Below are 144,179 nucleotides of genomic sequence, written 5' to 3'. Positions count from 1 at the left end.
TCACTAACTTACAGGTGAGCTGATACGATGATCTGAATATGAAGAATGCTTTAAATGTATTAAATGTTGCTTTCTTGTCTGAGAAAATGTACAGAATTGATGCATCTGATTTTGTCAAACCTGTAGTGTAACTAAAACCACATGGTGTACCCACTGGCATGTCATGTAAAGGGTTCATTGTCTTTCCAGCATTATAAATCCTACAGAAGTCTGCAAAAAGGAATTAATATTTCATACTTGCATCTTATAAAATATTGGGTACTATTTTATTTATACATTAGGATTATTTTTAAACGACATGATATCTGTAAGAACAACTCCTGTAAGCTGTGTGAAATTGATAATGGCAAGTTTTTGACCTTCAGGAAGTCCCTTCAGTTTTTTCACACATCACAAGTTTGTGAATGCTCTTTTTTTTCTTTTTTTTGTCTGATTAGCCTCAGCATTAGACTGAAACACTCCACTGGAACTCATCATGCATTATTTGTTTGAGGTCTGGTATTTCTGGGACTCATACTTGTTACTACCACACCTAGATTAAGGGTTTCTGTTTAAATGTATCTATGAATCAAGAAATTGGACATAGTACTGCATGCACTGCACTTCCAAAGCAGACGTCATGATGACTGAAAAGTCAACAACAGATTGAGTTATCCAAAGGATTCTTATACACACCCTATGCTCAGTTTATTTCTTGGAAAATCTGAGCGGCTTACTTGTTGCCTTTGTTGAAAGCAATGCCTGTTAGTGTCTCTGTTGCTTTAACTGTGAAATGTTTCAGGTTTCAGACAAATTTAAGTGGTGATTTAAAGAGGTGGGCAGGGTTTAAAGTTGAGTTCGGAGGCATTGACCACCAGTCAGAGAGACTGTCTGGAATACTATGTCTGTCTTCAAAGGATAAAAGAGATATCTAACCTTTTTCAGCACTTTTCCATCTTTACTGTGTTTCAGATGGCAGCAGTGACAATGGGCTTTGGAGATCCTCTCTCATCTTTACAATCGGTCAATAGATTAATTAACTATTATTTACTTTCTGTACGCATTTTGGAATAATGACCGTTACCCTTCTTTAACCGGCATTGGCCTGACACACTAGACATTGCAGCAGCATATTTAAAAAGCAGACTTGGCTTTGTGGTGAATGAAATGTTTGTTTTTGGTCACCCATTTCATTAAGCAGGATGCAAGATGACACAACATGAACTACCTCCATAAACTGACTGTACTGTTTCAGTGTTAATGAATGCCATGGGAGCTGTTTTAAATAACAGGATCAGGATATTATAGGTCATTATAGTGTTTTAATATGACAATTACACAGGACACTAATTTACTGACAATCCTTCCCATATTTGCCATCCTGAATCACTGCATGGCCACCTGTGTGTGTGCGCCCTCATTTAACTGGTCATTGATTGAAGTTTATTTCTCAACCTGAAGCTCCATTTTTGTCACAAGAAATCTTATGGGGATTGTGTGTTGTGAATGGTGTGGATGATCCATTTCTCCTTTGTGAATATGCTGTGGCATATAATTGTCATCTTTGTCTGCTGAAAAAGAGGGATAGCGGTCACTACGACAATCCAAATTGAATCTGCCTAAACTTTGAGCCTTGTGTGTAATCGTATACTTTCGTCATGTGACTGACATACAATTTAAAACTTGAATGATAAATGTGTTTGGTGTAAAAAAAAAAGACAAAAAAGAAGAAAAGTGTAAAATAGATAGCTTTATGCTGATTCTCCCTCAACAGTGATCTGATATGTAAGTCCAAAAGCTCACCTCATGAAAAGAGAACTGATTTCACATCAGCTCATTATGCAGGGTATTTAGTTGTGCTAAGGGGTTACTTTGAAATGTTAACTATTTAGGCTATCAGTATTCTTGGATAGAATTCAGGTTAGTTTTAACGCTACATGTTTTAGTCTGCAAGCACACACGCTAATTTAGGAACGTGCAAGCAGCACTCTCAATATGGTAAGAAGGGGCTGTGCCACATGTTCCTAATTCACGATGCTGTGCTTGTCGTTAATGGTAAGTGATGTAAGTAATGAGTAAGCATAGAGGACCAAAGGAAGTGGAAACTAGCACTAAAAACAAGCTAAAAAAATCTTTAATCCCTTGCTATATTTGATCTCATTGTTTTGGTGCTTTGTTTTTCCCCTGTTTTTTATTCAGTAGCCAATATTCTCTCCTGTTGTCTCTTCCTTTCATGACCACCAGGTGGCAGCACAGAGGCAGAGAGCTCTGGCCATCATGTGTCGTGTGTATGTGGGCTCCATTTATTACGAGCTGGGGGAGGATACCATCCGGCAGGCCTTCGCCCCCTTTGGTCCTATTAAGAGCATTGATATGTCCTGGGACTCTGTCACCATGAAACACAAGGTATGTTTTTAGAGTCTAGAACATTTCTGAGTTGTATTTTTTCCAAAATCTGCAGAATTAAATAATACATTTGCAAATAGACAATGTAGAATAATATGTAGTAGTGCTACAAATTATATGAATGTGTTCAGTGCGGGTCAAGACTTTGGAAACATTACTATTTTTAATGTTTTTGAAAAGTATTTCTGAGCAAAAAAGTCATCAAGCCTGTATTTATTTGATCATTTGAATATACTTTAAAATATAAATTATTTCTGCAATGCAAAGCAATTTTTTTTTAGCCATTACTCCAGTCTTCAATTACATGATCCTTTAGAAATCATTCTAATATGCTGATATGTTACTCTAGAAACATTTCTTATTACTATCAATGTATTCCACAAATAATATTTTTGTGGAAACCGTGATACATTTTTGCAGGATTCTTTGATAAATAGTTAAAAAAATATATATCTTTTGTAACATTATAAATGTCTTTACTGTTATTTTTTTATCAATTCAATGCATCCTTTCAGAATATAAGTATTTCTTTCAAAAACACTGACCCCAAACTTTTGAATTAAATAAAAGCAAAATGTATTTAATTTTTTATGAGATATTTTTTTTATTTCTGTGAGTATGGTGGATATGACCCATACAAACTTTAGTGAAATTCACCCTACTGTGAAAGGCAGGAAGCATGTAAACATTGTACACATTGGAAATTCTGTCACAGGGCTTTGCCTTTGTTGAGTATGAAGTTCCTGAAGCAGCTCAGCTGGCCTTGGAGCAGATGAACTCAGTCATGCTGGGTGGGAGGAACATTAAGGTGGGTTCCAAACAGGACAATCAATCTAAAACTCCTGTTTAAACAGCTCTTTGACAGTGAGCTATTTTTTTCTGATTTGTTGCTTTTGTGTTTGCAAGATGCAGAGAAGCTGTCTGTAGACTTACTTTAGCCCTGCCAGTACCTGGTGTGTGTGTGTGTGTGTGTGTGTGTGTGTGTGTGTGCTTGTGCACTACTTAGGTGCTCTCATCTTCATGTGTGTTTCTGTCCTCTAACCTGAATGAGCGTATGCGATGTCATGCTTCCATACTGTCATACTGTTTGTTTTCGGAGCTCATTTTCTCTAGGAGCTGCAGAAAGAATTGTTCGTTTGAGGCAGGTTCTTCTCTGTCTGGGATGTGCTGATGATGGGCTGCGCCTGGCTGGTGTTTGCTTGGCCGCCCCAACTGCAGTACAGATGCCAACAAATAAAAAACAAACTGTTTTTTAACAATCACAGACACATATTAGTGATCAAACATTAATCAACTATTTATTGTCCTTTTAACATCTATGATCTTATAGTGACTAGACAATAATTAGCTACTGTTAAAGTGCTATCCTATTTATTTGCCTTTGTAAAAAAAAAAAAAAGATTTTATTTTAAGCTTGCAAAACAACAGATATAAAGGTTATCACAGAATGTATTTTCCATGTAAATTTCTAGCATAGTGAAAATGTCTTCTGATAACTTTATTAGTTTGAGGGCTGAGCTACATTAAAGTTTATCTTATACTGTACTTAAGTTATTTTTTAGACTGGTAGTGCAGTTTTTCCCGTTCTTCCCTTTCTCAACCACGTGCATTAACATACACACGCACGCACACACTCATTCCTTTATACACTTCCACTTAGTGGCACATGTGCTGGTATGTGTACTGTAGGTGGGGCGGCCAAGTAACATTGGACAGGCGCAGCCTATCATTGACCAACTGGCAGAGGAGGCACGTGCCTTCAACCGAATCTATGTTGCCTCTATCCACCCTGATCTATCTGACGAGGACATCAAGAGCGTCTTTGAGGCCTTCGGAAAGATTAAAAGTTGCATGCTGGTGCGGGAACCCACCACGGGAAAGCACAAGGGCTACGGATTTATTGGTGAGCTGCTCTAGTAAGCATTGTAAACACTGTGTGGAGATTGAGTCATTGCTGTATGTTGTACTACTGTACAACTGTGAATTAAATTCCACAGTGTTCCAGCATCATGCTTATGAAATGTCTTTCCAGATCCAGATATTTCCAGTGAAGTTCACTGAGTTGTGCCATGCTCTTTACCTAGAGATGGCAAGTTAAAATGTGAATGGTTACAAAATGCTTATGTATGTACAGGTTTAGAGACATTAGAAAAGGGGTGTCCAAACTCAGTCCTGGAGGGCCACTGTCCAGCAGAGTTTAGCTCTAGCCTGCCTCAACACCCCTACCTGGAAATTTCTAGAATGCCTACTAAGACCTTGATTATCTGGTTCAGGTGTGTTTAATTGGGATTGGAGCTAAACTCTGCTGGACAGTGGCCCTCCAGGAGCAGGATTGGACATCCCTGCATTAGAAAGATGCTAGCAGCGTTTTCCTTTCAATTACAAGTACATCAACTAAAGGAAATTAGTGCAAGAAAGAACAAAATGTGTTGACAGATTCAAGAAATATATGAAAACAATTGCCTAAATTGAGGAACTGGTCTGTCCATTTCATCATGGGTAGAATACGATAAGCCTCAGTCATCGCTGGATGCCGTCTCATCTATGAACCTGTTTGACCTTGGAGGTCAGTACCTAAGAGTGGGGAAGGCTGTTACCCCTCCCATGCCTCTCTTGACACCTATGACCCCTGGAGGTCTGCCCCCTGCTGCAGCTGTGGCGGCTGCTGCTGCCACTGCCAAGATCACTGCCCAGGTGAGAATTAAACCTTAGATTAGGCTGAATACTGCTTTACTATTATAAGGGTAATGCATATTTTGGAAATTTGGTAGATTTCAGAATGATATGCTAATGAATTTACAGCTGCACATTAAACATTTTGAACAATCTCTTGTGTATGTTGTGTTACTGTGTCTGTTTGCCCACCAAACTAGATCAGACTGAAACCAGGGTTTGAAATCAGGGATTTCATATTTGTTATTGTTTTAATGCATTTACAGGAGGCTGTTGCTGGAGCGACAGTGCTGGGTTCTCTTGCTTCACCAGCACACATTCTCAGTCAGCAAATGGGACTTCCACAGGCTGTACTGGCTGCCCAGGCCCCAGGCATCATCACAGGTCTGAAAAAGTCAATGAACAGTGATCTTTGACTACTTTTATTGGCCTAATGCAGTTTAAATTGAATTCTTAACCCCCCCTAATGGCCTGTTCACACCTAGATGAATGTTTGGTGCAATAAACATTTTAATATCTTCAGACCAACATTCGCATGTCGCCAGTGCAACATTTTTAGATGTTTGAGTGCTCTCTTTATATGAGAAAATTAAGAAAAATGCTGGCCAACCAATAATATTCCTGCTTTTAGTCGCATGCCCAGAGCTGCTGTTGCTGTTACATAAAACTACTACTTGGTGGCGCTGTGTTGGTGTGAACAGGCATTGAATTGATACATATTCAAGGGGTAACATTACAGCATCTTATTAACAGCTTTCAGAATCATGAAAATATAGCTGGATGAAATTGTCACAAAAATGAAAGCTTATAAAGCATTTAAATCTGTACAAAAATTGTTCTCTAAAGAGAGAATTGAATCTTAACTGAATAATTCTCGTTAATTCATTCGATAGGTGTGACACCTGCTCGCCCCACTCTCCCTGTAGTCCCCCAGGTTGGTTTGGTTAACCCAGTACTAGCATCCCCACCAGTCACAACATCTGCTTCTGTGGGAACACCAACACCTACTGCTCAAACACATACAGAAGTCAAGAGAGAGGAAGACAACAGGCGGCCTGAAGAAGATCCGAGTGCGCCAGTTGGAAATGGACAGGACAGTGAACTGGAGCAGCTTAGTGTCAGTGCAAGTGGAGGAAAACAAACGGTCATACAGTCAAAGGTTAGACAGCATCACCTTGGTTGTACGTTAAAGAGATAGTTTATCCCAAAATTCTAATTCTGTCATTAATTACTCACCCTCATGTCGTTCCAAACCCGTAAGACTTTCGTTCATCTTCAGAACACAAATTAAGATTTTTTTTTTGGTGACATCTGAGAGTTTTCTGTCTCTCCATAGACAGCTACGCAACTACCACTTTGACGCTTCAAAAAGTTAATAAAGAGATCGTAAAACGAATTCATATGAATTGAGTTGGTTTTGTCTGAAGAGACTAACGCTTTATATGATGAACAGATTAAATTTAGGCTTTTATTCACAAATAAACATTGATAGACAAACATAAACTCAACTGAACCTGCTTGATGCGAGAATAAACCTCATTGGTTCTTGTAGAAGCTCAAACGTGCTTCGTAACACGAGAATGAACATCATTGGTTTTTGCACGTCAAGCGAACATGCTTGAGCTTCTGTTTACCACTACTGATGTGCAAGTTAAGGAATGTTTATATGTGAATAAAAGCCTAAATTAAATCTGTTCATCATATAAAGCGATCGAGTCTCTTCAGAAAATTTACTAAACTGCTCAATTCATATGGATTAGTTTTACGATCTCTTTATGAACTTTTTGAAACATCAAAGTGGTAGTTGTAGCTGTCAATGGAGGGACAGAAAGCTCTCAGATTCCATCAAAAAGATCATCATTTGTGTTCAGAAGATGAACTAAAGTCTTATGGATTTGGAAAGACATGAGGGTGAGTGAGTAATGACAAAATATTTTTGGGTGAACCAACCCTTAAAAGATTATAGACACAATTGTAAAAGGGTCAGTGCTGAAAGCAAGTTAAGAGCAGTAATTCAGAAGTGACTCTTTACAGTTTACAATTAAAAAAATTATTTAAGTTTGCATCATACTAATTTTTGAGCACTACTTGGGAGGCATTGAATGAATAAATCAAAAGTTTATACAAGAAGCCAAGTTTAAAATGTTAATCGTATAAATGTAATCCTTTTTTTCCCATCTCTCTTTGCCCACATTCAGTCAACAGTTATGGTGCTACGCAACATGGTGGGCCCAGAGGACATTGACGATGACCTGGAAGGCGAAGTGATGGAGGAATGTGGGAAGTACGGTGCTGTTAATCGGGTTATCATATACCAGGAACGACAGGGTGAGGAGGACGATGCTGAGATAATAGTGAAGATCTTCGTGGAGTTCTCTGATGCTGATGAAATGAACAAGGCCATCCAAGCTCTCAACAACCGCTGGTTTGCAGGTCGCAAGGTTGTTGCCGAGTTGTACGATCAAGAGCGTTTTAATAACAGTGACCTCACTGCATAAGACTGTCCCGAAATGGCCACTGGCCCCGTTTCTTGGCACTCAAACTTACCCAGCTTTCCTCACTGCTGCTTGAGATCCGGGCCTCTTTGAAACTTGTAATTATTTTTTTATTGATGTTGATAGTAATAATATTATTGGAAAAATCCCAATGGTGGGATTTAGCTTAGGACAAAAAAACATGCTCCTCATACATTTACTTTGTGTCACCTACTGTGAAAGACTTGCATTTTTTTTAACAGTCATTATTTGCAGGGTTTTGTTTTCTAAATTTGAAGAAAAGATAAAAAAATTCCCCATTACCACCCCCTTTTTTTTCTTTTTTTTTTTACACAAATGGCAACTTTTTCTCCACTGACATTGTGTTCAGATTCTAAACATTGTGTTGGTGACATTGGTTCTGGCTTTACCAAAACAATAAATTTGTCTAATATGCAGTGTTGTCCCGTCATTTATATGGATTGTTGGATCAGGACACAAAGGCTTGGAGGATTTTTTTTTGGTGGTATAAATATAATTATTCTGAAGCAATATTCTCATCAGTGTTGATATAATAAAATTTAAAATGCTAAACAAAAGTTAAATGGCACCTATTATGCCCCTTTTCACAGTGTCAAATACGTCTCTGATGTCCCCAGTGTGTATCTGAAATTTTAGCTCAAAATACCCAACAGATAATTTGTTACAGCGTGTTTAAATTGTCACTTTTTGGGGCTGAGAAAAACGCGCCATTTAAGTGTGTATCCCTTTAAATGCAAATGAGCTGATGCTGCCGTACAGAAGGCGGAGCTTCACGAGCTCGCGCTCAGTGTCGGAGAATAATGCCCACAGGCACAGAGCCAGAGAATATAATATGCTGCATTGAGATAGAACAAGTATAGCTTAGTTTAATCACGGTTATAATTAATGATGTTTATTGTAATTAAACCAATAGTATCCAGCTGCAGCCTCTCAGCGCCCACACACATTTCAGGGCACACATTTCAGACGGGGCGGAGTTATTAAAACATAACACCATGGGTGAGTTGGTAACAATTCTTTTGTCTTCTGAACTAAATACCTATTATGTGCATGTATTTCACATTTTATTATTACTCCGTGCTGTGTGGGAAGCTTACATTTGTTTTCATCCTTTATTCTTTTCAGAGTTTGTCGGACAGTTCAATTAGGCTACTTTTTAGATTGGGTGATATAAATGGGCTTTGCGATGAAGCAACTTTATTATTGTTTTAATGGTAAGACTTTACAATAAGGTTTCATTTGTTAACTGCGTTGGTTAACATGAACTAAGAATGAACTGCATGTCTACAGCATTTATTAATCTTTGATAATTTAAAGCGACACTATGTAACTTTTCAACCTTCATAATATATTTCCGAGATCCTTGTGATGGTACATCGACTTACAATAGGTTGAATGACACGTCTGCCATAGCCTGACAGGGTCTGTATCGCTTTTACTGGCACTATGTAACTTCGGTGTTCGGGTAGTAACAAGAGCACAAAAAGAACTACAAAATTCGACTGCTTTACGGCATACGTCACTTCCCCCATCACTTCGTCAAATTTGGACGTGAGAGGCCAACCAGCGTTTGTTTTCGGTTTTCGTGCGTATGTTTTTGTCATGGGGGTTGTTTACACCTGGCCACTTCATGCATTTTCTCAGATCAGATAGCTATCCGATCGTGAAAAGTCCAGGTTTAAATGCACTCCGAAACGCATTTGAATCCGATCCCTCAAACCACTTCAGGAGGAGATCTGAGACGCATTCCAGACGAAACTGGACAAGTGTAAATGCATATGGTTGTTGAAACCACATATGTAAATTGTACTCCTCCCAAAAATGCTAAAAAAAACAATAAAAAAAAAACATGTGAGAGCGTTGTATAGGCTATTATGTTATATCCAGATATGACGACGCGCTGGAACACGCATCACCGCAGATGAGCAACTGCATCAAGCCAACGTGCAAACTATCGCAAATCAAAGTGAAAGTAAGTCGCAGACGCTTAACACACAATCTTCATAATTAAAAGTAAAAAATGATCTTACCAGGGCTGTTACTGCTCGCTCTTATTGCGGTCTTTGATTTTGAAATTTTAGCTGATGATCTATAAAATGCAGCTCATATCTCGGTGACGTGCTAAATTAAATCTGCATATAGCGCGAGAATTGAAGATCGAATTTAAATCCGTTTCGCAAAAATACATTTATGTGACTAGGTGTAAATGGAATCGTTTTGATAAATCAGATAGCTATGCCTCACGAATTAGTTTGCCAGCTGAACTCAGGTGTTGTGAGGTGTATTTATCACGTAGTCCTGAGGGATATCAGATGACGCTGCGATTGATTCCTGCGATTATCATGAGAACCGCTTTCAATATCTCACATAATTATCATAAATAAGCCTAACGTAGAGGTTGTAAATAGTGTAAACGAGCACAATTTGCAAACTATTATGATAAATTGCAATAATCATGTCTAATGACATCATAACGGCCAATGTTATGAAATAATACGACGTACATTTAACTTAATTGATGTTATCTGGCATTTTGTAATGTTTACATTCCAATAAAAACAACACAAATTAAATTATACAGTAGGCCTAGACAATAGACCATTTACTTGTGATTTAGCTGCAATCATGTAAAAATGTTATAATATAATTTACGACAGTGCAAGTATTCCACAGCGACTCTAGGGGTCGCTGTTTGACAAAAACACAATTTCTACTTAGTGTGGCTTTAAACTTTTACTAATATGCAAATGAAAGGTTGTAGGCCTATTTGCTAACAATAGTTAATGGACTGTGAATTAACATGAACAGACAATGAACAGCTGGATTTTTATGAACTAAGATTAACAAAGATTAATAAATATAGTATAACGTTAACGTAGCCTATAGCTAATTGTTAGTTCGTGTTAGGTAACACATTTGTTAAGTGTTACAATTAACTTTATAGGCTATATATTAGGGGTGTAACGATTCGTTTTAACAACGATTCGATTCGTATCAAGATTCGTGGTTGTCGATACGATTCAAGGACGATATTGGTTAATTTAGAACGATACGATCAGAAACGATTCAGTGACTTTTTAGCCAAAAATTCTTGTAAGGGAATCAGGTATCAATTAATTATGATAAACAAACAAGTAAACAACAATTAATGTCAAATGCATTCACATTTTATTTGAATAAAGTAGGACTGCACGATTATGACAAAAATCATAATTGTCGATTATTCCCTTGAAATTGTAATTATCACAACATTGAATGATGTTTTGAATAGTTTGGCCATGGGACCCACATTTCCCCATGGTCATGAAGCCGCGACCCACCTTTTTAGGAATTATATAGGCCTATTATAATACATTTGTTTACACAAAAAGTTCTGTCCCCCTTTACTTAACATAAAAAAAAAGAAAAAAAAAAAAGAATATGACACATACCGAGGTTAAGCTATTAAATAGCATTCCCAAACTAGTTTTTGTTAATACAATCTTGGTATGAGCCACCACAGTCATATAAAAATATACAAAAATAACCAGTAAGTGGCATTTTGTTATGGAAACAAACAACAATTAGGCTACCATGGTGATACACAATACTTAGAAGAACTGGTAAAGAAACATGGAAACTGCTCCTGATAAATAGCAACACACATGACGTACCAATAACGTAATTTATTGGTATTTTACTTTTATTTCGTAACTTACTAATTTACGACGTTGCATGCTCGTATTTCTTTTGCGCTTTAGTGAAGTGATACAGCGTGCGTTTGCGCGTGCAATTAAAGAGTGCACGCTACGAGCACAGTATAACATCAGGACAGGACATGAAATTTCGTTTTTCTGAGGTGAGAGACTTTATTTCGTTACAAGTTATGAAAATAATGATAGAATAATGACATGGACATATAGCCTGACAACATCATCTGTCCGCAGATAATAAATCTGAACAACACGGTTTTTTTTGGTTTTTTGGTTTTTTTAAACGTAACGACGTTGCATGCTTGTAGTTTATTTTGTGCTTTATACACTCACCTAAAGGATTATTAGGAACACCTGTTCAATTTCTCATTAATGCAATTATCTAATCAACCAATCACATGGCAGTTGCTTCAGTGCATTTAGGGGTGTGGTCCTGGTCAAGACAATCTCCTGAACTCCAAACTGAATGTCAGAATGGGAAAGAAAGGTGATTTTAAGCAATTTTGAGCGTGGCATGGTTGTTGGTGCCAGACGGGCCGGTCTGAGTATTTCACAATCTGCTCAGTTACTGGGATTTTCACGCACAACCATTTCTAGGGTTTACAAAGAATGGTGTGAAAAGGGAAAAACCTCCAGTATGCGGCAGTCCTGTGGGCGAAAATGCCTTGTTGATGTTAGAGGTCAGAGGAGAATGGGCTGACTGATTCAAGCTGATAGAAGAGCAACTTTGACTGAAATAACCACTCATTACAACCGAGGTATGCAGCAAAGCATTTGTGAAGCCACAACACGCACAACCTTGAGGCGGATGGGCTACAACAGCAGAAGACCCCACCGGGTACCGCTCATCTCCACTACAAATAGGAAAAAGAGGCTACAATTTGCACGAGCTCACCAAAATTTAACAGTTGAAGACTGGAAAAATGTTGCCGGGTCTGATGAGTCTCGATTTCTGTTGAGACATTCAGATGGTAGACATTCACAATGTTGGCGTAAACAGAATGAGAACATGGATCCATCATGCCTTGTTACCACTGTGCAGGCTGGTGGTGGTGGTGTAATGGTGTAGGGGATGTTTTCTTGGCACACTTTAGGCCCCTTAGTGCCAATTGGGCATCGTTTAAATGCCACGGCCTACCTGAGCATTGTTTCTGACCATGTCCATCCCTTTATGACCACCATGTACCCATCCTCTGATGGCTACTTCCAGCAGGATAATGCACCATGTCACAAAGCTCGAATCATTTCAAATTGGTTTCTTGAACATGACAATGAGTTCACTGTACTAAAATGGCCCCCACAGTCACCAGATCTCAACCCAATAGAGCATCTTTGGGATGTGGTGGAACGGGAGCTTCGTGCCCTGGATGTGCATCCCACAAATCTCCATCAACTGCAAGATGCTGTCCTATCAATATGGGCCAACATTTCTTAAGAATGCTTTCAGCACCTTGTTGAATCAATGCCACGTAGAATTAAGGCAGTTCTGAAGGTGAAAGGGGGTCAAACACAGTATTAGTATGGTGTTCTGTTCCTAATAATCCTTTAGGTGAGTTTATATAGTGAAGCGATATAGCCCTACAGCAATTGCAATTGCAATTGAAGAGTGCGGCTGAGAGGACAGGAAAGTCCGTTTTTCTGAGGTGAGAGACTTTGCGCTGCATGTTGTCTTTGTGCTGCTGCTAGCGTGTCACGCATGGCGATGACGTCACAGATAGGCAGACTGAATCTAGTAACGTTTAACGCCTTTATCATTAAAAGTGCTTAGAAAAAACATCCATATAAAGTCTGACGTGCTTAAATCCAATGCGTTATTTCCTAGTATCGATACAATCGATTCATTACCTTTTAAAACGATGTTAGATCGATATATGTCGTTCGGAAGGCCAACTTGCCGAGCACAGATCGATGTAGTTGGATCATAGGAATATAAATCGATACATCGATGTAGTTGATGAATCGTTTCACCCCTACTATATATATATATGTGTGTGTGTGTATATGTATATATGCACTGTATATCCATAGGCCTACTGTGCAAAAGTCTTAGGCACATTATTTTTTTCACCCCAGAAAAATGGTTTTAAGACAGTTATTTAGGCCTATTTCTTTTGCTGTTGTGTGTCAGTAGGAAATATCAGCTTACATTTCCAAACATTCCTTTTGCGATTAATTGTAATAATCCAGTGAGATTTTTGGATGCACAAGGAGTCTGACAACAGAAGCTATGAGTGTATATATGTAGATAGATAGATAGATAGATAGATAGATAGATAGATAGATAGATTTTTCCTGAGTTTTATTGTTTTTCAGGATACTGTCTACACGTTGTGTTTGGAGGCTTGCTTTAAATTTTGATCTGCAAATAATTACCAGCTCAAGTAATTGCATGGATACAGTTGATATTTAAGGTTTTCTTTATATTTCCATTTTAAATTATGACTTTCCAAATATAAGGAGATGGGATGGGCACAAATTCTCTAACTTTGGAGTTTTGTCTGAAAGGCATCTCCTTATTTCTCTCCAGCTCACATTACATCACACCCTATCCCAACCAATTTGTGTTACAGGAAAGAAAACCTCCAAACCAAGGAGATGTGAAGAACAAGCTACATCCAGCAGCAGTGAGGTATTTGTCAGTATATGTGTTATTGCAAATATTACATTTATATGAAATATTAAAACTACATTTTTCTTTGCCATTTTATAATGAAGGAACTCCCAATAATCAGACACATGAAATTGGCTGTGCAATGGATACAGTACATTCAACAGATGTGTTCAAGGCCACCGTGGAAGAGCTTCTTTTCCTCAAAATGGAAGAGGGGGACAAGGAAATGGCCCTCCGAAATCTCATGAACCTGTTGGATGATTCCAAAGAGCCCTTTACATTTTGTTTTCATTTAGGGATGACATGGGTGCTTCTCAATTCTTATTTGTGCATCCTCGTTTCCTTTCCTCGCGTCTCAGCTCCACTCCCTGTAGGGTGCGAGGGAAGGCTGCAAGGAAAGAAAATGAGGACGGAGGAATCGAAAGAAAGCTTTTTTATACATTGGAATACTTGATCACTCGAGCGTCACTTCATAGCGTCATCAGCACCGCTCAGAGGATCTGCCCTTATGTTGTATTAGTTTGGTTATTTAAGAAATTCATAATAAATAATAATAAAGCAAGATAACCTGTTGAAATATGTGAGATGAGTGTTTATATAAACTGCAAAGGTAAAGTATAAATTAAAATGATTGTGACCGATGTGTAGGGGGAGGAGAATTTATACGCGTCACGTTTAGTCAATAAAGCTCTTCCGCATTGGATTTACATTTATGCATTTGGCAGGCGCTTTTATCCAAAGCGACTTACATTGCATTATCCTATACATTTATACATAGGTATGTGCAATTCCCTGGGATCGAACCCACAACCTTGTGTTGTTAACACAATGCTCTTACCACTGAGCTACAGGAATGCTTATTGGATACACCTGTGCATCCTCGCTAATAACTCCTCACTCCTCGATCCTCGCGGTGCAATTAGAGAATTGAGATGTCCTTCAAGATGGCTGAGCTAGATCGTTTTCCGGGTCATAGGAAGCACTCATGAAGTCTTTTTTGGAAGAATGCAATTAAATAATAGGACTGAAAAGTAAACTGTTCTTTTCAAGAGTGTTAAGTTGATAAATGTCCTATTGATTATTATTATTATTATTATTATTATTATTATTATTATTATTATTACAAGTTAGGAGTGGAACGGTACACAGAAGTCACGGTTCGGTTCATACCTCGGTTCAGACATCACGGTTCGTCACGAGTTCGGTACAATGGAGGGAAAAGCAAAACAAAAATGTGCATGTCCCAGGCTGTACCACCAAAGGAAAATAAATGTCTTAAGCCTTGTATTTAAAAAAAAAGTTGTATTAATAAAGTAAAGGCATATAACCAGTTTATTTGTAGTGCACTGCCAATAGTTTTATATAATTAGTTTATTAAAACACATTTGGTTTTCTTTTTTAATCAATGTAGAATGTGTAACTTAAAAATAAACAGATTAGTCCTCCGTTTGAGGACAAGAAATGAAAACCAATGCAATATGATGAATGTCCAAAAGATGGCACCGACAGACTGTTTTTAAAGGAACACTCCACCGTTTTTTTAAATAGGGCTTATTCACCTTCTTTCCTACATTTAGATAGGTGGGCAAATGCATTTTTGTCTCAGTGCATGCATTGTTTTAGTTTGACAGGGTCGGCGCTAGCTTAGCTTAGCATAATGAATGGAATCCTTTGTTGCCAGCTAGCATGTCCTGAGTAAAAGTGATATAAAAAAATAAAAAAACCCACCTAATTACTTCTTGTGGCCTGCATATTCACAACAAGTACAAATAGCGATGCAGATTAACACTAGATGATTTCCTATGCAGATATTGACTTGGGACTATATTAGGGGGAAGCACAGGTGAAGCACTGCTACTTGGGCGCAGAGATATCACGCCCAAGTAGCAGTGCTTCGCCTGTGCTTCCCCCTAATATAGTCCTTAATATATAAGTCAATATCTGCCTAGGAAATCGCCTAGTGTTAATCTGCATCACTATTTGTAGCCTACTTGTTGTGAATACGTAGGCCACAAGAAGTAATTAGGTGGGTTTTTTACATTTTTTTAATCACTTTTACTCAGGACATGCTAGCTGGCAACAAAGGATTCCATTCATTGTGCTAAGCTAAGCTAGCGCCGACCCTGTCAAACTAAAACAATGCATGCACTGAGACAAAAATGCATTTGCCCACCTATCTAAATGTAGGAAAGAAAGTTAATAAGCCCTATTTCAAAAAACGGTGGAGTGTTCCTTTAAACGGGGTTGGATCATAGGGTTGGATAAATATTTTTTGCTTTTAAACAGTGTGTGTGTGATTTTGATTGGGTAACAGTTGTAGGTTTGTTTGTACAGTTTGAAAAGAGTTTACAGTTTGACAAAAGCACAATGTTGTGTTTTCTTTTAAGTAACGTTATGCTACTGACAGTACCAAGTCTGCGACTGCACAGGGCCTCGCGCTAAAGTGACAGTTGATGATGTAAAGCCAATTAAATGTTCCTATTTTTGCCCTTCGAAATATTATAATAGTTAAAAGACATGTGGCTACAAGTGAGACTGTGTATCGTGATTCTGTACTATTCTGCTAGTTGAAAATGTATAATGCAGTAAATTAATATTACTCAGAGTGTGTGTGACAGTGATTTATTTGCATACATGTCAGTCACTCTTTTTTTTATAGTCTATGGTCCGTTAGAGCGGCATCGTTCGTCAAGTTCGTAGAGAGCTTATTCAGTCCATTTTAAATTCTGATTTTGGCCGCCTCTCAAATGGGTTAAACCATAGATATGTTGCCTATGAAGTTCAAGTAGCCTAAATGCGCTAGAAAATCCGCGCTCATGTAAGGATGTGCATTTATTGCATGGACGGAGAAAGCGCCGACACCTGCAGGATTTCACCTGACGGTACATACATAAGCATATTATAATCTATCTGTTCCGTGAGAGCAGAACGAACGAGCCTTTATCGTCGATTATGGTCTAGTCTGAGTATAACATCATAACTAACATGGTCAGGCTGGTTGTTTCCATGTTCTAATGTTGTAGCACTAACAGATTTCGCCATATACAATATAATCACATTTAAATAATTTCGTTTCACACATTCAAATCATGCACACGGGACGTCGACGACTTCGCTTTACAGAAGGCGTGTCTCAGCGCCGTTACTAGAATAAGCCACACCCACTCATTAACATAGAATTTGCATGCAGATTGTCTTTGAAAATGAAAACGAAAATGAAAACTGTGAAATAAAAGAGGAATTAAAATGAAAACGAAAATTTACATTTGTATTTGAATTGTGTCACTATTATTGCGTGAGCGTTACTAAAGAGCATTGTAAAAACTGTATTTGTAGTTTCTTTTTCACGTTTGGCTTTTCATTTTAATATTGGCAGTCTTGCCTCCAGACTGTAGTGAAAATGAAATGTGAAATCACCAATTGCATTTTATTTTTCATTTTGACAGGGATAATGCTGTGAAAATGAAATCATTTAATTTCATTCTCAATTTTGTCACATTTTTTGCATACAGTTTTCTGTAATGAAATCGTTCATCTGGTTTTAATTTTAATAATTTAATTTATTTATTTAAATTTGGCAGAAAATGCGTTCCATATATTACAAGTATACATGTGTAAAAAATTTAAACTATAAGTTTGTTCTATTATTTGTTGAAATGCCTTGGCACTGTGCTTTCATTTGTTTACATTAGTTAATGCCTCAACTAACATGAATTAACAATGAACGGTATATTTTATTAGCCTTTGTTAATGAAAATGTTTATATTCATGTGTTCAGTGTATTAAATGTTAACAAATACAAATTTTGATATTATACTGTATTAGTAAATGCTGAGATTAACTAAGATTAATAAATGCTGTATAAGTATTGCTCATTGTTAGATCATGTTTTTGATCTGCCTATTGCGCGTCCTTTCATCACGCGCAATAGGCAGCGCAATACTGCCAATCTGCGTCCCATCCTCACATCCTCACATACTCCTCTCTCTCTTTCCGTGGGTCTATGGAATTGTCAGTCAGCAGTCAATAAAGCTGACTTCATTCCAGCCTTTGCATCTCATTCTACTCTTAGTATCTTGGGGCTGACTGAGACCTGGATTCGTCCAGAAGACTCAGCAACCCCTGCTGCTCTCTCTAGCAATTTCTCCTTCTCCCACTCCCCTCGCCAGTCTGGGAGAGGTGGGGGTACAGGGCTTCTCGTTTCTAACAATTGCAAATACTCCACGCTCTCTTCTCTATGCAACAACAACTCATTTGAATATCATGCTATTACACTTACAACCCCCATTAAAATCCATATTGTAGTCATTTATCGCCCCCCAGGTCAGCTGGGTAACTTTGTAGATGAGCTGGATGTGCTGCTGTCCACTTTCCCTGAGGACGGCACCCCACTTCTAGTCTTCGGTGACTTCAACATTCATCTCGAAAAGCCACATGCAACAGACTTCACCTCTCTCCTAGCCTCTTTCGATCTCAAACGACTCATCACCACAGCTACTCACAAATCAGGCAACCAACTGGACCTGGTTTACACACGCAACTGCACCACAGAAAACATCCTGGTGACACCTCTCCACGTTTCAGATCATTTCCTCATTACTTTCAGTCTACAACTCTCTACCCCTGCACCCCCACCCCCACCACCAGTCACTTTCAGACGAAACCTGCGCTCACTTTCCCCCTCCCATCTCTCCTCTGCCGTGTCATCCTCTCTTCCCCCACCCTCACAATTCTCATCTCTGGATGTGAATACCGCAACGGACACCTTATGCTCCACTCTAATCTCTTCTCTAGACATTATCTGCCCTCTCTCCTCCAGGCCAGCACGCACTACTCCCTCTAACCCCTGGTTATCTGAGGTTCTTCGGGAACACCGGACCAAACTCAGGGCAGCGGAGAGGAAATGGCACAAATCAAAAGACGCATCTGACCTGAGTATGTATCAATCCCTCCTCTCCTCCTTTTCTGTTGATGTTCATGCTGCAAAATCTTCATACTTCCACAACAAGATCAACAGCTCCTCCAACACACGATTACTCTTCAAGACATTCAACTCTCTCCTCTGTCCACCTCCACCACCTCCCGCCTCCTCCTTAACTGCTGACGATTTTGCGACCTTCTTCACCAACAAAACAACAGCTATCAGCAGTCAGTTCTCAGCTCCACACACACAGGAACCCAGACCGACCCCTTCCACAGCCAATACCCCTCTGTCCTCCTTTTCTTCGCTAACCGAGGAAGAAGTATCTACACTTCTCCTCTCCAGTCACCCTACCACCTGCACGCTTGACCCCATCCCCTCACACCTTCTACAAGCCATCTCTCCCACACTTCTACCATCACTCACACACATCATCAACTCATCCCTCCACACTGGCACCTTCCCTACAGCATTCAAGCAGGCTCGGGTTACTCCACTGCTCAAAAAACCAACGCTAAACACATCATTGGTAGAGAATTACAGACCTATCTCTCTCCTACCATTCATTGCGAAGACACTTGAAAGAGCTGTCTTCAACCAACTAACATCCTTCTTGTCTCTAAACAACCAGCTGGATGTCAACCAATCTGGCTTCAAGAAAGGACATTCAACTGAGACTGCATTACTGTCAGTCACAGAAGCCCTACGGATCGCAAAAGCTGCTTCCAAATCTTCAGTCCTCATTCTCCTGGATCTGTCTGCTGCCTTCGACACGGTGAATCATCAGATCCTTCTGTCCACCCTCTCATCGCTGGGCATCACAGGAACTTCACTCCACTGGTTTGAGTCCTATCTCACAGGTAGGTCCTTCAAGGTCGCATGGAGAGGCGAGGTATCCAGAGCACATCAGCTGACCACAGGGGTTCCCCAGGGTTCAGTTCTTGGTCCCCTCCTCTTCTCCATCTACACCACATCACTGGGACACATCATACAGGCACACGGTTTTTCCTACCACTGCTATGCTGATGACACACAGCTCTTCCTCTCCTTTCAACCAGATGATCCCACAGTAGCTGCACGGGTCTCAAGCTGTCTGGCGGACATCTCCACATGGATGAAGGAACACCACCTGCAGCTCAACCTGGCAAAGACTGAGCTTCTCGTCCTCCCTGCCAATCCGTCTCTACAGCACGACTTCACCATCCAGCTAGAGTCATCATTAATCACCCCATCAAGATCGGTCAGAAATCTTGGAGTAACGTTTGATGACCAGCTGACCTTCACAGATCACATTTCAAAGACAGCTCGATCATGCAGGTTTGCACTGCACAACATCAGGAAGATCAGGCCTTTCCTAACTGAGCATGCAACACAACTTATCGTCCAGGCCCTGGTCATCTCTAGGCTTGACTACTGCAATGCCCTTCTGGCTGGACTCCCAGCATGTGCGACCAAACCCCTACAGATGATCCAGAATGCTGCAGCTCGTCTTGTCTTCAACGAGCCCAAGAGGGCCCACGTCACTCCTCTGTTCATCTCTCTGCACTGGCTACCTCTAGCTGCTCGCATCAAGTTCAAGGCACTGACGCTTGCTTACAGAACTATCACAGGCTCAGCTCCCTCCTACTTTCACTCACTCCTACGAGTCTACATCCCTACCAGACACCTACGATCGGTCAACGAGCGACGTCTCGTGGTTCCATCACAGAAAGCCACAAAATCACTTTCCAGAACATTCTCATTTACAGTTCCATGCTGGTGGAACGCTCTCCCCACCCTCATCCGGAATGCAGAATCCCTGACAACATTCAAAAAACAGCTGAAAACCAATCTCTTCCGTGAGCACTTAACCTTATATAAAAAAAAATAAAAATAAAAAAATAATCCTTTCCCTTTGAAACATCACTTATCAGGCTTAGGCTACTCTGAATAATACCTGAACTTCGTATTTTGAGCACTTCCTGCGTTGTTGATGCTTTTGCCTCTTTATGATGACTCGCTGAACTTAGTCCTAATTTGTAAGTCGCTTTGGATAAGGGCGTCTGCTAAATGACTAAATGTAAATGTAAATGTAAATGTAAATGTTTAAGGGATATTTCACCCAAGAATGAAAATACTGTCATAATTTACTCACCCTGTTTTGACTAAACCTGTATGAGTTTCTTTCCTCTGTTGAACACAAAAGAAGATATTTTGAAGAATGTTGGTAACCAAACAGTTGTTCAGAGTTGTTCAATTCAGTTATTACATTAGTTAATGAAATGAACATGTTGAGTTTTTTTCCTGCTCAGCTACTGTTCGGACGCTCTTGCTTACTGCTCCGCGTTTTGCTCTATCGCTTTTACATTTTATCTCCTATTTTTTCTATATTTTATTTCCTTTATTTTATTTCCTTTTATCACCTAATTTTAACTTCAGCAAATCAGCACAGTGCTCATACGACAAAGTTTGGATTACTACAAAAACCAGCTTACATACCGGGAAAGGAAAACACAACTGCCTACAAGGATAAGAGAAAATGCCTCTTCTGGAATCTACTTGCTGCACCAACTGCCACAGACTTTTACAAAGGATTGCAGTTCTAGAAACAAAGTTACTTACGGGACCACCAAACCAGACGGAGCACACAACAGAGCTTCGTCATGGACACCCTCAGCATACCGGTGAGTCCCATGAAACTAGAGCTCCTCGACAGGTAGAGAAACAAGCCGATCGACTTACTAATCGATGGCACAAACAGGGAGCTAAACCCAAAGGCACTCGAGACATCAGATTGTCACGAGCATCACATATTACCGCAGTAGCATCCTCTACCCCAGATACAGCTCTGACAAGGATTGCAAACACTGGTCTGCTACCACTGCCTATACATCTTGAGAACAGATTTGAAGTACTAATGAATGTAAATGAGGAATCCACAAATGTGATGAATGTGATCGAACACAGACTGAATAGGCCAGTAGCTAACACTGATGCTAACTGGCGCTCAAGGTCGAGCAGACAGCGGCACTCAGCTCAGAGCGCAGCCGAGCCCAGGACTCTGATAGTGGGGGACTCCATAATCAGAAACATTAGCACCAGGGATACAACTACGTGCTGCCTTCCACAAGCAACAACTTCTGATATAAACAGGGAACTTCAGAACATTCTGATGAAACATAAGACTGCTAATCGACTCATCATACATGTGGGGAAGAATGATATTCATAAAGAGCAGTCAGAACTCCTTAAGAAGGATTTCAATAAACTTTTTGAAACACTTAAAAGACTGAAAGTTCAAACATTCATCAGTGGACCACTACCAGCAAGAGGAACAAACAGGTTTTCACGATTGCTTGGGCTAAATACATGGCTGCAAAAAACCTGCAATATAAAAGCAGTGAACTTCATTGACAATTTCAATCTTTTCTGGAGTCAACGACAACTGTTTCATCGGGATGGCCATCACCCAAACAAACTTGGTTCAAGAGTGTTAAAGGACAATATCTACTTCTCCCTAAATCATCCTTCTGCAGTGTGTGCCAATCCACTCAATCTGAACGGCACACACACACCTGGACACAGTATGAATGACCACGGGACTTCACTTCAGCAGCAAAATGGACATGATAACACCACTCCGCCACAACAACCTCTGCTCACGGACACAATCTCAGCTGAGCCCTGCCCACAGAGCTCACCACAGACAGCCATATCAGAACTGCTTGAAGATTCAGCACCCAAGGACGACTTCCTGGAAAACAGCCAGGGAAGCCAGGACAGCATATTACAGCCTCCTATAACACCAGAGCAACAGCCCCTTTCACCAGACACTTTCTCCCTCTCCCCTGCAACGCCATTACTGTGCTTCTCACAGAAAATGGAAGAACTGGTGCATGCTGGAACCAGACTATCCCACTCTTTTGCTGCAAGCCCCCAGATACCAACTAAAAAAAGACAGGCACCACTACCACCAAAGCCTGCGGGCCCAGCTCGCCCTCCCCCTCCTCCTGTGAGAGCTCTTCGGCCTCTGCCACAACGCCAGGGCCCACACCCTCCTCCTTCTGCTCGAGGTGAACCAAAAACAACTGATACCAGCTCTCAGTGATATGTGTCGGGTCCCCGTTTTGATAACAGTAACTTTCTCAAATGTTTACAAAACAAGCGGGAACCCAGTGTGCCTGTATCTTTCTCTATTGCTGTTCTATTACATGATAGAAAGTCTAAGGCCTTCAATAGCCGTACAGCAAACCCAACTAATCTGGTGCCTATTACACGTCAAACTAATATTGCTGTGGGGAAAAGTAAGTCTGTTAAGTTAGCTCTTTTAAACATTCGCTCACTTAAAAATAAATCACTTCTAGTCAACGACTTAATAACCACAAACAACCTGGATTTTATGCTTCTAAATGAAACCTGGCTAGTAGACAGCTGCAGTGCAACAATCCTCAATGAAACATCCCCTCCTAACTTTACTTTTATGAGTGTCTGCAGAGCTGTTAAGAGAGGTGGGGGTCTAGCTGCTCTTTTTAAAGATATCTATCAATGTAAGCAAATATCATTTGGGAATTACTTGTCTTTCGAATATCTGGGTATTGTGTTAAAAGGTGCTCCACGCATTTTACTTTTCATTATTTACAGGCCTCCAAAATACTCTCCAGCCTTTGCTGAGGACTTTACAGAACTGTTATCAACAATTACCTCAGAGTTTGACTGTTTTGCCATTGCTGGAGATTTTAACATCCATATAGATAATGCAGAAAACAATATGGCCAAAGAAATCAAAACTGTTTTAAAAACTTTTGATCTGACTCAGCATGTACATGGACCCACACACAATCATGGACACACTTTAGATTTACTTATCAGTAAGGGTCTAAACATTTCATCGATTGTTATTAAGGATGTAGCACTGTCTGATCATTTCTGTATTTTCTTTGATATATTGATCTCTCCTGCCACTGAAGCTAGATCTGTGTCTGTCAAGAAGAGATGCTTAAATGAGAACACTAGTGTCCTATTTATGAAGGCTATATCCTTAACACCAAGCATATCTGCTGACTCTGTTGATTTTCTCCTTGATTCTTTTAACTCAAAAGTTAAAGGTGTAATTGATGATATTGCTCCTGTGAAAGTCAGGAAGAAGAGTGGCAGACAAAAGGCACCTTGGAGAAACTCAACAGCAGTGCAAAATATGAAAAGACAATGCAGAAAAGCAGAGCGCATGTGGCGGAAGACAAAACTTGTAGTCCATTATAACATCTACAAAGACAGCCTTCATGCTTTCAATATGGAACTAGGCAAAGCTAGACAGACTTTCTTCTCAAATATTATAAACAGTAATTTAAACAACACACGCACTCTTTTTGCTACTGTAGAGAGACTGACAAACCCCCCAAGCCAGATTCCCAGTGAAATGCTCTCAGACAGCAAGTGCAGTGAGTTTGCTTCTTTCTTCTCTGACAAAATCAATAATATCAGAAAGGTGATCAGCACATCCTTGACTTGCGCTGGGGTCAGACAGATCAAACCACCTGAGAAAGTAGTTACTATGTCTGATTTCAAAGAAATTGATGGCAACATTTTGGAAGAAACCGTACAGCACCTTAAAACATCAACCTGCGCTCTTGACACACTTCCCACATCGTTTTTCAAAAGTGTGTTAAACAGTTTAGAAGCAGATCTTCTAGAAGTGGTAAATGCTTCACTTCTCTCTGGGAGTTTTCCAAACTCCCTAAAAACTGCAGTTGTCAAGCCCCTCCTGAAAAAGAGCAATCTGGATAAGACCATATTAAGCAACTATAGACCAATCTCAAATCTTCCTTTCATAGGTAAGATCATTGAAAAAGTTGTCTTCAATCAGCTGAACAAATTCTTATGCTCGAATGGATACTTTGACAATTTTCAATCTGGTTTCCGACCGCATCACAGCACAGAGACAGCGCTCATAAAGATAATAAACGATATTCGCTTAAATACTGACTCAGGCAAATTATCAGTGCTGGTACTACTCGACCTCAGTGCTGCATTTGACACTGTCGATCACAACATACTTCTGGACAGGCTGGAAAACTGGGTGGGGCTTTCTGGGATAGTCTTAAAATGGTTCAGGTCATACTTAGATGGGAGAGGTTATTATGTGAGTATAGGAGACCATAAGTCTGAGTGGACATCCATGACATGCGGAGTCCCTCAAGGCTCAATTCTTGCGCCACTCCTGTTTAACCTGTATATGCTGCCAATGAGCCAAATAATGAGAAAGAACCAAATCTCTTACCACAGCTATGCAGACGACACACAGCTCTACTTAGCCCTATCGCCCAACGATTACAGCCCCATTGACTCCCTGTGCCAATGCATTGATGAAGTCAACAGTTGGATGTGTCAAAACTTTCTTCAGTTAAACAAAGACAAAACTGAAGTCATTGCGTTTGGAAACAAAGATGAAGTTCTCAAGGTGAACGCATACCTTCACTCTAGGGGTCAAACAACCAAAAATCAAGTCAGGAATCTTGGTGTGACACTAGAGTCAGAGCTTAGTTTCAGTAGTCATGTCAAAGCAATAACTAAATCAGCATACTATCATCTGAAAAATATTGCAAGAATTAGATGCTTTGTTTCCAGACAAGACTTAGAGAAACTTGTGCATGCTTTCATCACCAGCAGGGTGGATTATTGTAATGGACTCCTCACTGGCCTTCCCAAAAAGACCATAAGACAGTTGCAGCTCATACAGAACGCTGCCGCCAGGATTCTGAGCAGAACCAGAAAATATGAACATATCACACCAGTCCTCAGGTCTTTACACTGGCTCCCAGTTAAACTTAGGATTGATTTTAAAGTATTATTACTGGTATATAAATCATTCAATGGCCTAGGACCTCAATACATTGCAGATATGCTCACTGAATATAAACCCAACAGATCACTCAGATCATTAGGATCATATCAGCTAGAAATACCAAGGGTTCACTCTAAGCATGGTGAGTCTGCTTTTAGCTATTATGCCAGCCGCAGCTGGAACCAGCTTCCAGAAGATATCAGATGTGCTCCTACAGTGGTCACATTCAAATCCAGACTCAAAACACATCTGTTTAACTATGCATTTACTGAATGAGCACTGTGCCAATGTTCGTCCGACTGTTTGTACTGTATTTTATTTTTTATTTTTCTAAACTGTTTTAATTATTCTTATTTCTTTTTATTATTTTAATTTCTTCTATGTAAAGCACTTTGAATTGCCATTGTGTATGAAATGTGCTATATAAATAAACTTGCCTTGCCTTGCCTTGCCTTGCCTTGTACATTGTTTAAAATGAATATCAATAGATTAACGCCTAAGTTTACTGCACTATATTACTATTAAATCCTAATCTAATTATCACAAACTATATATCGTTGGAAAGGTCTAAGACTCCTAAATAGATATTTTGGCACTGTTATTGTTACAAATTATTTAGGAACAAAAATAGATTAATTTATGACAAGAGTGCACCTCAAAAAATCTACATCATAACAGGAGTTCTGGCCTTAAATTTTTTTTAAATAATATTATCCTCTAAAAAGTATTATATATATATATATATATATATATATATATATATATATATATATATATATATATATATATATATACAATTTTCTCTAAAATATAATATCTTTTTTACCGCCTTTTTTACACATCACATATTTTAATAGTTATCTTAATTTAGCGATATAAAAATCGAAAGCTTACGAACTCAGAATTCATCCTGTGAAAACCGTTTTGAAATTGGACGTTGCGTTACCATAGAAACGGTACTCTAAATTCTTTGATCGGGCTCCTCTCCTTTTGGGCGTCGTCATGTTTCAGAATCATAATTTATGATCAAAACCTTTTCTAATCTTGACAAAACACATTGTCAGAAAGGTCTGAGTCTCAAGGTTCCATATTTTGTGACAGAAGTGATATTTGGACAGAAATGTATTAATTTGTTATGGCAGCAATCAATTCAATGTGCACCCGGTGGCTATTTTTGGTATTACGCATAAACAAAATCTCATTGGAACTTCAATTTGGCTTTGATTTTATAGTAATTTTATAGTAAAAAATATTTTGTAAAATACATATTTCATAAAAAAGAACAAATATTAAGTACAGTATATCTGATTTGGTGCCAACCAGAGTATGCAGGTTAAATGGGGTAATATAGAATCTGCCACTTTTGGGGTAAATAATGGGGTACGTCAGGGGGGGCTACTTTCACCAGCCCTCTTCAACTTTTACATGGATGAGTTATCCCATCAATTATCAAGTTGCAAAACAGGGTGTATGATTGGTAGCACTTTGGTTAATCATTTTATGTATGCTGATGATTTGGCCATTTTCTCTCCCAGCAGTGCTGGTTTTCAGCAGCTACTGAATATCTGCTCTGAATATGGGGTGAAATATGATGTGTTGTACAATGCCAAAAAGAGTGCTGTATTGATATGTAGGACAAAAGGGGACAGAGATCTTTGTTTTCCAGACTTTTATCTGTCAGGACAAGTGATGAGTGTCTGTAATAAAATTAAATATCTGGGTCATTACATTACAGATCAGTTATCTGATGATGAGGATTTGTACAGGCAGCGTCGCATATTATATGCCCAAGCTAACATGTTGGTAAGAAAATGTTGGTGACAGTTTAGGGGTTAAATATTGTATATATATAAATCCTATGAAATCCATGATATATCCATCAAATAGCTCGTATTATGAATCAAATAAAAGCTAAAAAAAAAAAAATGTAGGTGGCATGACTGAAATAAGACCCGCTCTAAGCCATATTTGGTTCACCTTCACTTCCGGCCTGAAACTTGTGGTCTGGATTGTGTGTCCTGAAACGTGTGTGGGCGCTGCGGAAAATTAAACAGAAACAATCTTTTTTTTTTTTTTTTTTTTTTTGGAGAACAGAAAAGGGGAATACAGAGACATTTGAATCCGTAAAACAAAAAGATCAAAATTTTGCATCCTATATCACATATCAATCATGTTTCTAATACATTAAGGATCCTTTTCAGCAGTTTAGATGTCTTTAGAGCTTTTTGATTGTTTTGTATTGAAGTTAGAGAGTCATAAAAAATCTTCAGATCAGTGGAAAATAGTCTACCATTTGGTACAGTCGATATACATTTTGCTTTATGTATATGATATTTTCCAAATAGAATAAGAAGTTTAATTATATTATCCATTTCCAATAAACCAGAATCACAATCCATAAACAAGACCATTACATAAGTTATTGTGACAAACTTATAAAATAACTCAAAAAGAAACCAAGAATCTTGGGACCAAAATAATTTAGTATAATTACTAAACAGAAACAATCGTTAGCTACAACTAACAGTAAACAAATATATACACAGCTTTTCAGTGGGTGCTTAATAAACTGGTAAACTTTAGATCTGTTCCTGAGACTGTAAGCTGGATCACGAACAGTTGGTAGTTGGTACTGATCCATCCTCGAACGAGAGTAAAGGAGGACTGCCATGTTCATTCTTACATCCAACAACAAAACACCTCAATCACTTATAGACTAGACGGATTTCAGAAAAAAAGCCTTCTATAAGAAGTGAGGAGCATTTATGGGTACAAGTCGGGAACCGGCCTACCTTACATATTTCAAGGGTGCTGAGTCCAAAAAAACTGGTTCCCAAGTGAAATTTTGAGTTTTTGACCTTCTAATTTGCATATCAAAATGGCCGCCAAATTGCCTATCTTGCTCAGTCGTTGGACCATTTTCCCCTATTTTTTTTGTAAGTGGGCAATCAAGATGAGGAAATTAAGTTTCTAGATCGATAGTCAAGGGTCAGAGCAAAGATATAATGGAGGCTCACTGCCTTTTTTATGTATATATATGCAAAATACCAACTTTTAAGGTGAAATTAAGCATTATTTGTGTCATTTTTTTAAGGCCGACATACATATTCAATCAATATCACTCTTAAATGTTCCCAGTGTATATATGATATGTGATGTATTCCATATTACATAATAACTAAGAAAAACACCATTGCAAGTTGTCTGATATTTAATTTTTTTATGCAAATTAAGCATTTGTTCTCTAAATTCTAAGACGGGAAAAACCCAGGTGAATAGGGAAAAATATTCAAAAAGAGACCACCATGAAACTTCCCAAGTTGAATATTTAGATCAGGACATAGCATGGTCAGTCCCATCTCTGAGGACCCTTTGCCTGAGGTGAATGTAACAGCAAAGAGGATCATAACAGTTTCACACTCTTTGGTAAATTTCCTGTTTTTTTTGTTTTTTTTAGACAAACAATGTCAATATTCCTTAGTTATTGATTGAACTTCTTACCCTATTTATCCAAAATGATACTTTTTCAACCATAGTGGGTCAAAATTTAGGGCCATATGATTTCCGCGATCACGGAATCGCGGACGGAATTGCGGAGGCGGAATCTAGTTTTAACATGGAATTTCGCAGAATTGTACATATTTGTAATGGAGTACCGGTACTCACTAACGTTTATAGGCTCGGCTGCTCTCAGACGCTTCCATGTCTCTGAATGGCAACTGCAGCAGCCTACTAGTGATCCCTGCGTGACGTCGCGCCCTCCATGCGCCTCAGCCCACCAGAATGGGTGTGGCTAGCGTGTATAAAAGAGGCTGAAAGGCTGAAATTCTGGTTTTCATAGACTGAAGCGAATAAGCTCATGGCGCGACACGGCAGGTTACGCAATACTCGTTCCCTCTTCTAGAGAGAACTGAGGCCACGTTAGGTAACCGAGTACATTCTCTTACGAGAGGTTCTCTCGTATTGCGTAATTTGCTTACGCTACGGGAACCCCTTGTCAATGCCGTGCGCGCCGAGCATCCACTGCATGAGTCCCAGTGGAGCCCGGGGAACACAACATGCGGGAACAGGCGGCCAGCAACGCGGGCCAGCACATGTCATAAGCACTTCATAGGAATACAGAGCGGCTCTGCCGGTCTATGTATAAGCATGGAGAATGTGGCCAGCAGCGCGGGCCGGCACAGTACATAAGCACATCATAGGGAGAATATAGAGCGGCTTCACCTGGTCTATGTATAGAGAGTATAACCCCTAGCGCAGCTGAGTGGAGAATAGGCGGCCAGCACCAGTGCACAAGCGCGTGATGGGGAAAATACAGAGTGGCTCCACCGGTCTGTATATAGAGAATCTCATTCCTTAGTGCAGCTCACCAGAAAAGCTAGTAGTACACGAAAGTAGTCTGCACATGAACGACTGGGCAGAACATACATATCACTTAAACTGATATCAGTTTAGCCTGCAAGGCGGGAACTTCCAGGTTATAAAATCTCACGAATGTAGAGGGGGAGGCCCAGCCTGCCACCATACAAATGTTGTGAATAGAAATCCCACTGGACCAAGCCCACGATGAGGCTATGCCTCTAGTGGAATGGGCTCTGATGCCCAAAGGGCACTGCAGGTGTTTGGACGCATAAGCTGCTGCAATAGCGTCCACTATCCATCTGGACAGGCTCTGTTTCGAGGTGGCGAGACCCCTGGTGTACCCACCAAACGAAACAAAGAGCTGGAGCTGCTCAGATTGCCTAAAGGCGGCGGAGCGTGTGATGTAAACTCTCAGCGCCCTGACGGGGCATAAGAGGTTATCACTGTCCTCACTATCGGATGCTGGCAGTGCTGACAGGGAGATGATCTGCGCCCTAAAGGGAGTGCCAATCGATTTGGGGACGTACCCGTGTCTCGGTTTGAGGATGACTTTGGAGTCATTTGGTCCGAATTCGAGACATGCGGGGCTAACAGACAGTGCATGTAGATCCCCCACGCATTTTACTGATGACAGACCTGTCAGAAAACGGTTTTGAGCGAAAGGTATTTCAGATCCACAGATTCTAGCGGTTCAAAGGGAAACGCTTTCAGGGCCTCTAGGACCAGAGAAAGATCCCAAATAGGAACTGAGGGGGACCGTGGGGGGTTCACCATCCTGGCTCCTCTAAGGAAGCGAATGATAAGCTCGCTCCTTCCTATTGCGCGAACGCTGCAATAGCCGCCACATACACTTTTAGCGTGGAGGGGGACCCGCACTTGTTCAACAGCTCTTGTAGGAAGGAGAGCACCCATGAAGCCCCACATGTGTGTGGATCCAGGCTCTTAGTAGCGCACCATTTGGAGAACACTGACCATTTAGACGCATTGAGCCTTCACGTGGAAGGAGCTCTAGACTGCGTGATCGTGTTTACGACCCCTTCTGGCAAATCAACGGGTATCCGTTAATTATCCAGGCATGCATGCTTGATAGAGAAGATCTTTCCTCACTGGGATCGGCCATGGGGCTGAGTGCGACAGCCTAACTAGCTCTGGGTACCAGATTTGGTTCTGCCATCACGGGGCTATGAGGAGCACTGAGTGGCGCGTTTCCCTGATCCTCTTGATTACCTGTGGTAACAGCGAGATCGGAGGGAAAGCATACAGCGGGCGGCTGGGCCAGGTTTGGGCCAGCACGTCCTCGCTCTTTGAGAAAAACGTCGGGCAGTGAGCGTTGTCTTTTGACCCAAAAAGGTTGACTTCCGCCCTGCCAAACAGGTGCCACAGTAGCTGAACTGTCTGGGGGTGCAGGAACCATTCTCCCGGGGGAATGTTGTCTCTGGACAGTCTGTCTGGACCGATATTCAGGTGGCCTGGCACGTGCACGGCTCCCAGATTCCTGGATCTGACACCACCCTGTCGGTTCACGTAGGACACCATGGACATGTTGTCTGAGCGGACTAGCACATGGTGGTCCCGTATATGTGGGAGGAAGCGCTTGAGCGCGTTCTCGATCACTATTATCTCCAAACAGTTTATGTGGAGGCATTTCTCCTGGTCTGACCACAGACCAAAGACCGGTTTGCCCTCGAAAAGAGCGCCCCAACCTAAGTTGGATGCTTCCGTCGAGATAACTTTTCGGTGCGAGACGGCTCCCATTGTCACTCCCCGCTGCAGTCGAATGCCGCCGGACGCCCAGGCTCGGTGAGGCACTCGAGCGTTCAACCAGCGTTGTAGTGGGCGCATACGCAGTAGACCCAGCTGAAGCACTGCTGCAGCTGATGCCATACAACCCAGCATCCTCTGAAATGTTTTTAGAGGTGCGGCGCTGCCCAACTGGAAAGACGCGGCCAGGCGTCGGATAGTGTCGACAGCCGGGCCGTCATTGCCACAGAGTCCAGTTCCAAACCCAGAAAAGAGGTTGACTGACTGGGCAGTAATGAGCTTTTGGTCCAGTTGACCGTGAGACCCAGGCTTTCCAGGTGGCTGAGAAGCACTGTTCTGTGAGAGATAAGTTCTTCCTCTGACTGTGCTAGAATCAGCCAATCGTCCAAATAGTTCAAAATCCGCATGCCCTGACCTCTCAGGGGAGCGAAAGCCGTGTCCATGCACTTTGTGAATGTACAGGGTGCTAAAGACAGGCCGAACGGCAGAACGGTGTACTGATATACCTGACCGTTGAAGGCGAATCTCAAGAATGGCCTGTGACAGAGTATTATCTGAATCTGAAAGTAAGCGTCTTTCAGATCGAGGGGAAATAAACCAGTCCCTCGGGCGAATCTGCGCGAGGATCTGTCTGGTTGTGAGCATTTTGAACGGTCTTTTCATAAGAGCTTTGTTCAAATATCTCAGATCTAAAATCGTTCTGAGAGCTCCGTCCTTCTTGGGCACGAGGAAGTAACCGCTGTAAAAGCCTGACTCACTCAGAGAAGGGTGTACCGGTTCTATGGCCCCTTTGCACAGAAGTTGTGCTATTCCTGCACAAAGTAGGTGTGCTACTTCCCCATTCACTCTCGTCTCGGTTCGCGTTCGAAAGCGCGGGGGACGGCGAGCGAACTACAATGAATAGCCCTCTCTTACTGTGCTCAGCACCCATTCTGACGCACCTGGAATAGCTTCCCACACTTTCGCATGTACGGCTAGGGGCAGAATGGCCTCCGGGCTCCGATTGCCGCATTCTGCGGGCTCGAGAACCTGATTCGGAGGCGCGGGCGCAGTGTGTGCACTCTCGGTGCTTGAATACGGCGGCTCGCAGACAGCGATGGTTGGCTGTTTTGCGCACGATGTCCCGGAGGAAGTTACAAGGTGTTTTTTTTCCCTATTCACCTGGGTTTTTTCCCGTCTTAGAATTTAGAGGACAAATGCTTAATTTGCATAAAATAAATAAATCTCAGACAACTTGCAATGGTGTTTTTCATAGTTATTATGTAATATGGAATACATCACATATCATATATACACTGGGAACATTTAAGAGTGATATTGATTGAATATGTATGTCGGCCTTAAAAAATGACACAAATAAGGCTTAATTTCACCTTAAAAGTTGGTATTTTGCATATATATATACAAAAAAAAAGGCAGTGAGCCTCCATTATATCTTTGCTCTGACCCTTGACTATCGATCTAGAAACTTAATTTCCTCATCTTGATTGCCTACTTACAAAAAAAAATTGGGGAAAATGGTCCAACGACTGAGCAAGATAGGCAATTTGGCGGCCATTTTGATATGCAAATTAGAAGGTCAAAAACTCACAATTTCGCTTGGGAACCATTTTTTTGGGATTCAGCACCCTTGAAATATGTAAAGTAGGCCGGTTCCCGACTTGTACCCATAAATGCTCCTCACTTTCACTTTTTGGGTACATCCCATCTAGACTATTATAGGAGACATTCTTGTCTAGCTCCTCTGGCATTGAAACAATGTTGGACTGTGTACAGCTCACTCAGGGCGGGTCTATGCTTAAACTGCAGTGTCAATCAACAGTCGTGGGCGGGGCTTGTGCAAAAGTACGTCACATTGCCCCGAATCTGAGAACGGGTTCCAAAGAGTCTTAACCCACCACTGGATAGACAGACAGACAAAATATGTTATTTGCTAATTAAATTGTTAGCCTTTTTTATAACAGCAATGTTTCATGTAATGTCAAATCACCAAACGGGACTCGAGCAACAGCCTTCCCATGAGACGCTGCAGTACCAGAACCTTTCCGCAGGGCGGCGAACGAGCATTAGCTTCCAGCTTCCCTTCAGCGCTCCCTCTCTTCCTCCAGACTCCTAGAGGTCGCCATTCGCAGAAACAAGAGTGATGCCGTGTGCAGTTGGAGTTGCGTGCGAGAGGCGCTCAGAGAGACTCACAACAGTGAGGCGGACCTGGGAATGTATCAGCTACTGAAGCCGTACTTAACTCAGTACCTCCACACACTCGCCTACAAGAGCAGGAAATTCCCCGGCAGATAAAGCCCAGGAGGAGCGTCGCGCGTGTCCGTCCTAAAGCTAACCATCTACATGAGGAGGAAAGAGAGGTTTGTGACGAATCAGTCTGGACTCGATACTAGGACGGGCAGCAGAGGAGCACAAAGCCGGTGGAGTGTCTTTGGAGCGGGTGAGATCAAGCCCAGCCCCCCCCATACACACACACACACACACAGACAGACCGGCCTGCTGCTCTTAGCCTGTTGCTGCTGTGTATGTGATCTCATCATAACAGTCCCTCTTATATCTCACATATCTCAGAGATACACACGTCTGTAAGTAGTTTGGAGTTGTTTTGTTTTTGTTTAGAGGCTGGCTGTTGTATTTTGTAGAGGTATAGCGTTCTGCTGCTGGCTAATCAGTTAGCTGTAGCATATCGTCGTGTGTACAGCAGCCTCACGGACATGATGTAGTTTGATTATTAGATCTCTTTTTTAATTATTATTACAAGACAAACCATGTCTGATTTAAGGGCACGTGACATTAACCAACGAGTTTGGCGTATTTAAACCCCGCTTCTTCTACATGTTAACGGCTAAGTGGCGTCACTTGTTCCGTGCGACATAATCTCGTTTAATTCAGCGAGGACATGTTTATGCTGCAAAACTGTGTATAACATAAAATGTGAGTGTGCAGTTGACATCACTCGGCTTAAGTTGAACCAAACTGTGAATTTGCTGAGTAACTCGTCTTGTGTATGAGGAAACACTTTATGAAGAGCTAACTCTCATTAACTCTTGACTGGACTAATCATCTGGATGTCCCCTACCATCATTGGAGTCAGTGGACATTTGCTGGAGAAACGTTCACGCAGGGGCTTTTATTTGACTGCTTTTGGTGGATAAAGTCCAGGGAGAGACACGCGGCAAGCACCAGCCTGTATCCTCATCATTTGGCTGCTTAAGTGAGTCCCCAATGCGGAGGGGCTGAGTGCGCCCGGGACATGCTGAAGTGTATCCCGCTGTGGCGGTGCAACCGTCACGTTGAGTCTGTGGATAAGCGGCACTGCTCGCTCACTGCGGTGCCCGATGAGATCTACCGCTACAACCGCAGTCTGGAGGAGCTGCTCCTGGACGCCAACCAGCTGAGAGAGCTGCCTAAGGTAAGACTGCCATGATGACCCAGCACTTACATCTCATGTGTGCCTTCGTGCATGTTTCTTTACTTGCCAACCTCAACTATAAATTATGCGTAGACTTGTAGCTGTTTTGACACACATGGACGTGACTGGTTAAACCGTGGCTCTCTTTTCAAGGGTTCCACGGTCTCAGCAAGTTTGAACAATCAGGACATTTTAATATACGTATTGTATTCTTAGTTGTACTTTTCATTTCATGGGCTAGAATTTTGTCTTTGTGGGTGCTGTCTTTATAAAGAGAATTAAGGCAAGACATCAGAGTCAACGGGGTTACATTTTTTTTTAACTAAAATATATCACCTTACTTTCCCAGTTGATGAATCGCAGCACATTAGACCATATGTTTTGTCACACATTTTCTAACATTTTATTGTAAACATGCAAATTAGGTACTTTCTAAACAAATATGCACTCATTTGCAATGATGAGAAAATACTGTCAACAGCCAGAAGAAAAACAAAACAATTTTCCCATGTTTTTAGGAATAAAACTTTATATGAATTAAATGAATGATAAATTAACAAACTCCTCTGTAAAAGCCTTCAGAATATAAATAGGAATAAAAGTAGAAAGCTTGCCTTCTGTAAGTGCAGGTGAAGCGGACATTTCTGGTATGAGGGGGGGAAAAACTTGCCTTTAAATATGTATTGTAAATTAAATCTTCAGTCGCAAATAGATAGTGTAATAAAATAAATACTTAAATGTGTATTTTATGTTTTCTTTTCAATGGTCTTAAAGGTCCCATTCCATGGATTATTTTTATTATTTTATAATGTTTCCAGGGGTGCCCTTATAATGTTAGTATGTTTTTTAGATCAAATTTTTTTATAATTTAGAAATAAAAGGTATATTTCCTAGCCTGATTTCATTCCCTGTTTTGAACACTCTGTTTGAAGGGGCGTGTCTGCTGTGAGACTTCAGTGTAAACGCCCTCTGCTGTGATTGGCTGACATGCTTGCATATCAAATATCTGGCATTACATGTGGAACTATCTGGAAAACTTTTACTATTACAGCTATCTGGATTAACGAATCGTGAGAAGTTTTTTAAGTATTTAGATCTATTCCCATCACATAAAAGGTTGCAGTGATTATGAGCATTGAGCAGATGACAGCCTGTTGATCGCGTGAAAGATCTTATCATTGCAACGCAGTTTCTGCACTCTCACTAATGATTTCACCAATGCTAACATGAGGCATATAAATACAGTAAGAGCTTCGTTGTGCAGTGTAACAGCGTCATTGATTTCATAACGAGTTTTGGCAAGTGTCAGATAAACTCGCTCTGTGTGATTGACAGCAGCTTGGGCGATTGGAAAGGGATTGTTCTTTGATCGCTTTCTGTATATTAATCACAGTTTAAGTAAGATTATTTTCATCCTACTAAGAGAAACGATGTGAAGAGTGATCGCTACTTCCATATTAAATCACTACTTACCGCTTGCTGGAATATAGTTGAAATTGCCCCCTTCGTCAGTATGAAACGCTGAGAGAAGCCTGCTTGATATTATCCCAGGTTAGAAAAACAGTCCGTGGTGAAAAGGACAGAGCAAACTAACAACTTCGAATTAAACTTTTGCGGTATCCGATTATAGATAAACATCAACCACGTCTGTTGACATTTCGCCATCAATACGCCTGTGTTCCTGTGGGCGGAGGTTACGGTTCTAGTGACATCATTAAAGAAGGAAGTAGAGGGGTGTAGTCCAATCCAGCCGTTTTTTGTAGTCAACTTCTGTTAAATAAAATATCTCGCTTGGCATTGAACTTTGAGCTTTATAATTTTACAGATATTATTTATACTCTAACAACAACATTACACACTAACTAAAGTTTGAAACATGGGATCACATAGAACGGGACCTTTAAAGAAGACATTGTTATGGAAGCAAAATATCCCAAAATCTCAAACTTGACGAGTGCATGAAAAAACAATGGGTTTTGCCTGTAGTGTCTTGCCTTCAAAAGCCCTTACCCAGTAAGTTGAGCCTTCGAGAAGTAATTGGAAGAGTAATAGCAGTTCATTGGTCAAAAGTTGAGGGAATTATTCTGTACTAGGGGTGAAATAAATAACTGTCTCGTATAGCATGTATCCATAGAAAAATGGGGGAAAATCGTTGTTTGCACCCTTTTTTAATTCTTTGTTTGCTGGTCTTGTTCGATTTTTCAAGCAAGCATACTTTAAAAAACTTAAGAAATAATTTATTTCTTTTGCAGAAATGGCTCCTGTCTAAATTTGACAGTCTAGCCTCCCTTGGGAACACTTTAGCTTGTTACACATCTGTCTCACTAACTGCACTAAAAGCACTTTGCTTTGTCCTTTTAATTTGGATTTCCTCTGTGTTTTCTTAATGTGCGTGTGCACGTGAGAGATCCTGCTGAATTGGCTTTGAATGAAGTCCAGTAGCGTCTACATACAGTAAAACACACAAGTTTTTTTTTTAGTTTTTTTTACCTTGGGTATTTGCTCATGAGAGACTGTTAGTGTGTTGCCAGAGCTAACGATCCCTAAAGTACACTGATAGCAAAAAAAGCAAACATGCTTAATTCAACATTTAAAAACTACTGTAAGCTGTTGACAACTCCAGCCCAGTCCCTTTAGAGCTCTTATGTAGGCTTTATAATGCCAGTACTGTTGATGTTGCCTCATTGGCCAAAGACTCAAGCTTTGTTAGCCTATCTACAGTCAGCATTGCTAACAGGGTCAGACAGAACAGCACAGGACCATGATGTGGAACGGCTGATCTGAGCGGACATGTCAGGCCTTGAGCTTGAAGGTCTGTGTATATGTGTGTAAATTGTGTGCAGACAGTTGGCATATGGCTTCCCCTTGGCCCTGTGTCAGAGAGAGAGTGAAAGAGAAACAAAAATTCAGTCAGCTCATGTATAGAAAAAGAGATCTGAGGTATCTGAAGTGGTCGACCGATAATGGCTAAAGGTTTAGTGAACCGGGTAGCTGATGTCTGATATATGCTTAAATGGATAGTTCACCCAAAAATTTAAATTATCCCATGATTTACTCACCCTCAAGCCATCCTAGGTGTACATGACTATCTTCTTTCAGACATACGCATTTGGAGTTATATAAAAAATATCCTGGCTCTTCCAAGCTTTTTAATGGCAGTGAATGGCGTTCCTGATTTTGAAGTCCAAAAAAGCGCATCCATCCATGATAAAAGTGTTCCAAACGACTCCCGGGGGTTAATAAAGGCCTTCTGAAGCAAAGCAATGGGTTTTTGTAAGAAAAATATCCATATTTAAAACTTTATCAACTAAAATAACAAGCTTCCGGCAGACAGCCTACGCAAGTCGACTTACGCCAAAAGAGTAACACTTGACGCGACGTAGGAGAAGCGTAAGCTTTGATCCCTCTCACGGTTCAAACAAATAGGGCTGGGCAACAAACTCAAGCTCCTCTTCTCATCAAAATCCTCCAACATTTCTCTTTAAAAATTCTCGTTTTAGACTTCTAATTCGTGACTGGTGGCCGTAAATCGATCCATACGGCCGTTTGTCGGAAGCTAGTTCTTTTAGTTTATAAAGTTATAAATATGGATATTTTTCTTGCACAAATGCATCGCTTCGCTTCATATGGCCTTTACTATTAATCCCTGAAAGTCGTATGGATTACTTTTATGATGGATGAAATGAATGCACTTTTTTGGGCTTCAAAATCAGGACCTCCATTCACTGCCATTATAAAGCTTGCAAGAGCAATGGTATTTTTTTTTTTTATATATATAACTCTGATTGTAATTGTCTGAAAGAAGAATGTCATATACACCTTGAATGGCTTGAGGGTGAGTAAATCATGCGGTAATTTAAATTTTTGTGTGAACTAGGCCTATCCCTTTAATGCTGAGGTATTTGAAATGTATTTTTAATGATAGTAAGTTAGTTGCACACGTAATTTGCTACGTTTAAATGAACACATTTGAACACTTGATTGAAACGCTTAATATTGCACAGTTATAAAAAAAATTGCATAATATTCACAAAAATATTTGAAAACAGAAAATTTGTTCTATCCACTTTTATTTTATTGGTATCAGTAGATATTAGACATAAATTGAGCAGCTATTCATTAACATTCCAAAGTTTGGGGTCAGTAAGATATATATATATATATATATATATATATATATATATATATATATATATATATATATATATATATATATATATATATAATTATTATTTTTTTTTTTTTAAGAAATGAATACTCTGTTCAGCAATAAATATTTCAAAAGTGACAATATTTTGAAACAATGTAAATGTTACTATTTCAAATAAATGCTCTTTATTTGTTCTTTTGAACTTTGTTTAATCAAAGAATCCTGAAAAAAGGCATCACCGTTTCCACTGATAACATTGCTAAGAAAAAAATATAATTTTTGAGCAGAAAATTTGCAGTTTAGAATGATTTCTGATTTCTTTGCCATCACAGGAATAAATGACATTTGAAAATATTGAAATAGAAAACATGCTCATTTTCCCTTTTTTACATTTAGATTTTTTTTTCTGTCATCTAATGCTAACTTCAAGTTAATTTTTAACATTATTAAATTATCTATACCAAATCTTGAAATGAATCCATTTTGTGTGTACATTAGAATGTTGTGACGACTGAATTCACTTGTATCATTTCAATTGGTTGATTAGTTAACATTTGCCTATTGTTTTCAATTAATTAATTAGTTCCAGGTTGCTCAGCAGTGCTCTTTTCGTCTGAGTAGTGCTCCATTATACGTTTACTGTAACACTTAGATGGATGGTCTCAGCAGGCCTGAGCCTGTTCTCTGGAGAAGGCCATATGGTGACTCCGTGTGTCGCCGCTCCGCCATGTGCTGAGATTTAAGATGCTTACAGTTTCTTCTCCCCCAGACTCACTCTGAACACTCTGCTGCCCTCGTTTCTACTTGTGATACTTCAGTATAACGACAGATGTGTCTTTCCTCTTTTTCTTAGAGACTGCTTTTATCAGCATGGATGATGTCCACATGTTTAGCTCCTAGAATACATTGTGCAGGTTTTGGGATTAGCGCTGTAACATGACTCGTCTTAATGCTTCTCAGGTCATGACCCTCTGCCATTGGGTGTGAGCTGATTTCAAGTGTTTCAGTATGTTTGAGGCTGACTGTATAAGATAGTTGCATGCTTGCATAGACAGGGTCATATGTGTCAACTGGCACAGTATTTTAGGCTGAACAAATGAAGGTTTAGTTGCTCTTGTTCACTACAGGTCTCTGAATGCCCCACCTGAACGGCTTATGTTCACCTTAATGCTAGGATATGTATAGTTCAGAGAAGCACCTTATAGCAAGTCCAAAAATAGAAATGTTTCAGTTAAATGCAGGGCACAAAGCAGGATGAAGTATGGGAAATTACCTCAGACAAAACGATGAGTGTTATGTGCAGCAAATGACTTCGGATCAAGTGTTCTGCCAGCTCACATTTTAATATGAGCACCTGGGTGGCTCACAAAGTGCCTTGCAGCCTTTTCCTGGAGTTGGTTTACATGGGAATACATGTTGCTGAACAGTCTGGGAACTGAAGCCCCTGTATTGCCGCTGATAAAACTGTAGGCCAAAGCTGGCAGCGGTCGAGGAATTCCCCATCACACCCTCCAAAAGCATCAACGTGAAGCTTCCACTGTGTTTAGTCACTACGCAATCTCTAATCCTCACTGTTTCTGTCCTATTGTGTTATAGTTGAGCATCCGCTTGTCACAGTAAATTCCTTACTTCGGAGATGTTGAGCGCTAACTGGATTATCCCAGAATGCCCTTATCCACATTCACAAAGCACAGGAACGGCATTAGCTGTATGCCAGCACAGTTTAATCATTAACAAGTGGATCACACACCCATATGTCTGTGGTTTAGGAGGTTCCTGGGGAAGCTTTCGTAAATGTGAAGTCTTTACGTTTTTCCTGAAGGGCTTGGGAGGGAGAAACACTCTTTGGCTTTGACAGTTGTGGAAGATCTCGTGACGGGTTACATAGTAGGCTCTTTCAGCTAATCTGACGTCTCCCACCCAGCTGCACATATTAAATGTCCAGGCTTATTATCACAGCTCTCACTGCATTGTCCTCCTTTATCAGCCTGTGACTCGAATGACGACTGTAAAGAAAGAGAAGGAAATGTTAGTTGGAGTTGTGAGTTTTGAATGAGCAAAATACTAGCTAATATATGTTTTCTTTTAGGTCAAGGTTTCAAGCCTTGCTGTTCTTATCGGCACCCAATACAGCTTTTTGATAACAGACCATTTGGTACAACAAAGTCATTTTGCTGCCACCACCAACAGGAAACAATGTATTGAACTCTAAACTTAGAAGTAAAGAGAAACTAGGAAAACCAATAACACGTTTTACCTATTGCATGTAATAGTAGTGCTTAATTTGTTGGAACCAGAAAGTGGTTTTTCCAGCTCAAGTAAGTTTCAAGGAGTTGTTTTAATAAATGGCCTGTTTTTCATGGCAGATTTGTTCTGTTGTCTACAGAACAGGTTTAATCTATGTGGGGCTCCTCCCTGCCCTGCCCCTACACATCTAATGTTCATAGGTGCCTGTCCAAAAGGTGTTCCTCTAACCTGTGAGCTCCACGTTTGTGCATTGAAAGGTGTGAAATAATACTTGACAAGACAACCTGATGCATCAGTCTGATTCATGCAGTTCAATGGAGAGAAATTATATACATAATTGCATGACCATGTTTTTCTTACTGGGAGTCTTTCGGTGCTTTAAAACAAAGTTAGTTAGTTGCAAGTAATTACGCATAATTTACTGTTATTACTGTAATAAATACATGTAACATGTATCAAGGACACTTTAAGTGTTACCAAATAAAGTGTTAACATATTTTTGACACTTATTCATACAACAGTCTTCCAGCTGCTGTACTCTTGAAACTTTGTTGCTTAACTTTTCGTGTTGCCTTTTGTTTTTTTCTTGTTGTTGGGAATTAAAAGGAAAATGTAAAGATGTAAGGACAATTTATGCGTTAGATTTCAGACCTGTGTGTTTTAGGACTGTGTGTTTTAGTACTGTGTGAGCGTTTCACTCAGTGGAAATTGGAAAAGTGGAAATTACTCTGCGAAAGTGAAAAATTATTTGGCCAGACGGTGCTAGTGCCATCTGACACCTGATCAAAACTCATGAAATTTAATATCAGAAGAAAAACTCCCTAATCTTGGACACTTTTGTGTTTCACACCGTGATTGGTGTTTTTTTGTTGCTTTCCATTCAAGCCAAAAGAGATGGTTTGGAGGGATTTTCGCTGCTCTTTGTTGCATCTCGCCCATTCCCCTAAAAGTTGTTTTTAAAGGTCCCATTGCATGGATTATTTTATTATTTTAGAATGTTTCCTGGGGTGCCCTTATAATGTTAGTATGTTTTTTAGATCAAAAGTGGTTATAATTTAGAAATAAAAGGCATATTTCCTAGCCTGATTTTAGCCTCTGATTTGAACGCTCTGTTTGAAGGTGCGTGTCTGCTGTGAGACTTCAGTGGAAACGCTCACTGCTGTGATTGGCTGACATGCTTGGATATGAAATATCTCACATTACATGTAGAACTCTCTCAAACCTTTACTATTACAGCTATTATACGTTTTTACTTTGGGATACAAGTGTTAGTGTTGGTTACTGAAATCAGTATAATTTTTTTTTATTTTGTCATGTCACGACTGCCCTCCTTTTACAGCATCAACATTTTCATCCATCTTGTGGACGTCATGGGAACTAAGATTCACTTAAAGTAGGAACTGAATATCTTTTCCAACTTGAGAACAATTTTTCTTCATTAGTAATATCTGAGAGGTAAATTTGGTGAAAGGCAGCTCTTTATATGCAATTATACGGCAGTGTTGAATTTCATTTTTAGCTCCTTCCATTCTTGATCATGTAGACAACAGGTTAAATAAAAATATAAGGATTACGTAATATAGTGCGTATATTTAGCAAAATGGCAATGAAAACGACCGTTTTAGTAGCAATCTGGAGCCCTGAAACAAGTTCATTGTCCAGGCTAATGGCATCTTTGATACACATTGTTTTAGAGCTGATTTAAGCTGAAGGAAACAGACCATCTGAGCATATGACTATTTTTCCTAGATTTCTGCAGTGGTAAACAGCTCATTTTGTCATTACTGTTACCCCAACCCAGCATCCCTCCTTTGTGTGGCCGCCCTGGGCCCGATTACTACTTTCATTCATCTGTAAAAAATCATGTTTAACCCCATGTCCCCTTCCTCTCTGCTGCACGAGCTGTATCGTCCCACTAAGCTCGTCCCTCAGGGGTCTCTTGACTAGAGCGGCTGTCTGCAGCTGTCCTGCTCCAAACGTACAGTCAGTGCTCACTGGATGGATGAGATCTGTAGAGAAGTGAAATGAACTACGTTCTGTCTGCCGTCCAGGCCTGTGTTTATACTGGAGTGTGCAGTCTTCCATAAAATACCGCAACCAAAGGGTAATGCTAGTGTTTTCTTATGTCAAAGTATTTTTTTAAAGCTCTTAAGCATATTTTGTAGTTTCTTGGCATCACAGGTATGCTTGAAACAAGCACAGTTTATTACACATCACCTTGCTATGCTGTAACTGCAGCAGGTAGGGTATTAAAATAATCTTTCATTACTCACTAATTTGCTTAATTGGCTTATCAGGCCAAACTGTAAGCCCCACGCTCTTATTTGGCGAGCTTACCTCATACCACATGCAGAAAAATCATTGGACAAATATGTTAGCCAACAGGATAACGAAAGCATCTTGAAAATAGGCAGTAATATTTTCAGTAAATGAAAACGTGGATTTAATTTAAGTGGAATTTTAATCCAGCTTGTGACATGCCATCGGCTGCTTCATGATTCTCAATGATCTTTAGTATAGCGCTCTTGACTTGAATCTGGAGCTTTTAAAATTCATATTGTTTAGTTGGTGATTTACACTAACATTCAAAGGTTTGGGTTTGGTAAGATTTAAAAAATATATTTTCTAAAAGAAGCCTCTTATGCTCACCAAAGACTGCATTTATTTGATAAATTCAGTAAAAACGGTAATATTGTGAAGTTGTGTAATATTGTAAAATTGTGTTTTAATATGTAATTCATTCCCGTGGCATAGCTGAATTCAATTTTCAGCATCTTCAGCAATTTTACTCCAGTCTTCAGTGTCACATGATCCTTCAGAAATCATTCTAATATGCTGATTCGGTTTTCAAGAAACATTATTATCAATGTTGAAATCAGTTCTGCTTAATATTTTTGTGGACATGTTTTTTAGGACTCTTAGATGAAGTTAATAAGAACAGCATTTATTATTAGAAATATTAACAATATAAATGTTTACTGTCACTTTTGAACAATTTAATGCTTCAAAAATGCTTCATTTAATTGCTGAATAAAAGCTTTAAAAAAGTTAATCTTAAAAATCTCACTCACCTGAAACTTGTGAATTGTTCTGTATAATCATACGGAATATATTGGTAACATTATATATTACAAAATTGACCTTTTCTGCCCCTTTGCCTGTTGAACTTCTATCGTTGTCTCACATTCCAAATCCTAATCCACATCATGCCATCATGCAGTACTTGGACCTTAGGTAAATTGACCTTGGAATATGGTAAATTGGCATTAGCTTTGAAAGTATTTTTTATAACACAGTGGTGTTTAGCATTTATATAATAATATATAGTTATTCGCCATATTACCATGTATGTGGTTGTATATACACACATATATATATATATATATATATACACACATATATATACAAACATATACATACACACATATACATGTGTGTATTTGTGTATGTATGTATGTATGTATGTGTCCTTGCAGTATAAAGATGTTTCTATAATTTCTGGCTAGTTTACTTTATTTATTTTTTGTAATCATAACCATACAAAACTGAATAATGAAAACCAGTATAAACGGGTAAATCTTCTACAAATATTTTCTGACATACTGGAGTTCTTGTTAAAACATACTTATTCTGTGCATTTTCAGCACTTTTTGTGTGGATTCATTTTAAGTTTGTCCATCAAAAGTGTGCTTTCACTTTAAGTGAGCAGTGTTGCAAAAATAGATCCGCGCCGAAACCCGTGCTTCACTGCTGCTCACTCGACGCTTCTGCTTGACGCTCACGCGCTGCTCCTGCTGCCTGTGTGAATGCACTCATTGATTAACATGCACGGCGGGAAAAAAAACGCACTGCTCACGCGGCACTGACATTTGCGGTGTGAAACGGCCGTAATTCACGAGGTTCCTACATGTGCGTTTCATGTGCACGTGTGATGCTGATGTTGCGCGATGTTAATCATGCGGCGCCCGAGTGCATTTGATCGGTATAAAATCGGCATATGTCAGTCTGACCGGTCGGTCGCCGGTCATGGCCGATCACATGAAAATCGGTCAATTCCGGTCACCAGCCGATCAATCGGTGCATCTCTAATTTTTCCTTGCTCACAATTTGTCATTTGTAATAATGTGTTTTGAGAATCTCAATCAAAACAACTACAAATTGTGAGCAAGGAATACAAGCTGTTCAACTGTCTCAGGTTTCAGTGCTGATCTGCGGCATGTGATAATATTCCCACTTGTGCTGAAAGCTGTCTCGGATGGGACACGTGTGGCAGGGATGCTGAGATATTTTTTTTGCCAGGCTGGCCACTCGTGGAAAATTGGCCTCATGCTGCCTCCACCATTCCAGGGGGTTTGTCTCACCATCAACTTCAACTGTCTGTAAAAAGCTGTTAAGCTCCATTTCAACGGACTCTCTCTCTGACTGAGGGACAGCTTGGCATTTACGTGATTTTATTTTGAAGAAGCTGCCCAAACTCCTCTTCTTTCTTCAGCAGCTTCGACTGGTGGCAATGACACTCCCTCTGCAGACTTTCTTTGTTCAGCTGCAAGACTCTCCATCTCTGCTGCAGCTTTGACCTTCATGTAGTCCACTCTCTCTGCTTCTATGTATGTGGTTTTAAAGCGAGGGTCGAGAAGGGAAGCCATGTCAAGCAGCTCCTGGGTGGATTGGTCTGCATATTTCTCATTAAAATAGTCAAGAATCGGCTCATTGGTGAACTGGGTATCATCATCATGTGGCTTAAGAACCTGCTCATTGTAAAGATGAAGCACAGGTTTCAAGTATGAAACACTCACGTACTGTGTACCCCAGACAAGGCATCTGTGAACTCCACAAGAGGGCTTAATGCTTTATTCACAGATTCAAGAGCATCCATGTCCTGCCATGTTAGAGCTAAATGTCTGGTCTTTTTGTCAGCTTGCAGGACACTTAACGCAGCTTGCGTTAGAGCTTTCTCTTGGCCTATGACCCTTTCGATCATTTGTTGCTTGGAGGCCCATCTGGTTGGAAGTCTCAGTGATGAGTTGTGAAGCTTTGCGCCATCATCTCTCCAGTGTGATGTTTGGGAAAGTAGGAAGTCTGCAGACATCTACTGAATAATGTCCAGTCATTGATGAAGTGTATTAAGCTCATATACAGCTGTGTAGTTCGGCTCGTCCACAAACCAGTTGTCATTGCGAAGTGTAAAACATTGCCAATCTCCTGTTCAAGTTTCCCTCGGCATTCTCCGTTCAATCGTGGCAACTCAATTTTGCTGAAGTGCTTGCGGCTCGGTATCACATATCTCGGATCAAGGGTTTCGAAAGTCTCGACCCCTCCTTTTCCACAGTGTAAACTGGTGCCATGTCTTTACAGATATACATCATAATGGCCTGTGTTATTTCTTTCCATCTCTTTGAGCTTTTTTTCAAAACACGATGCCGTTAGTAAAAGATTCGGCCAAACTAGTTTGAATCTGAGGTGATTGCATTGTTTTGGTTTTAGCATCGGAGGTTGACGGACCGCTTGATGTATGGTGTATCTTTTGGCTTTTATGATATTCACGCGTGCGTTTCATTTTGAGGTGATGAAACAAATTACTTGTGCTACCGCTGCTAGTGAGCACATTACTCTACATAGTTTGCAAATCATGTTTTTCTGGTCTTCGGCAGATTTTGCAAACCCAAACCATGTCCACACCACAGATGTCGCACCTCCTGTGCTTGTTCATCTTTCTTTGTTTCAAACGTGCAAACTCTTGATCAGTCTCATGTGCAGCGTCACGCACGCTGCACGTGAGTTAACCACGCCCACTTATTTGCATGTCGCGGTATACACGGAATAAAAAAATCTGTTACGGTTCACATTTGCCGCGGTAACGAGATATACCGTCATACCGCCCGGCCCTAAACCCAATCATAGTCATTGCATTTGAACTGAAACTGAAGAGTGAATAAACACCGGTAAACTTAAGTGTATTTCTAGTGTGTTAATACACTTAATCAAACGTGTTCTATATGAGTTTAATCAGATATATTCAACATACGTAATTTTACAACTTCAATTTACACAAAAGGAAATAAATGCACATGTGAACTTGACCGTGCTTAGCTGAATGTTTAACTCCCGTTGTGGATGTGCTCTTCCCGTACAACACAGGAAACATAAGAACAAAGAATTCACAACACACCTTTACAATAGGGTTCTTATTATAATGTTATGTATTTGGCAGATTTGCTCTGTACATCTTGCACTTAACTGTATTTTATGATCAAACTGATGATCACTGCATGCTTTCAAATTCCTAGTTTCACTTTATTTTTCTAGTTTGGACGGCATGCTGTCAACGCTAACCAGTCTTTCCTCAGGTAATAATAATTCGTTACATTTATTTAGCGCTTTTCTACTCAAAGCGCTTTACATGGAAGGGGGGAATCTCTTCAACCTCCACCACATTGGTGGATGCGACGGCAGCCATATTGCGCCAGAACGCCCACCACACACCAGCTTACTGGTGGAGAGGAGACAGTGATGAAGACAATCAGTATGTATGGGGATGATTAGGAGGCCATGATGGACAGAGGCCAAGGGGCAAATTTGGCCAGGATGCTGGGGTTACACCCCTACTCTTTTCTGAAGGACATCATGGGATTTTTAATGACCACAGAGGGTCAGGACCTCGGTTTAACGTCTCATCCGAAGGACGGGCCAAGGTACCACTCAAAATGCTGCAATAACCAATCAGAAAAAAAGAAAGGTTTTGTTTTATTTTTTAAGTCACTGCGATCATCGTTTTCATGATCAATCGTCGCTGTCACAGTAGCCTACCTGTGCACATCCCTAATTGGCAGCACTGAAAGGAGAAGCTCGCTAGTGATTTAGGAGCTTTGTGTAGATTATATCAAGATACTATGTACCCCTTAACCTGATTGTTTTAGAAAATATAAAATTGCACTGAACAAAGAACAACATTGAGGCATCCATAACTCGTTTATAAGTGAATCTGAGAACGGCTCAGTAGTTAGTTTCACTGTATGCACCTCACTCTCTTGGCCAGAGCTCATTTAGTCTGGTCATTGTCTTGACTTTCTGCCTTTGTCTTGTGAGCCAGCACATGAGATTTCAGTAAGTGAGGGCTTCCCCCTACGGCCCACAGAACTGGGCCAGCAGTCCACATAAATCACAGCTGCCATTGTGTGTGCTGCAGTAAACCTACCCTCATCCCCCATCGCTCTCCTCCCTTCTCGCCTCTTTTCTCGTGGTGCTCAGACTTTAGAGGACTTTGAGATCACACTGTGCTGAGCCTCTTTCACACAATCTTCTCTTTCTCTCTTCAGAATTCTCTTCGACTTTAAATTTATTATAACACCACAGCATTTCATTTTTATTTATTTATTATTTTGTCTTTCTGGACATTGTCTAAAAAATTTGTAAAGATTTTCATCAGCAGACACCATACACCATATCAACAGTGAAGCATGTTGGTGGCAGCATCATGCTTTGAGGCTGCTTTTCTTCATCTGGAACTGGGGCTTAGGTGAATGTGGAGGGAATCATGAATAGCTCCAAGAACCAGTGGAATTTAGAAGCTGAGAACTTTCACCTTTCAGCATGACAATGTTCCAAAACACATCTAGATCAACAAAAGAATGACTTCAACAAAAAGATTAATGTTTTGGAAAGCTGCCAGAGCCCAGACCTGAATCCTATAGGAAATTTGTGGGGGGACCTGAAGATGGCTTTGCAAAGGAGATGCCCTCACAATTTAACAGATCTGGAATGTTTTTGCAAAGAAGAGTAGGAAAATACTCCCAAGTCAAGATGTGCCAAGCTGACAGACTCCTGTCCAAACAGACTAAGTGCTGTAATAAAATCTAAGTGTGCTTCAACAAAGTATTAGCTCTGGGGTGTGCACACTTATGCATTTATTTAATCCAAGTTTTTTTTTTCTCTCTGAAATGTCACTTGGCTTTCAGTGGCTTTGCATAGGTTGTAATTTTTAACATTAAACGTGCAAAAGTTCTAATATGATTTCTTTGTTTAATTTTTTTACATTATTATAATGTAATTATACTGTTATACACTGTATAACATTGCATAGCATGGCAGCAGGTGCACTGATGCCCATGTGTAAAATTAGTCCTTGTTGAAGAGAGGAAACACTGGTTGAGCTGCTAATTAAGAGCAGGAATAGGGCTGTGATGTTTTAACACGCTGGCACTGAAATCTCGCTGCGGCTGCCAGTTCCACAAGAAACAAAGCACTCTTCTCGGCTCTTATCTTCTCACACTCTCACACTCACTTGTTTCATGAGATTATGCTCTTGATTTGGACCGGACTGCAGACTGAGAAGCCTCTACTTAAACCTGCCTGAAATGTGTTACCCTGCATCCTTTTGTCTGAGCTGCTTGGAGCAGCTGGCTCACACATCCTGTCCCCGCCCCACTCAGGGAGTTTTATTCCGGAGGAGGATTAACGCTTAGAGCCCCTCACCCTCTCCGAGACACACACAGATTCTCTCTCTCTCTCTCTCTTTCTCTTTCTCTTTCTCTTTCTCTTTCTCTCTCTCTCTCTCTCTCTCTCTCTCTCTCTCTCTCTCTCTCTCTCTCTCTCTCTCTCTCTCTCTCTCTCTCTCTCTCTCTCTCTCTTTCTATCTTCATTATTGAATGTAGAAAGTACACCTGGTGACAGTGTGCATATAAATGCACTATTTTTGATCAGCATCTGTTTGAATGCCTCTGTCACAGAGTTGCACCAGAAACATGAGCCAGTCACCTGTCTTTCTGGGTAAACATGGGCGGCACCAGTGCAGCCGTGTTTACCACAGGTCACACAGCTCAAGCTCCGCTCCTCTCTGTTCACCTCCGACCAGGAAACACACCCTATAATCATTTACAGCCTGTAGACCTAATGCTTTACTGCGTTGCTTATGTTTTCTAGGCTCTTAAACACAGAACCCTGCATTTGTGTGTACTTACTCTGTGGTGAATCTTTGGCTGTTTTAGTTGTTACAGTGAGCTCTTGTGACTTGAACCATAGGAGACAAACTTTACAAACATAATACGTTCCCAAATTTTTTTGTTGCATATATTAAAGGGGCTGAATGTAGAGTTCAGAAACCCTTGTCATTAGCAACCGCGGTGAGAAAACGGCAGTTTTCATGAATCCGGCCCCTGGTCACATTTTTATCCAAAACATTTTGGTGCATCCTTAATTTTTATCCGCATGTTTTGATGCAAGTTGTGAGCCTTGATACCTGGGCCGTCTAGATTTCGAAACAGTTGCAGTTACTGTACATTCAAGACAGCACGTGCTTCACCCCCAAGCACTTCCTCATGATTACTGTTTACTTGTCACAATATGAATGTTTCCATGGATCTGACCCTTCCAGCAGCTCCTCCTCTATCTGCCTCAACACCTGTCGTGTAAATCTCTCTCTCTCTCTGTGTGGAGCACATTGTTTGAGTGTGCTGTAGGACAGAGTAAACACACTCCAGTACAGATGGCCCAGTCTGGCTAATATCCTCTCCAGATACTGGGATAGGTGTCACTGTTGATGCCGTCTGTGCGGCTCCCTGCAGTCTGAACTCTGACAGAAGGTACAGACCTTTTATTGCAGTAAGCCATTAATAAGGCAAGGGTTAGGGCGGCTTATATGTCTTGTCTTTGTAAATGGCATGTTTTCCATGAGAAAAGTTGGATGCAGCATGCTGATACTATGCGCTAGTGGTCTTTCCTCTAGTTTGCTTGTTCTTGTTGGTGACTCATGCAACAGAAGCTGTATAGCAAATCCCCACAGACTCCCGTTTCCATGGCCACAGGATGCAAGGCGAGCCCACGTGGAAAGCACACTGCTGTTGCTACATGGACATGTAGCATCTCCGACTCCTACGTTTTATCTTTGTTGGAAGTTAGTACAGTACAGTCAAATGCAAAATGCATCTAACTACAAATGAACAACAACATTGAGAAAGGAAGGAGTTAGGGTTGTAACGGTATGAGATTTTCATGGTCTGATAATCATCTCCAAAAATTTCACGGTATACGGTATTAAACCATTATTATTATTATTATTATAATCATCAGCTACAATGACCCTTAAATGAATGAAAACAGAGTTTTTTTTGTTTTTTTTTTACATATGGTTTATTAAAAATAAAGCTGCACATCTCCCATTTGAACAAACATGTCTAATCAATTGAATTAATAAAACCATAACTTTATTTTTATTCTTAATTTATTTATTATTTAAGGTAAATATAAGATAATAGAGTCTTATGAAATGTATTTTATTTCCTCAGAAATTCTGGGTTGTCTGATATAATTTGTCTGGATTCTATGATTTAATACAAATATATTATTGGGAAATGCAATCAGATGAAATGTAACAACTTTTGTTTGTCTGCAGATCTGCACAACAGAGATTTACTAAATTAAATCAGCTAAAAAACTATTTTATTTCTTAAATGTTTAAATAAACTTTTATTGTTGTTGTTGTTTTAACTTTAAGTTGGCTACATTCTATTGTACAATTGTAATGTATTTCTTTAAGCTAAACCGAACTTTTATTCTGACAGGTTGCACTAAACTATGAGTTTCAGTCAGTGTATTTGACGATGATTCTTTTAAATAAAATTATGAAATGCTACTTAAGTTCTCTCAGAGCAGCTCTGGATATGTTCATGTGTTCACGTCCTCACTTTGTGAGTGAGACGGCAGACGCTTTAAACACTGAGTGTCACACACACTTGAGTATGTAGGCGAAACGGCGCTGCTCATTCACACAGACCAAGCAGAATTTAGATTTACATTATAGCAGTTTTTTTGCGCTGTATATTATAGACACACTCCTATAGCGATTTGATTTCATGCACAGCTATTTTTTTAATTTATTCATCCATCTATCAAATCGCGCATTTTACGTGACATCTGCGTTATATTGTAAATTCCCTCAACAACACGGAAATAATACAGCCTTAAGTTATAAATGAACTTTATCTGCAGGGAAGGATAGTGTTCGTGAATATGGGAGAACATGTTCGACGTATTTCCTTTTTTTGCAGCCACTCTTCGACCACATTTCTGTACACTACTCAACTGGATATCCATCTTTAAGGAAAACACTGCGTTCGTTTTTCGGAGACCCAAAGTATTCCCACACTGCAGAAGTGCAGATTTAAACTTTTTTGTCGGCGGGGGATAGAGATTAGAATTCGCAGCCTCTGTCTCAGACATTTTCTCCGCTGCACATGCATTGGTGGAGTCTAAGCAGTCAAGTGGAAAGAAGTTGCATATGCGCAGGTGAGATGTGGTTTAATTTTTTTTTTTCAAAACCTTGGGTCAAATGTTCCAAACATTATCAAATGTTCACGATATGATAATCGTACATGTCAATATCGTGATAAACCATACCGATATACCGTTAAAACCCTAGGAGGAGTATGTAGTCCCCTACTGATCTCTCACTTGATTTGAGACAGTTATCATGACAACAAAATAAAACGTTTGTATTTTTTCACATCTAATAAAAAAAATCTGATCTTTTTAGTTTGTGTATTAAGTGGCCAAACTAAAAAGATTTTATTTTATTTTTTTATTTTTTTATTTATTAGTTAGATGTGGAAAAAATATGAACTTTTTATGTTGAAGAATTTGGAGCATTTTTTATTTATTTATTTTTTGTCATGTGAAAGTGCTTCATTAATTGACTGCAGTGAAAAGCAAAGTTACAAAGGTCTCACAGTCAAGAAAGGAAGGAAGTTATCAGCTATGCACTTTCATATTTTGTTTGATCTCATTGGTGGTCAAACACTCTGACTGATAACTTCACTTGTGGCTTTAAAGGTTTCATTGACCTGAACTCTAGTACAGGTCAACAGAAAGAGCTTTTAAAATGGCACCTAAATAAATGATGACTCTGTCAGCTGGCAGTAGCCAAATTTCCGTCCAAGGATTTTTTTGTGAACTCCCGTTAAAGCATCGTTTCTCTGTAATGTTCAAAGGTGCAATAAAATCTATTGTTCATATTATTAAAATGTATATAAAATGATTTTATTACTGTTCGTATTTAGTAAGAATAAGACGTGTTACCTTTCGAAACATCATTCATACTTATTTTTGTAATTATTCTTTTTTTGATAACACATCTTAATTTGATATTTCCTTTTAATCAGCAGTGATTTGATGTTTTTGATTGATCTGATGTTATTGAACTCAGAACGAACCAGAACAAATAACTTTTTTTGCTCTTTTTGTTGCTTTTAAAAAAAACTAATTTAAAAACTAATTTAAAAACTGTAAGTTTAATGAATATTCATTTTTTTATACTGTACATTGTAATGTTGTGATGCCAAAATTAACATTTAATGCTACTGATTTTAGTCTTTAATGTAGTGTTTTTAGGGGACACATAAACCTTTCAGACCAGATCATTTACTGTCATTTAACAGATGGTTGTTGCAGGTACAGAAATAAAAAAATTGTAGGGCTGAACTTGGATCTCTACGTGGGACTGAACCTGCAACCTTTATCAACCCAGTTTCTTAACTACAAAACAACCATCACTCAACTTTTACGTGCAGCTTTTGCTTGGAGATTGAGTTCAGCCTGAAAGTGAGAACTCTGTATGTAAGGCTACTTTTTGGATCTAGTTGAGCTTTGTAAAGAAATTTCTCTCATTCCTCGCCAGTTAGGAATGTCTCCAGTTTCTGCTTAGCAACTGGATTTACTTGTTAGATATCACTCATCTTTTTATATCCTGCTGCTTCAAGGTTCTTAATACAGCCAATATGCAATTAGTTAATACAGTCTTGGCTAATGATGATAAATGTCTTTTTTGAATATGTTATTTGTTCCCATAAATCTACATAAACAGAACAACACAGAATTGGAATCTACAGGTCTTTTTTTTTCAGCACACTCTGATGTTAGCAAGTTCACAAGGTTGATAGTTGGGTCATCTAGATTATTGGATCGTAAAGGACCAACAAGCACATGTTGCCAAAATGTTTTTGTTTAAAATACATGATTTTACAATAATATTAGAGGAGTGAAGCATCTTCGAAGTCACAGGAGCTTCTTCATGTCACAGGAGGCTGTAGTCATGCACCTCTCAGGGGTCCCGACTGAACCTCAGAGACAGACATACTGCACAAACCTCATCACAACACTCACTCTTAAGGCATATTCACACCTGGAGCAGATATTCACTATGAATAAATCCTTAAATCGAAACTGCATTCCTGTGGATCTGTTCAGACCAAGACTACAATTAGTCCAGTAGCAGGACAGATTTTTGTCTGTCCCTCATCTGACTTCAAAAACTGAACAATTAAGTCATGTTTTCTTTCTTTTTTTGTTTGCAATGGGTGGTAGACCCAGTTGGCCTGAGTAAACTTCTTCAATAAATGTTCATTATGCTCTTAGTGTGAATAGTTTTGCTTTTGGTGAATAGGAGAAATGTGGTTTTGCATTTTATGAAGTTCTGCGTATAAACACTGTGAACCAACCAGGAAATCAGGCTCAATGCAGTTTAACCAAGTATGACCACATTTACCAGGTATTCTTCCGTGTTTCAGTTTCCTCCTCCTCCTCCAAAAAAAAATTCATTTAGCACTTCACTAATGTCGTACTCATGTAATGGGCTCAAAAGGAGGACTGTTTTGTGTGCTTGTTCATGCATGTGTCAGCCTGTCTGTGTTTGTATCTGCAGCCTGGTTTGTCCGTGTACGACTCCTTTGGTGCCTCAACAAGCACAGTGCCCAAAAAAGACCAAAATGGCCCTTTGTTTACCACAGGGTGTGTGTGAGAGTGAGTGAGTGAGGGCTCAGGCGCTGCTGATTTGTTGACATGTGTGTTTGTCTTGTTGATTCCTCTGTTTTGAGAGTGCTGTGGCGGACAGGAAGTGAGAATAATGGAGAGAGCTGAGGAATGTAGTGTTTTTGTTTTGCAGTGCCTTTCTAACCATCACACTGCTGCCGAGACCAGAAGAACCTTAACCAGCTCAAATACATCACTTACTCGCTCTCATTCTCCGTCTAACACACTGGCCTAATCAGACTCTACAAGCTCTTCTGTGTAAACCTGAGCTGTGGTTATAAACAGCCATGACAAGTGACAGGAGTTGTCAGTTTGGTGGTGTTCTTGGTTGCCCCCCCATCATCCAAATCCTCTTGCAAGCGGGCGGGTACCCGACTGGTGAACCACTAATATTTTATGTAACGTGGAATAATATATAAACGTTGTCATTTGCAGTGCACGTGACATTGCTGTGCTACTCACTGTACGCAGTCACAAAAGCTTATCGTTTGGCAGTGCCGACACAGATTTGAGTGTTGCTGTGTTATTTTGTCTGTTCTTTAAACAGCACTCATCTTGCTTCAGCTCCACTAGTATGTCTCAGTATCTGGAGGAGGAGCTGTTCACTAGTAACGATTCAGCAGTGATCATACAGCTTGGCTTGAGAGTCTGCTTGAGAAAGTGGATCTCAGTATGTTCAAACTGCATGTTTGATGTGTCTGGTCAGTGTCCCTCATGATGGTTTGTTTAAGCTCACATTACAACAACAGATTTGTTGAGTCTTTCTGTTGGTTGAGCCTCCAGCACGTTTCAGGAAAAGCAAATTGCTGCTTTTTAAATATTTTGGTTTATTCCCATTCTTGTTCTCAGAATTGCACTCTCATGTAAATCTCAATTTAAAAATGGTTTACTAATTACTATAACTACAGCCCTCGATCTACATCTTTAAAGGTAATATGACTGTAGGAAGTGTTGGTAACTTTGTGTTTGGGTGTGTGCACATGCAAATATATGCGTGTTGACACATTGTTTCATTGGCTGTGGAGGCTTGTTTAAAATGTGACGGTTGAGGAAATGCAGACGTGATTCTACTGGAGGCAATGAACTCAACTCCACATTTATTTATTATCATAAAAGTCAGTCTTTTCTCTTTTGTCATCTTCTCACCAGAGCTTGTATTTTTATGAAAAGAAAATGTGTTTTGGTTGAGAACCAGTGCACTAGACGTATTTGCAACATGTTATTCAGAGTTATGTTTATTGTTGGTGTTTATTGAAATTGTCTTCAGGTATGTTGTTTGTGCAACATTTTTGGTGTTGTTATGGTTAATAATGATGTTGAACAGTATATAATTGAAAGAGTCATCATAGGTGTGGTTTGTCCTCTTTTGCTGTCATTTTATCATGGCAAAGGTCGCTAAGAAAGAACCACTGTTAGCTTTAATGAAGCTGGTTCTGCTCTATGGTTGGACTATATCCAGTTGGAACAGTTGACATGTTTGTATTTCCTTGTAAGTTTGCCAGGAATGTACAGGGAATTTTTGGAATTTAGAACGTCCGCTTTGTTAAAAAAGTGATCACTTCAAAGCTGCTGCATGTCAAACTTGTGCGCATTTTAAAAGATTGTGGTCGGACTAAAGCAATACACTTAAAGGAATAGTTCACTTAAATATGAAAATTCTGTAATTTACTCACCCTCAAGTTGTTTCAAACCTGTATGAATTGCTTTCTTCTGCTGAACACAAAGGAAGATATTTTGAAGACTGTCAGTAACCAGACCGTTGATGGACCCCATTGACTTCCATAGTAGTTTTTTTTTTACTTAAATGATGAAAGAATTTTCATTTAAGTGAACTATTCCTTTAAAGATTTAGTTACAGATTTAAAGGGATGGGTGATTTTATGATTTCACTTTTCTAACTTTAGTTAGTGTGTAATGTTGCTGTTTGAGCATAAACAACATCTGCAAAGTTACAACGCTCAAAGTTTAAAGCAAAGGGAGATATTTGCTTTTAAAGAAATCTTCTTTTTTTTTTAAGGACTACAAACAAACTGTTGGTAGGGACTGCACAACATTCCTCCCGGGTTAGTGACATCACTAACCCTAAAATTTACTTAAACCCGCCCCCGGGAACACGCAGTCCATGTTGAGAAGAGGAAGAGTTGTTGTAGTAGAGCACATTTGTGTGTCTTTTCAAGCTGTCGCATCCGTCTTTTCACATGCCATACAGTACGTAACACAAATGCAATAGCATTTGAATAAACATTGCTATCAATCTTTTACTTTGATTTGTGTTTTACACTGACTCACAATCAAAATACGAGTGTAGGGAAGCAAAGAGAGAGAGTTTATAACCTTAACTGTACAAAAATAACTTGCTGTTGATCGGCACTTGCTGCTGATTAACTTTTTACGGAATTCAAAAAACTCCCACATTGTGGTATTGTCTCCTTCCTTTTTCCATTTTATGATGGGTGGCAACCATCGTTCAGGTGTAACCCAGCCATCTACTATGTTGAAGTGTCAAACAGGTCGTCACTGCCACTGCAGTTACCACTGCCAAACTGTTATCGTTTGTGTAGTTAATTAACAAATCTGTATTTAATTTTTAAATATTACGGTTATTAGGAGTGTGCGGTATGACCAAAATTCTATTTCATGGTGAGTGATTTTATTTCATGGTAACGATATTTATCATGATATAGTTATTTATTTGTTGTTTTTCTGGAAATGTTCTCACAGCTATAAAATAAATAACAGTTAAGTAACAGGGGGAAAAAATACTTCAGAAAATATAAATATGTAAAGACTTGAAGAAAACTATTTTCCCACCCCAAAAAATACCAAATATAAACACGTATTTTATAAAATATTAAAACAAAGTAATCACTTCTTGCTGAAAGTATACAAATCTAAAATCTTTTTGCAGCAACAAATATAAAATAAATAAGGAAAAAATTAATATAAATATAATTTAATATCAAAATCACAATTTGCAATTTGTAATAATGTGTTTTGAGAATCTCAATCAAAACAACTACAAATTGTGAGCAAGGAATACAAGCTGTTCAACTGTCTCAGGTTTCAGTGCTGATCTGCGGCATGTGATAATATTCCCACTTGTGCTGAAAGCTGTCTCGGATGGGACACGTGTGGCAGGGATGCTGAGATATTTTTTTTGCCAGGCTGGCCACTCGTGGAAAATTGGCCTCATGCTGCCTCCACCATTCCAGGGGGTTTGTCTCACCATCAACTTCAACTGTCTGTAAAAAGCTGTTAAGCTCCATTTCAACGGACTCTCTCTCTGACTGAGGGACAGCTTGGCATTTACGTGATTTTATTTTGAAGAAGCTGCCCAAACTCCTCTTCTTTCTTCAGCAGCTTCGACTGGTGGCAATGACACTCCCTCTGCAGACTTTCTTTGTTCAGCTGCAAGACTCTCCATCTCTGCTGCAGCTTTGACCTTCATGTAGTCCACTCTCTCTGCTTCTATGTATGTGGTTTTAAAGCGAGGGTCGAGAAGGGAAGCCATGTCAAGCAGCTCCTGGGTGGATTGGTCTGCATATTTCTCATTAAAATAGTCAAGAATCCACACCTTGATGTCCTTGGTGAACTGGGTATCATCATCATGTGGCATGAGAACCTGCTCATTGTAAAGATGAAGCACAGGTTTCAAGTATGAAACACTCACGTACTGTGTACCCCAGACAAGGCATCTGTGAACTCCACAAGAGGGCTTAATGCTTTATTCACAGATTCAAGAGCATCCATGTCCTGCCATGTTAGAGCTAAATGTCTGGTCTTTTTGTCAGCTTGCAGGACACTTAACGCAGCTTGCGTTAGAGCTTTCTCCTGGTCTATGACCCTTTCGATCATTTGTTGCTTGGAGGCCCATCTGGTTGGAAGTCTCAGTGATGAGTTGTGAAGCTTTGCGCCATCATCATGTCCAGTCCTTGATGAAGTGTATTAAGCTCAACTACGGCTGTGTAGTTCGGCTCGTCCACAAACCAGTTGTCATTGCGAAGTGTAAAACATTGCCAATCTCCTGTTCAAGTTTCCCTCGGCATTCTCTGTACAATCGTGGCAACTCAACTTCGCTAAAGTGCTTGCAGCTCGGTATCACATATCTCGGATCAAGGGTTTTGATCAAGTCTCGAAACCCCTTCTTTTCCACAGTGTAAACTGGTGCCATGTCTTTACAAATATACATCGTAATGGCCTGTTATATTTTTCCATCTCTTTGAGCTTTTTTCAAAGCGATGCCTTTAGTAAAAGATTTGGCCAAACTAGTTTGAATCTGAGGTGATTGCATTGTTTTGGTTTTAGCATCGGAGGTTGACGGGCCGCTTGATGTATGGTGTATCTTTTGGCTTTTATGATATTCACGTGTGCGTTTCATTTTGAGGTGATGAAACAAATTACTTGTGCTACTGCTGCTAGTGAGCACATTACTCTACATAGTTTGCAAATCACGTTTTTCTGGTCTTTTTCAGATTTTGCAAACCCAAACCTTGTCCACACCACAGATATTGCATCTCTTTTAATAACAAGTTCCTCCTCCTGCTCGGGATTGCTTTGTGGGGGGTCCTCATGTGCTTGTTCATCTTTCTTCATGTTTCAAACGTGCAAACTCGCAGTTTCTTGATAAGTCTCATGTGCAGAGTCTCGCTCAGTCTCACGCACGCTGCACGTGAGTTAACCACGGCCACTTATTTGCATGTCGTGGTTTACACAGAATTAAAAAATCTGTTACGGTTTACATTTTCTACCGCGGTAACGATATATACCGTCATACCGCCCAGCCCTAACGGTTATTTTCATTACAGAAAAGCATGGTCATGAGAGATTAAGTCTGTACCTTCTCATTATCCACAGGTGAGTGGCATCATCTGGTCTCTTCTTGTCTAACACAACTCAGAAAAATTACCTTACCAACATACTTCATAAACATTGCCATTGATTCAGCAAATAGATAGGCCTAATGCCCTCCCAGAGCACTGCTAAAAGTGTCCCAGAGCCAAAAAAACTGAGCTGTAATGTGTTCTTTACAGCTTTTCTGTTTCATAAACTTCCTAAGATGTATTTCAAGCTCATGCTGACTTATAAATGAGTGAGTTATGTTCTGACTCAGGACTGTCATTGCTAACAGTGTGATTACCCGCATATTTATCTGATGCCTATAGCGCAACTTATGACCCTTACATTAGAATGAACTTGTACTAAAAAGAGCTAATGAATGGTCAGAGAGATGCATAAACAGATCTTCACCATATGGATGATGGATTAATGACCGCATGCTTTTTATGGCTCATCTGAACACTTACTGGGATAATATAAAATGGCACATGGGATTTGTGTGTCACCCTGCTGTGACCCATCACATGCTCTGGTCTCTTCTGTTTTTCTGCTGTTAGAAGACCAGCAGACCCACTATGATTACTGTTGAAAATTATTATATAAATTAGACAATCTATAAAGCCTTTAGTGCAGTAGTGACCATTCACTTTTTTAGCCTCCATTGGTTTCTGAAAGCATTTTCCCCATTCACATTTTCCATATGGATTTTTTCAAATTTCTTGTTAAAGAGTTTTAAACCAAACCAACCCGTTATGAGGTGAGTAACAACATTGCAAGCTTTGATTTAAAGCAATAAAGTATTTGACAAATGTATAAGCCTGTATTTAACGGCTTAATATATATTGACATTTACACTTTTTTTTTGTGTGTGTGCTTGTAATTCACAGTGCTTCATTGAAGTGGGTGGGCGCTACAGAGTCCTTTAAGCATTATTGGCTTGTTTCCATTCTCTGATTGGTAGAGACTTCTCTGCAGAATCATTGGCAATTAACCGGAACCTGATTTATGGACTCTAAAGTTACTGCCTGCGTTGTCAGAGCAGTTGTGGTTTACATAGTACGTGAGTGCAAACACTTATATATAGAGAAACAGGATTTCAGGTGTCACTGCTTTCCAAAATGTGTCAAAACAAGGAAAGTACACAGTGCATTATCAGTGTTGCCTGTTAGGGGAGCTATAGGGAACCTTAGAATCTCTAAAGTCAGTTTTCTCTTTCAGGTCCAACACTGTCATTTTTGTCCAACAGTTTGAATATAATCTTGCTGATGAAATTAAAGTTAGTTAAACTGTTGACGTTTTTAGAACTAGCTACCTAAATAACACATCCATGGTAATTGCACAGTTTCTTTAAAATAACTCTGTTGCCCCCTTGAGTACTGTCTGGTTTTATAGCACATGTTCTTATGAACGTGAATTCTGGGAATGTTGCTTGTGCTGCAGAGAATTTACCACATGATTGTTGGACTAGGCCTACAAACACTCACCTTCACAATGAGGCTTTGTGCTTATCTGCTTTCTAGCTGATCATGAGGATTGAATTGGACACATGACTGAACGCCTTTCCTGTGTTGTTTCACAGATGGCAAAACATGCAAAGATGTGCAGGTCCAAACACCTTTTCAGGATTTGTGAGAGACAAGTTGATGTGGAATTGTCTTTACACAACACTGCAATACTACTAATTGTCTATTTGGATAAAGGAGGTTTGCTGCGTTAGTCAGTGTTACCGGTGTTTGGCCGTACACCGATTACATGGGCACCGGCCCCACTGTCGTTTAGCTTTTTTTTATAGAAATAATTTTTTTTAGTTCATTTGGACAACAGACACAATTCGCAAATCGCAATGGCTTGCTATATCTGAATCATTTTAATAGGCTACTTCAAAAGCTGTGAAAAGTCAAGAGAGACAGACAGGGTTAAGCGACTGTTACTTACATGTGACTTGCCTGATGTTAAAAAGAGTTAAGTGCAATAAAACAACTCATTGCCGTACTCAAGCTGTCTAACACACCCACAGTGCACATACACAAAGTCGCCTCTGGGACAACATGCGATACCGAATTCAGTTCTCTATCACGGCTTATTGCACTCAAATGGTCAAATACACAGTTATGTCAAAATGCCTGTCTTGGCGAGTAGTCTTGTAAACATACTCTGTTATGTCTTAAGCGAACATAAACAGTTGGGAAACATATCGGATATGAGTCAGTAGGATCCGTGCATTAGGTCTTAAAGTGACAGCAGCCTAATACAGTAAACCTGCTGCTGTCTGTCAAACAAGAAATGACAAAGAGAAATTCACTCATTGCTCTTGAAAAAGAGTAGGGGTGTAACCCCGGCATCCTGGCCAAATTTGCCCCTTGGCCTATGTCTATCATGGCCTCCTAATCATCCTCATATACTGATTGGCTTCATCACTGTCTCCTCTCCACCAGTAAGCTGGTGTGTGGTGGGCGTTCTGGCGCAATATGGCTGCCGTCGCATCATCCAAGTGGATGCTGCACATTGGTGGTGGTTGAGGAGATTCCCCCCTTCTATGTAAAGCGCTTTGAGGTCTCAGAAAAAGCGCTATATAAATGTAACTTATTATTATTATTATTGACTGAATAACTTTTGTAGCTTTAATGTAAATAATGTAATTTATTTAATGTAAAGACTATGCAGTGTTTTCTTTTTACAGACATCTTACTTGAATGTTACTGTTAAACAGATCTAATGTACTGTAAGCCTACCTGAGAAACTTAAAGCACTGTTTGTGTCTTTTTAATCTTTGTTTTATTATATTTGTCCGATTGTTTGTAATTTGCCTGTTTGTTCATATTTTTAATTACAAAGATAAATTAAAATAACAAAAATAACTAATCGTTCATCCCTATTTTCGGCTGTTTTTGTTTACCTGGATGTTCTTGATGTTAAGTTTTCAGGTTTATGTAACCGTATATAACCAAGTTAAGCAAAGAGTTGTTGGTCTTTAAATAGTTTATTTTTATTTTATTTTTTTACATTGATTTTAAAATGACATTTGTCCGATTTGTGACCTTACGTTTTATGTAATACTAAAACACTGCTGTTCACTTTCAGTAGTTGTAGTGATGTTTTCTTTTCCTAGAAAGAATGTGAAACAAATATATTGGCTATATTATTTTCAGTTTATTTATAAATATAATTTAAATTGATTTGATTTAAACATATCACACTATTTAACAAGATATCGCATTTTCCCTCAATATCGTGCAGTCCTAGTTTAAAGTGTCTGGAATGTCAGTGTGATCGTCCAGCCTGATGGTAATGGTTACATTTTGCAGGTTCTAATGCAGAATGGAGCTGTGGCATGCCGGAAACAGGAGGAACAAACACACAGAAACGCGCACAGCCCTGAATAAAACATGGGATGAACAACAACAAAAGTGTCATCTCTTTGTACTCGAACAGACTGGCACTTTACAACACATAAACTGGATTGTTATAATAAATACTAGCCCAAAAAATTGTAAAAGGAAATTAAAGTGATATTTTAGGTCAAATAGTTTGTATATGAGTATCTGCGTGCTGTTGATTCCCACTGAAAAGAATTTAGGCTTACTGCAGTTGGTATTAAAAAATAAACACACAATGGACACTTATGTACTTACTATGTAAACCTTTTGAGTAAACAACATTATATTATGTGAACACAGGCTATTCTGATTGTCAAAAATTTTAGACATCTAGCACACACTTTAAAGATGAAACATGTCATTTTATTTCAGATGGGTTATCAAAATACTCCAGTCCTAACCTGTTGTGGCCCATGTTTTTTTGGACAAACCGTGATCACTGCCTCAAACACTCACTGATAAAATGGAGCAATGTATGATACAATGGTACAGTCTTTCACAGTACATGATCACTGTATCTTAGCTTATAGTTGTCTTCGTATATTAAACTGGTATAAGAGGACATATTTTATTGTTTGAAAAAAAATGACACTTCATCTTTAAAACCTTCAGTGGAGATTCATCAGCACGTTCACCTGTGCTCTGCATCTCATTTGACTTTGGTTTGGAATGCAAATAAAATCGTTTGTTGTAGGTCAATCACAGTGGCCTGTGTGGATGAGACTTACTCTTAGTCTGCTCTCCTCCTGTCCTAACTAGTTTGGCAGTGACATCTCAGTCTGCACAGCGTATGACAATAAAAGGAGGCTGTCTGCAGCAGAACGGTCTGTACGAAGGGGAGGAATACTGTGTTTTGTGCTTTCATTTCACACCCGTTTCCTCTTGTTAATTGGCACTTGTATTAGCACTGTCATTTATAACAAAAGGGTAGTTTCTGGCATCATACAGGAAAACTAGTACTCTTAGTACCCTTTGTTTCAAGAAATACTTACTTTAATTGATTGTGGTCGTACTCCTCTAGTTCCATAGGTGCTGCAGGAAAATAGTCCAGACGTAAACTTTGGTTCAGTGTGATCTTGCAATGCACTTTTTTTGCTTTACTGCATGTGGCATTGAAGATACAGTACCATTTAGAAACTTGGGGTCAAAAAGGGTCTGCTATCCATGGCAGTCCTAAACCTGCCAAGGTACCAACAACATAACATACACAGCAAAATATTGTCGTCTTATCGTTATCGAGAAAATCCCAGACAATATTGAGATATTATTATTTTTTTGTCAATATCACACACCCCTAGTAAATAGTTGAATTAATATTATACAGTAAAGATACTTGCATTGTTACAAAAGATTTCTATTTGAAATAAATGTTCTTCTGAACGTTTTATTCATCAAAGAATCCTGGAAAAAGTATAACTTTTCCCAGGGATTAAAGTTCTTTGGATTTCCAATTGATTTCAGAGAGGCCATGTATGAAAAATGAATGGGGACTTGGTGCAAAAATAGCATAAAATTAACAAAAATGTTCCTCAAATTAAAGATACAGGAGTAGAAAATGCCCCTGACTAAATCCAAGTACGACTGTTGCAATTAAAGTGAAATGTGAAAATAGTGTCGGTTGCGGCATTAGGCTACATTTAGATCTGCTCACATTGCATAAAAAAATTCCAATCACGTTTCTGTTGATTTTATGAATCAGAGGCGTTTACATTGAAAACGCTCACTGAATGAATTCTGTACTCTTCTCATAAACAACGTGCAGATACTGTGCAAGTAAGAGGAGCGTTGTGCAGTGTAGTCAGCTTCTTTGATTATAACAGGAGATTTTCAGAGTGTGCAGAACTTGTGCGAATCAATGATGGGGAACATTTTTGCTTGCTCTCTAATTTATTTATTCACATAAAATTGAATAACATTATTGTTTTTCATGCTGCTAAGATAACCAATGTGTCACACCTCATTCTCTAGCAGTTGTCAGCGAGACTCTCACTAGCTGGCCTCCATTACATATGCAATACAAGAGTGGATGTCTGTTTATCATAGCAGAAGGGCAACAAAGTAATGCTTCACGAAAAATAAAGCGCAGACGATGAACGAATGACAAGGAAGCACAAAAAATGTATGTACAGCACACGATAGTAATTACAAACAAGAGTTTGTCGTTAGTTGCCAACAGCACAGCAGCTCCAGACACACAATGACACTCAAACCCAGTGTTACTCCCGTGTGGAGCGGAACCAAAGCAATCACTGCGTCTGTTTTCAGGCCTTCCCTCTTAGCTCTCTCCAGCACTGGAAAGCTTTTCTAATATTAACGCGTGTCCTAAAGCTCTTGCGCAGTCCTAACCCTTCATTTTCCAGTGATTTCTTCTGAGCTTTTCTCTTTTGTATTGTCTCATCTCTATTTCTGCAGTCTTTCTTCAAATCTCCCTCTTGCTCGTTCTCTCTCCTCCACCGTCATACTAATGCTGATTGGCTCGTGTTTCGTTCGTGTGTCGGTCCGACTAATTTCCAAACTGCATTTTTCAAAAATCGCTTACCCCACCTTTAATATGCATTAATCTTTATTTAATTTATACTGTGAAGACTAAAGAGTGTTGATTTACATTTGATTATTCCATTTCTGTACCTGAATACTACTGCCACTACCTACCCCGAAAAACTTTAAGCACCGTTTATTTAATTTGTATATCTGTTCATTTGAATATATTTGTAGTAAAAAGAAAATGGCTTTAATGCCTGGTTACCACAAAAATATCAAGAGCACAACTGTTTTCTACACTGATAATAGTAAGAAATGTTTCTTGTGCACCAAATTAGCATGAGAATGATTTCTGATGTGAGACTGCAGACTGAAGTAATGATGCTGAAAATTAAGATTTGTCATCATAGGAATAAATTATATTAGTTATTTTAAATTGTAATGATATTGCAAGATATAATAAAATAATATTTCACAGTAGTACTGTTTTTATTGTATTTTTTGTCAAATAAATGCAGGCTTGGTGAGCATAAGAATCTTCAAAAACATTTAAAAAATCTTAACAACCGTAGACAACTGAACAGTAGTATATGTTTGTACCCCAATACAAGTGTTCCAAGTTTTTAAACGGTCACATAGAAACTGGTCCTATAGGGCTCATTTCAAGTCTGGCTCCATCCCAAACTTTCACACACACTCTCACTCAGTAAATAGTGCACAGTCCTTCACCTCCCTAAGTAAATGATTGCTTTCCCATGATCATTCAGCAGTTAGCTGTGTTGAGATAGGCCTATCGGGCGGTTTCTCTGGCAATGGTTTCTTCTATCCCTCTCACTCTGTACTTCTGAGTTTTCTGTTGGCCCCACACACACCTGTCATTTCTAACCTACATAAATTTGAAAGGAAGAGTTCCTAAGAAAATAAACTGTTTACAGTCATATTTACACACCAATTTTGCATGTTGCCAAAGCCATGCCTCAGCTCTGCCGTTGTGTGGAAATGGCAAATGTACGGTGGCTGAGAAGTGCAAAACAAACCACAATTCTGAAAACAAAACAACACATTTTTAAACGCAATGGAAACACTAAAAACAAATTAACAAGTTAGTCTGTGCGGATGGCCTCATTGCCAACGTGCCGACATGTAGCGCCGTTGCGCTCGGGCGCACAAACCATTCCAAAAACAACATAACAAATCAGACAACACAACGACAAATCTGAAAACAAAATAACAAATCAGAAAATACAACGACAAATCTGAAAACAATTTAACAAGTCGGAAAAGGTAGGTATGTGTGGCGAATGGAATACTGACTGCTGATTGGACGAGACATCTGTCAATCAAGACATGCAGAAATTACAGCAGACTGCGGCAGGAGAAAGTCGATTCGCGTGTGCATGTGTAAATATTAGCTATATCGTCTACGATAATAAAAAATGTTTAATTATGTGCGAGGCTGCGAGCTGACATTATCGAGTAGGTCACTCACTTTGCAAAAAAACAAACAAACACTATTAGAATGCAGTTATGATGCCCCTAAAATTCCAGATATAGGGGCAATGCCCCTGCATGAGCTTTTGTCTTATATAATATGTTAGCCTATAGTTAAGCACACAAGCAAGAGTGCTGTTTTTTCCACGTGATATAAATTTTATACAGATCAATAAACAAGAAATTAATATTGTGAATTACAATTTGTAACTCGAGGGTGACTCGAACTCAGGTCGTTCGCATCAAAAGCTAAATCTGCTGTTCTTGCTACACGCCACTCTCCCACTTTACCAGATCGAGTTCTTTTATAATTTTGTCTGACCAAACCAGATAGTGGTAGGAAGATTTTAATATGAAAAGTTTTTTCTCCATAATAATCGCACTAAATTAGCCGGTTAAATAGACAGCTCTAATATTTACACATGCACACGCGAATCAACTTTCTTCTGCCAGATTCTGCTGTACTTTCTGCATGTCTTGATTGACAGATGTCTCGTCCAATCAGTGGTCAGTATTCCATTCGCTACATATACCTACCTTTTCCGACTTGTCTGACTTGTCGTTGTGTTTTCTGACTTGTTAATTTGTTTTCAGATTTGTCGTTGTTTTTTCTGATTTATTATTTTGCCTTAGCTCGATTCAAAGCGTAAGCTTGTAATAATGTTTTTAATTCCAGTGGGTACTGTTGGATTTCCGTGGGAAATTCGAGCATGTATTTGCGTCATTACGTCACATCTGTCCACATAAAGGAGGAGTCTCGGCTAGTAGGCTATGTTGCGTGTGAGGATGTTGGAGGTGGAGATTTATAGTCTTTTCTCACAGCACTTGATATAATTAAACTTATCAGTTTGATGGCGGATCCAGTAAGGTTCAAACGACAATCACCAGTGACAACTGGAGATTCACCCGTTGTAATATGCTAAAGACTTTGTTCGGACTTCGGAGTGGCTACAGAAAAAAAGAGACTGCATCCGGGCCCATGCGAAAACAAGGATAAATATCAGAAGGGCATTAAATGTAGTCACGCAATGCTGATGTTGTTAACATTAACAATTTGAGAACAAAGTATAATTTGCACGGTTTGACGTGATATGATAAGCGATCGTTGGTCAGAACAAAAGTGGATGTTACTTGTTTAAATGACATTTTCCAGTAAAAATTCTTATGTTGGTCATACTTCCAAAAAGTAGAATCTGTGATTGCGAATGACAGTATCCACACCGGCGCGGTGACTGACAGCTGCACAATCTCCTCAAAACATTGGTTTCATCCGCACTGTGCCGTGCCGAGACACAACCCACGTAAAGTTGATAATTCCGCGAATAACTGCAATTGCAGATTTCGAACAGAGATGGTGACAGAGGAAAAACTACAGACTGCAGTTTTAATATACCACAGACAACCTTTTTCTGACCAAGAACCATTGGGTTCTGTAATTTATAAAAAGTGAACACTGATAATTACTACTAATGATATATTTTAATATAATTTCACCATTTCAAATGTAACACCAAATAAAAATCAATGAAACACAATATAAAATGTAAAAAGTTTATTTTAATCTGAAAAAAACAGTAATCTGTCTTTTTTAGTTAGGGTTAGGCTCGAGAGTAAACACTTGTTATGTTTGGGACTGGCCAGTAACTGTCACTATGTTCAGTTATGCACTTGTAAATGAGATGAGTGGAGAGGATATCACAGTGGCATTGTGTGAGTTCAGCAAAGGAGATCAGGTCTATGTAAGTGTCTTATTGCCCTGCGTGGATGAACGGAGTCACTAATGAACCTTTTCATCCGTCATCAGCCCACCTCTCTACTCATTAATAATCCACTGCTCTTACTATCTCTCTTGCTCACTTTCCCTTTCCCCAATTCCTGCTCTTCATCCTTCCTGACCTCATTTCTCATCTCTTTTGTATCCCAAATTCTTGCCATCTTTTATCTTCTCTCTTTTTTTGGCTAGCCTGTGTCCTTTGGTTGAGAACAATAGAAAAGTCTTCCACTCTGTTGGTGCCTTTAGTGGGAGGAGTTAAGTGGTTTTAGTTTTGATTGACAGCACTGTGTGCGACTTCAGAGGCTTTGTCTCAATGCTAAGGGGAAAGAAGAGGGAAAAGAGGGCAGGGGGTTCATTCCTAGGAACGACCCTCAGTGTAATCCTCACAGGTTATTTAATGACGAGAGAAATGTTCCCCTTTAATTTGAATTTTGTTTCAGAATGATTTTTTGTAATGTTTTATTCCTATCACACAAAGGAGATCTAGACATTTTGACAATAACTTATAATGCTGGTTTCCCCATTTCAGTGGGTGTTTGTCCATATGTGCGCTCACCTTTTAGGGGTTTTCTTTTGTGGGGGTGGGGGGTGGGGGGGGGGGGGTACTGATTCGGTCAACCCCACAATCCCCTGTCCTCTTTTCTTCAGAGCTGAAAAGAACCACCAACTTAAAGCTTTGTTTGCCCACTCCTCCCCCATCCTTGCCCCCCACCCGTGCCATCCTTTCGTTCAGAGAGAAGGAAGGAGGCCGTGAAAGGGCCATTCTGGCCAAGTAACATTTTTAAAACTTCTGTGCTGTTTTAATTTTGCATGAGCCATTAAGATGATCGCTGTGATTGATGACAATGGGCATGTCATTAATGTTTTATGGTCAGGAGTTTGTGCTCTTAGTTGACTTAATGCGTGTTTGCATTGTTTCTGGATGCATTAAACATTAATACTATAAACATTGAGGGAATTAACATGATTCCCATCAGGTAGGTGCTGTAAGAGTTTAAGGATTTAAAGGGAATAAAAAAAAAGAAGTTTGAAATTATAGTAATAAAATAGCCTTACTAGAATTTGAGCTATTTGCAAATAATATTTTTTCAAATATGCACACATTCACTTTTAAAGTCCCCCTGTAGTCATAATTGTATCACTTAAAACTCATCTTTGATCACCAAAAGGGCATATTTAAAAATAAAATCTTGAAAAAAATATGTTCATGCCTTAAAATAGCTTGACTGTAACTACACCCTTGCTTAATTTAGTTTACACGGAGCCATTAATATGCAAATGAGCCCCGCCTCCACTGGCTCATACAGACTCGTCTACAAGTCGATATGTCAGAATGGTAATGCATTTTATGTATCGCTCTTTACAACATCGGACACATAACTGTAATTAATATGATTAGCCTTTTGCTCGACAACGTTATCAAACAGCTAATAATGTGTTGCTAATGTTACACAAACCATGTTCCCGTTCGTCACCTCAGAGTCCGACAGCTACTTTCCTAAAAATCAGCATCCTTAGAAACACTTTGAACAACTTAGAACATCAGTGGAGAAAGCCGTATAGTTCATCATAACATCGTAATATACATCATAATTCACTTTCTATATTGCTAAATGTACCCAATTTTTTATATCAACAGAAAAATAAACTGGGATAACCTGGCTTCTGTTGGGACTCCCCTGCTTCGCAGCAGTTAATGATAAGCTAAAGCCCGCCGGCACGTTGACGTGATTGGTTTCAATGTAGTTTGTGACATAAGAAACACCAGCAATTTCAAACCGCATTTTTGAGATTTTTTTTTTACTGCAGTTTTAAGGAGAAAATACTCTCCTTAAATTAAATCTCCTTAATTGTGTTGATTATGAATTTACTCATTGTTGTGTTTTTAATATGCTTTAAGACAAACCTAGACACATAAACAACAATAAAACTTGATTTTCACCACAGGGGGTCTTTAATCTTATGTCTAATGTTTAAAACGCTTCTGTTAATGTTCTGGTCTCGCATTCATTTTTCAAATTACATAACATGAATAATGTAAATAATATGGCCTGTTTTTAATTCAAAGTAGCAAAATTTGACAAGTAACATTTTTTGTTACTGCATATTACTATTGGTTGTTTTAACATTTCTGTCGTGTCAAATTATTATTATTATTAGGTATTTATTACTCTTTCACTGTTAACTTGAGCTCCACACTGGAATTTGTGCTCCGCTTCTGAACAATAAAGCCCATCTTTGATATGATTGGCAATGTTAATATGTAACTTTTAAAACTTTTTCTCATGCTAACAATAAACAGAGCAGTGCATGTTGGGTTGCAGCTCATCAACAATATAAAATATTGGGGGGGGTGGGGGGTGTTGACAATTTGGTGTCAATATTTTTTTGTGTCAGACTTATGTCATGGCCATGCTGTAAAGTAATAGAGACAAGGTAGAGGAAATAGAGAGAGTGTGATAGTGAGTTGCATCTGTTTGTCAGTGTAGTCGGGTGTTTATATTCATCTCCTTCTGGCTCTTAAAACATTACAGTCTTGTCGTCTTCCGTGCAGTCTGTTTCAAGGATGAAATTATGTTTAGTAATGTTGCAGACGAAGGGGTTAACTGTAATGGTTTAATTGGAGAAAGTCATGGGGTAAGCAGTCACTTGACTAACACACAGCAGCCTCTGTGCTGACCTGGACACCGAGCCAACATATTCCACCCCCCATCTTACTCCTCTTTTCTCCATCTCTATATGCATGGGTGCCTTGCTCAGACAGAAGAAGGAAATGTTAGTTTATGGTTTGATTTAATTTTCAGCTTTTGTGTTCATGTCACATAAACAAGGACAGTACAGGCTGTAAAATATATTTTTTGTGCTCTGCCTGGGTGTAATCACTGTAAGTGACCTTGAGCTGCTGTTAGATGGGAGAATTCCAACAATCACATTCTCATTAAGGACAATTTCCCTTGTGCTTTGAATGCGTATTTAAATGTGCAGTGTGTGATTCTGTGCCTCTTGTGGCACCAAGCAGAATTACAAAAATGATGGCTTTTAAAAAAAAATATTCTCAAACACTCCCCCCTTCTACCATTGGTCAGACGAACAGACAATCCCACCCCAAACTCACGCTATTGGTTGAGCCAATGTTGCTGTCTCATACTGGTAAAAAATGAAACTTGGAAATAGAAATGGGAAAAAATGAAACTTCAGCCTTTGATATATGCAGCATGTTTTATTAATTGTTCTCAATATCTTTAGTGCCATATTGCATTTAAAAACTGTTGCTACATAAAAATGACACATTGTCATTAAAACATTTTAAGCAAATTAATTATATGCCATCCATCTACTTGAAGATATTGTCCCTTACATAGTGCTGAACTAAATAGTTGTCCTCTGATTACTCTGCAGTGATATGGTGAACGGCATGTCCTGAACACTGTATTGACCAATCAGAAGCCAGGACTGTCTGTTTTATAAACGCTTCAGACTGCGTTTACTGTAAATGGTCACATTTTGAGACCTTTTTTTCATTCTGATGTGACAAACTTTTCGCATCAGAACTCTTTTTAAACATGTGCTGCACTGCTATTTAGGTGTATGAGAAACATCAAGTGTCAAAACCTTCCAAAAGCAGAAAAAATATAGCTCTACCTGTTAGAACTGTGCCACACTGTCCCCTGCCTCAGCGCTACAAATCAGGTGCTGGTGTCATAGCTGTAGATTTTGGTGGCACTGGTGCCAATGCTCCCATATGTTAGTCTGGAGGCCTGACTTTGCTTGGTGGATAATTACTGTTATAATTTGTTACTGTTGCTGTTGTTTTATAGACACCCTTTTTACATTTAAAGTGACACTCTGCTTTGTAAAGTGAATTATCATGGCTTATTTAAACCCACTGTTCCGCATGGTCAGAATACCTGTAACTGGTGTGTGTGTGTGCGTGTTTTCTGCTGTGTGAAACTAGCAGCTGCAAACAGTCAGTGCACTTGACATGAAGCGAGTTTGGATTAACGTCACACTTTTTGACCGTTGGGGGAAGTCTGCTGCGGGGCATGCTTCAGTGCGGGCTCGGCCAAAGTGTGCAACGAGGGCGCATAAGGGCCGCTCGCGAGCACCCTTCTTAAACCTAAAATGACAAATGGGACACCTTACGGTCTTTTGGACTGAACGACGTGCAAGTCCACAAGACCGCAAGTGCATATGAAGTGTGCCAGGGTGGTGATGACTGAATGAGTCTCGATGCTGAATGTCTTTGCATTAGTCACCTGTTGTCCATTCACAGAGAAACGCAATTGTCAGAGGGACATGAGGCATGTCTGACCACCAAGTCTGTTCACACGCAGGGTACGCAGATGGATTACTGGACAGTGAAAAGAGTGTCTTTTTGAGTGTTGTAGATTGGTAACTATATGGTCTTGGGCTTGCCTGGCATCTGGCTGCGGTGATGAATGGGCTGCTTTGTGTGCGTTTATAATCAGGCCTTCACTAGAGAGCTTCCTCCCCTCTAATAGACCTCATGGCTCCCACTCAAGACGGCCTGACTAGCAGTCGACAGTCAGGCTCCCGCTGGCCATGCTCTGCTCGTCTCCCAACGTGTTGATAATTGAAGGAAGTTAGTGCTGGTGTGTGTTTTGTTGGCCTCTGTGTGAGGGCATCTCCGTGTTTTCCCGTGAGTTGATGTGTAGTTCAACCATGTGTCATCACACCACTTGTTTTAATTATTTCAGTCCTGTATGCAGCAGCTGTACTGAGTTTATTGCTTGATGCGTATGTATATTTTGGTCTTGTTTCTTACCAGGCTCACATTTCCCATCGCTTAGTCATGCGTCACCTGCCACCATGGCTCCCCACAAAGAACCACTGAGGTAAACAATAGAAGACTGTGTTTCCTCTCAGATGATGCTAATGATTAATCACCGATTGATTAATTGTCGATAATAATTTAATCAAAACTTATTTATGGTCGATTAAGCAAGGTTATCATTAGAGTGTGTATTTTTGGGGTCCGGCACAGCTCAATGTGATTGAAACCTTGGAAGTGGATTGATGGATGGATGGATGAGGTTGCCTAATTTTGAAAGTGTGATCTAAGTTTTATGAGAGAATCATCGTTCTTCAAAGAAAAAAAGAAAAGAAATTCTTGAGTTTTAGTAGTTTTATCTTATGCATGTGTAAATCATTGTTTGTCATCTTGAATTCCCTAGGAATTCTGCTGAAGCCCCAATCACATTGTTCTCATCCGTCATTTTTATTTTGCATCCATTTTCTCTTTTTACAAAGAGTTTCGATGTTTTGTTCTTTTGTACCAGTGAATCAGAATTTCTGTTCAGAGACAACAAGCCACCACACACACCGCAGTATCAGCCTTGTTCTTGGCAGTACATAGTAAGCCCTCTGTTGGTGCTGTTCAGCAGCAAGCCCAGCACGCAGAGAGGAGAGGGCATGATGGGCCGCGGCAGCAGGAATGTACTGAATGTGACCAGCTAACAAGCGAGCTCTTGATAGAGAAGCCTGGTGTTCAGTCACTGACACGCTCACTTTTGCCTTCCTTTAACATGATTGTTAGTTGTTTAGAGAAGTGTGTGGAGATGAGCTGTTGTCAGATTGTTGAGTGGTGGTCACTACTTAAGTATGCAAGATGTTACCTTCAAGTCAAAAGAAACTAGTTTTGCTCATTTGAATATCATTGGTCTTATAAATTTTTTGTGAAACTGTCATTTACAATTGAAGTGGACAAGTGGAGGAATGCCTGTGTAAATTAATGACTGTATAATAGCTTGTTGTAAATCTGTCATTTATCCATTGTTTTTCACCATGCAGTTTGTCTAGTTGTGCGTGACCCATCTGGATTTTTTTATTGTTACCAGCCACCCTGTTTTCTACAAATCTGTCAGAATATAATGCCTGTTATGCAAAAAAAAGTGCATTTACTGTTATGTCAGATACCAATTTTCCTGTAGTTATTTTTCACATTTCATGAGCAATAACCAATTGACATGAGCTCTTAAAGGGGAGGCGCTCTTCAAGAGAGTGCTCTTAAAGTGGCTGTTCACCGCAAAATGAAAATTATCATTTGCTCAGCTTCATGTTGTTTCAATCCTGTATGGCTGTCATTTCCTCTGTGGAACATAAAAGAAGATAATTTGAGTTTGTTTTATTTGTTTTGTTTTTGTCTATAAAATGGAAGTCAGTGGTCAGCAAAATGGTTCTGTCGAATATCATCTTTTGTGTTCCGCAGAAGATAGAAAGCCATGCAGGTTTGGAAGGACGAGAGTAAATACATTTATTTATTTTGGGGTGAACTGTCCCTTTTAAGGGTTTAATCTTTGCTGTAATATGTTGCCATCACTTTAAGTAAGTGCTAAATGAATATTTAAATCTTAAAATGGGGAAAACAAATAAATATCCAATATTAGCCGATAGCCAATAACTGATGTGGAGCCTATATACACTCACCGGCCACTATATTAGGTACACCTTGCTAGTACCGGGTTGGACCCCCTTTTTCCTTCTGAGATTTTGGTCCATTTTGTTGTGATAGCATCATCCAGTTGCTGCAGATTTGTGGGCTGCACATCCATGATGCAAATCTCCCGTTCCACCACATCCCAAATGTGCTCTATTGGATTGAGATCTGGTGACTGTGGAGGCTATTTGAGGATAGTGAACTCACTGTCATGTTCAAGAAACCAGTTTGAGATGATTTGAGTTTTGTGTTGTCGCATTATCCTGTTGGAAGTAGCCATCAGAGGATGGGTCAATGTGGTCATAAAGGGCTGGATTTGGTCAGCAACAATACTCAGTTTGGCTGTGGCGTTTAAACGATGCTCAATGGGTACTAAGGAGCCCAAAGTGTGCCAAGAAAAAAAGATCCCCCACACCATTACACCACCAGCCTGAACCGATGATACAAGGCAGGATGGATCCATACTTTCATGTTGTTTTTAAGCACTTTTTATTTTACTATATCTCTTTACATAAATATTTTTTTCTACTTAAACTATAATTTCGTTATTTTACTAACCCAACTAATTAGTCATCCGGGCTTTCCAATTGGTTGCACATAAGAGGGAAAATAAAGTAGCACGATTCTTTCTGCCAGTCAGGCTGTAATGAACACAGCCCCTTAAGTTAAGGAAAAGGTTGTGGGTGGGCTTATGTTTCCATGACACGCAGGACAACAATGGGATGGTTGGGTTTAGGAAAAGAAGAACGGGACGGTTGGGTTTAGTAAAAGAATAATGGGATGGTTGAGTTTAGGAAAAAAAGAACTGGACGGTTGGGTTTAGGAAACTTGACACGTGGGACACGATCCCCAGTCTCCTGGGTGAAAGTCCTGTGTTGTTTGACCCATCCACCACCCCAACCAACCGGATTTTCGGCCTTTCATACTACTCGCTACCGTAGTCGCTCTTAATGCTATGGAATCGTGCTGACCATCATGAAAAAAACACAGATAAACCAGATAAATCAATAGATTAAATTATGTGACAATTTCACGAACTGCCGTGAGACTGGGCTGGTCTGACAGGGTGGGGGGCGTGGCATCACGATGTTGGCTCTCCATCGTGATGTCGGTCAGATGGACGATGATATCAGAAATAAAAGCATAAATTATCCTTTCAAAATCACTGAAGGACAAGAACAGTTTAACCTTTGCTATTGATCTTAAATGGAAGAAACAAGATTTAACCACTGAATTGATCTGTTTGTCAAATTTCAAAGAACTATCAAATTGGACACCAAGGTTCTTCACTACAGATTTACAGAAAGGGGCTAACTCACCCAAGTCAAAAGAGTTTTGAGTGTCAGGTGCCCCGAACCAGATTTCAGTTTTACTTACTTTCAGATTCAGAAAATGTTGTGACATCCAAGATTTAACTTCTTGTAAACATCTCAATAGTGACTCAAAAGAACTTTTGTCCTGTTTCCGCAACGGTAAATACACCTGAGTGTCATCTGTGTAACAATGAAAGGATACTCCATGCTTGTGAAAAATAGAACCTAAGGGAAGCATATATAACGAAAACAAAATTGGGTCAAGAATGGTTCCTTGTGGAATCCCACTAGACAATGTGACAACTTTAGAATGATGTTGACCAAAATGAACTGAAAACGTCCTATTAAAAAGGAAGGATCTGAACCAGGGGTCTCCAACACGTCGCTCGCGAGCTACCAGTAGCTCGTGGCCTGATTGGAGGTAGCTCGCCAAGGGCCGTTCACATATCACGTCTTTTGCGCTCTCAAGTTCGTTATTTCAAATAATTGAAGCGACGCGCTAATTTTTTCCAGGCGCAGCGAGTCTACATGAAGGATGATGGTGCACCCAAACACTACGGGTGTTTTTTTTCTTCTCCGTAAATAAATTGTGTAGCAGAGCAACAGCAAGCGTTTATCGGTGGTGGAAATCCATTAGCTATTAAAACTTTGTCGTTGTGGAGAGCGCTGTGCATAGTTGCATAGCAACGACAGACGCCACGGGAAAATCGGACCGAATTTGACTATTAATAATAAAAGATAAGCTAATGTGCATTGTAAATGTCAGTAATTTATCTTTTTTGACTCATTCTTTTTATAAAAATGATTTAAAGGCTGAAATATGTGAGGTTTATCTTTTTATAAAACCTTTTTTGTCAACTTTATTTGAACTTGTACATGTTAGTAGATAACATGTTGCAAGACACTCCTTTAAAATCTGGCCATCATTTTTAATGTTATTATTTTAATGTCTATGTGAACAAAAAGTGCATATTGATGCTAATTTTATTTGTTATTTGCTGGTTTTCGACAAAAAACTTGGTAAGTTGATTTTATCGTGTAGTATTAGTACTTTTTGAACAGGGTTCTGTGATAACCGTGATCATTTTGGTCACTATAATCATGAAATGATATTTTCATGCCATTTCATCTCAAGTTATGATGCACTATAAAATCAACTATAATTATGTGTTTTTACAGTATGATGTGCAAAGTACAATTTTCTATAATTTTTTATTATTATCTCTGATTCTGTTCTTTTCTCTGACATTTAAGGGTGACATATATAGGCCTACAAAAACTAGGTCTAAAACAGTTTGGATAGTTGTTAATATGAGAGTTATGAGACATTATTTAAGAGATTTAAGTATTGTATTACATGAGTAGCTCTCGGCCACTTTCATTTTTAAAAAGTAGCTCTCAAATGAAAAAAGGCTTCTGAACCAATCGAGTGCCATGCCCCGAATTCCCACTGTCTTTTCTAGGCGGGAGACTAGGATATTGTGATCAATGGTGTCAAACGCTGCACTAAGATCTAGTAAAACTAAAACCACTGAGCTGCCAGAATCAATCGAAATCAAGATATCATTTAGAACTTTCAACAAGGCCGTTTCTGTACTATGATTTGATCAGCTCTTCTCCAGACCTCGGTTGTAACGAGTACTTATTTGAATTACTGTTGTATTTCTATCAGCTTGAACCAGCCATTCTCCTCTGACGTCTGGTATCAACAAGGCATTTTCGCCCACAGAACTGCCACTCACTGTATATTTTCTCTTTTTCTGATCATTCTCTGTAAACCCTAGAGATGGTTGTGCTTGTGCATGAATAATCCCAGTAGATCAGCAGTTTCTGAAACACTTAGACCAGCTGGTACAAATAAACGCCACGTTCAAAGTCACTTATATCACCTTTCTTCCCAATTCTGATGCTCAGTTTGAACTTCAGCATGTCACCCTTGGTCATGTCTACATGCCTAATGCTGCATTCACACCATGTTGTAATTACCGTAGTCTCAAGATGACAATACCTGACATTATATTCAAAGCTGTTAATGTCCTCAGACTGGGAATTATGCGTTTCTATTGTGGTAATTATGACACTGTGTGACTGCAGCAACTCAATGCAGTTAAGATGTGTTCACAATGTAATTGGCTGATTAGATATTTAAGTTAAAAAGCAGTTGACAGGTGTACCTAATAAAGTGACCAATGGGTGTATTTACTTGATGAACTAGTCTGGCCAGTAAGTGTGTAAGTGTCTAATTCGTACTCTTTTCTACCCTTTCAGCCTTTCTTTAAACTGCACAATTTGCGAAAGCTGGGCCTCAGTGACAACGAGATTCAAAAATTGCCACCCGAAGTTGCCAACTTCACACAGCTGGTGGAACTGGACATCTCCAGAAATGGTATGCAAACCCTTCTTAAGTGCCTTGCTCTGGAATAATAGACCTGCTCTCTCAAACTGCTCCCATCTAGAGATATTTACACACTTTCTTACACATCCTGTATGTTTCCTTATACAGAGCACTGGAATGTTTTCTTTGAGCCACGTCTATTTAAAAAATGTACATCAATTTGAACGCCCAATTGTCTTCTTGTGTGCCTCTCACAGCCCGAGGCTCATTCACAGTCTCAGGATTGACTGTGGGAATGTTGAGCATGTTGGTCTGTATTTAGACTATGCAGTGTTATATTCTGCAACTCAGCAAATGAAGCACCTCTAGCTGGGTCCTTTTTGTGGCTCGGATCCCATATAACACACATACAGACAACTCTCACGTCTCACCACAGTCAAATCACCCTCTCCTCCCTTTCTTTCAGTCCATCTGGTAGCCATTATTAAGAAGCCTGAAAAAGTGCTTATTTTGTCTTGACACTCCTTTCATTATATCTTGCTGACTTTGCCCTCTCTCTCTCTCTCTCTCTCTCTCTCTCTCTCTCTCTCTCTCTCTCTCTCTCTCTCTCTCTCTCTCTCTCTCTCTCTCTCTCTCTTTCATTCTGTCTCAGATATTTCTGAGATTCCTGAAAACATTAAATTATGTCAGGCCTTGGAGATTGCAGACTTCAGCGGAAACCCCTTGACCAGGTTAGTGGGTTGGAGGAACCCCCAAATCCCTCAAAGCACTAGCTCATATCAAATGACACTTAATGAAAGGTGTAGAAAAGAAGACTGATTGAAATATTGTAATATAATAAAGAAGAAGAAATATTGACATTAAAACATGGTTACAAATGATCATATGTCTTGTTAAAATGCTGTAATGTTATTTTATGAGAGTGTAGCAGGCTCTTTGTTCAGGTCAGTCAGTGTACACGGCCATTGGAGGATGTCAACTATTCTTCACACGAGTGCTTCCTACTCCTTATTTACATTTAAGCAGGAAGACTGGAGTGCTGCTGCTAGTGGTAACTGCTTTTACAGTTCAAGCCTTTTCCATTGTGTGTCTCATTTTCTTTTTGTCTCTCGGGTCTCAGGTTGCCTGATGGCTTCACACAGCTCAGAGGACTGGCTCACCTATCACTCAATGACGTGTCGCTGCAGTCTCTACCCAATGACATTGGAAAGTAAGTCAATATGAACATGCAGGTGGTCTGCCAGTTATTGTGTCCCTTCCACAGTAAAATGGTTTAAGTTCAATTTAAATGTATTTGACAATGCAAAGTCATTAAAGTCAGGATAAAACAGAAGTAGCAACAGATATTTTCTTCTGTATTGTCGTACATTCGAATGTAACAGATTATTAGATACAAAATAGGGGACAGGGACTTTCTGTCCATTGGTTGTAGATTACCTTTTGGTTATATGGGTGTTTCACTCAAAAATGAATGCAAGTTTGCAGTTGATTGTGGAGAGACAGGGTTTTAAGCGAACTTTTGAGAAGTCTTGGAGAAGACCATCGTTTTTACCAGATGATCAGGTTGACATTTTGATTAAATATTATGAGGTCAAAATTTCGATTAACCTGTACATGGATGAATCGTTCACAATAAGATTTATAACATGCTTTTAGAAAATAGATAGGGAATTTTCATTACATGCTGACTTTCAAATCATTATAGATATACAAAGCAGGCATCATAATATGTTTCAGTTATGTCATACATTTATATGGTACTGTATGCTTTTATGCAATATGTAACAAAAGGTATGGATAAAAGGAATTTGCATCTAAGAGGAATACATGTGCATGTTATTTTAGAATATTTAAAATGTCTGTATAATAATTACAAAAGGCAGTGAGAATTATAAAATAAAGCAGGCATCCTATCCACATACAGACACAATCTCTGATTTCGCACATGTATACACACGGTTTTGACCACCGTTGATGTCGTACAGATGGTAGAGCCCATTACTCTTCCAAATCAAGTGACACACCACTCAGTCTCGTCTCTTTCTTTTTCTCCTCTCAGCTTGTCAAACCTGGTGACTCTAGAGCTGAGGGAGAATCTACTGAAATCTTTACCCTCGTGAGTATTTTCCCAATAAACTGCAGTCATTAGATCCACAGTGCTCATGCTCTGAATTTACCCCCACAATCTTTTTAATGAATGCAAAGCAAATGACATCAAATGTGAAATGTCTCTATCATCCTCTAGCTCTCTTTCCTTCCTGGTTAAACTGGAACAGCTAGATCTGGGCAGCAATGTACTGGAAGTTTTGGTAAGAAACAGCCAGTTTCTGGTCATATTTACAGCAGTCCTGAGATCAATTTAGCTGTTAAACACATGCATGCCATGTTTTCAAGTTTATTTAGAGCATGTTATTTTTGTTTGCCCCAGAGGATCTCTGATTATCATTTCCTTTACCAAACTAACACCTGAGCACCTGCTGAGGAAAATATAGTTTAATATTATAATTTTTTTCTTTATTATGTGCTGCTTTTCATATAATTCCTCTTTTTTCCATGTCCTGAGTCTTTAATCTGCTTTCTTTTTATATTTCTTCCGTTCAGCCTGACACACTTGGGGCACTGCCCAATCTTCGTGAGCTATGGTTGGACAGAAACCAGCTCTCCTCACTACCTCCTGTAAGTATAGACAGCTTCTGATTGGCTGATTATCATATGGGTCATTTGTCTGGATGATGTTACATATCTAGTTTAAATTCATGCAGATGTTGTCCTTTACAAACATTGTTTACCTTCGGTGCAGTTGATTGCATTTGGCATGTGCCTGTTCTGCTGATAACTGGAGTGGAAAGTAAAGTGCCTTAATTCACTTTCGGCTGACTGAAAGATGACCTCTGTGTTTAACAGGAGCTGGGAAACCTGCGGCAGCTGGTTTGCTTGGACGTGTCAGAAAACCGTCTTTCAGAGCTTCCCACAGAGATCAGCGGCCTTATTGCCCTCACAGACCTGCTGCTCTCCGAGAACGTTCTCGAAGTCTTGCCGGACAGCATTGGTGAAACTCTATATCCCTCTTACAAACATCAATAAATACTAGATTGTGCTTGATTTTGTATAGAGACAGAGCTGTGTTACAATAAACACATTGTCCTGCCTCTTATTCATCTTACTGAAAACAATATGCTGCCCAGTCTAAATTAAATCAGCACCTATATGGTGACAACCTCACCAAAATTATCGCTTTTGATTTCAGTCTGCTACATTATATGCTCACTGGATGTTGACATTTAACTTATTAACTTATAAATGTTGTGATTAGCCTGGTGAACATTTTGAAAAATGCTAGTTTGTCAATCTTCCCTTGAGGAGACAATGAAAATGATAAAATAGTTGGTTTCTTTTAGGACAATAAGGCACAATTCTAGTACTGTAAAAGTGTGCAAATTGGCAAATTAGAACTTTTTTTAAACCATTATGGTCTTAATTGATTTTTAAAATTCTGTTTCTCTTCACTGCTCTACTCTAGCCTGACTACGTCAGACTTCCTACTTCCGCTAATTTCATTTCGCTCCTGTAGTCAGTCTGAGATAGCAGCCTATCTTTCAGTTTTCCACCGGCCTGAAAACAGCCGGGCCAATCAACGAACAGAGGGCGGGCTGAGAGCCGTCACGTAGACGCTGATTGTACCGTGGATGCGTAGATTTACTTCACATAATCTCCAAAAGTCATTCACAGCCATGTTCACTCCGGTATTTCGCTCGATGGTTTAGTTTTTGCATCATACATGCGTTTACAGTGGAAGTTAGATGCGGCTGAGCATGCGCATAACACACGCCATAACCAAACGTTATGTGATTGGCTTACGGGTAACCAATGATTTTAAACTTCAGACAAGCGCCCCCCCGCGAGAGAGAAAACACTTTTCTATTATGCCCTTCCAGACTCTGTATACGAAGCAAAGTGAAGTAGCAGAGTCTGGTATTACCAGGCTAGCTCTACTCCACCAAGAAAAATTTTTCTGTTGATTTGAGAATCACAGCACTGCCCTCTAGTGTCAGCAGACTTATTTCATGTCATTACTGTACTGTCATTACATGTTTAGAGATCATATTTTGTTCAACTATCACTTATGTATACTGTTTTTCCTAACAGGCTCACTTAAGAAGTTGTCAATTCTGAAAGTGAACCAGAACCGCTTGGTGCATCTCACAGACTCTCTTGGCGACTGTGAGAACCTGACAGAGCTCATGCTGACTGAGAACCTTCTCCAGGTACACAACCCCACACCACCTGATCTCTGTACTGTCTGATTTCATTTTACTTACTGCACTTTTGAATACAATTCTGTGAAGCTGGTTTTGGAGCTTTACATTATATTTTCTGTATCAGCTCTATATTATTATACTGTCACAGTGCTCCCCCCCCCCCCCCCCCCTTAATGGTACCATTGTGGGAATTCTGTCAAGAGAACAAGATAACTGTTCATTGGAATCCATTTATATTACATTTACATCTGTTTGTTTTAGGGGTATAAACTTGGATCCAAAATAAGTCATTTGTGTGTTTGTGTAGATCTGATCTTTTGGAATTGGGGGTGGGCTATTATTATTGTTGTTATAATACATTTCTTTATTGCTTTGTTTAATTTTTTAATGTATTAAAAACATTTATATAATTATTGTTAAAAGGATATTTATTTATGGAAGTAAAATAATGGCAAATGTTTTTGAAACAAAAAAGCCTGTTGAATTGCACTGCTTGAAAAAAATAGGCATTGCATTAACCATGCTTGCATTTTAATGCATTGTATTTTTAGGGCTTGCATTTTTATGGGCTGAAATTCAACATGGTTGAATATTTAAGCAGTGAATATTTCAATTCAAAACATTTCAAACACATTTTCATTATTAAAAATTCAATAATCCATGTTCACCTTTCATATTTCACTTCCAAAATATTCACTGTTTAAAAATAATATTCAACAAGCATTTTTCGGTCTATTTTATTTCGCTTTGCAAATTTGCTTCCACAAATTCAGTGGTTCAAATTCAACAGTAAATTCAACATTGACATCCAGGAACTGCAGGAAAAGCAGTAGATTGCCGAGCATACTCTCCATCTGCTGTTAGTCGACCTCACCAGCAGGTGGTGCAAAAGCGTATGTTGTTGATGAAGACCAGAGCAACAGTTAGAGCAAGCCATTCATTCATAAAATGAAAATGATTATCTGTGTCAGTAGGCTATATATGCGGAGAAGATGATAAAGACACAAAAGCTGTGTTTGTTATATTCAATAACTTCATTGTTACTTTCCCAGTGTAGCCTACATGTTATCAGCTTTCTCTACCATGAACGGGATTATAATCGGTTTCCCTCAATACCTCATCATACTCAAGGATTCCCCTTCCGTCGTGACAAAACGCTTAACGTATAGCTTAATGGACTAATACAGTGATATAAAAGACCAAACTCACACCTTATTGGGGATGTAGGCTGTAGGCTACTAAATAGGCTACAGGCAAGCAGATGGACTAAGAATATGAACTTAACGCGCAAAGTTTCATGCTGAGCGTTTCGTGATATACTGGCATAAAATCAACACTTCATCAATTAATACTAACACTTTCTCTTCTATTCTATTCTCTATTTTTCTCTCTCTCTCTCTCTCTCTCTATATATATATATATATATATATATATATATAAGGGGTGTAACGATTCGTTTTAACTTCGATTCGCAATTCATGGTTGTCGATACGATTCAAGGACGATATTGGTTCATTTAGAACGATACGATCCGAAACGATTCAGTGACCTGAAATCGATTCAGTGACTTTTTAGCCAAAAATTCTTGTAAGGGAATCAGGTATCAATTAATTATGGATATAAACAAACAACTAAACAACAATTAATGTCAAATGCATTCACATTTAATTTTAATAAGTAGGACTGAACGATAATTGAAATGATAATTGTCGATTATTCCCTTGAATTTGTAATTGTGATTATTAATTACGATTATCACAACATTGAATGATGTTTTGAATAGTTTGGCCATGGGACCCACATTTCCCCATGGTCATCAAGCCGCGACCCACCCTTTTAGGAATTATATAAGCCTATTATAATACATTTGTTTACACAAAAATTGTTGACACACAAGTTCTATCCCCCTTTACCTAACATTAAAAAAAAAAAAAAAAATGGTAAGAATATGACAAATACTGATAAACAGTAGGCACTTTTTTTTTGTTAATACAATCTTGGTATGAGCCACCACAGTCATATAAAAATATACAAAATAACCAGTAAGTGGCATTTTGTTATGGAAACAAACAACAATTAGGCTACCATGGTGATACACAATACTTAGAAGAACTGGTAATGAAACATGAAACTGCTCCTGATAAATAGCAACACACATGACGTACCAATAACGTAATTTATTGGTATTTTACTTTTATTTCTTAACTTACTAATTTATGACGTTGCATGCTCGTATGTCTTTTGCACTTTTAGTGAAGTGATACAGCGCGCTCCGCCGCATTTGCGCGTGCAATTGAAAAGTGCGCGCTACTGCAGTATAGCGGCTGAGAGGACAGGAAAGTCCGTTTTTCTGAGGTGAGAGACTTTGCGCTGCTTGACTGTTGTCGCGCTGCTGCTGGCGCGTCACGCATGGCGACGACGTCACAGATAGGCAGACTGAATCGAGTAACGTTTAACGCCTTTATCATTAAAAGTGCAAAGAAAAAACATCCATATAAAATCTAACGTGCTTAAATCCAATGCGCTATTTCCTAGTATCGATACAATCGATTCATTACCTTTTAAAACGATGTTAGATCGATATATGTCGTCCGGAAGGCCAATTTGCCGATCACAGATCGATGCAGTAGGATCGTAGGAATATAAATCGATACATCGATGTAGTTGATGAATCGTTACACCCCTAATATATATATACACTCACCTAAAGGATTATTAGGAACACCTGTTCAATTTCTCATTAATGCAATTATCTAATCAACCAATCACATTGCAGTTGCTTCAATGCATTTAGGGGTGTGGTTCTGATCAAGACAATCTCCTGAACTCCAAACTGAATGTCAGAATGGGAAAGAAAGGTGATTTTAAGCAATTTTGAGCGTGGCATGGTTGTTGGTGCCAGACGGGCCGGTCTGAGTATTTCACAATCTGCTCAGTTACTGGGATTTTCACACACAACCATTTCTAGGGTTTACAAAGAATGGTGTGAAAAGGGAAAAACATCCACTATGCGGCAGTCCTGTGGGCGAAAATGCCTTGTTGATGTTAGAGGTCAGAGGAGAATGGGCCGACTGATTCAAGCTGATAGAAGAGCAACTTTGACTGAAATAACCACTCGTTACAACCGAGGTATGCAGCAAAGCATTTGTGAAGCCACAACACGCACAACCTTGAGGCGGATGGGCTACAACAGCAGAAGACCCCACCGGGTACCGCTCATCTCCACTACAAATAGGAAAAAGAGGCTACAATTTGCACGAGCTCACCAAAATTGGACAGTTGAAGACTGGAAAAATGTTGCCTGGTCTGATGAGTCTCGATTTCTGTTGAGACATTCAGATGGTAAAGTCAGAATTTGGCGTAATCAGAATGAGAACATGGATCCATCATGCCTTGTTACCACTGCACAGGCTGGTGGTGGTGGTGTAATGGTGTGGGGGATGTTTTCTTGGCACACTTTAGGCCCCTTAGTGCCAATTGGGCATCGTTTAAATGCCCCGGCCTACCTGAGCATTGTTTCTGACCATGTCCATCCCTTTATGACCACCATGTACCCATCCTCTGATGGCTACTTCCAGCAGGATAATGCACCATGTCACAAAGCTCGAATCATTTCAAATTGGTTTCTTGAACATGACAATGAGTTCACTGTACTAAAATGGCCCCCACAGTCACCAGATCTCAACCCAATAGAGCATCTTTGGGATGTGGTGGAACGGGAGCTTCGTGCCCTGGATGTGCATCCCACAAATCTCCATCAACTGCAAGATGCTGTCCTATCAATATGGGCCAACATTTCTAAAGAATGCTTTCAGCACCTTGTTGAATCAATGCCACGTAGACTTAAGGCAGTTCTGAAGGCGAAAGGGGGTCAAACACAGTATTAGTATGGTGTTCCTAATAATCCTTTAGGTGAGTGTGTATATATATATATATATATATATGCCTACGCGTATTGCATTAGCTTAAACTGGGAAGAGTCATAGCACTTGCATAATTGTTGTCGTCCTATTGTTAGTTTAACTGTAAATCGCTTTGGATAAAAGCATCTGCTAAATGTAGCCTAAATGTAAAATTGGCTTGACATTGGACATTCGCACATTTAGGGACCGTCTCTAATGTTGCATACAACATTGGCATACACGTTTCTAACTTCAATAGCAAACTTCAATTTATTCGAATAAATATAAAAAATCGAAAGGGTGCGCAGTACGCCTGACACTATATGAACACTTTACAGTTGGTTTTATGACTGTAAGTCGTTCTATTCAAATGCTATTGAAGATAGAAACGTGTATACCAATGTTGTATACTATACACTTTAGAGACGGTCCCTAAATGTGCGAATGTCCAATGTCAAGCCAACTTTATGCCAGTCACTGGGAAACGCTCAGCTTTAAGCTTTGCGCGTTATTCTGAGTCCATCTGCTTACCTGCAAGTTTGGTCTTTTACATCACTGTGTAATTAGTCCATTAAGCTACGTTAAGCGTTTTATATGTCCAGCAGGGGAATCCTTAAGTGTTGAGGGAAACCCTAATAGCCTGCATGCAGCACATCGCCACAATATAATGTTAAGGCAACTAAACAACCAAGAGAAATATATGTCAACCTCAAAAATTTAACATTGGATCTGTACATCCGCATAGGGGAATAACATTATAATCTCGTTCACGGTAGAGAAAGATGCATGTAGGCTACACAGGATAAGTAACCGTGAAGACACTGAATTTAACATAAAACCGGCGTCATTATATTCACAAATACACTTGCATTGTTGTAAATGAGTTTTATGAATGAATGGCTTGCTCTAACTGTTGCTGGTCTTTGTCAACATCACGCGCTTTTGCACCCCCTGCTGGTGAGGTCGACTAACAGCAGATGGAGAGTATGTTCGGCAATCTACTGCTTTTCCTGCAGTTCCTGGATGTCAACGTAGTATTTTCTGTCGAATTTGAACCACTGAATTTGTGGAAGTGAATTTGCAAAGCGAAATAAAATGGACCGGAAATTGCCTGTTGAATATTATAGGTTGTATTTTGAAACAGTTTGAATATTTTGGAAGTGAAATATGAAAGGTGAACATGGATTATTGAATTTTTAATAATGAAAATGTGTTTGAAATGTTTTGAATTAAAATATTCACAGCTTAAATAGTCAACCATGCTGAACTTCAGCCCATAAAAATGCAAGCCCTAAAAATACAATGCATTAAAATGCAAGCATGGTTAACGCAATGCATATTTTTACAAGTAGTGCAATTCAACAGGCTTTTTTGTTTCAAAAACATTTTGCATTATTTTACTTCCATATTTATTTATTGATTGATTGATTGATTGATTGATTGATTGTATAGTCATATTGAATGGGTTCCATACAAACAACAGCGTGGATGTGGCCTGAAACAACTGAAGTAGAGAGATTTTTTTTTTTTTATATATAGATTTTTTATTAACTAAATAGGGTGAGTTCCCTCCCCCCAAATGTACCAACTGTAAAGACACTTTTTTTACTGATATATATAAAAAAAAATCTTCCCACAGGACATGACCCCGGACCCACTAGAGTTTGCATCCCTGTGTTTAGGGGATGCTTTCATCCAAAATTGCAAATGAGTAATCACAATTGATCCTGAAGGAGTCAACAATATTAGCAGTACCAAATTTCAACAGGAAAGCTGACGCATCAGAGCAGAGCCCATTTTGAAAACTTCCTTGTGCTGTTTTCACTTTCAGTCCTTCCCTCGCTCACTCGGGAAGCTGAAGAAGTTGACCAACTTGAATGTGGACCGAAACCGCTTGAGCAGCGTCCCAGCAGAGCTGGGAGGTTGCGTCAGCTTGAACGTACTCTCCCTCAGAGATAACCGCTTGGGAAAACTACCCGCTGAGCTCGCCAACGCCACAGAATTACACGTGCTGGATGTGGCAGGCAACAGGTGAAAAATACATTCTGTAGACGAAACTATGTCAGTCTCCATATCACAGGTTTTGGATGTGAGATGGTCAGAGTGACCATAAGAGTTTCTACCGACTGGGTCTTTCATGCGCTGAAGTTTCTCTATTTATTGCTCTCTATCGCAGGTTGCAGAATTTACCGTTCGCATTGGCCAATCTGAACCTGAAGGCCATGTGGCTGGCAGAGAACCAGTCTCAGCCCATGCTGAAATTCCAGACAGAGGATGATGAGCAGACTGGGGAAAAAGTTCTCACCTGCTACCTGCTGCCCCAGCAACCCTCATCAAGCCTCGGTAAGACACTCCACCATTCTCATGTATGGAGCTGTCATGCAGGTTATAGTCACACCCATAGTAGCTTCACATAGTCAGATCTTTGACTAAACAGCATGACTAAAGTGCCTAGCCCACATTGCACCTTATTCTAGCCAAGAACCGCTCGCTTAGGCAGGAAATGAATTTAATGCCATGGTAGTCTTTAAGAACAGTTATACAAGATTGTTCTCAGATTATAATAAATACAGATTGTTTTGTAGGTTGAATACCTGTAAGGTTCCAGGCATTTTTAATGGAAACTACAGTAATCAGATTAGAGCAGGAAGTACTTGTTTAAAAAAAGTGCATTGAATGTCAGTAAAAAGGACTTTGGGTGGTCCATGGCTATGCTGTCTGAAGCTGAGACTACATACATAGTGAATCGATGACACACATCATATTATAATATTTTGTAATATTCTTTGCAGAGAATCTGTTGGACAGGAGCGTTGATGAAACCTGGCCCACGGACACTAATTTGAACAGGGTATCAGTCATTCAGTTCCGGGATGACTCCAAACACGAAGAGGAAGATGAGGAGACAGCGGCAGAGAGGAGGGTGAGTGTGGAAATGTGTACAGGATGTTTATAATTTCTGAAGAGCTGTTTGCATAAAATTGTGTGCATGTACTAATTCTCTTGCTGTATATGTGAACCAGCAGGGTCTTCAGAGGAGAGCCACACCACATCCTAGTGAGTTAAAGGTGATGAAGAATGTCATTGAAGCCAGAAGAAATGAGGCTTATATAGCCAAACCAGATGAGGATCTGGAGTCCCCGGACTCTGAGGTAAAAGTAAACAAAGGCACAATTATTTAGTTTTATTTTACTTTATTTTATTAGGGGTTCAAATGTGCTTTTATCAGTTTCCATCTCTTTGAATGGAAATAAATGCATAAAACAAATTATAGCACACTGACGGTATATTGTATTTTCCGGAATGTAAGTTACGTTTTTTTATCATCAGAGAAGAGTCGCGGCTTATATAATGCTATTAACGTCACACACACTTGGATTCTCTTATTACTCTTCCCTCACGTTTCATCCTATTTTTTTCCCGGGTAATAATAAATTAGTTTACCAAGAATCAGTCAAGATGCCAGACATGAAAATATATTGCTCTTCACATACCATTGTGCTTGAATGATTGTGAACCCTTTAAAATTCACACAAGCCCTAAAAGTAGACAAAGAGAACCCAATCAAACAAATGAGACAAAAATATTTACTTTGAAATTTATTTATTGGGGAAAAGGATCCAGTATTACATATCTGTTATTGAACTCTTGCTTTCAGCATCTGGTGTGACCCCCTTATGTAGCAATAACTGCAGCTAAATGTTTCTGGTAACTGCTGATCAGTCCTGCACAATACTTTTGTAGGTTCTGATGTTAGAATGAAGTGTTTTTCTTTCTCCAAGCATAACGCTTCTCATTGTTCTATTTTGGTCTCATAGCTTGTCCACATGATCTTTAGCAAACTGCAGATGGGCAGCAATGTTCTTTTTGGAGAGCAGTTGCGTTCTCCTTGCAACTTTGCCATCCACACCATGGTTGTTCAGTGTTCTCCTGATGGTGGACTCATGAGCATTAACATCAGCCAATGTGAAATAGGCCTTGAGTTGCTTAGAAGTTAGTATGCGAGGTCACAAAGGACCCCAGGATATTACACATCTTGCTTTTGGAGTGATCTTTGTTGGTCGACCACTCCTGGGGAGGGTAGCGATTGTCTTGAATTTCCCCCATCTTTCTGACTGTGAATTTGATGAGTCCAAACTCTTTAAAGATGGTTTTCAACCTTTTTCCAGCCTAATGAACAACAACAACTCTTTCTTAAGTCCTCAGAAGTCTCCTTTGTCCGTGCCATGATACTCTTCCACAAACACATGTTGTGAAGTTCAGACTTTAATAGATCCCTGTTCTTTAAATAAAACAGGGCACACAATGGCACCTGATTGTCATCCCATTGATTGCAAACATGTCAGAACAGGTGGAGACTAATTTCACCTTCAAATGAACTGCTAATCCTTTTGCCACTCACTTTTAAGACCTTTTGCCAGATATGAAATATTGGATCATTTTCCTGAATGAATAAATTATCAAGTATAATATTTTCTCTGATTTGTTTGATTTGGTATTTGTATTATTTAAATATAATTTAATACATTTGAATTTCATATTACATGCAAACTGTTGACTAATTATTATTTAAATATTAGATATAAACTGCCCAGTTATTCCTATTGGTGTTTGATGGTTTTTCACAGGAGAAACGGTTGAGTGGGCTGTCCAATCAAAGTCATGAATCTCAGGCATCCAGTAGCACTGCCTCGGCCACTTCTCAGGACGAGAAGCGGGGTATAAACAGTACAGGGATGGAGCTTAATGATGGACAGTGTCGAGAGGAGGAGGAGCTGGATGAGATGGAGGTGGAGTATTCTGAGGTGAGCTGCTTCATTATTGTTTATGTATGCAAATGGTTAAGTATGTTATCTCTGAACTCTTTTGTACATGCAAACTACTGTATTGATTATGTTTAGGGTTGTGTAAATACATTGCAGTTAATTCCTTCTGTAAAAGATTTAGTTTTTTTTTCCTTGATGGTGAGCAATAATAATCCAGTCACTGCATTGGCAAGTTAGTAAACCATTTTCACAGTACAGTTTTTTTATTTGCAGCCTACTGTGCACTTTGCTGAAGAACCCATCATTCGTGGCGGTGATGATGAGGAAGATGAGAATGAAGAAGATGATGCTGAAAGGAACTATGAGGACTCCCGAACGCCACCTTTACCTGCCGAGAAACAGCGGCTCATACGTAAAGACACACCACACTACAAAAAGCACTTCAAGATCACCAAGTTGCCCAAACCCGAGACTGTCGCCGCCCTGCTGCAAGGCTTCAGTCATGACGGCCTGTCACCTACTGCTCACACCCCTGAGGATGAAAGGGATGATGATGTGGAGGAGGAAGATGAAGAGGACGAGGGAGAAGTAATAGTCAATACTCCATTCCAGCACAGATTAGAAACCGCTGAGCTAGAAGACAGCAGGCTGAGTCAGATGAACTCATCCCTGCAGCCAGTGAAGGTAAGAAGGGCTCACTTCTAGAGGAGTCGGTGGGGGAAAGCTTGGTTACCTCAGTATATTGACAGGTTACTGGTGAAATCAATTTATATTGTCTTAAGGTTTATGCAGTTGAGGTGTTTAATTATCACATGCTCACACATCTCAAGATGTACAAAATACAGTGCTAAAAGCCTGAGACCACTAGTGTAAATGTGTCCCTTTTACATTTTTCTAATTTCATACAGTATATTCAAATTATATTATCAGCAGAACAATTTGAGTTACACTACCGTTCAAAACTTCAAGGTCAGTAAGATTTTGTAGTGTTTTTGAAAGAAGTATTTTATGCTTAACTAGGCTGTAAATACAGTCAACAGTAACATTGTTACAATTAAAATATTTTAAACCAAATTATTCCTGTGATGGCAAAGCTGAATTTTCAGCAGCTATTACTCCTCAAACCTTTATCAAAAAATTATCAAAACATGTCAAAGGCAATGTCTTTGGTTTGTGTCCTTTTTGCTTTAATGATAGCAGCACTCAAGTCTAAAACAGTAGTCTCACGCTTTTGGACCCCACTGTATAAATAATATATATTTTTCATATGCAGCAATTTCATCCATTTTATCTGTATTAGAGTCATCATGTCATTGGAATGGACACTGGCAGCATGCAAAAAGTATGTCAGGAATATCTTGTATAAAAAAGATACTGTTTTGCCTGAATGTTAAATGCTTGTTTTGATGACTTCTGCCCCTGGTCTGATTGAAAGGACAAAACCTCAAATGAAAAAGCTTCTCCTTGTTTGCCCCACCCTTTGTCTGTTTAGCTCCTCTTCCACAGCTTGACTCCACCCTATTGAGCACTGCTCTTGCTTCTTATCATCATTTGCTGTCTCTGCTGCCTGCGGGAATCAGTGCACACTGCCTTCTTTGCCCACCCTTCCAAAACTTTCTATGTGCTGATCATTTTAAATTATACCTGAGCTTCTCTTCAATGGAATAATATTTTTTTTAATTATTATTATTATAGTTATCATTCAACCTACAAAGATTGTTTTGAGCCCGTTAAGAGTTTTGCTGGAAGAAAAAAGCAAAGAAAAAAAAAAGCAACGGGAGACTTACTTCATACATACATTTCATTCAAACATGCTACAGAATGTGTTGCAATCATTCATTAGCCAGGTTTCCATCCAAGGGTCTTTTTGCAAAAAAATGTTTAGCACATCAAAATGTTTACTGATATAGCTGATGGAAATGCCAATTATCGAGAATTTTTTGCAAATGTCAAAAAAAATTCCATTTAACTTTAGCACATAAATTCTAGGTTGATACTTCAAGTGTCACGAAAAACTGATTTGGAAACACTTTTTGTCGTGAAAAGGGCTTTAATGCAAAAAAATTATAATATATATATATATATATATATATATATATATATATATATATATATATATATATATATATATATATATATATATATATATATATATATATGAAGAGTTCAGATGCAAAAGCCTCTAAGTGACATCTGAAATTTACTTAAATGTCAATGAAAATGACCTATTAATTGTCATTTAAGTGAAATTACTGAACTTAAATATACGAGCTTGATAAAAATGATCATTCTAGAAGAAAATTTCAGATGGCACTTAGAGGCTTTTGCATCTGAACTCTTCATATATAAATACAGTGTATACATTTGGAATAGGCAGTAGTTGCTCCCATTTAAAAAATAATAAGCCTATTAGCAAGCATTTTTTTCAATCTACAATCTAATAAATGTTATTCAGAAAAATAATACAACTGCACCCGTTTCTGAATATTGCTTGATGATCAAGTCTAAATAGTCTTTATAACGAATTACAACAAAAAAATGACACTTGTTAATAAAAATAATTTATGTATACAATTGAATAATATATATAATAAAGTTTTGTTACAAATGTTACTGAACTCTGAAACCAGAACGAATAACTTTTTTGGTTTGAATGATCTGAACCTAACCCGTTCTCAGTCACGTCAAACCGCAACTGTCTTGACTGCATGTTCAAGGCTTACATTAAAGATTGTTGCTGTATGACCAAACATTTCACTGTACCAATCTTTTTTATGGATCCTAAAATTTTGCATAGGCTACAGGACAAATGAGCTGCCCTGTGTCCAAACCCATGGGGTTCGTCAAATAAAGTCCTGTCAGGCAAGCTGTCCCTCTATGCCGTGATTTTTGATTTCCTAATATTTCCTCATTTAGTAATAGACTTATTATTCATGAAAATAGTAAGCAGTAAATTGGTGAATTCCAATTGTCTAATTACTCTGCATTTTACAGATATTTGGGATGCGACAGATACGATATAATTTGCGATATACGTGGAATTATGTATGGAAATGACTCCGGCCGATGTATTATTATTTTTTTAACCAATACAACAACTAATGTGACAATGCAGTTGTTTTTTGTTTTTAAACAATGCGCTTTTTTTAAGTGATGAAGTCATTACATACACCGTTTTATAGGTAAAGGGCCAATTGGATGGAAACAGGCTGGAGACAGCAAATTTCGCAATCTTTTTTTAACGCACATTCATTTTGTCGATAACAAAACAGCGCAAAAAGTGGATGTAAACTTGGCTGTTGACTTCTTAAAGGTGTTTTAATTAAGCTACATATGTGCAATTAATATTTGAAGCCAAGTTCTGTATATATCTGACCGGGCTCAAAACCTCAGAGAGAGGGAGAGAGAGAGAGAGAAGTGTGTGTGTGTGTGTGTGTGGTCTCCAAGACTGGATGGCTGGGTGGCTGAGGAATGTTTGCACAGGGCTTGTGTGTGCATGTTTTCAGTTTGAAAAATATGTAGTTTGCTGCTCTTGTGTGAATATTGACATATGTTTGAATCTGGGTAATTGCTTATGATTTGAATTTCACCAATAGGAATAACTGGGCAGTTTATATCTAATATTTAAATAATAATTAGTCAACAGTTTGCATGTAATATGAAATTCAAATGTGATCACTAATGATTTGTCTTGGGTTGGTATTGACAACCTGTAACTCTGGTTGCTTCACCCAAACAGTGGGCTTTTAGTTTTCCCTGTTAAGTCTTTTTTAATTTTCTGCTAAACATTTTAGACTTCCTTTGTAAAGTGTGATATGGCTGTAATGGTCTTTTTTTTTTATTGCAATATTATGCTTTTTTACAGATATGCATAGCAAGCTTTTGCATAGCAGACAGATATTAGCTGTGCATTTCATGAGCTGAATCGTCTGAGAACCCGTGCTGCTATGTCAAAAAAATATATATAATTTACGGCCAATTATAGTGAATTTACAGATGATGAACTGGACACAGGACTAGTTTTGTTATTCTGTACAATCAGTACCTCTCTAATCATTAATGACTCATCTATTGTCATTCATAATACAATGATTTCTCCTAACTGTGATTTGCAGCTCATTAAGTGTATAGGTCAGTGTTGTGTGTGTGTGTGTGTGTGTGTGTGTGTGTGTGTGTGTATATATATATATGTATATATGTGGTGGTTTGGAAGCGCCCTGTCTTTCTGTGGGTGTGTGCTGCCCTGCCTAGGTGTGTGTGTGTTTGGTGGTGTGTGTGTGTCATTCTGTACGCTGTATGAATGTTTGTTTGTTTTTATTTCAATTCCCAGTCATACAGCTTCTGTTTTGTTTTTTTTGTTTTGGCCTGACTAATCTGCATGCCCTCTCGCTGGTTCCTGTCCTAACAGGGGGTGTCATTTGATCAAGTCAATAATCTGCTGATTGAGCCTGCTCGAATTGAGGAGGAAGAGGTCTGTACCTACTCTCTTTCCGCCCAAACTCCCGCTCTTTTCCTCGCTCTCTCCCTCTCTCTCTATTATTCATTCATTCACCTGCAGTTCAGGGATCACGACCCACCATACAATTCCTTCATTAATCCAATCCCGATGGCTAGGGAAACGCTGACTAACACTTACTTATCACCACTGTAATGGATCTTAGTTTTTGGAGAAGAAAACATTGTCATGGTGCTTCTGTTAGCTGAAGATAGTAAAGGAATGTTCTAGGTTGAGTACATTCACAAGCTCTGTATAACTGCATCTGTGACATTCTGTCATTTACCACAGAAAATATTTTGACCATGTTCTTTAGTTTGTAATTAACAAAATTAATGGAATACAGTGTAAGCCTATGAACAAACAAAGGCATTTGCTGTGGTAATTGAAAACGTCAAAATAAGATTGTTTTTATTTAAATAATTGCCCTCAAAATTTCAAGAAATATTTGCTTCCTTTCCATGTTTTTCTCCAAACTAGGTTCCATTACTGTCTGCCTGCTGCTGTTTTTCTTCCCTCTTTTCCACCTCCTAGCCTTCTGTCAGGCTCTGCCACCTAGGAGCTAGTAGCACACATGAGCTAGTGGAAACTTTTATTGATTTATTTTTTTGCAGCATTTTATTACAAGTGTCTCTGTCTTGTCTGATTTAAGTGAACATGACCCACAAAAGTAGTGCTATAATAAAATAATTTACATTTTTTACTTGCCATAAAAATATATGTACAATTGATGTTCCAGAAGCTCTTAAAATTAGTCATCCTATAGTTGCTTATGAAATGGACAGAGTGTGATTTTGTTTGTTATTCTCCAAAAATAAACCAGCCATTATTGTTTTTTTCTGTTTCACAATGCAATATAAAAAGATGTGAATACAATGAATATCCCATTTTACAATATATTGATGCAACTAATTTCAACATAAAGACATTGATACTCTCTCTTAGAATTAGCACAGATATGTGATGGATATTGAATAGTACTTGCATTTTCTAAAAAGTAATTCCTGATGTACTGCCGTCTTTGCACTGAAGTTATTTTATTTATTTTTTAATTTATTTCATTGACCAAGGACATCATTCTGTCTTCTTCAGTTTTTTCCCCCATCTACCCACTCACTATACCCACTTTGCATGGCTGCTGCTGTAGAATCAACCACATCTAGTCCATCACACAAAAGATTTCACCACCCTCACATTCATTTTGTTACCGTTGGGTATGTCACGGTGTGACTGTTTGGTGACGTGTGACCTCACTTAATCAGTCAATACAAAGTTGTTTTTTGATTAAATTGTCACTATTGATATTAGTTTGTCATGTTCCTATATCATGATGACATTATCAAAAAATAACTATAAATTGAATTGCTTCAGCCTTCTTTTTTTAGGCTATGAATCTGTGACAGTACATTGTTTAATGACAATTAGACTTGAACTAGATGTGGAGCCATCATTTTTGCCATTAATCTACAAAACTTGACTCAATACAAGTGTTGAGACGGGTGATGTTTAAACCTGAGCATGTGTTCTATATACAGTCTGCATTAAGCAAACAGATCATTAGTGCCCTGTCCAAGTAACACTGGCCTCCTCTCCTTGATTCTTCAAACCTTTGACTATTTGATAAAAATGCATAGTGTTATGCATTAATATGCATAATGTAGCGTTAAAGTAGTTGAATTTAATCCGATTTTGTGCCATCAAATGTCCATCACTGATCTTGGATCAACATCGTTACTGTAGTTCAGTGTTACTAATTTTATACACACTACTGTTCAAAAGTTTTTTATATAGATATAGAAATGTATACTTCTCAGCAAGGAGGCTTTCAATTGATCAAAAAAGATATTTATAATGTTACAAAGATTTCTATTTCAAATATGTGCTGTTTTTGGATCAAAGGATCAAAGAATCCTGGAAAAAATATATATCACGGTTTCCACAAAAATATTAAGTAGCACAACTGTTTTCAACAGTCTGATAATGAAATTATCTGCTTACTAATAATTTATTCCTTTACATGCACAACAGTCATGCCTAAGCAGACTTGCATGACTTTCTGGTTGTCGGCTTATTAAATAAAAGATGTGAATGTAAACAAACTTTCTGTATAGAATATATCAATATAGATTTTTGTAGAGACCATATGGTGTCTATGTATAAACTCTGCAATTTGATTAAAGGCTGAAATACATTACATTTCCCAAGATTTTTGCTCCAGTTCACAGTCTGTACAAGTCGATGCTTGAAGCGATATTTGAATTGACAGATTTCACAGAAAATCACATGGTGTATGATGGGCACAAACTCCAGTTTTTTAAGATTCAGACTATAATTCCGTCCAGTCGGAGGATATCAAATATTTGATATTTTCAGCCAATTTTAGAACAAATTTTGTTTTCAAATTTATTACTTCAGTAAATTGACAGTCAGTCCACCTAATCCAACTTACAAAGTTTGATATTTCTTTTATCAACAGAGTTTTTGTGCTTCTGATTTATCTTTCAAATTGTGTTAAAAGTATTTTCGAATATGAATGGATTGTCCAATGATCCTTAAATTTGAGCTCAATTGTTATTGAGCAGTCATGTAAATGAATGCAACGTGTAAAATATCAAGGAAAGGCGGCTGCTGTTTGGGACAATATATGCGATCTGTCTGAACATGGATGCAGTCTTCACATTAGAGATTTCCTCTATAAACAAGCATGCACTGCATGAAAGATTCATGTTTTGTTTTTGTTAGTTATTTTGTTCTGTCAGTTAAGTCGTGCATATTATAGCAAATGTCTTGTGAGATGCATTGTGCAGGTTTTTGTTGTGCACTTTTCTGTAAATGTCTGATCTCTGCCTCATCTGTAGCTGAACCTGTCCATCCTGAGGCAGACTGGTGGGTTAGGCATCAGCATAGCAGGGGGGAAAGGATCTACGCCCTATAAGGGTGACGATGAGGTACATTTTAATGAGCTTTCATGTAAAAGATTTTAGTAAATGCTTTTGTATGTGAGAGTGTTGTCAGCTTGTTTTAATGTATTGCACATGTCCTTTTCAGGGTATTTTCATCTCTAGAGTGTCAGAAGAGGGCCCTGCAGCTCGTGCTGGGGTCAAAGTGGGAGACAAACTTCTTGAGGTAAACATTGTTATAATTTTCTCCTTTGAGTTGCCCCATACAAAACCAGTCATTCATGCAGCTTTAAGTCCTCCATCTTTGTATTCATCGGGTCTTAGGTGAACGGAGTAGACCTGAACGGAGCAGAGCATCACTCAGCTGTCGAGGCCTTGCGTAACTCGGGGGCAGCTGTGGTTATGACCGTTCTACGAGAACGCATGGTGGAACCAGAGAACGCCATCACCACCACACCGTTGCGACCAGAAGATGATTATTTCCCCCGGGAGAGACGTTCCAGTGGGCTGCCTTTTCTCCTGGACCCTGCCTCACCTGCTGTTAGCACTGGACCTTCACAGCGACTAGCCACTTGTCTGATCCGCAACGATAAAGGTTTAGGTTTCAGCATTGCTGGAGGGAAAGGTTCAACCCCGTACCGAGTAGGAGACACGGTAAAAACAAGACGCTCTTCCAGATACACTTGTGACTTGCCTTGTTATAAATATTTTATGGTGTGTTCTTTGCTTTGGTGTCAGGTTGTTTTATCTCGGTGTTTGTTTACGGAGCACAGGACAGGTCGTTCGCTCTGTCCGTATGTTTAACATATTTAACAGAAATGTATGGACTGCATAAGCCTCTGTATGGTGCTCCTCATCACCTCTAGGATGTCTGACCGAGGCTGCGATGATTAGAATTACAGGGACTGACACCCGATAGTGCCGATAGATTATAGGATGGCAGGGGATGAAGTATTTTTGGATCTCTGCTGCAGACACGCATCAAACCACCCTCTATCTTTCTGACACACGGCCTCATTTATGCACCACTTTCACGAAGGAGACCGTCACACATTAGCACATGCACACACTCTAGGCTGAGTAAGTGTAAGTCCTGTTTTTGTTCCTCTGATTGACATTTGCGCTCGCTTTTACTAACAAGTTGATGTCACCAACTTGTCTGTTTGCTACATTGAGTTTTCAGCATGCAGCGTTATGATCTCACTTCTAGAGAACACACTGTGAAAGTGCTGACAAAGGCGGCTTGAAGACTATCTGCGTATCAATTGACAGATTTTTCTTTGAAGAATGAAATGGCCTTGAAGATCGTAGATAGTTATTTTAATACTACAGTTTAAAATACATTTTTAGAGTTTTAAATAACCATTTTTTTTAACTAATAATGGCTGTTAAAAAAAGGCAGGTAATTTCAAGCCAAGGTCAGCGGGATATTCTCTGCTTTAGAGGCATGTGGCATTGCAGCATGTTACACCAGCATACTCACTAGCTTTTAACCGCTATACAGGAGTGCTGTAAAATAGCACTGCAAGTGATTTTAGCACTGTCACTTCTAGAGTATGACCTTTTTTATTTCTTTGTGAATGTAAAAAGCAGTAAATTCACCGCTCTGTCTCAGTAAATAGGCTCATTTATAGCTTATTTTCATAACTTTTTGAGAATTTGGATGTTTACATACACTACTGTTCAGAATTTTGGATCACTTTTTTTTTTAAAGAAATAATTACTATATTTACTATATATTTACTATAGCAAGGATGCATTATATTGATCAAAAGTGACTAAAGATATGTTAAAAAAAATTCTAATGTTACAAAATATTTCTATTTTAAATAAATGCTGTTATTTCTATTAATCTTAGAATACAGAAAGAAGAAAAAAAAGATATTTCACAAAAATGTTAAACAGCAATGTTTTCAACATTGATGATAATAAGAAATGTCTCTTGAGCTGCAAATCATCATGTTAGACTGATTTCTGAAGGATCATGTGAAATCATGTGAGTAATGTTGTTGAAAATTCAGCTTTGCAATCACAGGGATAAATTACATTTTAAAATATTGTAAAATAGAAAAGTTAATTTCAAATTCAAATAAATGCAGCTTTGGTGAGCACAAGAGACTTCTTTCAAAAACATTTTTTAAAAATCTTATGGAGTTGAGATTACAGTTGACTTGACTGTGTTCTCCTGCTTTATTCTCAGGGAATCTTCATCTCTCGAATTGCTGAAGGAGGAGCTGCTCACAGAGACACTGTCCTGCACGTGGGAGACAGGGTCATATCAGTGAGTCCATCCATCTCTCGCACACACCTCTCTCTCTCTCTCTAGTTAGTGTAGTTAATCAACTTATTTTATTTTAGAGTTAAAAGAGTAGTTCACTTGAAATAAGTCAATTTTCTCACCTTCATGTCATTTAAAAACTTTAAAATAAAAAATAAAAACACACAAAAAAAAAAAAAAAAAAAACAATTTTCCCTTGGTACACAAAAGGAGATGTTTAGCACATTTTGAGGCTGTTGCAAAAAGTCAATGGTTACCAGGGTCTGCCAAGCTCCAAAAATGACAAACAGCACCATGAAAGTGATCCATACAAATCATGTGTTTTATTTTAAAGGGATAGTTCACTGTGAATTAAAATTTTGGTATGTTTTAGCTTACCTCAAGGGCATCCAAGATGTAGGTGTCTTTTTTTCCGCAGTAGTTTCAATTTTGATATTTTTAGGTCAAACCGTTCTTGTCTGTGTTCTTGTCTTGAACACAGCCACGTCCAAGTGATCTGAGAGCGCGGGCGGGTATAGATATATACACTAGATGTCGCCTTGGCTACGGTTTCCAATGAACTGCAGTAGCCAAGGCGACATCTAGTGTATATATCTATGCACCAGTCTGCGCACACGTCACACAGCAGGATGCGCCCGCGCTCTCAGATCACTTGGACGTGGCTGTGTTCAAGAGGTAAAAACGATATAAATACTGTTCGTTTTCTCACACAAACCGCTCGTTTCGTGTCTTAGGCCATCAATGTGTACTTACGATGGGGAATTGTTTAATTTGGACGATGGGGAATTGTTTAATTTGGACTCTGTGCATGCTCTTTGAGATAATGACCATAGACCTGCATTACATGACTGACAGACAAGAACGGTTTGACCTAAAAATATCAAAATTGAAACTACTTCGGAAAAAAAGACACCTACATCTTGGATGCCCTTGAGGTAAGCTAAAACATACCAAAATTTAATTTCAAAGTGAACTATCCCTTTAAGTGATAGCTTTGTGCGAGAAAAATACTAATTTATGCTGTTATCAAATCTCATTTATGTTCGTGTATATTAAATGTGGCACAGGAAGACGTCACCTCAAAAATCATGGGGTTTTGGATCTTATGAATATGACTTGATTTGGATCTGTTGTTCACACAAAGCTATTGTATGCAGGGTTTGAAATGAACTTTTTTACTCGCTGGCCTTTTGGCTACTAAATTAAGTTACCAGCCATTCAGAACTTCTACTAGCCAAAAAGTAAAAAAATAAACCAGATTAACTACGTCACAGCTAATGTATTTATATATATATATATATATATATATATATAATATAATATAATAATTTATAGATTATATAAAATTTGGATTTCATACATGAATTTCTTATTCAAACAAAATCCTGTCATCCAGCCATCTCCTCCCTTCCTCTTTCATCCTCATCACCAAAAATGTATTTTAGGTGAACAGATCAATACAGTACAAAGAACATAAAAAAAAATATTAATGATGGAAAATAACAATGGCTTTTCTGTTAACCAAATGCTTTTTAATCTTCGTTTTTGCTTCAATGTAAATTAACAAGCACGCCGTTATTAGTTGTGTACTGATGTGCGTGTTCAAGTAAGCCAGATATGAGCAGATCCTGCGCAATACGCTGTATTTAATACATCATGATGACTCACGAGTTCAGTATTTGCGCTAAATCTGCGCAGATTTGGCTTACACGAACTTCCCCAACAAAGTGAGTAAACATGATAAGTAACACGCCAAATTGGCTAGTGATTTGACAGCGTTACCCGCCAGTAGATTTTTACCTGCATTTGGAGGGTTGGCGGGTGTTCATTTCAAACCCTGATTGTATGGTTTTGGAATAAAGTTATATGGATTACCTTTTATGATACCTTTATGCTCCGTTTTCTGAGCTTTCTCTTTCATTATATGACAATTAGAACGCTAACACACGCGTTTGTGTTTTGCTATACCTTTAATAATAGATTTATTTGGTCCTGGGTATTAGATGGATTGAATCAAATTCATCTCACTGCATGGGTCGGTTAGAGTTAGTTTTAGCAGATTGCAACTGAGTTTTACTGTGCTGTTTTACTGTGCTGTACACCATAACCGTTCTGCTTCACACCATGAAATGATGTCACTGTGTAATTGTGCACTTCTCTCCTGGTAACCTTGCTTGTATTACTACTCAGCAATATGACAATTATAATCCAAACTGTTTTGTCTCCCTTGAGCCCTCTCTTTATTTTGCTATTTTTGCTGCTTCTTCCTCTGACCTTGCATGGGTTTTCACTAACACACTTCTTGCCTGCTTGGTGTCGGGTGTGGTGATGGGAGGTTTTTGACTTATTCTTTGGGCCTGCTGTCATGGTAACTGCATGCATTACCATAGCAGCTGCCGTTCTGTCACCCTGTGGTAAGCGCCGGTACTGAATGGCCAGTGCTGACCTCTGTTTGTCGCCATGGTGGAAGTTCTTACTTATAAACAATGTAACCAGAAATCAAAAATAGTCCTTCCTCACATGAAACAAGACAGATTTAGCCACATGCCTTGGCCTTGTAGAGAGAATCTCTGTTATGCAGTTTATGTGAAAATAATGAACACAGCGGCTTTAATCCGCGTTCCAACACAACATATAATGTGTCAAGATAAGACCCAGATTGTAATTAAAGGGCAGGATTTAAAGAATTTCATTCATTCATTCATTCATTCTCAAGTTAAAAGCAGGTTTTTATGTAGTCAGGCTACAGTCTCTTATCTGTCCAGGTATAGATGACATAATACGTAATCGAATATTTGAAGGATTAAATACAGGTTGCGCGTCACCTCTATCTTATGGAGCAAGTGCACAATCCAGAGGCAAATTGTAGTTTGATTAACATTTTAAGGTGCTGGAGAAAGCCAAGCTACAATCACATTTTCCAGATCTGTTAGTCTGACTTCCCCAAAACCAGCCTGGTATATTTCAATCAGTCTTAAAGGTGTACATAAACGGATTAATTACTGCTTTTTTTCCAAATGTAATGAAAGTTTTGTAGTGCATGTTATCGCACTTAATATCAATTGTAATTGTAACTCATCTTGGACTAATCCCACTTTTTATGAGTGAAAGGTCTAAATGTGACAAGCTGTAGTAGAGACTGTTTTCAAAGGCTGCTCTTTTTGTACTTGCTCTAACACACTACATGATCTTGCTACCTTAAGCATCTCCAGCACTTCATCTTTCTCCTATTGCACATTCCCTTCTCTTTTCACTTCCCTGGCCAGATGTGTATCAGTTTGGTTTGCATGATTTTTCACTGAGAACCCAGGTTTTTAAAACCAAAGTGGAAATCACTTTTCCTTTAAGCCTATGAATGCATGAGAGGACTCAGCATTGGCTTTCGCCTGATCCAGATCAGTCCTGTACAGGAAAATGTTTCCCCCGTTTAACACCTGGAATCTTTAATGTTCCTCTAAAAGCCTACATACAGCATTTAATGAGCCAGTAAGACATCACAGCTCAGCATGAAGGGCTTTCATCTGCCCATTCTGGGCATATTGGCCCTCTATGACCCTCTGGTGTTTGGCTGTCACTTCAGATCAATGGTGTAGACATGACAGAGGCCAGACATGACCAGGCAGTAGCGCTGCTTACTGGCACCTCCCCCACCATCACCCTCCTGGTCGATCGGGACCAGGCCAGTGCAGGGGGCGCCTCCCCTCGAACTCGACCTCATTCACCCCCTCCTCCAGAGCCATCTGACTCACCTGAGCAAGAGGAAGGAGGAGACGAGCACCTTGGAAACCATCTCAACTGTCCCATGGAAGATGAATACCCCATTGAGGTGCGAGCTCTAACTTAAAGTATGACAGTCAGTCTGTAGGGAATGTGTGAGTTGATAAATGCTGCTTGCTGTAGTTTAATCTCATAACAGCTTCATTTTGATGTTTTAATGCCTCACTCAACAGAGAAAATGGTGCACGGTATGAACATTGCATACTGGATTTATTGTTTTAGGATTGTGATTTGGCCTTTTGAAATTTACTCTTGCTTTTGCATTTTATTGATGTTCCCTTGATGTTTTGAAGTTGTGTAGTTGTATAGACTGGCCCCGAAGACGTGTGCGTCTCCATCACAAATAACTGAACAGTCAGTTATTTTCTCTAAAACATTGACACTACCATTCAAAAGTTTGGGGTCAGTAAGATTTTTCTTTTCTTTTTCTTTTTTTAAAAGAAATTAATACTTTTTTTTCGGCAAAGATGCGTTAAATTTCATCAAAAGTGACAGACATTTTATGTTAAACTTTCGATTCATCAATGTTTCCTGAACCAAGTACCACAGTTTCCACAGAAATATTAACATATTAAGAGTATCATAAGAATAAATTAAGCAGCACAACTTATTTCATCATTGACGATAATAAGAAATGTTTCTTTAGCAGCAAATCAACATATTAGAATGATTTCTGAAGGATCGTGTGACACTAAAGACTGGAGTAATTATGCTGAAAATTCAGCTTTGCAATCAAAAGAATAATTTGTTTTAAAATATATTAAAATGCAAAACAATGTAATATTTCAAAATGTTGCTGTTTTTACTGTATTTTTGGTAAAAAAAAAATGCAGCCTTGGTGAGACGAGAGCTTTTTTTATTAAAAAAGCAACAAAAACAAAAGTTACCAACCCCAAACTTTTGAGAAGTATCTTATTTAGTATTATAAATGAATCCCAAAGATTATATCATCCATCTGACCTATTGCAAACCTAACTTTTTAAACTCAATACATAAAACTTGACTTCTTAATACATCGCATTTTCCTCTCTGGACAGGAAGTGATGCTGATCAAAGCAGGTGGTCCCCTGGGTTTGAGCATTGTAGGGGGTAGCGACCATGCCAGTCACCCGTTTGGAATTAATGAGCCAGGGGTGTTCATCTCAAAGGTAAAATAAACCTTCATTATTATTTACAAGTATCTAGTATGATGCAGGTTAATGTCAAAAATGAATGCTGTGATTTGTGGTCAGTGGAGCTTGTGTCAGATGAATTCATTTCTGACCTTATTGCGTCTGAGTTAGGTCATCTCCAATGGCTTGGCCTCTCTGAGTGGACTTCGTGTGGGTGATCGTATCTTGGAGGTGAACGCCATCGACCTGCGACATGCCACACACCAGGAAGCTGTTAGAGCATTGCTCTCCAACAAACAGGAGATCCGCATGCTTGTGCGCAGAGATCCCTCGCCTCCCGGCATGGAGGTATTATCACATTTGCACAGGAATGTGAGCAAAACCTACAGTATGGCCAGATGCCATATCAAAACATATCTTTGTTATTGTAGGAGATTGTCATTCACAAGCAGCCTGGAGAAAAGCTAGGAATCAGCATCAGGGGTGGCGCTAAAGGCCATGCAGGAAACCCCTTTGATCCCACAGATGAGGGCATCTTCATTTCCAAGGTAACCATAAAACTTAAACCCTTCAGGATTCTGATTGCAAAAAAAACTGGTCTGGTTTCCTCCTCACTACAGTCATGTAAATTCTTGATTTGTTACTCACTTGTTCTTATAGGTGAGCACCAGTGGTGCCGCTGCACGAGATGACCGACTGCGGGTGGGCATGCGCATTCTTGAGGTGGGCAACAACAGTCTGCTGGGTATGACCCACACGGAAGCAGTGAGGGTCTTGCGTGCCTCCGGTGATTCCTTGGTTATGCTTGTGTGTGATGGCTTTGACCCAAGAAACGCTACAGGCATAGAGGTAAACACTTACAGGAGGAGAAGCAATCTGCTATGGTGTCCAGCTGTGGCTCAAATAATTATATTATAATATGTACAGTACTTTGCAAATGTCTTAGGCAGGTTAGTATTTTCACCCCCAAAAAATGGTTAAGCCAGTTATTTATATCTTTTGCTGTAGTGTGTCAGTAGGAAATATAAGTTAACATTTCCAAACATTCCGTTTGCATTAATTGTAATAATCCAGTGAGATTTGTGTATGCACAATATAAATGATATAATAACTGATATAAAAATAACTGGCTTGAAGTCATATTGTTGGTAAATACTAACGTGCCTAAGACTTTTGCACCGTGCTGTATAAACTACTACATATTTTGCATATTTATTTGTAATTGATTTGATTTTTCAGGCATCCCCTGGTGTTATTGCAAACCCGTTTGCGGCCGGTATTGTTCGTAAGAACAGTATGGAGAGCATCTCGTCAGTAGACAGAGACCTGAGTCCTGAAGAGATTGACATCATGCAGAAGGTAAAATCTCTGCGGCACACAGAATAGGAAGAACAGTGGAATGGATGGAAAAATTATATTCTTCTGTCTGAACTTTCCTGCAGGAGGTAGAAATGGTAAGAGAGACGTCCCAGTGGGAACGGGAGGAGATGGAAAAAGTGGTGAGTAATTTCCTCCCCAAATCGCCTTTGTCATAACAGATTATTATCATAATAACAATTGCTATTAAAATGACAACAACTTCCAGATCTCCCCTATAACTATAACTAATATATGTGGATCTGTCCTTTTCTTCTCTCTTTCTCTTATGCCCCACTTTTCCCCCAAACCATTCTGAATGATTTTGGGTGTTGCTCATTCCAAACATCACATCTCGTTTCTACTCAATTCCATTCATCTCCTTCATTAAATATGTTCTCGTGTCTACATGGTTCCCTGATTTTATTTTTCATCCATGACTCTGTCACCTAAACCTCATCCCCATCTGTGCAATGGATGTCATCGGAATGTGTGTGTCCATCCATATTTGTGTCGGTAAAATGTGTGCATGTGTGATTGGGTAAATTTCACCAACCCACCCCCCACTCCCTCCTTATTACCCTCCCTCTTTTGGTAAAGGAGCGTATGCGCTTGGAGCGCGAGGAGGCAACTCGCTTGCTGGAGGAGGAAACTGAGGTGAGGCCTTATGCCCTCCCTGTCATAACGGCCCACAGTAGGGCTCCAGGAGTGAAACACGGGACCAGCCGTCACCTTGAACATGAACAAATGAGTCATGTCTGAACCTCTGAACATTAGAAGCTCTTTAGATACAGTGTCCTCATACTCAAAGCTTAATGAAAAGTCTAAATAAAGTTCAGAAGATTGCTGAACATGTTCTTTCAGTGAACAAAGATCTTTCAATGTAATCTTTCTAATGCTCTCTCTACAGAATTTGAGCACTGGGCCATTGAAACTGGACTACAAGACACTGGCGGCTCTGCCTACGACTAGTCTACAGAAAGTTAACAGAGTAAGTACCTACATGTAGCATCTTGTTTTAGTAAATAGGCTAGAAAGCATCTAGAAAAAAAATATTTGAAAGACTTTTGAACATAAATGCCAGGTAAGGATTTCAAAACAAATGCTTCCTTATCATAGTGCGTACACCCACTGGCTGCTGCACGTCCATGAAATGAGCCTTTGTCACTGCAGACTAGGGCTGAGTATTGACACAGAGTTTATTCAGTTGGAATAAATCTATTCGATTTCAATTCACAACCTCTTGATTCGATTCCAATTTCAGTTCATTTGGATATATATCAGAATCAGTTCGGAAAGAAAGTCTCTCAATTAAATCTGTAAGCTATACTGTCAGTTGGTACAATACTAATAACATTAAAGGGCCCCTATAATGCTATTTTAAAGTCTCCTAATTTTGTTTAGGAGGTCTCCTACAACAGGTTTACATGCATCAAAGGTAAAAAAAAAAGTTTCATTTTCAAAACAAAAATGGCCATTGCCATAACTGATCTTCAGCTCCATCCGGAGGCTTCTTACAGCTCAGCGATTGTACACTGTAAACTAAAAACGGTAACGAACGATGACGTCGATTTTACCATATCAATCCGAGCGCGAGTCCGAACTAGTCATTCAACCTGAACCTCCATCGCAAGAGACAAGAGACGCAAGCGTCTTGACGACATATTCACACGAACGAGCTACAGCAAGATGTCCTGTCCACGCAGAACGTAGTAAGTCGTGACGTGTGAACTTCGCGAAAATAATCCAAACGACTCGTTTGAGCGATTCAGAGTCGACTCTTTCTTTTGAGATACATTTTTATTTATGATGCACTTTCAGCTTTACAATTTTGCTGACTATTTACATTCACATACAGCTACATTACACACTGCATGAAAGGCCATTTTCAAAAATTCATAATAGGGGCACTTTAAAGGTTCAAATGAGCAGAGTCTAAACTATTAAATTATCTTGCTAATTATTTTAAGATATAATAATCAACAATAAGAAACATTTAAATTTTTGGGGCAGTTTTTATATAAATGATGATGGCTGTCATCGCAGGTTTTTTTTTCTTCGTGACCGATTTATTCAAACATACATTCAATAAGACATCACTAACAGGTACAAATATTATAAATATGTAACAGTGTATATTACATATATAGAGTTATTATTTCTAATTAACTGGCGAGTTTATGGATATTGAATAGCTTCCCTAAGGTAAATACAAAGTTATGTATCATTGTTTACAAGCTATTTTGACACTTTTTTTGCGGTCGAAACACTGATTGAGAGATAACATGAGACATGAAACATTTCAGTAAGTTCTACTCTCTAAGTAAGTTTCTTTCTAAATACCTGATTGTTGATTCATGTTTATTTTATGCTGTAACTTAGCCTGGTTAAAACCAGACCATTCTCAGTAGTAACTGAGTTATGGTCTGGCAAAGCTTCATTAATAACTCCTTTCCAAAGGGCGTCACCAACGGACATTGCTCAAATGCCTCTGGGCGCAATTGGATAGACCTAAAACCAATCAGAGCGATCGTCATCGTGTAAAGCCATATGCTGCGTCTCAATTCGCCTAAGTTACACTACGCCATAAAAGTATGTACTCTTTTTGTGAAGAAAAGGTATTTACTTTTGAATGTGTAGCAAAAAAGTAGGCAAGCTTTGGGACATACTACTTCATCATCTTTATCGTACGGATCTGTCGCGTGCATCCTGTCACGTAAACTGCCCTGTCAATCATCTTGTCACAGTTAAAATCCTCTATTAAATCGAATTAAAATTCCTACCGTTTCGGAGAGAAATGTAGTAGCACGTTCATCTGCCAGTGGGTCTTTCATGGAGACTGTCCTCGTGTTTGCAATTTGAATATAATAATGCTGCATTTAAAAGTTGGTGCGCTTCACCAACGGGACGTCGCTCAAATGCCTCTGGGCACAATTGGATAGACCTAAAACCAATCAGAGCGATCGTCATCGTGTAAAGCCCGCCCCAACGTTTCTGATTGGTGCCGCAATTTAGACAGATTAGAAATGGGCTTGAATGAGCTCTCTCCCAGACTACTTGCAGAGCAAATCTAAATTTGCCGGAAGTTTTCTGGGTTTTCCCAGGCTAGCTGTAACTAGTAGTAAAGAGGAAGAGATGATGGGCACACTTGTACGCCGCTCTGCCGCTTGAGCTGAGGCGGCTGCAGAGATTGTTCTGTCACACTACATTAAAGAGCATCAAAATGACATTTATGTTTGAATTTTGTGATAAAATTGGCAGAATTTAAAAGCTTAGTCTCTGTTACTTATTAAAAGTAACAAACCACAAAGCTTATGGGTCAGCTCATATTTCCTCAGATGCTTGAATGCTTAGTGTATTGGTCTTCTGAAACATTGAGGTCAAGCTTTACATTTGCTTAGTAGTGCTCCTTTTACTAGTAGTGCCAAAGGTGAAGCAGTCCAGCTGCTGGTCATTCCAGCCATACCTCTGACAAAATACAGATTGTATTTGCCGGTGCTTGAGGGGTAGTGAGGGGAGGTGCCAGCCGACAGCTGACAGTAGCTCAAGTTATTTTAAAATGTGTGCTGTGAGCTGATTGGTTGAATGGTTTAATGGGTGGGGCCATTGAGAATGAGGGAGCCTTGGAAGATCTTGACAGTTGAGTTATCTAGAATCGAGCCGTTTGGAATCAGCTCCTGTCATCGTATTGTGAGTGTACCACTGCTATTACTCTACAACTCTTTGACTTTTCTGTTATTTCTTTATCACTCATTCCTTCTTTACTACTTTTTCTTCTTTTTCTTTTTTCTGAGTGTTTTATCTTTTACTGAAATAATAACAGTATCTATTGGTTGTTGGACGTTGGGTTTGAGTTAAGTCAGTAAATTGTATTATGTTAGTTCCACACAAACATCCCACTTACAGCGACGTATTGCCTTTAGTGATGTTCAGTAAAGGTTATAAAATGTAGTAGATGTAATTTGAGTTTTTTGATGTTCCTTGATATATTCCTTGCCTCTTTATCTTTAATTTTTAGCCTGTGTCTATTTTCTGGGAATGTATAACCTACATAGCACTAGCAGCTGTTAGCAAAGTTAAGTGAGGCATGGAGAGGGGGTGGACTGCTCTTAGACAGGGAAACACTACCGCACCGTTTTTCGTGGTATATGAAGAACCATTTAGTCACGGCTATTTATAGAGACTGTTTTGTAGAGCAGTGACTTTTATCTGCACACAAGAGCCATTGAATGAAGTTTTTTATTAGAATGGGGCCATTAACTATGTGCAACGGTCACAACTTAAGCATCACAATGTGCCACCAACTGCACCTGTTTGTAAAGCCACATTTGAAGCATTTTTTTCCCTGTGATGAGAATCAGAGAACAGATTTATAATTCTTCGTAAAGTTGCATATTGTGGTTAGTGTCCACTCTGTAGTTACATGCACTTGTAAGAACTACTTATGAATTAAATTAGGTTGTATATTTAAACTTCAGTTGTCTCTTAAAGCAAGCATTCAACGTTCATGATGGTGAAAAGATTTTAAATTGTGTATACCTCCTTACAAAGGCAAAATGTAGTAACTACATCAAAACTGAAACGTTATTTTTAACTAAACTGTTAAAAATAGTTGTTCTTTAATTGAAAAGATTTAAATGTTTTTTTTGTTTGTTTTCTTTACTTAAATGAGAAAGAAATGTTGCATTAGAAATTAACTTTTAAGTACTTAAGTACTACATTTTCTATAACTGAAATAAAAATGAATTAAAGCTATAAAGAAATATTTTTTAAAAACAAAAACCAAAAAAAAGTACAACAAAATTGCTAAAATGAAAACTGAATATATAAACATCAAGGTTAATTCAAAATATTAATGAAATCTATAATATTATATAATTAATACTAAAATAACACAGCACTGAAACGGAAAAACGGCTCCCTGGTTATTGAATTCATTGATTGTATTTTTCACATGAAGTTTTCTCTGAAATTTTTCTCTGAGTCTGTCACAGGACATATCAAGCCTAAAGTCTATATTAAAGCACACAGCACATTAGTGCAAATGTTCAGGATTGAGTGACTGTTCACTGTGAGATGTCTCAGGCTGATGGGATAGCTGTATTTAGCACCTCACTCATCTGAATTGGCGTGACCGGTAGATGTTTGTGACTTTAGCATGGCTGTGATTCTTCCCAACTCTGCCAGACTAAACCCAACTGTTTCACTCTTTACTGCTTTTCTTTTCTTTTACATTTTCTGTGTTCTCATTCTCATGTCATTTTCCTGTCCCCTTTATGTATCATTAGTTGCTCTGCTCTTTTATCTGTCTTTGTTTCCTTCTCACATTATTTCTCCCTTTTGTCTCTGTCGACCACATTCTCTCTCTCATTCCTCAGTTTTCTCCCTCCTTTGCTGCATTCGTCACAATGGAGGCTGCCATGCCAGCTGGCCCTGTAGATCCCCTGGGTTTTGAGAAAGTCCATGCCTCTATGTACCATGTAGAGCCCATTGCCCTCCCTTCATCTTCAGTCTGCCCAGCCGCAAGTTCAGCGGCTTTAAGACACCCCCAAGCCGACACATGGGACCCACTCCCAGCTCTAGGAGTGCCACAAGAAACTAACCAGGAAGAAGAATGTCTTGTGGACTCCCAGCCAATCTGCTTTAGTGAAAACCCCTTCCTTGTGGCTAATCGCAAGGGCAAAGGCTGCCCTCCTGAGGAGCGCATTTTATCAGGGCCACCTGTGGGTTACGGCAGGCATGGGCAGCTGCAACCCTGGTTGTACAGCAAGGCAAGCAGCCTTGAGGAGTGTGTTTTGTGACTGAGTGTGTTTCTGGTCAAGCATGGTGTGTCATCAGTAGCTATTTAGAGTTAACATACCACCTTAATCCCAAATGCCATCCAAAGACTTGAATAGCTGCTTTAGACTTATCAATGTCTTTGAAAACATCCTTAGGTTGTAAAATTGTTTCACAGAAAAATACATGGCTATGTACATTTCCCGTGTTTAGAAAATAGGTGAAGCTGAAAATGGAACGGATGCAAAAATGGGACTTTGTACTGTGCTTTAACGTATGGTCTTGAGGCATTTAAACATTCCCAGAGTGACTGAGAATGCTTTGAATGTGAAATCAACAGGTGCTGAACAAAAAGAGTGAAGGGCTAAGGCCTCTCACCTTAAATACAGACCTGCCACTAGCCGTTTACAGGAACTTAAAACACTGTTTTTTTTAAAGAAACGTTTAAAATGTTTTCTGTAGCATGACATTGTTGTAGACACTGTTTGTAAGAATGCATTTTTATGGCATCACTGCTTGATTTCAAATGATCTGAGGCACGTAATGCAACACATTTGTCATCAAGTGCAGTTGTTTATGGTTTGCTGTTGTTACTCTCAAATCAAGATTAACTGCTTCTTTAAAACTTTGTAATTTGGCAAATTTTGCTTATTGGAAATGGCAGACCTCATCTTGCTTTGTGAAATACTTCACTGACAATGAGCAATTCCTTTCCTGTACTTGCTCTAGTGATGTGTTAATTTTTCTGTATTTCAGGGTTCCCCGTCTGAGTTTCTCAGGATTGACAGTCCTGTCCGAGATGCTGCACACTCTCCACACAACTCGCAGGTCAGTCCCACTTAAATCAGTTTCACTCCCTATTATCCGCCCTTTCTTTTCTCATTTGTTTTCATGTGGCTGTCAAACATTTTCCATTGGGAGGGCTGTACAGATTTATCAGGTCTACTTTTTACAGGTCTAGTTAATGTCTTCATTAAGTTAGTATTCTGGTGGATGGCCTATGTGCTCTGACTCCACCCGTCGTCATGACATTTCCATATTTCTCAGCAGTCCCACAAATCTTCCTCTGCGATGCTTGGAAGAGAGGTTCGATATGTAAGTGGGCTGACTAGCCCTTGTATGGCCTGCACTAGCTCCATTTGGCTTTGCATTAGATGTTAAGAGAGGAATGGGGTACGAGCCTGACTGTAACTGAGCATGTCCTGCTTTTCATGCTCTCTGCAGCAGTGAAATGCTTGACTTTTATAGTATTTACACCAAACCAAGCAACTGAGCATGTAACTACAGCTTTGTAAATTAACACTGCGTAATAAGACCTTGGGAATCATATGTAGTGAATGTAACAAATTATAATATCCATATCCATACTGTTCAAAGTTTGTGGTTGGTGATTTAAAAAAAAGTTTTTAATAAAAAAGTATCTTATGATCACCAAGGCTGAATTTGTTTGATTAAAAAATAATGTAAACAGAAAACATTTTTAAATTATAATAATAATAATAATTATATTTAATATGTTTTTATATATATAAATATATACCATCTTGTGATGGTAAAGGTGAATTTTCAGCATCATTACTCCAGTCTTCAGTGTCACATGATCCTTCAGAAATCATTCTAATAATCTGATTTGATGCTTATGAAACATTTCTTATTAATATTAATTGAAAACATGTTTTTCTGGAAACTATGATCAAAAAAATTATTTGATTAATGAAAAGTTCAAAAGAACAAGAAAGTTTATTTGAAATATATTTTTTTACTCTTACCAATCTTTTGAATTATAATATAATATAATAAAGCCCACATGTGCAGTTACTGGACTTGAGACGGCAAATCCCATGTGAAAGCGTTCTCTTTCGTTTACTAATTTTTACATCATGTTCATCATTTTCTTTTTTGTGTGTTTCAGTCAAACATTCAGTTCCCTTCAAATGCAAACACCAAGGATAGTTCATCATCAGTGAGTGTCAAAAAGTGTAGATATCTAGTAATATATACTAGAGCAAGTTCATGCTAATATTAATTTGAATTACATTACCGACCATATTATGTTAAACTTGCAATCATTATGCAAATGCAAAATGTCAAAAATAGTAAAGGTCACTGGAAAGTGTCTTAGCTATAGTACTTTCAGCATCTTGCTACCCAAATGGTGGATAGTTGAATTTACTGTTATTTAATTTCTCTCTCTTTTTAGACTAAACCTGGTGCCATCCAGCCACTCTCTAGGGTGCGACCCGCTGTGTCTCCAGCCAGTCAGGATGGCCACAGCAGTCCCAACCCTTTCCAGCATGGCCTCTCTCCCATCAGCTCTCAGACCACTGTAAGATCCCTCACCACTGTCTGAACCCTAATGAGGCTCCCCCTTCATCCTCAGTTACCAATGCCTAAAGACCAACAGAACGCAACTGTTGTTTTATTTTCTCCATATATATTCCAAGGTGTGATTACCGCTGTGCCTATTAAGCCTAACAAATGGTCACACCATAATCCAGGTCAAAGAAACGGGTTGTTTATAAAACAAAGACATATCAACTTCTCACTGCAAGTAACAATGTGCCTGTTTTCTATCAAGACACTTCTTTTGGATTTTTTTTCTTTCCCTAATCACACAAACCACATTGTTTGCACAGCAAGGTTTACACTCGCATTATCTCAGGATACCAGTGTAAACTAAAATATCGTCCAGAGTCGTTTGCCCCAGTCACCATAACCACAGAGCTCCCTCATACTATCAATCTCTTTCCTCTCCTCTCCTCTCCTCTCCCTCCATCTTTCCATTGACATTGGCGAGTGGGCTGCATGCGGTCTAGCCCTGCATTTTCCTCCTGTGCTCAGCCTTTGCTGCTCTGTCTCTCATTAGCTGTTCCATCCTTTTTGTCCTCTGTCTGTTTCTCTTCCCCTCCACCCCTCCGTCTTCGACCCCCCCCAACCCCTCGTACAGCCTCGTGCCCCATCCCCTGACACACATGAGGAATACCCCATCAATATCAAGCAGGTATATAAGGCCTTCGCAGCTGTGCCACACTCCCTGGCCGTACTGGAACCCCCACAGGTAGGAAAAATGCTCCTCAAGGTTGTGAGCATGTGTGGTTCCCCCGTAATCCAGTGCTTGGTCACCCATACTTCCTGTTTGGGGAGTCTTCCCATTGGACACTTGTTCCTTTGGGAGCTTGTTTCCTATTTGCTGTTGTTGTGCATGAGTCACTCGTATGGTGCTGTCGAATCCAGGAGTTCATTTCACAGGGTCACTAATGTGCGTCATTCATCTGTCACTTGGTTGTTTGATGTTCTTGATTTGATATTGTGACTCCTTCCAGTGTGTAAAGTGTGTCCTCTCATCCAACAGGACTTGTTTTGTATCAAGTGTGTCTTAACTGAATCATCTTTCCTTTTCACTCTCGTTTGTTAGGATCTTTATGCTCCACGGAACAATGTCAGTGCAAAGCAACCGTCACCAGAGGTATGTCTTCTATCTTTGTTATCCGTAACATTTTTAAAGAGCTATTTTAAACTGGAATACACTACATGACTTTATCCCTGGTTTTTGCTCCGATTTTCAGTTCGGAAGCATCAGAGCTAGTTGCTGAAAGTCAGTCTGCAGATTTTGGCCAGTCACTTGTGGACATAGACAGATTTATTTCAAGCTTCAGACTATGACTCCATCCTCCATCGGAGGATATCAAACATTTTTGATATTTTTCACCATACATTTTAGAATGTATATTGTTTTCATTTATGTGTCTCCTAACAATGAGGGAGTTTGTCGACAGAACAGTTTGACAGTCTGTTAGTGTGTGATCCTCCATTGTTTAGTGTATGATGCCCTTTTTATTTTAAGTCAGCTAGTGTATGATTAAAATCTCTTCAGATTTTAAAAGTCCTGTAGTGTATTCCAGCCTTTCGTCAACATGATGGTATGAGCATGACACATAACCCTTATTTGGTGTGTATTGACTCACCACAACTTAAGAACGCAACATTGTTTGCAAGCGTGATGTTGATATACTGTACGTGATGGCTCTTTCAGCCTGAGCTGAATAATGAGGTGTTTATGGATGAGGGTGATGGTGAGGGCAGTGGTCCTCTCAGCTCTCGTCCCTCCCTCTCATCTGACCGCCATGAGTACAGGAGCCTGGCAGCCGTGCCACGCCTGTCTCGCCCCTCAATGGAGTCGAAGGTACCCAGCTCGTCTCCAGCAGAACCACTCTGACACTTTGGATGCTTTTGAGCTTGAGAGGTGGTGGTGCAGGTGTATGTGTCGCTTCGAACCACAACAATTAACGTAATTCATGTGTGTCCGAAATGTCAAGAAGCCAGATCATACGGCAGCATGCATTTCGGTAAAGAACGGGAACGTGTTCGATCGGTTTTCTGCTCTGAATCAAGGCAGTTATTGTTGGTGACAAGGCTTCAGGAGAGCAATAATTTTAGTATTTTTTGCAATGGCAGCAATTTTATGCAATCACTGCATCATCATGGTGGTGGATCAGCAAATATTTGGTACTTTTGTGCAAATTCTTACTCATTGTCTTAATTTCAGAACATCATGGGAGCTGCTCTTGCATGCCGGATGCATGTAAAATTTGGTTGCATGTAAATCGTTCTTTATAATTGATCTGAAACTTGAATGTCCGTATCTCTCTCTCACTCACTCTCTCCCAGACTCCCCCCTCTTTTGGCAGAGATAGTCCAGAGCAGCGCTCTTTCAGAGACAGACAGAAATATTTTGAGATTGATGTGAAGCAGCAGACACCAGACAAACCTAAACCTCGCATCTCACTTGTGGGAGAAGAGGATCTGAAGAAAATGAAAGAGGAAGAAGGTTTGTGTCTGTGTAGTTGTAAAGTGTACAGTAACTTGAGTTCATGGGTGAATCGTGCTAAATTGTGCGTCAATGACTTTCCTCAGCAAAGCGAATTGAACAGAGTGCACGAGAGTATATGCTGGATGAAGACGAGGAGGATGAGGAGGAAGATCTGGCAAAACAGGTGGCAGATATGAAGGCTCACGGAAAGGTTATACTTGATGGTGTGGAGTACAAGGTGGAGAGCTTGGGAAGTCACAGTTCCCCATCTCCACGGCAGTGTGCCACACCTCCAAGCTATAGTGCCACTCCTCCCAGCCACTGTGGCAGCTCAGGGTGAGCTATGCTTTTGCTGAATCATTTGCTAGATTTTCATAGTTGCAAAGTTGTTCTCATTAGGTAGTATTTTATCATTGTAATTTTAACTACAGAACACACTCAAAACATCTAAAACTCCCATCCTGATATCTTTGATGATTTAATAATATAAATGCATAACAAAAATATATACTACCATTCAAAAGTCTGGGGTCGGTAAGATTTTTTTTTTAATCTTGTCTTATGCTCACCAAAGCTACATTTGATTGAATTCTATATTTGATTGAAAATAAAGTAGAAACAGTAATATTGTAAAAATATATGAAATAACACAGCTCTTTACAATTAATGGATGTAAAACTGCGTACTTGGCAACCCTGGCATAGGGTCAAATAACGGCGCAATTTTGTAAAACTGTGTTAAAGTGAGATTGTATGAAATTGTTGATTGTATGCAAGAGACATAAACTTCACACACCGTATGAGTTGCAGTCTGTTATGTTTTTCTGCCCCTTTTGATTGGGAGGATACGTCTGTCGGTCAATGTCCGATTTTGCAGATAATTGCTTTTATCAGCTAAACAATACATCACTGCATCCCTAGTAAAGTTGTCGTTTTCGCTCCCCAGTCCTTCCTCTGTCGACGGTAAAGGCGACTCCCAGCGAAATTCAATGGAAGACGGCTTCAGACTGGAGCAGAGACCCAATTCCATGACGGGGTGAATGCTAATTCTCAGAGCAAAAACGGTTTGGTGATGTTTCAGGATATTTGAAATGCTTGAACCCAGTGTTTGTCTTAATAGTTTGATCCCAGTTTATCCCGGTGAATCTGTGGCTCCGATTCGGACGGCCAAGGCAGAGCGTAGGCAGCAAGATCGGCTACGCATGCAGAGCCCGGAGCTTGCCGTTGCTATGGACAAGGAGCTGTCGCCTGCTGAAAAACGAGCCCTGGAGGCAGAGAAGAGGGCCATGTGGAGAGCAGCCAGGTATAATGGCCACAGTGTTCATGTGTTCTATGAAAATGTATCACATGAGGAGCATTTTGCTCTCCGGTCTCATCCATTCCTCTGTAACGCTGATCTCGAAAGAGCTGTCCACTTGTGGTGTCTTAATCTCATCTTTTTCTCCAGGCTTTTAGTAAACACTTACCCTGTTTCTCATGTCTTCCCCTTGATGACCAGGGCTTTCAAAGACATTTTCACATTGTTCAAATAGATCAAAATATACATTATATTTATACACACAGATATACGTTGTGCATTTGTCTTTGATGGTCCTCAGTTTCAATGTAAACCTCTCCTTAATATATACTGTCCATTACAGAGGGTTTCCTTTCATCTGTGCTCCTTCCTCTCTTCCCTTTTCTTTGTGTGTTATTGTTTTCTATCCTCTCTACTTTCTTACTTGCTGCTCCCAAGGCCTTATGGTCTAGAGGAGGACGTAAGGCAGTATGAGCAAGACCTGGCTAAGCGGCTCTACCAGTCCCGTGTGAAGGCATCACTAGGCAGTGCTGCAACCCCTCCCAATTCCTGCTCCTCTTCTTCCTGTCAGCCCAGGTCTGCCCTTAACAGCCAGAAAGCATCATGGGGGCTTAGCTCTGATGCTTGTCACTGCTTGGGGTGCTTGGTTCTTGTGGACATTTTATAGTGCATAGTGTGTAACGGATGAAAAGTTTTGTAGTGGCTTTTTCTGAACAATGAACATGCCCTACAAGAACCCACTACTGCTTTTGCACGTGTGCTATTTTATTTATTTAGTTTGGTGGCGCACACCCTCTTTCTCTTTGCTCGCTCACTTTTTCCTCCCATCTGTGTATCAGTAAAGGTCCCATGTTGTCCTAATAACATGTTTTTCTTTGCTGTTGTTAAAGTTGCTTGCTGTTATTTTTATTAGAGGTGCACTGATACTAGTTCTAGTCAATACCAAGACCTTCATTAAAATTGTCTTCTATGTAAAGGAACCATTGATACTTGGTTCCTTCATATAGAAGCTGTTTAACAGTGCAGCATGTAAAAACACATGCTGGCAGATTTCAATAATCACTTAAATATGTTTTTTGTTCCACATTGCAAGATATTGTGGCCAAAAACCATCCACTAATGGCGCTTTTCCATTACCAGTACCAGCTCGACTCGGCTCGGCTCGCTTTTCGCTCCGTTTTCCATTGCAGATAGTACCTCCACAAAGGAAACTGCCGTGACTTAATCTTTTACGCGAGACGCGCGAGACACACCCGCTACCCACACACACAGGACAATGGAGGAAATCGAGTGTATGCTGTTTTTGGATGTTTTTGTTTTTGTTTTTGCTGTTTTTTATTCAGGATACTCCGTCTGGCGCGTGCAATGATGACGCAGTGAATAGTGACGATTCTCTCTGACCAATCAGCAGTCTGCTGTGTTTTCACGTCACATTTTAGTATCGCCTCAGCTCGGCACAGCTCGCTTAGAACCTCGCCGGAGGTGGTACGAAAAAAAGTACCTGGAAGCAGGTACAGGTACAACTTTTACACAGTGGAAAACCAAACAGAGCCGAGGCGAGGCGAGCCGAGGCGAGCTGGTACTGTGTAGTGGAAAAGCGCCATTAGACTAAAAGAGCTGCCTAACCAACAGTAAAATGACCAACTACAGTTTGTACAGCTTTTTTTTAGGCTATGTGATGTTTAGGTTTGGCTAAATCTGAAATAATAGCACAATAATATTATGCTGATTAAAGATTGGAGCTTGGGATTTTGTAATGGTTGTGCATACGGTCTGTGAATGGACTTTCTGAGTACACTATAATGAGACTAAATCGTACATACATTTTGGCAGAGCATGTGTTCATGGCTTTAAAAGAATAGTTCACTCAAAAATGTAAATTGAGCCATTATTTATTCACCTACTCACCCTGTGCTAATATAGTCTCATGAACATGCAGTCGTATACAGCAAACCAACGGCCACCAGTCATATGGGATCATCCTGCGATACTTTTGTGGTCACTGTCCACTGCCATTATATGAACAATCTCAAGACAGTTTGTTTTAGAAGTTACATAAATATTTGAAAAGTAAAATACGTTGTGATCATATAAAGCCGAAGCTAAACAGAATGCTGTTAAAATGACCATAATGTCCTGTGGCCGGTTGCATAAAAAGGTAGATTAGTTTTTGAAAAGTAAGACTGATTAGCCCTTATTGGTCAGATTAGTTCTTAAGACGCAGCTATGTTTATGCAACCGGCCCCTGGTGTCTCAAAGATCTAAATACATTTGAGCTTTGGGTTTGAGAAAGGCTTACATTAGGAGAAGCTCTGCAGTTCCACCAACAAATGAGACATAGTCGGTGCATCTCTAGTTTGTGATCCTTTCTCATAACTTTTTCACATTTTTGACAGCCATCAAATTTACTTCTCCTGTATTAACCAATCAGTGTGCACAGCACCTCTTCCTCTTTCATCTCTCATCCTGTCTCTCTCCACACACCGTTTGCATTCCTCCTTCACTCTCTGTGCCTCACTGTATCTCACTCTCTTTCCAGGATGAAGTCTCTAGAGCAGGATGCTTTGAAGGCCCAGATGGTCATTGCCAAGTCTAAAGAGGGGAAGAAGCGTGGAACGTTGGATCAGCTGTCGGAGTCACCGTCACCTGCGCCCACACCCTCTCCAACACCAATGGAAGGTGATGATCTCATTTAAATTGATCTGAACAACAAAACAATGCTGAGCTCTGTTTTCATGCTCTGTTGGGTGATGCTGGTTCATTTTTAACATGCAAATGTGTTACATTTATCCATTGTTGTTTCCTAAACAGATATCAGTCCACGGGCAGTGACTTCACCAGGCAGACTGGTATGAGGCTATTGTTATTTATATTTTCCATTTAGTACAGAGCAAACAGCACATTTTGAATCACCAGTAATGTAGTTGACTAATCCCCTTACTAGAATGCCAAACATAAATGTTTTACTTTTTATGATAAAAAAAGTCATTCTTTACTCTTAACAGTCATGTCCATAGCAAGTAGAACATCATCCATGAACTTTTCCTTTATCTGTTTTCTTTGTTGCCCTTTCTTCTTCCTTCCTTGTACTTTTACGTCTCTGCTTCTCACCCTCTTGTCCTTCCCTTCGTCCATCCTGCCATCTCTCTTTTGCAATGTTGATTTCCCCCTTCTTTCTCTTTCCATCTCTCCACTGCTTATGCCTGTTTGCTGTCCTTTTAGTCCCTGTCAGAAAAGAAGTTTGACTACCGACAATTCGCTGCCATTCCTTCTTCTAAACCCGTTTACGACATTCAGGTATTGCCTGCATGCAAAGCGTCAAGGAGTCCAGCCTGCTCGAACCCTTTGATCCACTCCTGTCCTCTTGGCTTCCCCTGCTTCCCCTGCTGCTCCTCTCCCTGGCCCTTCTGACAACTAGTTCAAAACTATTAACTATTCAGGCCCTCTACTCGCCAGCGTGAGCAGCATGGTCATTCGTGTTACTGCAGCTTTAAGCATCATTCTGGATCCTAGTTGTCAGCAATTTGGGTTTAGTTTTCGGCTCTAAGGACCATTTCCACTGCTTAAACTCATCCTGTTCTTAATCTACTTACATTGTCAATACCATGTGCTTGTCTTCTGGTTATGCAGATGTAGCGTAGAGGCGGGGCTTACAGATTGGTCCGTGGGCTTTGCGTTAATCCAAAACATGGGATAACATACTAATGCACTAAAAAAGAAAACAGCATTGCATTGTCTTCTTCCTCCCTCCACTCTGTGTACGGCCCTGCGCACTCGCTCTCAAAAGAGCTGAATGTGGCTCTGCCGTGTGATGTCACTGGGAGAGACAGTTCTACCGGGGATGCAGGGTGTCATGGGAACAATGGAACGTCGTGTTTCTTGGTGTTTTGTGGTTGTGTTTTGGGATCTTTATATGAAGGGAAATTGGGCATGTGGGGTGAAGTTAATGTTCCAATACTCTTCCTCTGGCACTGGACCAAAAGACCACCAAATCTGTGAGACTGACACAATCTGTCAAACTGGTGTCTAAACTGGTGCCACTAAATTGATATTAAGTAATGAATGAAGCAATTACGAATGAATGAAGCATTTATGTTTGTATGAAGATTCAGCTAACACATTTATGGTCTTGACAACATATTGCTGATTTAGATCTGCTGAATATGGATCGTTTCAATGAATAACAATCAAGTCTTTATTGGATCTTTGAAAGGGATAATTAATGCTCTGATTTGCTAATCAGGTTTTTGTTTTTTGTTTTCAAATTTGATTGGTTTGGTGGAGCACAAGTTTTTGTGTTATTTACTTGATAAGTTAAGCTGGAACAGTGTGTCTTTAGACTACATTCACAATGTCATGTTTTTGGCCCTCAAATTGTCCTGTGCAGACAGAAGCAGACCCCAAATAATGTGTGTATAATCAGGCAACTGAAGTCAGTCACTCTAACTCATGGTGTCGTTGAATAGAGCTTTTAACCAGAGTGACAGATAATAATAGTAATATGAAGAGTTAATATAGAGTTTAAGAAATTTTATTTTATTTTCTAAATATTTGTTATAAACTTTTTGTAATGTTTTTTTATATTATCTCATTTTTATTCTCAAGTAGTTCCTGCTGCTTTTGCAGATATGCAGCCAAAACTTTATAACTTGTTTTTTGATTTTTCTCAAAAAGTTTTCTCACATTCTCTCCAACCACACAATGCCATTATTTTGTCATAAATGTTACTAGTTGAGTGTCTGCCATTTTTGGAAGCTTTAGAAGTGTGTATAAAAGTGATTTTCCATTTTAGTATAAATTACATACATCATTTCACAAGCTTACAAGGATATACATTACAAACATACATTAATATTTAAAAGATTGTGGCAAGTTGTTTTTAAGAAATTAATACTTTTATTCAGCGAGGCCACATTAAATTGACCAAGAGTGACTGCATCTCAATAATTTTACATTTTTCATTTTAAATGATAAAAAATTCAATCCTGTTCTTATTAAGAGAGACTTAAGACTGGAGTAATGGCTGCTGAAGTTTTTTTCATGTTACTGTTTTTACAGTATTTTTTATCAAATAACGCAGCCTTAGGGAGCATTAGAGACTTCTCTCACAAACTTTAAGAATCTTACTGACCTCAAACATTGAACTTTTGTAGTGTAAGTTGTTCCCTTTTAAAGTCGCCTTTAAAGCCTAGATACATTTGTTTTGTTGGATTATCCTAATTTACTGCACTCTGGATTCAAAAGCAAACCATACGCAGGAAGTCTGATAAATCCTTAAATGCTATTTGGTGGCCTTTTGAGACTGCCATTATTTGACTAAGTGTTTACTATGTTGTGTTTATGTGAGTTACTGTGTGAAGAAGCACCTTCACCCTGACTGGGATAATTTAATGTAGTTCTCGGGGTTATTCGGGGGGGGGGGATGAAAAAAAACTGGTTGGCAACGTGTTTTTGGTGGGGGTGAAGGTTTGTTCAGCATGTGCTGTGTTGTGGGACTGTTGTGTGAAGTTTTAAGCAGACTCTGAAAAGCATTAAAAAGAGCTTAGTATGTTATACATTTAACATAACATCTTGTATGTTATACAAGAATTTCCAATTCTTAAAATGATCTGCCCTGGAAGAGATGGAAAAGGTCTCTCAAATATCCTTGAAGTGCTTGTTGTGGGTGTTTTGGGGACATTTTCAGCATTAGGCCAATCCTTTAACAACATCTAACTGGATCTTCAACAGAGGAGCACGATAAGGTTGTAGGCCTTATGGACCTTATTTTAAGATAGATGTCCCACAGTAAGTCTGTCCGCAGCGGTTTTAACCTCAGTTTTGAAGCAACAGCTCCTCTACAGAAGTGCTTTCTGATCAGGCGGCAAGCGGCGTCTCCCAGAACAGCTCTGTGGCTCAGACGTCTAGAGTCTGTTGATCCAACCGACCACTGTGCCGTTCTAAATACCTCGTCTTGTCATTTTAATTTGTCTTTTTAGACTGCCTATTTACACCTAGCATTTTTGCAATTCAGCCAAAAAGAGCTATTCATGTGAGACACCTGAAAGTTTTGCTCTGGTATTTGTCTTTTGGGGTAGGAAAGAAAAGATGAGCTGTTGAATTCTTAGTGAACGTTTCCTCCTCTTACGCTCTGTCTCTTTCTTGCAGTCCCCTGGTGCAGGTGATGACGTGCGCTTCATGGATGATGCCTCCAGTAACCCTGGTAAGATCCTCAGAGTGAATTCAGTCTACTGGGTATCTTTATGTGTTCACTAGTACTTGGCTTACAGTTATTGTCCCCTTGACACAGGTGACTTCCTTGGATAAATGCTCTTCTAATATTGGTAGGAGATCTGTTTGTGTGTGTGTGTGTGTGTGCGCATATGCATTGTTTTTTTTATAAGAAGCCTGCTGTACTGCACTTGATTATGGGCTAAACTTATCCACCTTTTTTCTAATAAGCCCCATGACGCTTTGCTCGAATTATGGGAGTAACTTCTATTAAACTGTAAACAATCAGTGAAAGGTTCGGTCTATGAACGCAATAATACGCTTTTTCAAAAACTGGGTACCATGAGATTACATTTTTCTACTCGCCCTTCAACCATCGAACATTAAAAGGAATTTTAAAAGTTGTAACAAATTACTACAACAGACAAGGAATAACCCCAAACACTCGATTTTCCGCAGCAATATTACAAACGTGTTAAATATTATCACTGTAGGAACATTGCGTGATATTTCAAAATGATTTCTATCATTTTGACAGATAATAAATCTTGTATTTACCTGCTTTAGAAACGTTACAGTAAACACTGCTAATAGGGATAGAAAGTGAAAAGCAGAGACAATCACATTTTAAAGCATCCGTGTGAAAACAAACCTGGAAAGAGACCTGAGCATTTGGAGAAAAACAAGAGATTCGCAGTGCATTCCAGTGAATTATTCATGGGATATATGGTAAATGAAATCGGGACAGCAGACCACAAATGACCAGTATGTTGTCTTTTTTCATACTGTTACAGCAGAATACAAAGAAAAAAATTTCATCAGGAAGAAAAGAATGCAGCGATTGAAAATAGCTCTTTCCGTAGATATTCTTGTTATATCATGTCACATAAAAATTCCAGGTGTTGCGTTATTCTCCTGAAGTCTGAAAATAGCACACAAAGGAAATTTTACAGCTCATTCAGTCAAACTGACAAATAAGGATTATTTATAGGGCAACTTTATGATTTGAAATTATGTTTCAGTATTTTTGAGTGGAACTACCCCAAACTGGAAGTGCCTTTCATAATCTAAAACGCGGTAGGCTTGTTAGGAAAAAGGTGGATAATCTGCAATTTCTTCAAAATTACAGCGGTTCAGGTGAGCTTTCAAGGTTACTTGATTAAGAGTTCTACCAATTTTTCAAAATAGGTGTGTCTGAACCCCAGCCTGACGACATGAACTGCATGTGAATTTTAGCAATCTGAATGTAATGCCACATACTGTAGTTTGCCAAAACAGTAACATAAATCTTATAATAGATGAAGATTTAAACAGCTACCTTCTGTTTGACGTAGTGTGTAACAGCAGTGGTCAACAGTCACATAACTTCTTAGCCGATATTATTATTTATTTATTTTATGGCTGAAAACCGATCAGTGTTCCATATTCTATCGTTTAAAATGCTACAAAGTACAATTTTGAGAATGTGCTTAAGATTACATTTAACAGTTATTGAGTTATTGCTGTTCTTAAATGAGCGGTTTAATGTAAAAACAGAAAAAGAGCATGCACTATTAAATATCCAATATCAACCAACATGTCAGGAATAATGTACATCCAGTTTTGGTTTTTGCTAAATAATTTTTGCCATAACTGGCTAGATGTACATTGTCCCACTTATTACACAGCTGCTTGCCACATGTGTGAATAATTGGATGCAAAATATAGATTTGAGTTTAAATATTTAATTTGCTCACTTGTAAAGCTTCCACAAAGAAAAAGAGTTCCTTGCATGAGCTTAGATGAACCAGCAAGTAAAAAAAAAATTAAACAAAATTAAGGTATAACAGTCATATTACTTGTTTGGTGTAAAGCTGTGTAACAAGTGGTGACGTGGACATAAATATTGATTTGAGATGAAAAAATCGTACCTGTTTATTATCTTAGAATCAATTACAGTAAAAAACAATCATTCTGGCAACAATACGAAATATTACAGTATTTTAATGCTAATGTGCTCCAATTTCATTTTCAATAGTCGATAAGTAAGATTCAAAATGTTACCAGTTGAGTTTTAATGAAAGAGAGAGAGCAATATAAGGTCTCTGTTATAGTTTTGCTATTGACGACGGACATTATTTGGAAATATCATCATTTGGAAATATCATCATTTGGAAATATCATCATTTGGAATGTCACATCTGACAAGTCAGAATCAAGTAGTCCAGAGAGCTGTGTAATAAGATTACACTTTTTAAAAACAAATCTTTAATATCGACCAATAACCGTTTTAGTTCTGATATATTGTGCATCCCTGTTGTGCATAACACAACCCTGCAATATTCTGAAGTCTCTCTGCTGCAGTAAAATACCAATGTGTAATTATTATTATTTATTTTTTTCAGCTTGCATGTTTTATTACATTTTGAAAAATTGGTGAACCTGTTGTTTGTACATCTAACAGATCTTTCACTGCAAGTTTCATTAAAATGGGTGTTAATTTCATAATCAAGAGGACATTGCTGTAGAGTACACTTATATCTTTTTATCTGTGTGCTTCTAACCTCAATTACAGTGTCTTGATAAGGCACCCAAATGTCATCAGTGCTCTGCAGGGGTTTTTCTGCATGGTGTGCAGCTCCGCCTTTCAGCTTATGCATCATCGAATGGCTCTCCTGAATCACTGCTTTGCGGGAGTTTGGGGGTTTTGAACTGAAATCGGATGGTGTGGGGCTTAAAGATAATGGGATAGTTTGGAATTGTAAATAAAAGAAGGCATCAATGTTATTGTTATAAAAGCTGTCACTTGTCAATTAGGAGATGGCAAATTTCTTCCTTTCAGTGGTTGAAGGTGCGCTTTACATGTGCAGCGTTAAAGACTCTTTAAATGCACGATAAAATGTCATTCATTTTTATTTTCTAAATTGTATTTTTCTGTTGTAGATCCAGAAGTTCCCGTGGCCACCACATCTGCTCTAGAGGAGATGGCTCTCTACAGTAACAAGCGCAAACTACGACAGGGCCGCCGCAGCCTGGAGGCTCCTGTGCCCACGTAACCGTACACTCACACACTAATGCATCTGAACTGTGAAGATAAAACACACATAGTGATCATCTAATACTAAAAGATGTACAGAGATATTAAACCACTCTTATTTCAGTGCCGACAACACAGGTTGGGAGGTGAGCTGATGGGCTTCTCACAAATGCTAGTCTTGCCTTTTCAGTTGAAAAGGATTGCTATGAAAGGTCCAGAGGACGGCTGATTCATTTACCCATTGTACTAAATTTTTCTGTCTGTCACCATTTTAGAAGCAGAATTGTTTTAAGAGATGCTGTGGGTTTTTCTGAACACTTTGAAAACATTCTCTAGAAAATGTTCTGGGCGAAATGTGGAAAGGCAGAAAAGGGGATTTTTAAATGTATCCGTGTTCATGTTTTGGGACATTCAGTTTGCAGACAACATACTGCTACCTTCACTGCACATGTAAGCCAGAATTTCACTTTGTTGTTTTAATTCACTATCAGAAAGAAAAGATTTTATTCCTTTTAAATGTAATTTATTAATGTAATATACTGTTTTTAATCTATGGGAATCCAGTACAATAGAGGAACAAATTGAGGCTTTTTGACATGTGTATAAGCTGATTACTTGTTATTTTGTGATGAATTTTGAGTTTTGGGATTGGTATACATTATCTTGCACGCAACATTTTAAGATTGAAAACGAGGCCTTGGCATAAAGCTTTATTTCCATTTTATATCCATATCAGTTTCAAAACAGAATTATCTTTTAAGGTGATGCAAATGAATGTAATATTTTTGAAAGGTTGCGTCTGACCTAATTCAAAGATCTGTTCTAGACCTTTTCGGAATGTGTATGATCATGCCATATCATAAAGACTGACCTACTATATTGAGTAGCGTCATTCTAAACCTTTTGATTAATCTCTAGTCTTCCTTGACTGGATTAGGAGAGTAAAATGAAGACTCTTTTTGTTCCTTTGGTGATCTAAATCACCTAAAATGCGTTCTCCGTTTTTTTCTACTCCTTGTTCTGGGCCATGTTGTATATCTATAAATTGAATCATTCCCTTTGTTACACTGAGTGACCAGAGTGGAGAATTTCACACTGACAAACACTCAACTCTCCATAAACATTTGGTACCATTTTGGGAGTGCGAGGAGGCAATCAAATCAAATCTGAGAACAATTGGTCTCTATTAACATCTACAAATCTTCCTCATATCTTTTCTTTCTCTTACTCTTGACAGGTGTGTGAAGGTAGTAGGTGTTTTCTAATCTACATTTTAATTAGTTGAACTTATAAAGCCACTAAAAAGCTAATTTTGTGAATAATGTATAAATGCTTAAAAAAAAAAAAAAAAAAAAAGCAGCAAAAATCAGAGTTGAATCTGAGCCTTTCTGCCCCAAGACCAAACTAAAGTCTGGAGGGTGTAGATGATTCTACCAGGGTCTTGACTGACTGATCCCTGTGTGTATATTGGTTTATTGCTTATTGCAATTTTAGTGTCAATCCTGTGTGAGGACTAAGACAATATACTTTTATTATTCCTTCAAATAAACATGTTTTATTTCACTGTTCTCAAATCAGTTGTTCACCACCCTGGCTGCCATCAACACTGTGTCCCAATGAACCTGTCAAACATGAAATTATCTTTTTATTTTTTATTTTACTAATCTTAGCTTTTGTGTTGCTCTCATTGACTGAAATTCAGTTTTGGTTAATAACAGTTTGGGATTGCTCATCATTGATTATTTTTTAATGTAGTTTGAGGGGAAAAAAAAAGTTGGAGAAGATAATGGGATTCACTACATTTTTACTTTTTCAGAGCAAAAGAGTTTGAGCTCTCTTATTGTTTTCCTGTCTTGGTGGGGAGGATTTTGTTTGTTTGTTTGTTTGTTTTTTGCTAAATGGGAGGGTGGGACAAAAGGTCTGGGAATAGAGCTCATTCAGGACTGTAACTAGTGAATTTGTACAACCAAAGAAGTCTATTTTGTGGTTCAGGAATAATAAAGTTTACTTTTCATTTAACAACCTGATGTACTGAGGTTGTTTTTGCCTCTGATTAGCGCAAACTAATGTTTTCTTAAAGTGGAGAAATATACTGTCATGTGTAACAAGTACATGCCAAAAACAATGTACAGTCAAAAATACGCAGTACACATTCAACCTGAAAAGTGATCCAAACATTTTATAGACAGATTTTCTTTGTGTTTGAACAATATTATTGAACAATACAGATTTGCACATTATACAGTACAAGCAGCTTTCAGATAGCAGGTGTTTTCATATGTTCTACCAATTTCAAACATCCATGGAAACATGCTTCAGAAAGCTTAAAGAGTGAGACTGAGCGTACAGACGCCTTCATCAGATGATTGAGAGAATAGGACGGAGTTTTATCTTACTCCTGCTGCCTCTCACTGAGTCTGGACTCTGAGAAGCCTGTCTGCTTCCCCTCTGTAAAGACTAGATGCCTTCATTATATTGTTGCATACATTTAGCATTGCATTCAGTATTATTTGAGTGTTGAGTAATGAAAGCTAGTATCAGGTGTAAGTGTGTCTTACCCTCTGTATTGTCCTGTTGTAGGCATTATAAAATGACACAGCACTGGAACTGTCTGCCTGCAGCTTGTGACAGGGAGTATCACAGTGCTCTTCATCATCCTCCATCTGTCCAGTAATACAACATCTGACACGGTCACACTTGAACGAGTCTCACACATTGTCAAGCTTTTTTTCTGCTCATTACATCATGTACCACAAATATTTAAAATCATGAGATGTTTCAGGTGCAACAGTGGAGCCAGAGATCTTCACTCAGAAATTAAAATCACATCCTTGTTAAAACAGCAATGTTGTAAGAATTACTAGGAAGCATGTGCTAACAGTTTTTAGAAAATATACATAGTTTATGTAATCATATAAAAATGAGTAGTGCCATTTAATGTATATCTATTACCATTTAAATGTTTGGGGTCTGTAAGTGTTTTTCATTTGTGTGTGTGTGTGTGTGTGTGTGTGTGTGTGTGTGTGTGTGTGTGTGTGTGTGTGTGTGTGTGTGTGTGTGTGTGTGTGTGTGTGTGTGTGTGTGTGTGTGTGTGTGTGTGTGTGTGTGTGTGTGTGTGTGTGTGTGTGTGTGTGTGTGTGTGTGTGTGTGTGTGTGTGTGTGTGTGTTTTAGATGTTTAGTCTCTTATGCTCACCAAGGCTGTATTTATATAATCAAACAGTAAAACAATTTTGTGAAATATTTTTACTATTTAAAATAACTGTTTTCTATTTGAATATATTTTTTAATTGAATTTATTCCTGTGATTGCAAAGCTGAATTTTCAGCATTGTTACTCAGTGTCACATGATCCTTCAGAAATCATTCTAATATGCTGATTTGCTGCTCAAGAAACATTTAATGTCATTATCAATGTTGAAAACAGTTGTGATGCTTAATATTTTTGTGAAAACTGCAATACTTTTGATTAATATACAGTTTAAAAGAACAACATTTATTTGAAAACTAAATCTTTTGTAACAGTGTAAATCTCTTTTGATAAATTGATTGCATTGCTGAATAAAATGTCATGTGTCATGGCCTTCATGAGCATATGTGTGGCTCTAACTGACCAGAGTTAAAGCTTTGTCCACAGGTATGTGACCTGGCCTAACTGGTCCGGCCTCTAAGACTGACAGCACTTCATCCGGCAACAGGAAAGACTCATTGTACCAGCTCTCAAACTCTGGCAAGCACAAAACAAAAGTGCATTACTGATTTTAGAGAAGGATGAACATAAGTGAGGTGTGGTAAGTACAACTATGAAAACATTTGGATAGATCAGGGTGGTAAATTTAGATTTTTGTCACAAAATGTTGACAATCATAGATTACAACAAAAGCTATCTGAATTGGTGGAGGTTTTGAAATTCTAACCAAAAACAGAGAAGCCTGGAAACAAGAGGAACTACATGTTGTGTAGAGAACTATAGGAAGTCACCTGTTAGCAGCCGTGTGCGGCACTGATTCACCAGGTGCTGACAGTAGCTGACTTCTGTCTTTGTGCATCTGAGGTCCTCATAGGCTTGTCTATAACGGTTCTTCAGCTCTTTTAGCTGCATCAATAGAGACAGTTCAGCCTCTTCCATCACAGGCTCCCCCTCCGCACTCACAAACTGACCTATAAAACCAATGGCTTCAGCTTCATAATTACTACATCTCATTTAGAAAGGAGCTCATTTTTACATCATGCTCACCCTGGCTTTGTCTCCGCTCTCTGAACTGTCGTAGTTCATATGTAATACTGTCAAGATCCCGTTTAGTCACATTGATGACATCAGTGAGTGTGCGTAATTGGGACGTGCGGTCCAACAGCACAGCCTTGTTCTCCTTTAGTATGCGGTTAATCTCACTTCCCCGTTCTGCTTTGAAATCTTCAAATGCCTCCGCTTTGGGCGGAGGAGAGCTGAGAAATTAATTTTTATATTAATGTAAGCTGATGTTCATATTTATTAGTACCTGCGGTACTTGGTACCTGTCAGCAGAGGTCCCCTCAAGCTTACAGGTGCTGCTGATGTATGTAAGGAACTTACTCAGTTCTGTGGTGGTGTTGTTCTGGATCTTGTCGTTGGGGCTCTTGTGTGGTCATGTCAGATTCACTCATGTTTAGAGGCTGTGCGGCTTCTTCAGTTGTGTTTTCCACAGGCCACGGGCTCAATGCTCCTTCCTTTCTGTTCAAGATAAGATTTGAAGCACAGTTTACAGCCTAGTAGTTCATTTCTCTTAACTCCAAATGCTCTTGTAGTTTATGGTGAGGTTTTGGTTTTTACAAATATACAGGCATGCATATGGAGTCAGGGATTATTTCTTGACCATGGTGTACTGGAATGGCCTTTTAAGTGTAAAATATTTTTAGAATGACAAATTTGTCAAATACGATTTTCATGTATAATTTTGTCGTTTAATCTTTATCAAATTAAATACCAAAATGTGCATTCCTAGAAAAATGTATCTGGGTAGACTGACACAAAGACATCATACTGTCTTCCATTTCACAAAGCTTTCATCATGTCTAGATGTCTATTGACAAAGAACAGAGCTGACTAAACGTAGTTGCTGAAAGTCAGTACAGTCTGCAGATTTGGAGCAGTTGGAGTTGACAGATTCCACAGAAAATCATGTGTTTCTGTGTGAGTTTGTGTTCTGGTAGTGTGTGATCCTCAATCATGCCTAGTTTTTCCTCTGTAACCATTTACAAAGTCGGCAAGTGTATGATGCTTAGTCCCTGCATGTTTCCTAATAATTCTGTTCAGATTTTTAAAAAAGTTGTGCAGTGTATTCCAGCCATAACAAGACTCTAAATCTAAACATGGATGCTTAGTTATTTGCTCACATTTGTCATATCGGGCCTCAAGCATTAGAGAAATAATATGTCACCTGCTGATCTGTTTGTCTTGTCTTGCTTTACTTGGTTTAGGTGACACTTCTCGCTGATGTCTCTGTGAAGATTTAGCTAAACCAAGGCCATATCCACAGCTCTCCACCTTTCCAACAGCACAAACAGACCCCTGCACCTGTAGCAGAGTTCATGAGGCATGTGACGTCCTTTTCTGTTCTTACTGAAGTATTGTTGTCTACTGAATATCTGTATAGCACTAACCTCTGCAACAGTAAATGGTGGTGAGTTCATGGCTTTCTCTACACGAGCATTTCTCGGACAGAGTTGCTCTCGCAATTTCGTTTGCTGCTCCCTATTTAATACATATATATACACATTCAAACATAATTATATTGACTTCCATTATAAATATGTTAAATTGTTGATGAAGAGGTAACTGTACTTACAACACCACTTTTTTGAACTGGGCAAACACCTCTTGGATTTGTGTAATGCTTACAATCTGAAACATTAAATCGTTTATTCAGTTCTTAATAAAATTAGATTAATTCAAGAAAAGGTAAACTTACATATTTGAAGCACTGCTATATAAACTATGGTGTTTACCGGAATCTCAGGCAGTGATCCAGACAGGTATCTCTGCACCTGACTCCTCATTTCCTCCACCTGGGTTTCCGACAGCATCTCATTAGAAACCCGATTAGTCTACGAGTGAGGAGGACATTAAAATAACCATGTGGACCAAAGTCGAAGCTTGGGAAACCAGAATGCGGCGTTCATTTGCTGATGTGGTAATTGTGTCGTGTGTAAAAGGCACAGATTCTGAATGTGCACGTGTTCGTACTCACCAGTTTGTTACACATAGACAGCTCCTCCTTAAGAAACTGGATTTCTTTCTCTAGTCTTTGCACCTGAAGCTTGATAAACATTCACATGGTTTTAACCATCATATGAAAGGATTTTCTGCACTAAACTGTAACACATTAATTGAATGTGCAGATGAATCTTTTATAGATATATTATTATTAGAGGATTTAGAGTATTAGCTTTGTAATAAACATGAACAAAATCTTACCACTGGGTCGACATGTTCATTGATTACTGGCTTTGTCTTCACACATTTCATTCTGGTGGCAAAGCGAAGAGTTGAAAGCTGCCAAAAAAAAACAAAGAAGCTGTGTGGGTTTTCTAGACTTAACAGACATGTCTCACTGGATTTATAATAAAAAAATCTCACCGTCTCTTCAATTTGTGTCCCTTCACCATATATGTTTGCCACAAGCACTGTGTTACAGTTTCCTCCTGTGTAGATACAGTTGAGCCAGAGATAAATCATTAATTTACATATATGTCCCTTTCAAGATTACATTACTTTTTTCATAAATTAAGATTTTCCCAATGTTCAAAATGAATGTTTACATGCTGATGTTCTGTGGCTGAATACTTAAAGCTAGCTCAAATTATAATAACTAATGTTGGTTTGTTGGTAAACTTCTATGGGAATAATTGTTTAGCACACTAACCAAGTGAGTCTTTGAGAGCATGGGTAAGTTTGCACTGTCTAAAGGGAACATGTTCTCTACGACTGTCAGCTAGAGCCAAAATGACCTGCTCCAGGAAAGAAAGGGACTTGTTGATATACATTGCCTCCATTTGGACTTGACCCTCTGACTGGAGTAAAAGACAAAAAGTAGAGTGAAAAAAATGGAAACTGTTGGCATTTGAGGAGCTTGCCACGATTAAGACATTAGTGCAAACAATGCTGAAATGTTCAACAGTGCACCGCTAACTGCACACTAAACTCTAATGATGGAGAGGAGAAATGAACTGACCCCAGTTTTGCTAAGTCTCTCAGATCCCGCCAGGTCCACCAGGTTCAGTTTAGAGGTGATGTATTTTGCTTCTGACAGTGTGCGAGAGCGAGACTACGCCACACATAAACACATATGCAAAAAATACCACCATATGTAAAAAGCCAGTTTACTCAATAGTTTTTTTATCTTATGTTCAGTATATTTCAGGCACTTACTTCAATGTGGACGGTAAATATGCAGTGAGACCTGGAGGAATGTTTATTAAGGGCATGTTCTCCAATAATTCTGTTCATCTCCCCCTGTCAGTGCAGTGAGATCAGTGTTAATTATCACAGGTGTGCCTATTTCATCTAATTCTGTAATGAAAATATGAAAATCCGATTCTGATTGTGCTGTAGCAGTTGCTTTTGCCCATTAATGTTTTTGTCATTCTTTCATAAGTAATAGGTCTTTAATGGAGATTCTCTGGTGGCGGTTATATCGTATTGTTTGTCATTAGCCAATTTGTCAACAGCAATGATGAAAGATAAAAACAAACCTTTGCCCTTAACAGGGCAAACACAACCTGATAAGAATTCTGTTTACTGGAAATAGACCTTTTGCTGAAATAATTATGCATTCATGTTTTAGTTTTTTTATAAGCTGATCAATGACCTTGTGACTTTACTTCTTACCTCAAAAAGCAGGTTAAGAGCCTCCTCTTCATTGTGAACCAGATGTAAAGACAATCCTTTGACTGAGACTCCACCTCCTGGTTCTTCTACCACAGTTAAGACTCCACTATGTGAACCTTTTCCATGCTTTAAGCTGGAGAGCAAGTCTACTATTGTCTCATTATAGATTTCCAGAAAAGAAAGGTGAACAGAGAATGTATGATCTACACGATTCGCCACCTCCTGGAAAACCTAAGGAATTAAGAGATGGTTTATTAGCCATAAGAGCTGAAACATTGACTATGTACTTCTTTTTCATGGGTCTCGATCACCTCCTGTAGGGCTCGAGGAATGATGCCTCTCTGTTTGTAAGTCTCTGCAGCACCTGTCATAGTGTATGTTTTCCCCGCTCCAGTTTGCCCAAAGCACATTATTGTACCTAAACACACAAATGGCTTTCCTAAACATTTTATTTCAAAGTATAAACTGCCTCTGTAAATGTTTGTGATTTCAGATATGATACATATGCATTTGAATGACCAACCATTGTAGCCCCCAAAGGTTCCCAGCACTACACTCCGGGCTACACCATCATAGATGTCCTCTTGTGACACATTGTGCATCACTCCATTCAGCTGAAATAACCATGAGCTCGGATGATTGTTCCTCTTTCCTTTCTTGGACTGTACTTTCAAAGTCTCAGAGATAAAGAGAGGGACAGGGGTAAGCATTCTTAAACATTAGCATCATTCAATCTGTTTTATGTGGGCACGTTTCCTGTGGGTTTGGCTCAGTTGGTTAAAGGTGCATTGTGTTATTCACCTGTGATCCCCAAAAGTAATTTAATCATTTCTGGTATTACATTTCTGGAGGAAAGTTGTAATAATAATGTTTTAAAAGCTTATTTGAACGGTATTTTATGTACATTTAACGACCTTCATGTTTGGCTAAATTAGAAGTAACTGACTTTGACAAAACTATAAGATATGCCTTTTTTCTTTTCTTTTTTTAATTTTAGTTAAAAAAAAAAAAAAAAAAAAAAAGAATCCTCTTATTCTTAAACTACTTAAAATGTATGCATAACAAAAAGGTTATGCCACTTGTGTAATATTCTTCTGTCTTAGTTTTTTTTAAATAATTTTTAATAGTAGTTATGTTTTTGCAGCTATTTAGATTTGTTGGAATTGTATTATGTTTTGTGTTTATTTTGCCATGTTTTGTAATTCGTTAAAGCAATAATAAAAATAAAAACAGAAGGCTGTAAGAAGCAATACAAGACCAACTTCACAGATTAGTTCATTTAACAATTAAGAACATTTAGACAGAAGATAAATGTTGGCACACTGCATACCTGCTGGTCAGGTAGGCATTCAAATAGCTCGTGCGCAAAATTGGCTGTGGGTCGGATGCGAATATACACCTTTACTGGAGAGCCCTGCGAACTCATGATTCCTGCAATGTAGAGTATCTCTCACATACAGCACGACAAAAAAGTCTGAACTGGCCATCATATGACATAATATCAAATATTGATATCGCGTTTTGAATATCAAATATTGAATCAAGAGTAAACTTTGTGCTCTCGAAACTCACCTGTGTATCCCGTGCGATAGCACACAACATAATAGCATAGCTAGCTAACGTTAGCTGTTATTGGAAACAGTTAGTGTTGATGTTGTCATGACAATGCCTCGAGCCTCGAGCTGTCTATGGCTTCGCACTATGCGCTGCGCAGCACTTCTGGTGGTTATCTTAATTAAACCTGTAATCTGAGTCCTCGTGGTTACAATCATACACAGTTCGGTTATTTGCGGTAGTAACAACACGCGCATTCTAACCGAATTCGCACCCCTATATTTTCAGGACTCATAGTAACCGCACTATGTGAACTGGACCATTGTTAGACACAAACTCATTAAATCCAAGTAGGCTACGTTATTTCTTTTTTCATAATAAACACAAAGGCCTGCCTCTAGTTTGACGACCTCTACCGCACCTTTTTGTAAACGATCAGCGACTTAATGCAATAACAATCATCTGCAAAGCTCCTCACTCAACCATTGAGCATCAAAAGGAAACTAACCAAGTTTAAAAGTTACTTTCAGTAAGAATATTACGGACGTGTTAAACATTGCAGGCGAAGTCGATATTAGGCCCATTATAGCATAGTCCTGCGACATTAACGTACTCGGTTACTAACGTAACCTCGGTTCTCTCTAGAAGAGGGAACGAGTACTTGCGTAAGATATCTTACGCTAGGGGAAAACCTCTTTTCCTCGAGATATTGAAGCCAAAAATTATCCTTAATTTTGCAATAATGTAAAACGCATTGCGGCAGCATGCAGACATGGGCTAGACAGCTCGCGCGCCCATAGGCTGCTCTGCGGCAACTGCATCAGCCTATCGATAGAGGCCCCTCATGACGTCAGAACCAATGAGGGTGCTTCGCGCCCAATACGTCATGTCCCGCCGAAAGCGGGTGGGGCTAGGGCTATAAATGCGGCCCCGAGAGGCTGGTTTGGTCAGTTTTTTCATCGCTGAAGCGAATCAGAACGTGACGCATGCACGGCAAGATACGCAAGTACTCGTTCCCTCTTCTAGAGAGAACCGAGGTTACGTTAGTAACCGAGTACGTTCTCTTACGAGAAGTTCTCTCGTACTTGCGTAAGATATCTTACGCTAGGGGAACACAGTGTAAAACGCCGTGCGTGCTTGAGACATAACACTAAAGTCCCAAGGGCAGGTGCCCGGGGCTCATATAGTGCCTAATCACAAGGGACTCACAGAGAATCCAGGAAGAGGGGCTAGAATAGCATCATTCCTGTAATATAGAGCTCTGATAAGAGCATATTATATCAAGTGTTCCACACAGCCAGGGCGAACACGGCCTGGACTGATAGATATATGGGGGACTTACGCACTGCCCACAGTAGTATATATACGATCAGTGATCGACGCTCTGGCGGTTTCAGCATCCTGAGCCGATAGGATTCGGGCGGGCAATACTGAAAATTTAGACCGAGAGCAACCTAGCTTGTAAAGCGGGAACCTCGAGGTTATAAAACCTTATAAATGTAGACGGGGAGGCCCTGCCGCCATACAGATATCTTGCAAGGCAATCCCACTAGACCAAGCCCACGACGAGGCCATGCCTCTTGTGGAGTGCGCTTTGACACCTATCGGGCATTGCAGGCCCTTGGATGTGTAAGCTAGCGCTATAGCATCAACTATCCATCTGGATAGACTCTGTTTTGACGCAGCTAGTCCCTTAGAACGTCCGCTGAACAAAACAAAGAGCTGCTCCGTCTGTCTGAAAACAGATGAGCGAGACACATGTGCTCTTAACGCCCTGACCGGGCAAAGGAAGCCTGCGTCCCCTTCCTCCTCAGATACCGGCAGGGCCGACAGGGAGATAACCTGTGCCCTAAACGGTGTGTTGAGGGATTTAGGAACATATCCGTGCTTTGGTTTGAGTATGACTCTCGAGTCATTCGGTCCAAACTCCATACACGTCGCGCTCACTGAGAGCGCTTGCAAATCCCCTATGCGCTTCACTGAAGCGAGAGCCAGAAGAAACACTGTTTTGAAAGACAAGAGTTTCAGGTCTATTGACTGTATTGGCTCGAATGGGGCACCTTTCATGGCTTCCAGAACCGTGGAAAGGTCCCAAACGGGAACTGAGGGTGGTCTGGGAGGATTCAGCCTCTTAGCTCCTCCAAGGAAGCGGATGACCAGATCGTTCCTTCCTAATGACTGGCCAAGCGGTGGTTCAGCGAACGCTGCTATGGCCGCCACATAAACTTTGAGCGTGGATGGGGTTCTGCCCTTATCCAGAAGCTCTTGTAAAAAGGAGAGAACCTCTGGCACTCCACAGCGTGAGGGTGAAGTGCCACTCGCTGTGCACCAGCTAGTAAACACAGACCATTTTGAGGAATAGAGCCGCCTCGTAGATGGAGCTCTAGCCTTTGTGATCGTGTTTAACACTCCCGCTGGGAGGTTAACGGGTACCCGTTGATGGCCCACACATGTAGGGACCAAAGCTCCGGGTGAGGATGCCAGATCGAGCCGTTTGCCTGAGAGAGGAGATCCCTCCTCACCGGTATCGGCCACGGGGCGGTACTTGTCAGCTGCATCAGGACTGGAAACCAGACTTGGTTTGTCCAAAATGGGGCGACGAGTAGCACTGGGCATCCGCTCTCCCTGATTCGCTCTAACACCTGGGGTAGGAGCGTGACAGGGGGAAACGCATAGAGCGGGCAGCGGGGCCAGACGTGAGCCAGCGCATCCCTGCTCTTGGAGAAGAATTCCTGACAATGAGCGTTCTCTTGAGACGCAAATAGGTCTATTTTCGCTCTGCCAAATGTCCTCCATAGCATTTTGACTGTCTGTGGATGTAAAGACCATTCTCCTGCTGGCAGATTGTTTCTGGACAGTCTGTCTGGTCCCACATTCAGATGGCCGGGCACATGCGCTGCCCTGAGCGAGCGCAGATTGTGCTGAGCCCAGACCAGGAGGCGTTCCGTCAGCCTGTGAAGGATTCTGGATCTGATACCTCCTTGGTGATTTATGTAAGCCACCACTGACATGTTGTCCGAACGGACCAAGACGTGGTGTCTTTTTATCTGGGGACAAAAGCGCCTCAGCGCGTTGTCGACTGCCATCATTTCCAGGCAGTTTATATGCAGAAGCTTTTCCCGTTCCAACCACTGGCCGAATAACGGTCTGCCCTCGAGCAGCGCTCCCCATCCCGAGGTTGAGGCGTCCGTAGACACCACCTTCACACTCGAGGAAGTCCCCAGGCTTACACCTGACCGGTACCAGTCGGTCACTGTCCAAGGTTTCAGAGCTGCGACGCATTTCTGATCGACCTTGAGGCGCGCGAGACCGGAGGTCCAAGCTCTGCGCGGCGCGCGCTTTCAACCAATACTGCAGCGGGCGCATGCGAAGCAGACCCAGCTGAAGCACTGAGGATGCTGAAGCCATGAGACCCAGCATCCTTTGAAGCTTTTTGAGCGGGACTAAATAAGCGCTGTGGCGAAAAATCTCTGTCATGCGCTGAATACTTAGTCTGCGCTGCGGCGACAGCTGTGCTGTCATAGACAGCGAGTCCAGATCTGTGCCCAGAAAAGATATTTTCTGACTGGGAGACAGTGAACTCTTTGCCCAATTGACTGCGAGACCTAAATTCTCGAGGTGATCGAGTAATATGGTCCTGTGTTCTATGAGCTCCGACTGTGATCGAGCTAGAACCAGCCAATCGTCCAAATAATTCAGCACTCGTATGCCTCGGAGCCTGAGGGGCAGGACTGTGTACTGATATGCCTGGCCCTCGAAGGCGAATCTCAAAAATCGCCTGTGACGTGACGCTATTTGTATTTGAAAATAAGCGTCTTTCAGATCTATCGACATGAACCAGTCCCCTTGGCAAATTTGCGAGAGGATTTTCTTGGTCGTGAGCATTCTGAACCGTCGTTTCAGAAGTGCTTTGTTTAGTCGTCTTAGATCTAAAATGGGTCTGAGACCCCCGTCTTTTTTGGGTACCAGAAAATATCTGCTGTACATGCCCCCTTCGCTCTGAGCTTGTGATAGGGGTTCTATAGCCCCTTTGCTCAGTAACTTCGCTATTTCGGCCCGAAGTAGGTGTGCTACTTCCTTTTCACCGTAGTATCGATTCGCGCCGCTTTGCGTTGCGGGCGTCGACCGAACTGTAGCGAATAGCCTCTTTCTATAATGTCTAGCACCCACTTCGAAACCCCGGGTAGCCTTGCCCATGCGTTTGCACGAATGGCTAGGGGTTGAATGCGAAGCGCGCTCTGGTCGCTCAGCGACAGAGGGGCTTCAGTGTGCTGCAACATAAGCGTCGCGCTTATGACATTTGAGGCAGGGGGCGCGCTGATAACAGAACTGCATTAACTGCATTTGGTCAACCGAGAGGGGGAGGGCTGGGCGAGTCCCGTAAGACCTGTCATGTCTATGTGTGAATGTGGGCGTGGGATAGCGGGCACATTTACAACACTGAAAGCATTGTCTGCCTGAGCAGAGCGAATGCATGTTGGTTTCGTTTTACAGAAACCTTGAGACATGCAGAACGTAGTGTTTGTGGGCACTGGGCAGTGGGCACATTTACCACATTTAATGCGCAATCGATCTGGGTCGATTTCATGTGCGCGAGCCCTGTGCGACGGGCTGTGTTTCTGTGTAGGAATGAGCACTGGGCAGTGGGCATTTTGTCTACACTCATAACACCATCGGCCGTGGCCGGAACACCAGAAAATACACTCTATGGGATTTATCTGGGTAGCCGTAAAGCGGCGTTTGTGTGCAGGCAAGCGGGCTGTGTCGCCGACTTGTTTACTGCAGAATACACTGGAACAGTCGCATTTACTTGAACTGAACGAGCGAGAAGTTGCCATAGAAACAGAGAGCGTCAACATGCTGGCGTTTGTTTGCAGGTGTGCGTGTATTACAATAGGCTCGTCCACTGCAATATTGACATTTCCAGAGAAATGTGTGAGAATGGAGGTAGTGACGCACGGAAACCATAGAAACGGTGCTTGGGTGCAGGCGAGCGGGTTGTACAACGCGCTCGTTGGCTGCAAAATACACATCTGCAGTCGCCTTTTCAGGGAACTGACAGAGCGAGCATTGACGGCAACATTTTTTTTTTTTTTTTTTTGCCGGTAGACCTGGGATCAAACACGGGTCTCTCGCGTGAAAACCTGAGAATCTGCCACTGGGCCACAGGGGAAGACACAAAGGCATTTATATAGCGCGAGTATTATCAGAGAAACCTGTGTTTCTGTGTAGGAATGAGCACTGGGCAGTGGGCATTTTGTCTACACTCATAACACCATCGGCCGTGGCCGGAACACCAGAAAATACACTCTATGGGATTTATCTGGGTAGCCGTAAAGCGGCGTTTGTGTGCAGGCAAGCGGGCTCTGTCGCCGACTTGTTTACTGCAGAATAC

General features: G+C 39.5%; 3 protein-coding genes and 1 long non-coding RNA gene across 15 annotated transcripts in view; 3 read left to right on the top strand and 1 right to left on the bottom strand.

Annotated features, from left to right (window-relative positions):
* The window catches only part of puf60b (poly-U binding splicing factor b), a 10,269-nt gene extending 2,279 nt beyond the window's left edge, over nucleotides 1–7,990 (top strand). The window contains exons 4-12 of one of the 2 annotated variants that reach the window (XM_082161347.1): nucleotides 1–14; nucleotides 952–1,002; nucleotides 2,224–2,385; nucleotides 3,101–3,193; nucleotides 4,075–4,288; nucleotides 4,889–5,079; nucleotides 5,325–5,442; nucleotides 5,952–6,217; nucleotides 7,257–7,990. The exon at nucleotides 1–14 is cut by the window's left edge and continues 76 nt beyond it. In XM_082161347.1, coding sequence (XP_082017473.1) covers nucleotides 1–14; nucleotides 952–1,002; nucleotides 2,224–2,385; nucleotides 3,101–3,193; nucleotides 4,075–4,288; nucleotides 4,889–5,079; nucleotides 5,325–5,442; nucleotides 5,952–6,217; nucleotides 7,257–7,556 — 1,409 coding nt within the window. In that variant the 3' untranslated portion in view covers nucleotides 7,557–7,990. The remainder of the gene's footprint in view (nucleotides 15–951; nucleotides 1,003–2,223; nucleotides 2,386–3,100; nucleotides 3,194–4,074; nucleotides 4,289–4,888; nucleotides 5,080–5,324; nucleotides 5,443–5,951; nucleotides 6,218–7,256) is intronic. The other variant, XM_082161348.1, reaches the window with a different exon arrangement.
* Nucleotides 7,991–33,830: 25,840 nt separating this feature from the next.
* Nucleotides 33,831–131,127, top strand: scrib (scribble planar cell polarity protein). 8 transcript variants are annotated; one of them, XM_082162102.1, is made up of 46 exons: nucleotides 33,831–35,153; nucleotides 79,345–79,462; nucleotides 80,064–80,142; nucleotides 80,532–80,621; nucleotides 81,471–81,527; nucleotides 81,657–81,720; nucleotides 82,013–82,087; nucleotides 82,316–82,460; nucleotides 83,558–83,676; nucleotides 89,404–89,603; nucleotides 89,749–89,915; nucleotides 90,365–90,495; nucleotides 90,596–90,724; nucleotides 92,201–92,377; nucleotides 92,612–93,022; nucleotides 93,639–93,680; nucleotides 96,747–96,809; nucleotides 99,692–99,781; nucleotides 99,882–99,959; nucleotides 100,058–100,387; nucleotides 101,934–102,014; nucleotides 105,592–105,837; nucleotides 106,826–106,936; nucleotides 107,072–107,248; nucleotides 107,332–107,448; nucleotides 107,561–107,749; nucleotides 108,140–108,259; nucleotides 108,343–108,399; nucleotides 108,857–108,913; nucleotides 109,167–109,247; nucleotides 114,791–114,862; nucleotides 115,947–115,997; nucleotides 116,235–116,360; nucleotides 116,982–117,092; nucleotides 117,450–117,500; nucleotides 118,068–118,217; nucleotides 118,703–118,862; nucleotides 118,949–119,180; nucleotides 119,790–119,879; nucleotides 119,964–120,146; nucleotides 120,579–120,716; nucleotides 122,680–122,819; nucleotides 122,952–122,989; nucleotides 123,363–123,437; nucleotides 126,288–126,342; nucleotides 129,273–131,127. In XM_082162102.1, exons 1-46 carry the CDS (start codon nucleotides 34,995–34,997, stop codon nucleotides 129,383–129,385), a joined length of 5,745 nt encoding a protein of 1,914 aa, XP_082018228.1. In that variant the 5' UTR covers nucleotides 33,831–34,994; the 3' UTR covers nucleotides 129,386–131,127. The 8 variants fall into 8 exon arrangements, with proteins under 8 accessions (XP_082018228.1, XP_082018230.1, XP_082018235.1 ...); XM_082162104.1 differs by lacking the exon at nucleotides 93,639–93,680 and having other exon boundaries at nucleotides 90,599–90,724; XM_082162109.1 differs by lacking the exon at nucleotides 118,068–118,217 and having other exon boundaries at nucleotides 90,599–90,724.
* LOC309493502 lies at nucleotides 59,275–67,446 on the top strand. Its single transcript, XR_014203956.1, has 2 exons — nucleotides 59,275–61,283; nucleotides 61,526–67,446. It is a non-coding gene; the product is annotated as an uncharacterized lncRNA (long non-coding RNA).
* Nucleotides 130,620–139,387, bottom strand: kif9 (kinesin family member 9). Of its 4 annotated transcripts, none has more exons than XM_082162152.1 (20): nucleotides 138,561–139,387; nucleotides 137,754–137,907; nucleotides 137,542–137,648; nucleotides 137,231–137,461; nucleotides 136,772–136,855; nucleotides 136,575–136,667; nucleotides 136,266–136,413; nucleotides 135,980–136,044; nucleotides 135,818–135,895; nucleotides 135,591–135,659; nucleotides 135,349–135,447; nucleotides 135,189–135,244; nucleotides 135,004–135,094; nucleotides 134,781–134,917; nucleotides 133,937–134,074; nucleotides 133,601–133,809; nucleotides 133,345–133,524; nucleotides 132,978–133,090; nucleotides 131,925–132,029; nucleotides 130,620–131,823 (listed from the first exon to the last, which is right to left on the bottom strand). In XM_082162152.1, the coding sequence occupies exons 1-20, from the start codon at nucleotides 138,654–138,656 to the stop codon at nucleotides 131,725–131,727; spliced, it is 2,352 nt and encodes a 783-aa protein (XP_082018278.1). In that variant the 5' UTR covers nucleotides 138,657–139,387; the 3' UTR covers nucleotides 130,620–131,724. The 4 variants fall into 4 exon arrangements, with proteins under 4 accessions (XP_082018278.1, XP_082018279.1, XP_082018276.1 ...); XM_082162153.1 differs by having other exon boundaries at nucleotides 130,620–131,814; XM_082162150.1 differs by having other exon boundaries at nucleotides 137,542–137,907; nucleotides 138,561–138,661; nucleotides 138,803–139,387.
* Nucleotides 139,388–144,179: the final 4,792 nt, after the last annotated feature.

The sequence above is a fragment of the Leuciscus leuciscus genome (assembly GCF_965113295.1).
Source record: "Leuciscus leuciscus genome assembly, chromosome: 2".
NCBI classification, from domain to species: Eukaryota; Metazoa; Chordata; class Actinopteri; order Cypriniformes; family Leuciscidae; genus Leuciscus; species Leuciscus leuciscus.
The sequence above is the reverse complement of the archived record's forward strand: the minus strand, read 5'-3'. Positions and strand labels throughout refer to the sequence as shown.

Bases quoted from the DNA above. Each gene is read 5' to 3' on its own strand.
- kif9 (XM_082162150.1), bottom strand. From the start codon at position 138,656: ATGAGTTCGCAGGGCTCTCCAGTAAAGGTGTATATTCGCATCCGACCC. The intron at 135,896-135,979 runs GTGAGATTTTTT...TTTTTTTGGCAG, and splicing joins GGACACAAATTGAAGAGACG to CTTTCAACTCTTCGCTTTGC. The intron at 134,075-134,780 runs GTGACATATTAT...TATCTTGAACAG, and splicing joins CAAGACAAACAGATCAGCAG to AAAGGAAGGAGCATTGAGCC.
- scrib (XM_082162102.1), top strand. From the start codon at position 34,995: ATGCTGAAGTGTATCCCGCTGTGGCGGTGCAACCGTCACGTTGAGTCT. The intron at 81,528-81,656 runs GTGAGTATTTTC...ATCATCCTCTAG, and splicing joins CTACTGAAATCTTTACCCTC to CTCTCTTTCCTTCCTGGTTA. The intron at 117,501-118,067 runs GTATGTCTTCTA...TGGCTCTTTCAG, and splicing joins CAAAGCAACCGTCACCAGAG to CCTGAGCTGAATAATGAGGT.